This window comes from Topomyia yanbarensis, chromosome 1 (assembly GCF_030247195.1).
Source record: "Topomyia yanbarensis strain Yona2022 chromosome 1, ASM3024719v1, whole genome shotgun sequence".
NCBI classification, from domain to species: domain Eukaryota; kingdom Metazoa; phylum Arthropoda; class Insecta; order Diptera; family Culicidae; genus Topomyia; species Topomyia yanbarensis.
In genome coordinates this window covers 56,569,653-56,711,838 of record NC_080670.1, presented here as the reverse complement: position 1 = coordinate 56,711,838, position 142,186 = coordinate 56,569,653, and the positions used below count along the sequence as shown (strand labels likewise).

At 39.4% G+C, this 142,186-nt stretch overlaps 7 protein-coding genes and 1 long non-coding RNA gene across 12 annotated transcripts; 5 read left to right on the top strand and 3 right to left on the bottom strand.

The window, feature by feature from the left end:
- Positions 1-10,059: 10,059 nt before the first annotated feature.
- LOC131677676 (uncharacterized) lies at positions 10,060-24,714 on the top strand. 2 transcript variants are annotated; one of them, XR_009303410.1, is made up of 7 exons: positions 10,060-10,136; positions 10,937-11,187; positions 11,241-11,938; positions 11,991-12,208; positions 23,621-23,800; positions 23,865-24,153; positions 24,207-24,714. It is a non-coding gene; the product is annotated as an uncharacterized LOC131677676 (long non-coding RNA). The 2 variants fall into 2 exon arrangements; XR_009303409.1 differs by having other exon boundaries at positions 23,865-24,714.
- A 1,988-nt stretch (positions 24,715-26,702) lies between these two features.
- LOC131677675 (uncharacterized) lies at positions 26,703-29,758 on the top strand. Its single transcript, XM_058957619.1, has 4 exons — positions 26,703-26,898; positions 26,957-27,713; positions 28,046-28,462; positions 28,520-29,758. Exons 1-4 carry the CDS (start codon positions 26,885-26,887, stop codon positions 29,726-29,728), a joined length of 2,397 nt encoding a protein of 798 aa, XP_058813602.1. The 5' UTR covers positions 26,703-26,884; the 3' UTR covers positions 29,729-29,758.
- A 12,769-nt stretch (positions 29,759-42,527) lies between these two features.
- Positions 42,528-117,086, top strand: LOC131677673 (kelch-like ECH-associated protein 1B). 3 transcript variants are annotated; one of them, XM_058957613.1, is made up of 5 exons: positions 42,528-42,779; positions 113,202-113,528; positions 113,604-113,861; positions 113,927-114,609; positions 114,667-117,086. In XM_058957613.1, exons 2-5 carry the CDS (start codon positions 113,226-113,228, stop codon positions 115,955-115,957), a joined length of 2,535 nt encoding a protein of 844 aa, XP_058813596.1. In that variant the 5' UTR covers positions 42,528-42,779; positions 113,202-113,225; the 3' UTR covers positions 115,958-117,086. The 3 variants fall into 3 exon arrangements, with proteins under 3 accessions (XP_058813596.1, XP_058813597.1, XP_058813598.1); XM_058957614.1 differs by lacking the exon at positions 42,528-42,779 and adding an exon at positions 59,032-59,150; XM_058957615.1 differs by lacking the exon at positions 42,528-42,779 and having other exon boundaries at positions 113,422-113,528; positions 113,575-113,861.
- Positions 44,042-47,183, top strand: LOC131695554 (uncharacterized protein K02A2.6-like). The gene is made up of 4 exons (XM_058984083.1): positions 44,042-44,180; positions 44,583-44,840; positions 44,919-45,260; positions 47,125-47,183. Exons 1-4 carry the CDS (start codon positions 44,042-44,044, stop codon positions 47,181-47,183), a joined length of 798 nt encoding a protein of 265 aa, XP_058840066.1.
- On the bottom strand, positions 50,457-52,728 carry LOC131677674 (transmembrane and ubiquitin-like domain-containing protein 2). 2 transcript variants are annotated; one of them, XM_058957616.1, is made up of 4 exons: positions 52,541-52,728; positions 51,998-52,333; positions 51,292-51,823; positions 50,457-51,235 (listed from the first exon to the last, which is right to left on the bottom strand). In XM_058957616.1, exons 2-4 carry the CDS (start codon positions 52,218-52,220, stop codon positions 50,770-50,772), a joined length of 1,221 nt encoding a protein of 406 aa, XP_058813599.1. In that variant the 5' UTR covers positions 52,221-52,333; positions 52,541-52,728; the 3' UTR covers positions 50,457-50,769. The 2 variants fall into 2 exon arrangements, with proteins under 2 accessions (XP_058813599.1, XP_058813601.1); XM_058957618.1 differs by having other exon boundaries at positions 52,004-52,333.
- Positions 117,087-118,397: 1,311 nt separating the features above from the next.
- On the bottom strand, positions 118,398-119,427 carry LOC131676309 (small ribosomal subunit protein uS11m). Its single transcript, XM_058955424.1, has 4 exons — positions 119,090-119,427; positions 118,798-119,029; positions 118,652-118,717; positions 118,398-118,587 (listed from the first exon to the last, which is right to left on the bottom strand). The coding sequence occupies exons 1-4, from the start codon at positions 119,272-119,274 to the stop codon at positions 118,480-118,482; spliced, it is 591 nt and encodes a 196-aa protein (XP_058811407.1). The 5' UTR covers positions 119,275-119,427; the 3' UTR covers positions 118,398-118,479.
- A 4,178-nt stretch (positions 119,428-123,605) lies between these two features.
- LOC131695546 (uncharacterized) lies at positions 123,606-126,885 on the bottom strand. The gene is made up of 6 exons (XM_058984073.1): positions 126,814-126,885; positions 125,581-126,684; positions 124,931-125,539; positions 123,868-124,872; positions 123,667-123,775; positions 123,606-123,610 (listed from the first exon to the last, which is right to left on the bottom strand). The coding sequence occupies exons 1-6, from the start codon at positions 126,883-126,885 to the stop codon at positions 123,606-123,608; spliced, it is 2,904 nt and encodes a 967-aa protein (XP_058840056.1).
- A 5,651-nt stretch (positions 126,886-132,536) lies between these two features.
- On the top strand, positions 132,537-135,935 carry LOC131677671 (bifunctional 3'-5' exonuclease/ATP-dependent helicase WRN-like). The gene is made up of 3 exons (XM_058957612.1): positions 132,537-132,660; positions 132,732-134,373; positions 134,465-135,935. Exons 2-3 carry the CDS (start codon positions 132,733-132,735, stop codon positions 135,854-135,856), a joined length of 3,033 nt encoding a protein of 1,010 aa, XP_058813595.1. The 5' UTR covers positions 132,537-132,660; position 132,732; the 3' UTR covers positions 135,857-135,935.
- Positions 135,936-142,186: the final 6,251 nt, after the last annotated feature.

Sequence of the window (142,186 nt, the reverse complement as noted above, 5' to 3'; positions counted from 1 at the left end):
AGAAATCAGTAAGACTTCCAAAAAAATTGTCTTCAAAATGAATAAACCTGTCTTCACAACCTTTCAAATGTCATCAAAATGAAATCATGTCTTCACATCTGGAATCGCTACTGTAAGTAAAACTTTTGGTTTGACAGTTTCGAGATACTTTGGAACATGTTCCATAATCAAAATCCGGCTCAAAATCCCGCGATCAAAGTTCCGAGGTGCAATCATGATGTTTCATTAGACTTCAAATTGGGTGCTATTTTTAAAATAGTTTGTATTTTTTAGAAGCAGTAGTTGGTTTGACAGTTTGGAGAGATTTCGTCGGAAAATTTTCTCTGATCAAAATCCGGCACAAAACCCCGGTCCAAATTCCCGCATATGGTACACATTTATGCGGTACACTACCCGCATAAATGTGTATCATATGCGAACCATTTTATAGAACGTTTGAAATCCATTTCCAATATAGTTCGTTCAACGATAGTGCAACCATGGTATAACATCGAACATAAGCATTATAGTTTTTCCGTACTCGACCATACAAAGAACGGTCACCATATGGTCCATCCATATACCACGTGAACAATTTTGTAACCGTTGGTTCCATCGCTTAGGTTTTGTTGTAAATATGATTTATCTGTATGTAGAACCTTCACGTTTCTTGTACTAAAATTCTCAACAGTACATTTGGCATAATTTTGAGAAGTGATCACACTGGTTATTTGCCATTTTTTCAACTACAGGGAAAACACAATTTAAAACTGTTCATGAAGACAGGTAATTCGGCATAAATTTAAGCCGTGCTACTGCTGAATATCTTTCCATACAAATATTTTTATGTTAAGGAAAACAGTAATTTAGTATAACGGTCGTTTTGGCATAGGTATATGTAGTGATAAAGTTATTGATTACCAGGATGTTTTTTGAATATATCCGTTCTTGTATGTATTATGTATTTTGATTGTATCTTGACAATGACGTTCATCGTTCGAGGGAAAGTTAGTTATGCAGTTGTAAGCAGCTGACATGTTGATCACATGTTTGAGCATAACGGCAACTACCTAAATATTCAAATGACTTTAAATGAGTTGGTTTACCAATAGTACTAAAATTGAGCTTGAACCAAAATTAATTAGATTATTCTTCTTTACCAATTAATAAAACAACATTTACGACTAATGTGACTAGGCCACATCGCTTCAAGTCGCGTGCTGTCCGACATAGCTGTCGCTCCGTCGGACTTAAACTAATTTATAGCCCTTATGTTTGAGTAATCCGGGCAACCCAGTGGATCACAGGTTTGCTTGCGAGGGGCCGCTTCCGACTCATGATATAAAGAAAGATAATAAGGATAATTTTAATTATTGTAACATTGCATGGAAAACCAAAACTCATTGGCGCTCATAATAATAATAGCAAAAACAAAACATACGTCGGGTGGATCGCAGTTCTACACTATACTTTACTAAAACGTGTAGCAAAGAATCCATAATTTCAAGAATGAACAAGCACACAAATTTTAAAAATGAATCAAAAGAACTGCTCATATTTAAAAGAAGGCAAAATCAGATATGAAATGTTAAAAAATCACTCGAAATATAATCAATATTAGGTAATAGATAACAACACATTATTATTATTACTGCTTAGTGCAGCTTTAACCTTACGGGTCATTCACCTGATAAACTACACATTCGTATGTTTTGCTAAAGGCCTTGCAGTGAGATCGCTTAGCAAAACTATGCTAAATGTCCGTTATGCCAAATGTCTGTTATGCCAAATGACCTTCAGTGTGATAAATTCTCAAAATAATGCCAAATGGCCATTATGCCAAATGACCATTATGCCAAATGACTGTTATGCCAAATGACCTTCAGTGTGATCAATTCTCCAAATTATGCCAAATGACCATTATGCCAAATAACCGTTATGCCAAATGTCTATTCTGCCAAATGACCTTATGCCAAATGACATTATGCCAAATGACATTATGCCAAATGGCCCGCTCCCCACTAAATGCACATGTAAAGCTTAAATGCTTTAAAGGTCCTTGAAGCATGTACGCGTTACATCAGCTTTATATACGCATATAGAGCAAGCGATAATGCTATATTTCGGCTGTGCATTTATGCATTATTATGCATTTGAAGTTTCACCCTGAAGAATCGATAAGATTATTTAGTAATATTACGTTGCTGCTTTCTTCACCAGGACCTCTTAGCGCCTCTTAGCACCACTTTAAAACATCCAGCACTCGGTTCGGTCCGCGAATCCAGGAGGATTCCGCTCCTAATCCGTAAACGATCGTCGTCCAACATACGGCGCTGCGTGGCGGTATCTACAACCCTCGGGCCGCAGGTCATAACCGCAAAGGAGGGTCCCCTCTCGGTGTTGGAAATTGCGGTTAGCCGCTGTCACGCCGATGCTCGCCAAGGATGGAAGACGCCTGCAACATTCAAACCAGAAACACCCGCAGGTCCGTACACTCAAAAAAAAGTAAACGTTATGCCTATTGATTTTACACATAGATTTTTGCAATTAACGGTGGCATATAGACACTATTTGCTGGCACATAACCCTCATGTGTGTATTTACAAGAAATATTAATCTTACATTCACATTTCATAACTATTAGGCACATAAAACCCCATTCTATAACAATATGCACATATAACTTATGTGTGTGCATACACAGTTTATACAGTTGACACATAGAAGGTATATGTGCGCATGATAACAATAGAATTTCTTCTTCATATGAATTTTAAGCGGTTTGAAGCAAATAGAATTAACGTTTGGATTTTTTTCAGTGTACGTCTACAATGTGGGTCACCATCGTACCAGTGCCTTCATCCGGCCCGTTTCGCCGACGTCCGCTAGGGGATCTCCCGTCGGCATCGTAAGCGTCGCGACGCTCATCGACAGAAGCAGCAACAACCCAGTAAAAAAAGGCAAGTTGCTGGCTAACGGGGGGCTATTTGCCAACTCGGATGCGCTAATTGCCCTCCAATTTACCAGCAATCTGCTGACAATAGGGACCTTTAATTTGGAAAAACTGCCAGTTTTTCATATGTATTGGTAGCGGGTGTCCTTACGAGTACACTCATATCATTCTTAAACCTTAATTATTCTTTTATGATTTTTAAATTTAAAAAAACCAAATTAAACTCAACCAGCAAACTGACAGTTGTCCTACACTCAAAAAAAAGTAAACGTTATGCCTATTGATTTTACACATAGATTTTTGCAATTAACGGTGGCATATAGACACTATTTGCTGGCACATAACCCTCATGTGTGTATTTACAAGAAATATTAATCTTACATTCACATTTCATAACTATTAGGCACATAAAACCCCATTCTATAACAATATGCACATATAACTTATGTGTGTGCATACACAGTTTATACAGTTGACACATAGAAGGTATATGTGCGCATGATAACAATAGAATTTCTTCTTCATATGAATTTTAAGCGGTTTGAAGCAAATAGAATTAACGTTTGGATTTTTTTCAGTGTACTAAATGACGTATCTGCAAATATCTCGTTCGCCTCATTGTTAACTGGGACAGCACCCCACACAGCATGATCTGGTACTTTGTCAATCCGCTAGCAACCTGCCATCTCAAGTTTTATCTGCAAACTATGGTAGATCTGATAAGGCAACCTATAGGGTCGTGCAAGTCGCATGGGTTTGGATGTGTTATTGTCCTAAAAGGAAACAAACTAAAAAATGTTTTTTTCAATAGTTTCGGGCCAAAAAATTGAAAAAGGACCGAGATATTAACTCACGGTACTAATCTGCATCAGAATATGCCTTAACCCGCACACCCTTAAAGATCCCTATTAGGGGGCTATTTCAAATGCAACATTTGGGCGATCTGCGCCGTCATTTTTTGACGCCCAACCCACCCTTAAATCGCCCACGGAACGCGCCATTTGATCGCCTTTAATTGCCTAATATTAAAATTAAAAATAATGCTTATTTTCGGATTCATTATCTACTCACATATACTTACCAGTATACTAGGTAATCACCGCCAAATTATAGGAAGAATCAATGGTGAAATTGGCGTCGCACTTCAAAACTTATCACAATCTGACGTTCATTAAGGTTTAGGTCAGAGATCTTGTTCTACTCTACATACACAGGATTCCACAATTTTCCACATTCGTTGGCTAAATGAAGTGCACTAGACAAACAAAGTACAAGTGAAAACACACCAATTGCTCAAAAAACAATTTTAAGCTGAAACCAAACATGAACCGCCATGTTTGAAAACCGCGAAAAACGACCAAGTCCATTTCAACCGCCAGAAAATTTGTCTAAATATTGAAATGGCCTTTAAATCGCATTCGCAAATTGCATTTGTTCCGAGGGGCAATTAGCACTGGCGAATTGAGTCAAACGTCAAACTTTTTAAATCGCCTGACCATGTTCGTCCGCAGTTTTTTGACAGGGACGTTGGTGAAAACAGTAGTGTACACGCAGCCCCGTGAAAACTGTTTGTTGCCTGAAGCTGCCACCAAGTGCCAGTAGCGCTAGCTACGCTTCAAATGTTCAAGATCTGTTCACATGAACTGTACGACACTGTTTAAAAGTTGAATTCAAAACAAGTAATTAATAACAATATATAAGAGATCACGCTTTCTCTTTCATCGTTGTTCCTCCACAAAATCCGAATGCTTTTATCACCTCAGTACCAGTTAAGCACATCAAAATGAAGTTTGTTTGTATTCGATAAGTTTCATTTCGAGTTATCAACATTGGCTCCTAGTGATGTGAACGTTGCTTAAGCGCGTTCGCTGTCATTTTTGGGAACTATCCGAGCCAGGAAGCCAGCTTATGTTGGCTTCACTCATTTTTCAAAGAAACGACAAACCATTCACCCTTTTGTGTACACGCCAAATTAGAAGAACACAAATGGTATATATCACCCCACACCCACACATCACAATTTCGTGTAAATAAAAAAATGTACAAAATGTGAAAGTTCTAGGTTTTTGTTCTTGATACGAGGATACGCCCTTTGGTTATCCGGTAGCGTAAGTGCCTAGGGACAGATCACTCTAAAGTGGACCCTACACGGGACAATAATATTGTCAATAAACCAATTGTTGATCAATATATATATATATATATATATATATATATATATATATATATATATATATATATATATATATATATATATATATATATATATATATATATATATATATATATATATATATATATATATATATATATATATATATATATATATATATATATATATATATATATATATATATATATATATATATATATATATATATATATATATATATATATATATATATATATATATATATATATATATATATATTGTACTTACACGATCAATATATTGATCGTGTAAGTACATTTTAAAAATATTGATTCTGTAGAATTCAAATAGGATTGACGTATTGAAGCAGTCTTGACAATATTTTTATTGACAATAGTCTTGTCTCGTGTAGGGTCTATACTATACGTCAATCCCATTTGATTTCTATACGATCAATATTTTCAAGTACACGATCAATATATTAATCAATAATCGAAACATAAATTTGCATCACATTAGAAAAAATGCATTTAATTGCCATTGTTGCATCATCTTAGCACTCCCTCGCAGGCAAGTTTGTATAACAAACGTGCTACGCTGATCCACTTTGTTCGATGTTTTGTTGAATCAAATACAAATTTGTATTTGGTTGAATGTAGGGCTACACGCAGAATTTTATTTATGCATCGAGAGCATATTTTTCTATTTACCTCTCGTTTCTTCTGAGATAAATTTTATGCATTGGGCATATTCGGTCTATCCACTCATCCACTTACTAGAAGTATGTGCATGAAAAAAACAAAAAATCAACGCAGAAGAAAAGAGCCGGCAATAGAAAATATGCTAACTCGACGTCAACATTTCATAAGGCATTATATACAATATGCTCATGTTGAGAAATTGGCGTCTGAAAAATTATTCGTACTTTATATTCCTATTTATGAACAGGAGCTTGATTGAAGGACTAAACAACTCAATGCCGTGTTAAATTAACCATTTTTTCCGAATAATATACCAGATTTATTTGAAAAATTGTATTGTGAACGATTTTTGCAGATAAATGTTTTGGTCCCTTTTGAAATATCGCACTGGTTTTGTGTCCTCTCCCATAATCCCTTTTCGGTGCGACCACAGTCTATAGAGAACAGTTGCGCAAAGAGTGAAGTAAAAAAAAAGCCTACCTATCGAGCACAATTGAAATCCATCTCTAATACCTCTACAGCAAAGTTGGATTCTAATTTTGCACGATAGGTAGACTTTTTTCGGCTTCACTTTCTGCACGCTCTTTGCGTACCTTTATACTAGGGCCTTTAGGTGCGACGTTAGCTTATCGTGCCGGCGGGTGAATCCTTTTGTTTACAGCAAATGTGACGACACTGAATCCTTCTTAGGGTTGCCACCTCTGGAGAAGCTTTGACCCGGAGATTTTTACAGACCGGCGAAGTGTGGGGGGGGGGGGGGAGGGGGGTGGAACTAGACAGAAATTTGGATCAAAGCGATTGCTCGACATTTTAGAGCAGTTTAATTGCTTTTTATTACTACGTTAGAGTTAAGCTGTAAATTGTTCACGTTTGAGAACGATTTTTTCGGTTTAATCAGGTGTAGTATTTCACTTCCCCGACTAAGTTTTTAGAATATAAAAGCACCAGCTACTCTCGCTGTGGAGGATAAGTGGAACGAGCATTGCTCTCCTCCACAACTAACAGGAAAAGACAGGGCAGCGGTATCGCATGGGAAGTAGAGGTGTGCGCCACGCCGCCGCGCCGACGATTACATGTAAAAATAGTGAGCGCATCGGCGCGACACCGGCGCGCCGCTGATTTTTACCTGAAATCGGCGGCGCGGCGCACGCCTCTAATGAGAAGCACTTTGTGGTGTCGTTAATTCATCACCGGAGGTCGCAACAAAGGGGTAAAACTCACCTTTCGAGCCAACAGTTAAGGGTCGCTGCAGGAATAGCAACAACACCGGAAGAACTCGTGTGATGCCAGTTGGATTGGAACAAATCTGCCATACCTTGGTGCAGCACCACAAACGGTGAAGTGATTTGGTAAAATTGCAGCAAAATAACTTTTTTACACCATTTTGAGCGACTTAGTGGGATGCAACATTGCAATTGTAGCATATAGCGAAATTTTACTTTCCTTAATTTGGAGTAAATTTGATTTATTTTTCATTTTCATTGCTTTGTAAAAGAAATCAGCAATATTTGGTGAACTCATCCTCGCCACCATGAAACGAAGAGTTAGTCGGACAAAATAAATCTGAATCGGAGTAATAGACTTAGACTTTTTAAATATTTTGTAAAGAATAAAATAATTCCACAAAAATTGAAATAGCGCTTCTTCCCACCAAACTAATCCTTCTGGATAAAGACTCGACACGTCAATTGTTTGTTTACCATTTATCTATCAGTGTCATTCCAATCGAGCACGAGACCTGTCAATGGTTCTCGTTCCAGAAGGATTTGAAGCGTTTTTCTTCGGATTGAGGGCTTTTGACAGGTCTCGTGCTCGATTGGAATGACACTTACTGATAAATAATAAGAATAAGATAGAGTTGGCGAGTCTTTATCCAGAGGGATTCAGCGTCTTTAAGCAAATGATTATGTGACGTTTATTTTGACCCATTTCTTGGTGTTGGGATGTTTTTGTACCTTTTTCAAGTATAGTCTTTTTCATTAAGAAAAGAGCCCATAAACATTTTTTTCCGTTTTGTTGTTTGGTGAATATGAACCGTTAATTTTCGAGGGAAAGTGAAAAAGAACATAAAAAAAGTTATTTTGCTTATGTGCCTTTTCGATATTCTATTATTTCGCCAAAAGCCAGGCTTTAGAATCGTATGGTGGGTATAAATTAACCGGAATTGTTTACGTTTTGTTTGTGGGCCCATTTGATATGTTCTCATCGAACTATGCATATTTTTATTTCTCAGTGTAGTTTGTTGTAGGGTTTTGGGCTTGATTTTGTTGGCTCGAATCAAAACATGTCGAAAGTAAACAAAGTTCATTTCATATCGTCAACCTGGCGCCCAGGTGGTGAAATTGTTAGAATTGGGTCATTAAGCTATATATAGTTTTCCGTTCCATTCGATAAATTTTAGGTCCAATATACATAATATAACATTATTTCAAAAAAAAATCGTTGCGATACGTAAAAACGATTTTTTTGTTTTTTAAAATAAATCTTATGTAAACTTGGCAACCATACATAGGAAAACTGCGGTTGTTTACATCTGGCCTATCGGGACAACACCCAAAATGAAAAAAAAACTATATGCAATGGATGGTGTTTATGTCAAATAAAAATAACCCTGCGGGAAAACCGAGAAAACATGCCTTTAATTTTTTCTGACAGGGCATCATTTGTCGTGAAATTCGATATGTCAAGTCCTTCCTATAGTGTCAAATTCAGACTGTCAACATATTTCTTTATTTTAAATTTTAATATTATTTTCACATTTCCTGAGTTGGAAAGAAACATTGTTGCAATCACGAAAATCAGCTTTATCGATGTAAGTAATGAAAAACGACTTTTTTCTCTCATTTAATGACCCAATTCTACGGGGTGCTGGAGCGTTGCCAAAAAAATTTTATTTCCAGATTAAATTTTACTAAGCTTCCCAGTTTAACTCAGCCGGAATGCTGGCTGGTTCTAATTTGTATTCCGGCTCCTGTGACACAACCGATTCAAGTTAGAATGTTCAAGGGGTACCATTTCGATGCGGCTTAGCCGCATAACCGAGGCCTAGGAAACGAAGCGGCGCAAAGCCGCTGAGGATCAGCCGGGCGAGGTGGCCACCGACCCGCCGTCGGAAGCAAGCGAACCTGTGACTCACTCGTTTGCCCGGCTTACTCAAACATAGGGGCTATCCCTAGTTTAAGTCCGACTGAGCGGTAGCAAAGTCGGACAGCACGCACAAAAGCGATGTGGCGTAGCCACATTGGGTGCTGGACACAAAATAAAATTGGCAACGCTAGTAAAATGTAAAATTATATGAACACTCCGGATGAACCTATCGTCAATTGACATTTCGACGAGTTTTGATTCGAGCCAATAATATGGGCCCATATGATTGGCTCGAATCAAAATTCGTCGAAATGTCAATTGACGAACTTCGGTCAAACGCGCGGGAAAAAGTTAGCGGGCAAGTTCTACTGCCGCGCCATCTGCATGTCAGTTTTGTAAACAAAAGTGTCAAGCTAGCGGGAAAAACCTGAAAGCTTGGAAAAAATAACAAAAATTTCCCGCTAAGTTCGTGAAGTGAGCGGGAAAAATCAACAACAACAAATTCTAACTAGAGTGGGCGGAGCAAGTATCAAATCAAAAAAAGTTAAAAAAAAATTCCTGCTAGGTTCGTGAAGTGAGCATGAAAAAACTACATAATAGGTATTTGTTCAATTATTTACAAAACCAAAATGCCTCACAATCTGGTTTTATATTTCAAGTGGCAGTCAAATGAAGAGAACATCATCGGTATAGGATCATCAACGACGAAGTTAGTACCAAACCCCGGCCGAAATAGTCAAAAATAGCTTTTTGTCTTTTTGCCTATTTTTTCAACCAACTTGTTTTTCGAACCATACTCAAATGAATGACTTCAGAAAAAGAGGTTTTTCAATTGACAATTTTTATATGTAAGTAGTTAAAAGTGGTAAATTCTAGAGATTTTTTAACATTGTATTACATTCTTCCATAATTTTCTATATTACCCAAAAACTAGTACCAAATCGTCATTTTCATAACGCACTATAATCAAAACAGACCTATTTTTGTTATGTCTTTTTCTTTGGGTTTAAAAAATGCCAATTTTTTCAATATTATTTAAACTTTGGAAGTGGAAAAATTCCTTGTTAGGCAGTTCCGTTTTAAGGACACGGTTATTTGGGTTATCTTCTCCCCGTTCCACGAAAAAAACATTCCCAATTGATCCCATTGCCGTTTTTACAGCAGTTTGTAAATAATATGTTTTTGCTGAAATAGACAAAATAAGAAACAAAACCTTTGTTGAGACTATACAAATCATCTCAAGTGACAAGAAGAATTTGATTAGGTGAGTATGTATGTGAGTATGAGAATGTATACAATTATTTATTTATTGTCTCCGTATGTATTTTTCTTTTCTATTGCGATTTTGATACCATTTTAATCAATATAATAAAAAAATTAGACGTTTATCTAATAATCTATTCAGCCATTCCGATTCATTATGACTATTATACAAGTTTCATCTAAACGTAGGTGAATCGTCATTTGTTCAGTTTGTATATGTTGTGAATTTGAATACTGAATATATAAATGCGTTTTTTGGTGTATATAGCCTATTAATTAGAAAGTTTATTCACGTTTTCCTGTAGATCACTCACAAATATCTGAATAACAGTATTAAAAATTTTGTTTACAATTTGTTGTAGAATGTTGTAGTTTTTAAGAAATTTTGTTCATTATTGGTATATTATAAATTTTGAATTCTTTAAAGTGTGATATTTGAAAACGATATCTTCTTGTGAACTTTTTTATGCTTTAATCAAAAACCTTATAATGGATGGTTCAAATCCATAATGGTTTTTGATTAAAGCATAAAAAAGTTCACAAGAAGATATCGTTTTCAAATACTGGAACAATTTCCTATGTTTATAAGGTGTTGGCAAATTTGAAAAAGGAACTACGGAAGTGCACTAAAGAAAAACTTTAGTTTTTCTTTATTTCGGCGCTGCATTACACTGCTAGGAGGATTAATACGTTGATTATTTATTCGTATATAATCCAAAACAATAATAAATCACTTTACCATTCTTTGACATATAAGGCTTAAAAACATGCAAAATAATTTTGGCCATGAATTTGGGCTAGGTACACCACTGTGCAGCTCTGTAAACATTTTCCATCACGATGAGCAATTCGCTAATTCGCATCACAAGCTGACAAATGGAGAAAATTTGTATCAGGAAAATGCGGCAGGAGTTTTCTGTCTCGACTTCAGTGCTCGGGATTATATAGAAAGTGATAATCAGTACGAGAAAGAAATCACCTTTTTTGCTGAGGCCTTCAAAAGCCCTTCCCGGAGCAGTATGGATCGAGACGTCAAGCCCAATAAATCGATAGTAAGTTGGAATTATAATATACAATATACGAGCTGTAGCTGTTTCTTTTTCAGAAATACAGCAGGCCGAGTTTTGCTTCAATAGTTTACTATCAGACATTGCGGTGGGATGCGTTGAGAGTCGCGATGAAGTAGCCTTGAACCAGGTCGAGGTTTTAGCGGTAGACACGAACATGATCAAAGGGTGCAAGGAAAACGACACTACGTGACTTTACCAGCAATTATATTATACAATGCATCAATCCCAGTGCTCCTAGTTTTAGGAAGATCTATGGGACGATACGCAACAAGTGATCCATTTTATTATGCCGGCTTTTTCCACGGGGCGTAATCCCAACACCAAAATGACTGGAAACAAGCTCGAACACTGATTTAAAGCAAAGCGATGCAATCAGACAGTTTAGCTTAAGAGTCGAATCACCGGAACAAGTCACCTAAAAAGCATACCAAAAAACAATTCGTTTTATTCCGTCTCATACGATCCGACGACGTACTTTTTCTCCATCATATATGGCTCTAGTTTTAACCAGTTCCCCAACCTGCGTTTTTGCGACTCTCCGGAGCGGAAAAATCGACTTCATTTTGCCATCAGTGATTTGCAGACGATATTCACCCTAGCCAAAAAGCTGCTCACCAAGGAGACGCTGGAACACCTTGAGCAAGCCGGAGATATTTACGCGTTGCATCAGATAAAAGCTAAGAAATAATCAACCTGGTTATGGTGACCCTTTTGAAGGAAATTTTGCAAAATGGTGAGTCATAAGAACTACTTAGTCCGCCAAGCTTCATTGTATGTTTTTTCAGATTTTCCTACGCTGTATTATATTTTATCAAAGATGTGCAGGAGTTTGTGAAGCGCTTGTTTCTGATAGGTCAAACCGAGATGAAAAAGGAATAGCACGACAGCTTATTGGACAGAGTGAATGATCCGTCCAACATTGTGGTAAACAAGTACAAGATCAATGTTTTAGCCAACACGGCGTGTGTCGATCTACTAGTGTCGGCCACTGGAGATGAAACTGGTGAGTGGTTACTATTGGGGTTTTCGATTGATTGACACCGGTGTAGTGGAGTGCACTGAAACTGTACTGTTTTTGCACTTTCTAGCCGAAGTGCAGACAACTGGGTATGTTCCATTGACACTTCTGCTAGAAAGTGCAAAACCAGTGCAATCCACTACACCGGTGTCAATCAATCGAAAATCCCATATGTCTGTTGAGATGACGATTTCACGACGTATCATTTGTGATTGAAATTTACCCAATTTATTTCTTTTTGCGGGAATAACAATTTCTGTGTCAGTTGAAGAATCTGGATCCGCGTCGTTAAATATTTTCCATGTGAAAATGATCTTCGCAGGTATAAGAAGGTTTTGCCGTTTCATTTTTTTCTGGAAACTGAAGAAAAGGAAAAAGAATCCAATTTCTCGCTTTCCAAGATTTTTTCAACGATCAGCACTAACTGCTAGTAAATATGATTAGTATATTCTTTTTCAGCCACATAATTATCTTGATCTGCCATTTTAAAGCCAAATTTACACCTTTCCGATCAGATTCAATGACGGTTTAGTTCTGTGCACGGACACATATATTCTTTCATACATATCAAATGCGAGCATTCTCACTTGTCCTACACGGCAGCGTTCCGGACAAGTGTGAATGTTCGCATTTGAATTGCATGAAATAATATTGGCACGGACATGGTACTGAACCGTCACTGAAACAGATCGGATAGGTGTAAATAGTGCTTATGCTCAACCCATTTTACCTTGGTACGGTTGTTTAGAGGGTGTGGTGCTGGTCTTTTAAGTCAGTCGTCGAATTTTCCGAGCACCGACCAAGGAAACATTTGGGAAATCTATTGAAAAAGAAGGCGACAATTTCCCAAAGGGTTGTGTGCGGCCAAAGTTTTGTTTTCTTGCCAAACTTATTTTCGTATCGTGCGTTGCACAAATTGATTTTTTCAGACTGAAAAATAACAATGGTGATGGTTCATTTTCGTTATATGGATTTCGTGCCATGTGGTTCTGGTGTTAGAGGAACTGTAAGACATGACGCATCGTTGCAGTATGCTCACAACACTTGCCATATTTGTGTGTGTGATATTGAGTATTTTATTGCATAAATTGTATTTATTTTTGACATTTTTATTTTATTCGTTTGTTTATCGTATGTGGAGGCGATCCATTATTGTTGTTCGCGTCCTTTACCACTTTTTATGGGATGATTGATCGACAGTGCTGCCTTTGACAATGAGACACCTTGGTTGTGCAACAGTTTTTCCGAGCTTGTTTTATTGCGGATAAGTGGTAGTCTTAATATTGCATTCCAAAATAGTCTATAGCATGAAGACAACATTGAACTAATGTTGATCAAGCTAATTAAATATTATATCCTGATTTAAGTGTGTCAGCGTCGATATATTATTTACCAGGTTCGTGGCTGTCGTGCGCTCGTATATACGTCCTAAGTGTAATAAGAATGTGATAGACGTTTTCACAATCATCACTCTCTTAACTATCAAAAGATCATCTCACAAAAATCACTACCGATTTTTTCTTGCCTTCTATCAGTGGTGCTTTTGATCTATGGTTGAATTTGATAACTGAGAGGGTGTCACGACATAATTTTATCTGCTGCGAGCATTTCGGAAAAAAATTACAAGTGAGAAGTATCAGCCATGATTGCGATTTAGGGGTGTCAACGAGCCGAAAAGTTTTTTTTTTCAACTTTTTGGGAAAGTTTCTTACATCTAAGGGCAAGTTATTGGCAGTAGAAAATTAATAGTTTTGAACATTTTCAATGCACAGGGGGTCCGCCGGTGTACCGTGTTTCCAAAGTGGCAAAAACGTGATCGAAATTGTTTTGACCACGAAAAAACGATTTTTTGAGCTATAAGACCTTTGAGCTAGAAGACACCTTCAGCAAAGTTTATTTATAAAATGATTCCCATTTTAGAAAAATATTAGTTTGGTGACTAATCCCCCTAAAGCTGAGAAGAAAATTTTTATTTGGTCATTTATGAACATAAAAAACTTTATTCAGCAAAATTGCAGAGAATATCATAAGCAATAACTTTGCTGAAGAGACTATGTGTCAATCTGTCGATTTTAATAGACATTTGTGGAGTTTTCTATGATACACCCCTGAAAACTACTTTTTTCAAGAAGAACTTTTCCTGGTGATATTTTAAAATTTCAAAACATTCTATGATTTTGTTCGGTATAAGAAAATACACAATTTTTGCAAAGCAAGTTTATTTTTATCTCTTACATCTTTGGAGTTATCAGAAGCTTTGGTGCCAAAAAGCAACTTTTTGATATGGAATAATATTTCAATCTGCAAATTTTGGCAGGCAAAGCCATATTCATACAAATATGTAAAGCAAACGCTATCAAATACAGGGATAACCTTTTGTCGCCTGCTGTCTCTTGCATGCTAACACATATACTCAAAAACGACCATAAAATTCTATTATGAGGCCATTTATAAATTACACTACACATTTATGGGCAAAGGGAGGAAGTATGAAGCATGTTGTTCCATAGTGGAGAGAGCGAATAGAGGAGGGCGGCCCGACCAAAAGATTTTTCGCATCCTTTGACAACGGAGTATTGTTCTTCTGGGGAAACCCTCTGATTGATAAAATTAGGAGTTCAGATTTCTCCATCTGATGATGATCTGACCAGATCTGTATTGGTTTCTACCCTAGAGAACTTTCCAGTATGATCATCTCTGTAATTTTTGTATGTTTTGGTTTTAGGTTCCTGGGCTACTTCTGACAATTGACCAATATGAATAAGGAAAGACGAAATCACTGGCCCCGCGAATAAGGTTTTTGGGGACCGACACTGGATTATATATTATTCCAATCATACAAGCCCAAGGCTTATAGTTGTAACTAGGTTCTATTTAATTCCGTTTTCCTACAGTAAAAAATATGGTATGCTGGGGGGGTGGGCGTAGCATAGTTGGTAAATCGATTGCCTTGTACGCAGCGCACCTGGGTTCGAGTCCCGAGTGCTGTCTCTTGCATGCGAGTTTTAGCATGCAAGAGACAGAACGCGATAAATGATTATCACTGGATTTGATAATGTTAGCTTTACAGATTCGTATAAATATAGCTTTGTCTGCGAAAATTTGTTTGAAAAGTTATTCTATACCAAAATGTTGCTTTTTGGGCACTACAGCGCAAATTCGTTAGTTGGGTGTTCGCTAGTTGGGCTGTTCGTTAGTTGGGTGTTCGCTAGTTGGGGCATGCCCCAACTAAAAGACACTCTTATGTCAAAACTGAGTCAAAAACTGATTGACGTTTGAATGTCATTGATTTCAAGGGGTTCATTGGTTGATTTCTGTGGCGATCCAGAAAAAATCATAGTTTTAAATTCAATGGAATTTTATTTTTTGAATTCATATTTCGGAATGATTTTAGTGAAATAAATGCGTTAAATATTTCGCTTCGTCCATTCAGCATCAATTAGTTTGTGTCGCAGAGACGTTAGTTTAGTAACTTTTGAAGGTCATCTGTGATGTATTCAATCACATTATCCAATCTTTTTTAGCTAGTGGCAACGTAGAATGTTTGTGCTTTATCGGCTTTTTCCCGACGGTGTATCCATTACCTGTTTTATGCGAAGGAATTTATCAAAAAATAATTGATGGCAAAAAGAACACTAATGACATACTTTGTCACAAAAAAACAACTTTAAACTGGAATGAAACAGCCAACTTTTGTGAATTGTAAAATATTTTTGCTTGTTTTTTATGAAAGAAAACAAAAAATCAGCGTTTCCCTTGGGTAATTTTTGTCAGCTGTCAGTTGCCCCAATTAACGGATACGATTCGCTAGTTGGGGCGCAGTCGTGACCCAACTAACGAATTTGCGCTGTAAAACACTTGACATCTGAGTAAAGCCATGTCAAGTGATCCTCGAATTTTTCGCAAAATCGCCGATTTTCATGAGATATATGTTATTGTATAGGGATTATGGTTAATAGCTTTTGGTATAAATATTTCGTTAAAACTCCTTTTTTTCTTTAAGTTATTAACCCTTAAACTTTATTGCATGATAAAATTGTAAATTTCATATCTTAAAAACTACTGTAGATAATTGAAAGAATTTTTGTACACTTATAGAATGATATTTATGTTATCTCATAAAAATATTTCTACTGTATAATTATCTGAATAACGGTACTTTGCATCTATTTAAAAATTTCAATTGTGTTTTTTCTTATGTTCTTCACGCTAAAAAACTTCAAAATTCACATCAAATTACGCGTCAATCTTTCACCTTCAATAATCTATATTGATAATTTATCATTTTTGTTCCTATCGAGAGTTATGGATGATTTTGTGACAATGCGCTCTTTGAACGCACGGCTCACTTTGATGCAACCCACGACAACATACATATTGGCAACGCCGCACGTCTCAACGGCAGAATGCGCATCGCGTTGGAAGTGTGCATCGCATGACTAAATGAAACCACATTTCTAGATTGGTGCAGAAGAACAAACTTTTCTATACGGATTATCAAAGGTGAATGTTTTCCGGATATTTCGAGATACTTTTATATTTTTTCACAACAAATACAATAGTTGTTTAATGATTACTTTTTTATTACAATTTAACGTTATTAGAAATTAAACTGTATTGTAAATAACCGAAACTTAACTTATGTAATATGCTTATGTCATTGCTATCTTCAAAGACACTTTTGTTATGGCATTTTCGTTTTTGACAGTGCACAACACCGGTGTGGTCGGTGCTACACTCATTCAAACTTGAGTGTAATCAGTCTATATCTTTTTGGCACTACACCGGTGTAGCAGCAGGTAAAAACGAAAACCCTTTTTTACATCTATGTTTTATCCAAATGCAATATTAGTCTACAACATTATACAGGAACATGGAACATCTTAGGAGAACATCATTTTACTTTTCGTTTTTATGCTCACTTAGTGATCTTCCTAAAAATACAACGATGTGTCTTGTGAAAAAAGTTTACTTTAAATCTGTTTTCCAATCGCATTGATATAGGCGTGTTTTCTTTATCCCTATTGCTTCTGATAATTCTGTTAATTGGTGGTTGTCCATGTTTTAGTAAGATATTATTTACTTCATTAAATTTCAGTGAATCATCATTGATCTTTATTTCAAAACCATCGCTACTTTTTAACAAAATACAACATTCGTTTGGTCGACCCATATTGATAATATAAAAACAATTTTTTTTTTTCGAGAAAATATACCGTGCTACCACCTAGACAGAACCAACTGACGATAAAAAGTGGTGTAATATGTCAATTTGCAAAAAAAGTCGTGTCCATACAGATTCAAACATGCCCACTGCTCAAGTTGACACAGCGACTGCCAATATCCGGCGCGCCGGTTCGAGACATTGAATTACAAAAAATTAAATAACTCCTGAAACATATAATAACGCTAAAAGCCATGCAAATTACTCGGAAGACATTCACCTTTAATAATCCGTAAAGAAAAGCTTGTCTTTTTACTCTTATATCAGAGATAGCAATTTTGAACAAGAGATACGCTCTTCCAAAGCGATGCGCATTCTGACGTTGAGACGTGCGGCGTTGCCAATATGTAAGTTCTCGCGGGTTGCATCAAAGTGAGCCGTGCGTTCAAAGAGTGCACTGTCACAAAATCATCCATAACTCTCGATAGGAACAAAAATGATAAATTATCAATACAGATTATTGAAGGTGAAAGATTGACGCGTAATTTGATGTAATTTTTGAAATTTTTTAGCGTGAAGAACACAAGAAAAAACGCAATTGAAATTTTTAAATAGACGCAAAGTACCGTTATTCAGATAATTATACAGTAGAAATATTTTTATGAGATAGTATAAATATCATTCTATAAGTGTACAAAAATTCTTTCAATTATCTTCAGTAGTTTTTAAGATATGAAATTTACAATTTTATCATGCAATAAAGTTTAAGGGTTAATAACTTAAAGAAAAAAAGGAGTTTTAACGAAATATTTATACCAAAAGCCATTCACCATAATCCCTATACAATAAAATATATCTCATGAAAATCGGTGATTTTGCGAAAAATTCGAGGATCACTTGACATGGCTTTACTCATCTCCATACATATAAAGCGGACCCTACACGAACAGAAATATTGGCAATAAACCAATTATTGATCAATATATTGATCGTGTAACGATATGAAAATATTGATTCTGTAGAATTCAAATTGGGATTGATGGATTGAAGCAGTCTTGTCAATATTTTTAGTGACAATATTCTTGTTTCGTGTAGGGCCCGCTTAAGAGAACAGTGTAACAGTGCACTGGCTGTTGAGATACGCTATGCAGTGTCGTTCAACAGGCGACTGAGCTTGTCCGATCAAACACAATGCTTTCCCTTGTGCTGCGCTCGTTTCAAGCACACATTTTACATGCAATCTCGAGTGCATAAATTCGTATAAAGCAGACCCTACACGAACGAAAATATTGACAATCAACCAAATATTGATCAATACATTGACGGTGTGAAGGCATATTGGAAATATTGATCCTGTGGAATTCAAATGGGATTGACGTATAGCGGACCCTACACGAGCAAAAATATTGACAATAAACCAATTATTGATCAATATATTGATTGCGTAAGCACATTTTGAAAATATTGATTCTGTAGAATTTTAATGGGATTGACGTATTGAAGCAGTCTTGTCAATATTTTTATTGACAATATTCCTCTCGTGTAGAGTCCGCTTATCGAAGCGGTCTTGTCAATATTTTTATTGACTATATTCTTGTCTCGTGTAGGGTCCGCTTAAAACACGTGTTCAAAATCACTTTCTCGACAAACATACGATTACGGCTTAAAAGCCTGTCACGGGTGCCGATACAGCAGCAATATTAAATATCATTTCATTATTAATGTGCGAAAATAATGAGATCTAATAATATAAATAAATTCATATTATGCTATTTGTCTCCGATCCATCAAAATTTATTATCGGTAAATAGTGTGCCCGGTCGATAGGATTATGTCTTTGCTAATTCATGTGGAAACAAAATGCTGAATGATGGCAGTTTCAAACAACCTTGCCCGTCGTACCTAATCAAAATTTCCATTTTTTAGCGAAAACCATTTCTGCATGAGTAGTGTTGTATAATTTACTACACGTATTAAATAAGCCTTGGGTCATTGAATGAAGAATAAAATTCTCGTTTTATTACATAAACCGATGGAGCATTTGTTTCTAACTATAGCATTATATATATATATATATATATATATATATATATATATATATATATATATATATATATATATATATATATATATATATATATATATATATATATATATATATATATATATATATATATATATATATATATATATATATATATATATATATATATATATATATATATATATATATATATATATATATATATATATATATATATATATATATATATATATATATATATATATATATATAAATATATAGCATAACATCGTATTCGACAGTTTACACGACGTCGCCCTCGTTACTGGTTGGTCCCCGGGCGGCAACGGCATTCTAAGTATGTAAAAATGTATATTCCGTAGTGGAAAGTCGAACCAATATTTTCTAACAAATTTCGTTTGACTTGGTTTATTGATGATTATAAAAAATAAATCTTATACACACTTAATTTTTTCTGCTGAATCTCAGCTTTTTCGCATCTTTTGCCTAAATCTCAACAGCTAAGATCTCAGTAAACAATTTTTTTGCTGAGATCTCAGTTTGACAGCTGAGACTCGGAAAATATTTCCGCCGAAAATCAGCAAACAAATCTCACTTTACTGAGATTTCAGTTTATAAATTTACTGACTACACGGCTGTTGGGAAATTACCGAGCCGAATTGAGTGTGTAGAGATTTTAGATGCAAAACACTTATTATTGAACGCTGTATCATGAGTGCTCACCTAAAAAATAAAATAAGTCGCGCAGTTCGTGAATCTGAAGAGATGACTATAAATACAGCAAATATGACAAATTCTAGCGATTTAAAGGTGGTAAAATTTAGTACGGTTATATGTGTCATCCATTTGCATCACGAAGTAAAATTAGTTATTACAAAAAGGGTGTTGTGTATAGACGTATAGTGTCAAGAAATGTGATCTGTTCAAAACCCGAACCCTACCCGAATCCAAAAATTTTAAATTCGAATAACCCGAACCCGAAAGTTTAAAATTTCAAAAACCCGGATCCGACCCGAACCCGAGGAGTTTAATGTCGTTTTCGCTTGAGGCAGAAACTAGCTCAGTTTCGGACTTAACTGCTGGCAAACCGTCACTGAACTGAAAACCGGGTTGGGTTCCAACCTGAAATATATTTCGGGTTCGCTCACACCACCGCTGTTTTGCGAGAACCCAACTCAGTTCCATTAAAAACGTTTGTTTGAAGCAACTAACCTGGGTTAGTTTCTAGGTTTTCAATCGAAAACGACATAAATTTATAGTACCGAACCCGAGAAGTTGAAATTTATAGCACCGCTGCCAGCATCAGGTTCGTGAATAAGCCGCTGGAACCAGTGTTGCCACAATTAAATCTGTACCGGGAGTTGAAAAATCTTTTCCATCTGCACTCTTCCATAGAAAAATCTGTACCGGATTCTATACCCAAACAATAATGTTGTTTAAAAAAAATCATTTTTCTAATACATATTTTTCATTCGGGGAAATCAACCAGACATTCTGACTCGGTTGTTTTAACGTTGGTGTAACGGTTTGTCCGGAATTTCCATTCAAAATGGATTTTAACAGTTAGCTTTTAGGCCGTAATCATATGTTTGTCGAGAAATAATGAAATAGACGTGATGTTTTCCTAGATGAAGCGTTTTGCGTTAGCTAACAGTGCCGCCTTGATCCGGAGTACGTATACGATGTTGGAAGGAATTTGATCGCTCGCTTTTCTATTGACAGGTGCAGAAAACTCTAATCCATTGTTTTGAGACGGTCAACTTCGTAGAATGACACGAAAGCATTCATATCCTTCCGGAGAATCTGGGTAAATTGGGAAGTTCTCGTTGGTTGTTTGATAATTTGTGCGGCCGTTCGTAGTTTGCCTGACCATTGAGTCAATTACCTTTAAAGCCGGGTAACTAAACATGACCGGTGATCTCTCCCAGGAGAGTGGCGCATAAGTCGCCGTGTTATTTAGACCAATGGGGCCAGACAAAGAAACCGCTACAAGCCAACTGTCAAAATTATCTTTGAAAGGAAATTCCGGATAAACCGTTACACAGTTCATAGCAGTTAATGAAAAGCGGACCTTACACGGGCAGAAATATTGTCAATAAATCGATTGTTGAATAATATATTGATGGTGCTAGTGCATCTTTAAAATATTGATCATGTAGAAATCAAATGGGATTGACGTATTGAAGCAGTTTTGTCAATATTTTTATTGACAATATCCTTGTCTCGTGTAGGATCCGCTAAAGAGAAAACTTTTCTCCTTCGTTTACTACCAACATCAGTAGGGGCCCTTGCACGCGCAATAAGAGTATCATTACTAAGTAATGACATGACTGGATTTGTATGGAAATTCCGTCATTACTCACCTTACACGATCATTAAGTGACATTACTGATCAGTAATGACATTACTAGCGCCTCGTGTAAGGGACCCTAGTGATTAGCAAGTAACGTTTTGTCCGGAATTTCCTTTCAAGGAGAATTTTGACAGGTGGCTTTTCAGCCGTTTGTCGAGACTTGTACTGTCGAGCTCCATGTGCGAACACGATTAACATTGCGTCGTGGTACTAGTTGTCTCTTTCGCTCCACCCATCATGACTAACGTTAACTTCTTTTGCTTGGTGCGTATCTTCCATTCGTGTACTCACACAGCTGTTCAGGGGCCCTTACACGAGGCGCTAGTAATGGTATTACTGAGCAGTAATGCGACTTTTAATGATCGTGTAAGGTGAGTAATGACGGAATTCCCATAAGGGCCCCTTACACAGGGTGCTAGTAATGTCATTACTGAGCAGTAATGTCACTTTTAATGATCGTGTAAGGTGAGTAATGATGGATTTTCCATGCAATTTTAGTAATGTCATTACTTAGTAATGACACTTTTATTGTACGTGTAAGGGGCCCTATAAGGGCCCCGTACACGAGGCGTTAGTAATGTCATTACTGAGCAGTAATGTCACTTTTAATGAACGTGTAAGGGCCCCTTACACGAGGCGCTAGTAATGTCATTACTGAGCAGTAATGTCACTTTTAATGATCGTGTAAGGTGAGTAATGACGGAATTCCCATACAATTCTAGTAATGACACTACTTAGTAATGACACTTTTATTGCGCGTGTAAGGGCCCCTATTGATTCCACGTTACTTATTTCCACTCAGCCTATTCTTCTTTGATTCCATTAATACATACTACAAGGCCTATTTATGAATTACGTTACTTGCTAATCACTGCCACTCAAAATTAGCCATGCTTTTTAGAAGTATTCTTATTAGATATTCCTGATTTGGAGTCAGGAAAATCCATCCAGCGACAATTGGTTTTTCTCCTGTTTAGTGCTAATCCATGATGTCGGAAGTAGTGCGCTGGATAGCACGAAAATAGCGCACTACTTTTGACGTGATTCCATTGTTTAGAACCAGAGAAAATACGATTGTCGCTGGTTGGATTTTCCAGTTTTGAACTGCAACTAGAATATAATCTCTTTTATTCAAAACTATTGATTTTCAACTGCCAACAACTTGCAACAACACCGAGAAGTTGAAAGCGTTAGCATTTCGATTGTTTTGCATCCCTACATGTGTGCTGGATCGCTCTCACACCCAAAATCATTTGACTAAATCATCATCATGAGGAGTTTCTTACAATAATGATGTATGTATAATCCCTAATAAACATCTTATGATCCAAGAGCTTAAGGTTGGACAGAGAATGCGCAAAATTCGCAAACGAAAAAAGCAGTTTTTTTCCACACCGTATGTCAGATCTTCATAAAAATCAATCAGCGTATGTAGAATGTTGTTACAGTACTGCTGATTGATTTTTATGAAGATCTGACATACGGTGTGAAAAAAAAACACTTTTTTCGTTTGCGAATTTTACCCTTTCTCTGTCCAACCTTAACGACCTGTTCAGGGTATCATCCAAACAATATGTGGAATCGTTGGACTATATGGGTTAAAGTTCGTGTATATTTTTTTTATTAGGGATACCATCAACCCCGATTTTGCATATTTTCTATCGTGCCTGATTTTATTAACTTCATTTTTCTTAACTTCATAATCCTGATAAAAATCGTAATTATGCCGTGCATGATCACAGGCAGTGATATTGGGGCAATGATTTTTTGCTAGCATATAATCACTTCAGAGAAAATCAATAGTGAATTAAAACAAGTTTTTACATATTCTTTCAGGTGCTGCATTCCGTCATCACAATCGGCAGACGACAAATGATAGAGAACCAAGGTATTCGCTGCCAAGTACTGGGAAATTCGCATGGTTCGGATAGAGAATATTCCATCTGTGTGATGAGCATCTCAAGTACTGTCAATCCGGAAGATTTAGTCTACCCGTGTATTTTGCATTTCACACAGGTTAGTATGGAACGGAAATTGATTGCGTATAGATTAGTTAATAATCAGGAAAATGCCATTTTAGTATTGCCCGAGCTCCGAAGTATGTCATTTACCCAGACCGAAATAAGCCAACCGAAGAATACAGAGTAAAATATACTAAGAAGCATATCGTGAAAAATGAACATGAGTTAGCCAACCTGTCCTCTAGCTCTGGATGAGTGTGAATCGCGATTTATTGGAGGATACTTTGACTCAATTATATTTATCTTGTGCATCCTTCTCATTGTGGTACTAAGAGAATCTTAGTAATAGTAGAAAAAAGGAGAACCGCTGTTGCTGTTCCTGCCATCGTGTTTGAGCTAAGCTCTGGCGTAACGTCGCAAGAAATGTTTGCTATGTTAATCTTCAGTTAATTGCCTTTCAGCACGCTGTGGGCGACTCGACTGGTGCCAATAAAATGTTTATGATGTACCGAGTAACGGAAGAAGTGGGGAGAACTTCGAACAACTAAGAAAATGTGGACGCGTTGGAAATCAGTTGAGAAACTATGAGAGGTTGCCAATGATGTCAATCGGCGTCTTGAATTGTCCATCTTTGATGAATAGCTGGAATTGTTTATCAAAATCTCTCAGATATATTGAGATCGGTCTCTATCTGGCCATCTCGCTACTGCCAAACAGAAAACATTGTTACTAGAATTGCAGAACGAAACCTCACATAGATGTATTAAAAATTTAGAATCAAATGAATCAATACGATGCTTCATCCAATGATTGCCGGTAAAATGTATTCAATTGTTTAAGGCCCCGATATACTTATATAGTTGCTTGAACCAATAGGAAATAATGAAGCATATGAGTTGTAAAATAAACTGTTTTTAGATTAGGTATTCGATTATAAAAAATTGTATTAATAAATGCTAAAATAAATTTTGAAACAAAATATAATTATAATCTTCGAGTAAATCTGTATTCAATTTTTTGATGACATGCATACTTAAACAGAAAGGAAGTAGTTTCTCTTATTAATCTGTTCATGAACATGCTTGCCCACACATGAACTGTATATGTATCGTGAAACTAACTGCTTAGTCATTCACGAACTGCTTAGTATACTAGCAGGAATAAAACGCCAACATATGGGCCCCTATTCTCACAGTCACGTCACCCAGTGACTAGAAGAAAATTTGGCTCTAGTCACTACGTGACGTGACTGTGAGAATAGGGCCCATGATATATACTGATTAGGGATCGATAGATTTATCAGGTTGCCTTCATTGCTTTCTTTCTTATTATTTCATTCTGCGTAAAAGGAATTGTGATTTTTGAATCTTTCATAAACATTAAACGGCTTATTTTGCATTACATTCCCATTGCAAATGAATATGTTAGGCATTGTTAATATCAATAAAATCAACCGGCGGAATTCACAATCTTTTGAAAAGTCTTCGGTCGCAATGCTTAATAAATGTTGAGAATAGCAGGGTGAGGCGTCAATTAATTGATAAAATTTTGTCTATTGTTACTTAATCAATATTTTAATTCCTGAAAAAAGAAAAATATGTAGTCAACACGAAAAGGCAACGCGAATATTAAGTCTTTCTACTGCAGAAACCCTTGCAAGATTATATTTACAATTTTCCTGCCAAATTAGCAGGAAAAGGTGGGCCCTTATGTTTGATTACCTTCCTAGATTGTGTCAAGTTAGCAGGAAAAAGGCGGGGCATATCTTATTTTTTCCTGATAGAATGTGTGAAGTTAGCGGGAAAAGGCGGAGCATATATTATTTTTTCCTCCTAGAATGTGTGAAGCTAGCGGGAAAAGGCGGAGCATATATTATTTTTTCCTGCTAGAATGTGTGAAGCTAGCGGGAAAAGGCGGAGCATATATTACTTTTTCCTGCTAGAATGTGTGAAGCTAGCGGGAAAAGGCGGAGCATATATTACTTTTTCCTGCTAGAATGTGTGAAGCTAGCGGGAAAAGGCGGAGCATATATTATTTTTTCCTGCTAGAATGTGTGAAGCTAGCGGGAAAAGGCGGAGCATATATTACTTTTTACTGCTAGAATGTGTGAAGTTAGCGGGAAAAAGCGTGGCTTTGTAGTGTAATTTTTGACATGTAGGTGGCGCAGCGCTCGTTTTTCCTGCTGGCCTTTTTTCCCCGCTGTGTTGATTCCAGTATTGACGATAGGTTCATCCAGAGTGTTTATTTGTGTTTACATTTTACTAGCGTTGCCAATTTTATTTTGTGTCCAACACCCAATGTGGCTACGCCACATCGCTTTTGCACCGGCTTACTCAAACATAGGGGCTAGGGATAGCCCCTATGTTTGAGTAAGCCGGGCAAACGAGTGGATCACAGGTTCGCCTGCTTCCGACGGCGGGTCGGTGGCCACCTCGCCCGGCGGATCCTCAGCGGCTTCTCGGCCGCTTCGGCTCCTAGGCCTCGGTTATGCGGCTAAGCCGCATCGAAATGGTACCCCTTAAACATTCTAACTTGAATCGGTTGTGTCACCGGAGCCGGAATACGAATTAGAACCAGCCAGCATTCCGGCTGAGTTAAACTGGGAAGTTTAGCAAAATTTAATCTGGAAATAAAAATTTTTTGGCAACGCTCCAGCACCCCGTTGATTTCACCACCTGGGCGCCAGGTTGACGATATGAAATGAACTTTGTTTACTTTCGACAAGTTTTGATTCGAGCCAACAACATCCAGCCCAATCATATGGGCCCCACGATACCACGAGATTGAGTCAAAGGAACTCAATTTTAGGTAGTTTTTCGTTTCCGTGTTGGCACCGTGTCAGTGCAAAACACCGGTGCGGTGTCAGTGCCATCAATCGAAAACCCCATGACATTTCGACGAGTTTTGATTCGAGCCAATAGTATGGGCCCGCGGCAATAAAGATGGATTCTGCAAAAGAACAACAAACAGTGACAACACAGTACAGTCTACGATTCGAAGAAAAATGTGAACAGGTTCCCCTTATTTTGGAAATTTCATGTTATTTTACTTTTCAATGCTTTATATTAGTGGCTACGTTCTGCTATTAAGTATTTAATGTGAAATTAGTGGCTACGTTCTGCTATTAACTATTTAAATAATGGAAACTGCCATGTAAGTACATCCCGTTTGTTTCACTCAGTATACCTACTTTGGCGTAATATACAACCAGGGAAAACGTACGTAAATATGCTGCCGGTGGCCAAGAGGACAACTTCTGTCGTCTATGTTTCGTGAAAGCCTTCAAGTTGCGCAGTGTGTTTCCTTATGGAGACGATCCGGATAACGACTTATTCCGTAAAATTGCAAATCTAGCGTTGGTTAGGTTGAACCACGTCGAAGAGCCGGACTGCTGCATCTGCTCTCGCTGCGTTGCAAACCTCGAAGAGTTTGCCAAATTTAGGCGCCAGTGTGAGATACTTAACAACCAATTACTAGATGCACGAGGCCAGTCGGAAACGAAACTTTTCTGCGACAGCATAAATGTAATTAGCGTACCTCCGGTTCATGTAGATGCACAACCTTTGAATTTTAGCAATGAACAGCCAGAATATCAAGATACAATAAAACATGATGTTGATCCCTTTGAGGAACACGCTCCTAGTGATGTTGATATGGATCACGAAGACAGACCCAAAACCAGAAGTTCTGCCCGTAAGTCTTTGTCAGCGGGCAAGAAGAGAGGTCGAAAACGTTTGAAACGGCCGCTGAAAGTAGAAGATACGGAGTCCAGTGATGATCAGTTCGAGGATGCAGCGTTCGATTCGGAGGATAGTTTCAAGCCAACCCGAAGTCGTGGTCGTCCAAGGCGGTTCAAGGATTTCGTATCGACAGTTAAGAAGAAGAAGAAACAGGGTCGGAAATCAAGAACGGAACAGCTGGAGGAAGAAGCTCTGTCTTCAGATGAGGACGAAACAACAAACTCTAAGGTAAAAAATTCAGAATATAAACCAACTGGAACAAAACTATTATATAATTTTGAAATTGGAGTTTATTATTACTAATGCGTTCTAATTACTAATGTATGCAAGACAACTATATTGGAATGCAATATTTTAACCCTGAATTCATTATTTCTGAGTTGCGCACTACTTTTTTCAATATAATAGATAAAATAGCTCACAGTCAATCGAATGGCTGATGGTTCACCCTTAATACATAGAACCAGAACACGGTATAAATACTTAATTACCGATCTGTATTTAATCAATAAACAGTAGCACTATTGTGCATGATTTAATTGCTTGTCCTTCATTCGCAGAAAGGCAGTTCGTGTGATTTCAAGGTGTACAACGCCGGTCACGGTACGATCAACATCGCATTCCAAGGGTATCGTTATGTCAAATTTCGGTACTGCAAAACTGGCGCGTCAACGCGCCATGGATGGCAATGTATTGAGAAAGACTGCACGGCGCAGATATATACGAGAAGCACTGCCAAGGATCGAATCTTCTGGCGAAAAATGACATACAACCACAATCATCCGCCGGATAAGGTGGATGATATGTTGGATACCAAGTTGGAGTATTTGGAATCGATCGGCACCGAGACCATGAACGGCGAAGAAGAAGTGATAACGAGTGGACGCCAACTGTACAACTACAGCATTGTTCGCCTTACCACCGGGGAGATAGTTATGGTATATGGCGAGCATAAGCATCGCCTGTTGACAACTAGAGTGAGAAGCAATAATATTCGCCGATAGTATTAAACTAAATTCGATTTATTTTTACAGACGGATGGTACCAAAATCTACGGTTGTACCATAAGTTCTTGTCGCGCGGTAATCTACGTTTCGGCGGATAACGAAATGAAAGTCTACAGTGGAAGCTGTACCGCTGCAGAAGAAGCTTCGGGAAGATCATTTCGTCGATCACATAAGGTTCTCAGTTTCGAAGGACACTACTACACGTTCGCCGGGAGACGGCTGGAGAATAAACATATGGTGTGGCAATGTTATTTGAGGAAGTCGCACAATTGTTCTACCTTAATCTATTCCAACGATGAAAATATGATAGTAGCCTCGAAGCATCTGGTAAGAGTTCCTCATAATCATGAACCGGATGCGTATAAGCTCGAGGAAGGCCATTTAATTGTGGAAGGTCAGAAAGGTTCACTTCCCTTTGAATCGACTGAGTATCACGTGGGTAAAAACCAAGCAGGGACTGATATTATCATTTTCGAAGGATTGCGGTACACGATTTTGAACACTAAAGTCGATGGAACTAAAGCGTGTCGGTGTCTAGAGGACGATACTTGCGCGGCATATATTTATCTCTCTCCAAACGGTACGGTGATGAAGTTTGTCGGCGTTAATGAACACAGTCATCCACTACCGGAGCAGATGAAAAACATCGATGATTTCGATTTCATCATAGAAACGAAACATGTGGAAAAGTTTGCTCCCGTTTTCAAATACTACAACGGCTACGAGTACCGCCGACAGGTGCGTAGGGAAAATGCTATTTACTACTATCGTTGTTCCGAGCGGAAAAGGGGCTGCATGGCAGCATTTTCGTGTAATGGAGATTTTAGCATGGTGAGAGAAAATAACGAACCGCACAATCACGAAATGATTCAACCGGAATCTGAGCGCCGGAGAACAAGGCTGGAACAGGAGGGTACACTGGACTACACAATGAGCGTCGCCGGTGATGACTACGAAGTTTTGAACTACCAAGGTAATCAGTACTGTCATTTCTACTACCACAAAGATGGTTGGCGCGTGTGGCGATGCTTTACGGGTACCCACTGTCGAACGACACTGTTCCAAAGTTTACCCGATAAGCGAGTGGTCGATCTGGAAAAATTTCGCCATACACATTACGGCTATAAAAAGGGTCGTTCACGTGAAAAGAAATTAGAAAATGAGGAAACGAAGAAGGAAGAAGAGAAACGTTGCTACAGTGATTCTGACAGCCGGGAAAGCGCGGATTGGTTCTGAATTATGGCAAATAAATGTTCCAATTTTTCAGATGATTGTTTATTGGTTCATTTGGGTATGGCAATATCGAAAATTCTGTTCTAATCCACCTAGTGGTGTAATTGCGCCTTTCTCATTTTTGAAAACTAAGGATCCACCTTTTGTTATGTTTGTGGCAATCGGACTCGAAAAAGGAAAAGTTTATTTCACTTGGCGATAAAACTTGGTTCGAGTCGTTGTGTAGGGGCGGTCTCCTTTTCTCTGATGTCTCGTTTGGAATGGCAGTGATGATGCCAGAATAGCCCACAGGGCCCTCCCAGTTACACCAAGAATCTGACACGATGTCCAGATGTTGTAACTTTAGTGTGATGATCGACTCATAGATCGGTCTCGTTTTGAAGTGTTAAGTTGAACTTCCTTTTGGCGGACGTTTTATAACGGAAAAATTGTTGCGGTTGGATCTTTTAATAGGGAAAGTGGTGTTGTTTTAAAGGAGTGTCGAATTAGTGCATAACGCGAAGAAAGGGAAGAAAAGCAGTAGGAATCTGTGGAAAATCAGGAATACGTTGGAAGCGGCCCTGAGGGCGTCGCGACGCCATTTTGTTTTCGAACAGTAGTGCGGAAAAAAGAAGAAAAAGAAAAAAACAAAGAAGAGCAGCAGCGATGGCGGGGAATGCGGATCCCCCAGATCCGGGGGAGATAGTCGGAACTGAAAATCGAATGGATATTATAACTGATGGAGCATCCGTTACGGGAATACCAGGAGCAAATAAGGAAAACATAACGTACACCAGCATGGACACTGGGCCATATCGCATTTATTTCGAGTTGCGAAACAGAACTGAAGGACAGAAAATAAATAAGTTCTCGCTCGGAGCAACGTTACGTAGGATGGAACCGTACAAGCAATTCATTGTGGTTATGAAATATGTCGGTTTGCACAAAATCATCGTGTTTGTAAGTAGCTACACCAAGGCAAATGCACTGATTAACGAAATCAACACTGGAAGTAGCCTTTATCGCGCTTACGTTCCCAAGCATCTCGTGAGCATCACAGGGGTGATCACAGGAATACCAACAGACATCAGCGTAGAAGAGATTAAGACGGATATTATAAGTGAATTTCCAATTCTGGAAATCACCAGAATGACACGATGGGATGGACAGAACAGAATCCCGATCAATCGACTAAGTATTACATTCAGAGCTCAAGAATTGCCAACCATAGTAAAAATATTTTGCTGTATCAGCCGTGTGAGGGCATTCACACCGAAAGTCGTTATTTGCAAGAACTGCCTGAGGTATGGACATCGGACTGACAATTGTAGGGGAGCTCGGCGGTGTGACCGATGCGGCGAAAGACACGAAGCGGACCAGGATTATGCAAGTTGTCAAAATCAACGCGAATGTGTACATTGTCATAGTTCCGAACACGATTCAACGGACGCAAACTGTCCAGAACAAAAGAGACAACTGAAAATCAAAACCCTCATTGCAAAAAAAAAATCTCACATATACGGAAGCTAGGGAGCACGTTCCCATAAACACCCAAAACCTCTACGAACCTCTAATGAATATCGATGAATTCCCGACACTAGATCAAAGCTACGCAAATATGGCAAAAGGGCAATACAAGTGGAGGGATCCGCTACGAGAACAGTGGATACAAACGAATCAGGAAAGGAGAAAAATGCAAGCAGCCGTGAAAATCCAACAGGAGCAGAATGTAAAACAGTACGGGAAGAAGCCAAGACTGATCACAATGAATCAGGCACGCAAATCTACGGAGAGCAGGAACGAAATCGTAAAAAGCTCAATGAGTAAGGAAAGGGTGTTGCATTGCAAAACCCCTTCAACGTAACAGAGCAAGAACGTTGGGAGGCCATCACGCAAGAAGCCTATACGAAATCCTACCGAATGCACCAAGAAACAATGATGAGTTTTTATTCTGATTTCATCGGAATGCTGGGACAGCGTGATGACGTGAAAAATTTATTCAAAAAGTGTACAAAAAAACATTTTAATCTCGCCAAAACGGTTGCAGGCAATCCAGAAACGGACATAGCTCTTCAATCGCCCAAGTGAAATGGCTTTCAACGAAACACGTATTTTACAAACAAACATACAAAGTCTTTTCAAAAATAAAACGGAACTTCACAGGGTCGTCACAGGATCGGATTACACAATAGCTATTCTTTCTGAAACATGGACACAACTAGATTTGAAAAACACGAAAAAATACAACGTAGCTGGTTTTCATTTCATACCGCACTCGAGAGATGATGGATATGGTGGAGCTGGAGTGATAATATCCAACAAATGGAATTTTGCTAAAATATCAGTGGGAAATACGTCGCGTTACACGCAAGCAGTGAGTGTACACATTCTGCATCTAGATGTAATAGTAACATCTGTTTACGTAAGCCCGATGATCACACCAAAAGATTTTGAAGATGACATCGAATCGATCTTTACAAGTTTGAGGAATTTCAGGAGAGTTATCGTTGGCGGTGACTTCAATGCACCACATGTAGGCTGGGGAGATGGAATTAGCGATCGAAAGGGTGAGATTCTAATGGACATCATAAACCAAAGCAGCATGTTGTTACTCATGGACGGGTCACCAACTTACATACCATTGAAACAAAATTGCCGCTCTTCCGCAATAGATATCACCTTGTGTTCACTAAACTTGTTGAATGCCATGCAATGGACTGCACTGGATGAAAACATAGGCAGCCACCATAAATGTTTAGAAATAGTATGGACCCAGGAACAAAAACTGCGATCTGGGTTTTTTTATGACAAGAAAGCAATAAAGGAAGACATTTCTAAGTTAAGCACAGATGATGTTCATTCGATACAAGATCTGCAACAAAACGTAAAGAAGATTTATAAAGACAACAAGAAAAAAGACACGAAGACACCTAAATTTTGGTGGTGCGACGACGTAGACGCGGCCTGGAAGGAGAAAAATGAAGCAAGAAAACTATTCAACCGAGTGGCCAGTATGGAGAATCTACTGAATCTGAAACGAAAGGCCGCAGTCTTCCAACGGAAGAAAAGAGAAGAAATCAAGAAAAAGTTTGAAGAACTACCCGACGAAGTGGGCCCCTTCACGTCGTCGAAAGAGTTATGGTTTAAGGTTGGGCGCTTGACTGGCAAAAAGAGCGCAAGGAAAGAAAACATTATATATGACGACCAAGCATCAGCGGAACTCTTCTTGGATACACACTTCGGATACAACGATCCACAGCTAGACTACACGACAGGATTGTTCAGCGCAACTACTCTTTTGGATACGGGGAACTGGAATAAGATACTTTACAGTAAAAAAAGAAGATCGGCTCCCGGCGAGGACAATCTTACGTATGAGATGCTCCGGTGTCTGCAACCAGATGTAGCAGCATGCATCATTAAAGACATCAACAACATGTGGCAACGAGGTTGCTTGGAGGACAGCTTGAAAAATATCAAAGTCGTCGCAATCCCTAAACCAGGACGCGATCAAAATACACTGTCTGGAAAAAGACCGATTTCGTTAGTTCCAACACTAACTACTTTCTAGCATAGGTGTAACACAAGATATCCTCATGTGGATTTCTAGTTTTTTAAGAAAGCGAACAATTTCCCTGCACACTCGTGAAAAAATAATAAGAAGAACCATAAGCAACGGACTTCCACAAGGCGATGTGCTATCCCCTACACTCTTCAACATCTACACCCAAAAGCTGCACGTAATCAAAAAGGATGGAGTCGTACTCGTACAGTACGCAGACGACTTCAGAATTCTGGTAAAAGCGAAGACACTGGACCGGTTGAATGATACAGCACAGGAGTATTAGGACGAGTTCTCCGAACAAGCAAAACTTTTGAATTTGGAAATTAACGTTGAAAAAACTAAGTCTCTACTTTTTCAAAATAATGATAAGGTACTAAGTGTCACCCTTAATGCAACGACAATCGAAACAGTGCGAAATTATCGATACCTTGGAATCATTTTTGACCGCTACGTAAGTTTTGGGGTTCACATTCGAGAAGTCCGTTATAAGGTACAGCAGAGACTTAATATGGTGAAGGTATTGAGTGGAAACAAAAGTGGAGCACATCCGGGTACACTAACTCGAATATACATGGCATTATGTAGAAGCGTATTGGAGTATGGATGTTCAGTCCACAACAATGCAAAACCCGCCAATCGGCGAATACTGTCAGTCACGAATAATCAATGTTTGCGGAAAATCACCGGAGTTACCAAATCTACACCACTCAATGCTTTAGCAGCGTTGAGCAGACAGGAGCCGTTAGAGTTCCGACACGAGTATGTCACCATGAGGGAAATCGCTCGACACGTCTCAAGAAATAACGTGATAGCTAAACAATTAAATAATATAACTCTACCTGACGAACAAGACAGATGGCAGAAATAGTCGTTGAGTGCAGTGGCTCGCGTGGACGTGTTTTGCTGATCCATTCTAATGGTGAAATTGTAACGGTGATTGAAGGGTTGAATCCCAGAAAAGTGATTGAGATGCCGGGTTAGTGTTCAGGGATTGCAGAAGTTGTGAAGTTCTGTGAATACTATCGGGTAATTTGGGCTGAGAATGATTTTTAAGTTGAATGATTTCATAAGAAGTCCAGAACAGACATATTTTACTCGGTAAATGTGTGTGTAAATTTGAAAAATTGTATACTGTGAGAGCCCTTAGTAGTGTAAGTTTATCGAGCCGGAAGGAGAAAATGGACGGGCCAGTAGGCGAGTGCCGCGAGAGAAATAAAGGCTGCCGTGAGAGAAAAAAAATAAGAATCTCTGGCGGCCAGCTGAAATCTTTGGTCAAACAAATGACAGAACTACAACGAAGAGTATAAAGATGAAATAAAATGCCATGATATGGTGAGTATGTTCCAAGGCATTCTATTAATGGGCCGGAAATTTAATGTTAAAAAATGTATGGATCGTCAATTTAATTGTATTTTGGTGTACAAGAGCACTGATTCAGCCCTAATAAGCGTGCCTCAATGGGACCTTGAGAGATGGATGAGAGTGTGCTGGTTGCTAGTGATGGTGAAAAGGGGAAGCATCGAGGAAGTTAGTGTGTGTGTTATCAAACTTGCTAGCTGCGGCAGACAGATTGGGAAAATCGACCAAGTGGATTGCATCTATAAGGTGTGTTCGATGAATGTGACAGTTGCAGGTTGTGGAAGAGTAGATGTTTTGTATTTGTTAGTTTGAAATGGACAACTTTGGACCTGAGAATGACCTTGTACTGGCCTGACCTTGTAAACACACGGGACCTTCAAGTGTCTCAAAGATTGAAGCGCACACTGCGGACCAGTGTTGCCGTGTCTAGCCCTATATTGAAGCAAATTACAATAATGAGAGGGAAAAAAACTGGAAACATAAACTAAGTTTCTTTTGTGTTTTGGGCACGTTTGTTTTCTCAGCATTCGGGAATGTTGAGCTGAGGATCGATGCACTGATGCACGTTGACGGAGGTCCTGGCTTTGCTGTGGTTTTTCGATAGATTCTGAGGGCAATGGTACCGGTCTGTGCTTTCCCTCGGTGATCGGCGGTGTGAGCCGGATGGAGTCTTTCGAGATTGTTGTGAAAGTGGGTGCCTCTCTGAGAGTCTGTGCATGTAGAGGTGCTAGTCAGGACTAATTGCTGCATTCTTTGACATCTTCGGTTGCTTGTTGCAGGAGTGTGCGTGAGGAGCGTTTGAGCGAGGGCTTCCGTGTTGGAGAGCCGAGTGGCTCTATGCAGAGTGGAGGTTGAGGGTCGTAAATCCTAAAGCACGATTCGGGCGATGCATCGGCTTCCATCGACGTCAACGTAGCGTCACCGTTATGTCAGGATGGGTTGAATGCGTTTCTTGTGTGCCCGTTCACACGTGCTGTGCGTCGGGACGTGCCGTGCTGTTGATATTGTGCATGAGTGCCTCCATTTAGCTGCATGTGACTAGTCTTGACGTTCCGTACCGGTCACGGAAGCATGATGTGTCGTGTGAGTAGTGCTTGATAATGAGATACAGAGAGTTCTTGTGGAAGGTGTATGTGTTGGTTCTTGGAAGCAATTGCTTACCCACGGAGTGGGGCACTGGTAGAGAGTGATTTGCGTGGTGTTGCATCGTTTGCTGTTTGGTGACTCGTGGGTGGGCGTCCGTAAGGGAGCGCTCGGTGTGTGGGGCCCTGACGAGAGGTGGATTGGTGTGTATGTGTATTGAATCGGTGCGTCTTGTGTTCGCCAAATGAATCGATTGCAAGAGGTGGATTCTGTGCAAGGGTTGCGAGGGTGACGGAATGAGTGTGTGTATCTGTTCTTGTTCGCTGTAGGGTGGGGTTATTCATTGAGTGCTGTCTGTGAGCTGTGGTCCCTTGTTGCTTCCCATTCACAATTGTTCAATTCTCGACAAACATATGATTGCGGCTTGGGGGCCGGTTGTCGGAGTTCTCTTTGGGGGGGATTTCGGACAGACCGTTGCTCATCAGTCACAGATGTTTGTAGTAAATAAAAGAGAAATGTTTTCTCTTTCATTAACTGCTGTATACTGTGTTTGGCCATTAGCGGTTTGTTCGGAATTTCCTTTCGGGAGGGTTTTGGCAGTTGGCTTTTGAGCCGTAGTCGTGTGTTTGTCGAGAATTGTTACGTGGCGAGAGAGTCGAGAGGTACGGTATTGGTTAGATAACTCGGTGCAATGAGTAGTGGCTTATTTGACGACTTGAACAGCATCGCGGTTGCATGTGTATAAGAAGTGGGACCCGCACATAGCGATATTCCACCTGATTCAACTCATTGTCGGGGATTCCACCTAATATAACATCTTGTACAAAATGAATGCACATGGATTCATCCATAGGATGCTTTTTCGTATCAATTGAGTTCTTGTCGGTCGGTTTCACGAACATTAATGCGGTTTCTTGGTTGAAAACGGACCCATTTGCTTTTGCCATCTTGTTATTTTCCACCAGCTGGTGATGTGGTCGTTGTGTCATGCGATGTGTACATATATGAGCCGTAAAGGAGTCTATGGCCATTGAATGTCATACGGATACTATAATGAACTTCGAGCGAGTTGAGTCTGCAACGCAAACATTCAAACGCCAATCGTGGTACATGCTAACTTGTCAACAGACGATGGAGAGATAAAGTAAAGGAGCATATCCATAACGTGCATGCATAGTTCTTATAAATAAACATAACATCCATATTCTGAAGATATATTTATCAAAAATTTCTTTAATAATTTATTATACAGTAATGTTTCGATTGTGTCACGCTTATGTATCCATATGTGTATGCATGTATCTGTGTATATTCATATGTATATGTACGTATCTTTGTATGCATATATAAGTCAGTATGTATATATTTAAACGAATATATATGCATGTACTTAAATATTGTTTTATGCATGTACTCATCCATCCCTATGTATATAACTGGGCGTGATATAGTCGAAACATTACTGTATATGCCGTACATGGAATCTGTAACAATTATGAGAAGTTGATTTTTATTTAATAATGTGAAACTCGTGGAAATGTCAAATCGGTTGTACATAAACGACAACATGCACTTTGGCCTCGCGGGCAATCTCTCGTAAGATGCAATTCCAGCACATCATTGATATATCCAAGTCCTTGCCTCTGCCAAATACCCAAAGACCAAATCCAAAGACCAAATACCTGAAAGACCAAATATCCAAAGATCAAATACCCGGATCATCATGTGCAACTCGCCCAGGTTAAAATGAAGCTTCAGTGCACCTTTCAGCTCGTTCACAGTCCTGATATCATTCTGGTCTCTACACATAATCACTGTCTACGGGCTTAAGGCTTTAACTTCTGCCCTTTCACCCAGTGATGTGGTAATAATCTCTTGTATAGTTGAGCTGTTAATCGTGGGGTCCTCCTTCAACTCGAGTATATGTGTGTTATTGTGTATATGTGTGTACAATGCGTATATGTATGTAGGTATTTGTATATGTATGTGTGTATGAAAGTATGAGCATATTTTTTATGTATACACGTGTGTATCTATGTATGTATATATGTGTATGTATACATGTGTGTATATGAACATATAAATGTTCAAAAAATGTTATACACGGGATTGTTTTGTAGTGCACACATATAATCTATTAATGTGAAAAACTGATACTTCTGGATAAAAGTCAGATCCTCCTCCAATTACAGCCCCTTGGAGATGTCCAATGAAACAACTTACACAAGTCCAACAGGCAGTGATACCAGACTAAGAGAAATGAAAGCGCTGAGGAAAACACGGAGTCTATCGGTTCTTTTTTAATTATTTCCCCTTTTCTTTCTTAAATAAGCAGGAATTCAAGATATGTGGATGAGAGCCAAAGGAGACATAAATGGGAGATAGTAATGCAGGTAGAAAACTGCAGAAATGGTAAGTTTTCTAGTACACATGTATTATGTTATATATACAAATTGATCCAATATACTGAATACGCGTCGATTTCCTGCTTAAATGGAATCGAAAGTTTTACTGTAATGTTACAATCCAATTGATACAAACATTACAGTAAGGCGGGGCTAGTTGATGGAACGATGACCTCGGAACATGTCTGGCACTGTACACGAAATGGGTCATCGGAAAGTCAATTGAGCTATCACCTTCCTAAATCCGTGAACCAAGTTATTTGCATGAATGTTCAAATACATGCAAACATCTTTTTTCTGTAAATCACTACCAGCTAGTGGGAGATAGGATGGTTAACACACACACACACACACACACCAGACGAACAAGACAGATGGGATGCATTCTCTTACGTTGAAAAAATATACTGGACCAACAAAGAACTTTTCGAAGCTATCAGTCCGCTGGCGACAGTGATTAACATAGACAATGTATCAATCCATCCATACTTGGAGGAATTGCAGATTCAAAAAAAGGACAACGACCCCAGGAAACTGAAACAACTGGCACTTTTTGTGATGAACGGTCGCAATAAGGACAGGGGCCGAATTTACACAGATGCTTCGAAAGAGGGTTCGATCTGTGGAATAGGAGTTTTCGTCGAGAACACCGCAAAAAGATTCAGCTACAAACTCGCTATTGAGACAAGTGTTACATCTGCAGAATTAATTGCCATACACATAGCAACTCGCATAATTGAGCAGGATCAGCTTCAAAACTACGTGATATACACGGACTCGAGATCAGCTTGTCTTATGCTAGCATATACCCAGGAAGCAAGGAAGGATGAAGGACTATTGATTGATATTCTTAATACCTGCCAAAAATGGAATACAGGTATACAGTGGATTCCTAGCCATGTATCCATCACAGGAAACGAGACCGCTGATGTGCTAGCCAAAACCGGCGTTAATTCGAAGGAAGTGCTTCATCACAAAATTCTGCTGAAGGATGCTTTTTTAAACGCAAAAATTATTTTGGAAGGAAAAACAAATCGATGGTATGAAACGTACTCGAAGGACAAAGGAGCAAAATTCTTTGAGGTACAAAGTGACTTCTACAAAGCAGCTTGGTTCAACAAAGTGGATATGAAAGGAAGCGACGTAAAACTGCTGAATCGTATAATGGTAAGCCATGACTACTCGAAATATTGGTTGCATCGTATGAAAATCTTGGACAGCGATGAATGTGAATTGTGCGAAGAATCTGAAACATCAGAGCATTTGATACTACACTGTCCCCGCCTCGGCAGAGTAAGAATGCAGTTCTCGTTTGACAATAAATTCACCACACTTACCGAACTGTTTAAAACCCGCAATCACGAACTATACAAGGAAGTAGCAGATTTCGTCAGAAGATGCAAATTGAGTTTATGATATTCCAACACCAAAACAGAAAACCGGCTATTCCGGCTACATACACGGTAAACGACATGGAGGGCATATAGTCTGAGTCACTGGCCCTTAAAACGAGCTGTCAAAACGATGGCTCACACGAGAAAGAAGAAGAAGAAGATCGAAGAAGCGGCCTTAACACGGTCTATAGAAATACGCTGTTGTTTTCCAGAAATAATCATGTTCATAAACTTCATGTCTCGTCTAACTACCTGAAAAGGGCCTTCACTAGGCTGTTGTAATACTCGTTTCACAGAGTCTACCCGTACAAATACATGTGTATATGTTTTTAAATCGCCCATCAATAAAAATTGGTCGCTTCCCATGCAATTTCGTACCTTGTGATTTGATATTATCAAAGGTCTGCAACAGAGCACTGTAGATCAGCTCTGTATGCCGTTCTGAGACCAAGCAAAAGCATAAGGAGTTCGTTGTACAAATTGTTAGAGTTTACACACATACTCGACGTGCGGTGAAAGCGTCCCACGATACCATTTGCTTGCGGGTGATAAGCGGTAGTGCGAATATGGTGGGCTCTCAATATTTGTGTTATTTGCGAAACATATCGCTCTCAAATTGCCGTCCCTCATCAGTGGTTAGATTTTGCGGAACACCGAATCAGGAAATCTATGTTGTGCAGAATGCTTGGGCTACTGAAGCTGCTGTCATGTCTACGAGTTGAACAGCTTCAGTCAAGCTCGTAAACCAGTCAATCATTGTCAAAAGATAGCGATGACCCTGTGATGGTGGCAAGGGTCCCACCAGATCTATGTTTACGTGCTGAAAACGTGTTTTTGGGAGGTCGAATTGTCCTAACGGAGATACGGTATGACGGAAAACCTTTGATTTTTGGCAGCTTATGCAGTGCTTGACAAAGTGAGCGATATCACGATTCATGGATGGCCCACACAAAACGTTCAGAAATCAATTTCCTAGTACATCGTACTCCTGGATGGGAAGCTCCATGAAGTAGTTCCATGACGACTTGACGAAATGCTTCAGGAACAAAATGCTTGCCAGTGGAGATATCGCAGGAGATCTGCTGAGAATAGCCGTCCATTCGTTTCGATTCGAATTTCGGTGATGTGTTCGAATTCATAAGCCGCTGCTGTTCGATATCCGTTGCTGGGGCGAGTCCAATTCCATCATAGTCTATTGAAGCAATTGATTGCAAACTTTCCACACGAGAAAAAGCATCTGCCACAAAATTGACCTTGCGACGTGATTTCAGAAATAAATCTAAGATACCGCTCTTCGTGTGGTAGTCGTGATTTGGATTTCGATCGCCTACGCCCTTCGAGGAAATACCGAAAGTATTTAAGTGACATTTTCATTGTAGTTATCTCTCGACCAAAAGTGGAGTATTTCAGCTGTGACTTGGAACAGTAAAACAACCCGTTTTAATCCACCTAGTGGTGCAATTGTGCCTTTCTCATTTATCCAAACTACGATTCCATGGCTGGTTATGTTTAATATAATGGTGGAACTGTCTATTAGATATTCAGTGCGATTTATACATTCGGACAATGAATCGACAGCTACGAACTTGAGTTGATATGTGTCGACGCTGAAACACTTAAAACTAGCGGATCCAGGAGGAGGGCTCGGGGGTTTGGACCGCGCCAAAAAATTTCAACTTGTTAAGAAATTTTCAATTAGTCTCTCAACTCAAAATCATTTCAAACCAAATTTTTCACAGGTTTTTCAGACCCACTAGGAAAGTTTATTCTAGAAGAATTAGAAAATTTGATTCGCCTGGAGGGGTACTTGATGAGAGAAGGGCGGTTTAGGGAAGGGTGGTGAGTGATGTGGGGGGGGGTGCCCCTCACCGAATCCCCCTAACTACGACCCTGTTAAAATACAGAAAACCTATGTAAGTCAAAAAAAAATTGGCCGGGATTAGGTTGACGATGTTCACAGTGATTGCATAACCTTTCTATAGGAGAAAGGCAAAAATGTGAATTTGCTGTGTCCGCACTCTTAAACCCGTAACTCCGGAACCGGAACTCTGAATTTAATGAAATTCAATAGCAGCCTATGGGAACGTTGTACCTTTCATTTGAGACTAAGTTTGATGAAATCGGTTCAGCCATCTCCGAGTAACCGACACACACACACAGACATTTGCCGAATTCGATGAACTGAGTCGAATTAGGTTGACGATGTTCAGAGTGATTGCATAACCTTTCTATAGGAGAAAGGCAAAACCAAGTGGTTCTCAAACCTTTCCGTTACACAGCGGTAAGACAGCCCCGGCAGCAGTGTTTGATGCATCGATCATCAATGCGAGTGGTTTAGATGAGTCTGGGTAGTGTAACAGGACCGTTTCAGCCAATGATTCCTAGAATAGTTGAAAGCTTAATGACGCAGCATCAGTCTTTTTGTTTCCAGGTATGAGCTTCTGTAACTCGGCTTGGATATCGGATATGCATGATGAGCGAATCGTTTGTAGCCGTTCAATAAAGCCAGTCGAAGTTCTTTCACTGTCGTTGGCTTCTCGTAGTTCAAAATAGCCGGCGGAGGACGTACACCATCGTTGTTGAAGAGATATCGTTAGAATTCCACTTCCCATTTGGCAAACACGCATTTATCTAAATTTATGACAAGTCCATGTTGTCGCAGGCGATCGAATACTATCCGCCAATGTTCCAGATGTTCTGCAAAAGATTTAGAAGCGATGCCGATATCACCTATGAATACAACAAAATGTAGATCACCTAGAATTTTGTGCATATAACGTTGGAATGTTTGGCTTGCGTTACATAACCCAAATTGCATGCGCTTGAACTCAAACAATCCAGACGATGACCACTGTTTTTGGTATGTCTACTTCTTTTACCACAACTGTTATGTATTGTCGAATGACCCAGTAATAAGCGAGTACCACAGTGTACGCAAGTATGCGTGAGGATACGATGAAGTAAATAAATATAATACAGACGGTTGCTGGGCGATCGTCCTCAGTTTAGTGTACACCATCAAAACATACGCGTGTTATTGATTAAAGAGATCTGTCTCTCAGTTTACATAGTTTACTGTGGCGACGAGGTGAAAATATATTAAAAAAAAAAATTTAAGTGAAAGTGATTGCAAAAAAAAAAGAATTTAAAAGTGTTTTTCGCTGCTGACAGCGGGCGGCTGAAAGGAGTGAACAGCAAGGGAGCAAGTGATTTGCTGTGGAATAAGTGCCGGTAAAAATAGGTGTGATATTGCACACGGCAAAGGAAAGGTAAATCGAAATCTGGGCCAGCGTATACGGCTATTGACCGTTGTTGCGCCAATAACACGTTCTTTCGCAAAATTTATGTGCTTGTGAACGATTTTAATCACCATTTTGTGACGGTAGCGTCAGTGTTTTTTTGGTGGCGGTGATTGTGTATTTCGTTCTTTTCTTTCCTTTTAGGCTTTGGTGTTCATTCTGTTGTGCTTGGTGTTGGTAGAGTTCTCATTCAGTGAGATCCCAACATAATTTCGGACAGTTCAGCGCAGTGCTGCCAGTTTTACTGCAGTTCTGCTGACTTGAGTCGTGCGAAAAGTTTTTCGAATATTGTGTCGGGCTGAAATTTTCGGCAGAATTCCATACTTTTTGTTCATTGAGACGGGTGTCGAGTACGGTAAGGTACCATATACGGGACGGTGAGCGAAATAAATAAAAGCATATTTTGTTTTATTTTTTATTTTTGCGCTTGAATTGTTTTATTTAGCACATTCGATATGGCTGAAGGTAGCAATGGTAAGGCCAATGTGTTGATTGGCACGATTGAACCGTATGTGGTTGGTACTTCGTTCACCAATTATTCTGAACGGTTGGAATATTTGTTCCAAGTGAACGGGATTGACGATCCGGTGAAACAAAAAGCGCTCTTTGTCACGTTGAGTGGACCGGCAATTTACGAGGAGCTTAAACTGTTGTATCCTTCAAAGGATGACCTTAAAAATGTTGGTTACGGTGATATTTCGCAAAAGTTGCGTGAGCGTTTTGACAAGGTCGATTCAGGCTTGATTCAGCGCTATAAATTTTATAACCGTGTGCAAGGACCAAACGAGAAGGCAGAGGATTTCGTGCTAGCTGTAAAATTACAGGCCGAATTCTGCGCGTTTGGCGAATTTCGCTAAACTGCCATCCGAGATAAACTTGTGATGGGAGTTTTCGATAAATCTTTGCAGGAAAAGCTACTGAATGAGGAAAACCCTAGTTTGGCAACGGTTGAAAGATTTATTGTGAACTGGGAGTTGGCTGGGTCACGGGCTCGAATGATCGGCGATTGACAAGGCGGCCAAGTAGCTTCGGTAAAGCAACGTTTGGGTCGAAAAGAAACGTTCGACAGAAAGGTCAGCCGTGACAAGAGCAGGAGTCGTAGTCGCAGTGCTGTTTATAAACGGCAAAGGCGGAGCAGGAGTGGTGAGTTTCGACGAGCTGGACGGTATGCGGATAAAAAGTGCGATTTTTGCGGAATTAAGGGTCACATCAAGCGCACTTGTTTCAAGCGCATGCGACAGGAGCGGAATTCGATAAAGTTTGTTGGTGATGACAAGAAAAAAGATTTGAGTTATGGCGATGAGAAAATCGGCGAACTTTTCAACCGTTTGCGAGCTGATTTGGACAATCCTGAGAGCGATAGCGATTCAGGTGATTTTTTATGTATGAAAGTGTCGTCCATGAATAAAATAAGCGAACCATGCTTTTTGAAGTTACTTGTTCAAGACAAACTGGTTAAAATGGAGGATGACTGCGGTTCGGCTGTTTCTGTTATTGGTTCTATTTTATATGAGAAATTGTTTGACTTGCCATTACAGAAAACTAACAGGGAATTGGTGGTGGTGAATGGTTCGACGCTGAATATATTAGGAAAACTTGACGTTATGGTTCGTTTTAGGACCATTGAACTTGAATTGCCATTGTTTGTATTGGAGTGTAATTATGACTTTGTGCCATTAATGGGACGTAGATGGCTTGACGTATTCTACCCGGATTGGAAAGAATATTTTACAGGGGTTTCTCAGATTAACAATTTACATTTACCAAATCTAGCTGAGAATTTTTTGCTGGAAATAAAGCAAAAGTATTCTCAAGTATTTTCAAAGGATCTTACCTCGCCAATCATTGGTTTTGAGGCGGATCTTGTATCGAAGGACAATACTCCTATTTTTAAACGAGCGTATGAAGTTCCATTCAGACTTAGGGAGAAAGTTATTGAGTATTTAGGAAAATTGGAAAAGGAAAATGTTATCACTCCTATTAAAACAAGTGAGTGGGCTTCTCCCGTCGTCGTTGTTCCCAAAAAGGATGGTGAGATTAGGTTGGTAATAGATTGTAAGGCGTCCATCAATAAATTAATTATTCCCAAAAGCTATCCTGTACCTTTAGCGCAGGATATTTTCGCAGATTTAGCGGGTTGTAAAGTTTTCTGTGCCCTTGATTTGGAAGGAGCGTATACTCAACTTATGCTGTCAGAAAAATCCAGGAAGTTTGTGGTTATCAACACGATCAAGGGACTTTACACTTACAACAGGTTGCCTCAAGGAGCTTCATCGAGTGCGGCGATTTTTCAACAGGTGATGGACCAGGTGCTGGCTGGATTGAAACATATACGCTGCTATTTGGATGATGTACTCATAGCTGGAAAAGATTTAGACGACTGTCGTAAGAAAGTTTCTGCCGTTTTAGATAGGTTAGCTCAGGCAAACATTAAGGTGAATTGGAGTAAATGTAAGTTTTTCGTGTCATCTTTACCTTATCTAGGCCATATTATTTCGGAGAATGGGTTGCTTCCTTGTCCTGATAAACTAGCTACAATTAGAGAGGCTACAGTACCAAGGAATGTGACGGAGTTGAAGTCGTTTTTAGGGCTCGTAAATTATTATGGAAAGTTTGTTCCCCACTTGTCTTCGAAGATTAGTTGTTTGTATAGGCTTTTGAAGAAGGACGTGAAGTTCGTGTGGGATGAGAATAATGACAAGGCTTTTGTTAGGTGTAAAAATGAGCTACTTAATGCTAATATTCTAGAGTTTTACGACCCTATCCAACCAATAGTAGTTGTTTCGGACGCTTCAGGTTATGGTCTAGGAGGAGTGATTGCACATGAGGTAAAGGGTGTGGAAAAACCTATCTTCTTTACTTCTTTCTCTTTGAATAAAGCTCAAATGAAGTATCCAATACTTCATTTAGAGGCTTTAGCATTGGTCTGCACTGTGAAGAAGTTTCACAAGTTTTTATATGGTCAGAGGTTTGTTGTTTATACTGATCACAAGCCTTTGGTTGGAATTTTCGGGAAAGCAGGGAAAAATGCTATCTTTGTAACCAGATTACAAAGATATATTTTGGAAATGGCTATTTATGATTTCGACATTATATATAGGCCGTCTGAAAAGATGGGAAACGCTGATTTCTGTACGCGGTTTGAATCAGGCAGTTGAATCAGGCAGTTGAATCAGGCAGTTCCAGCACAGTTTGACAGAGAAACTGTCAAAAGTATTAATTTTAGCCAGGAATTTCCTGTAGATTTTTCTCAAGTTGCCAACGAGACTAGAGCCGACGAATTTTTACAAGTTGTTAAGTTTATGCAGAATGGTTGGTCAGAGAGAATAGACAAACGTTATGCACACATTTTCTCAAATCGTGTTGATTTGGAAATTGTCGGGGATTGTTTGTTATTTCAGGACAGGGTGTTGATTCCAAATTCCATGCATAGCGGGATTTTGAAATTATTACACGCCAATCATTCTGGAGTTGTGAAAATGAAACAATTAGCTCGTCGGGCAGTATTTTGGTTTGGAATTAACTCAGACATTGAAAAATATGTCGGTGATTGCGAATCTTGCAGGAGAATGGCTGTTGTTCCCAAACCAAAAGTAATTTCTGCGTGGATCCCTACCAAAAGACCATTTAGCAGAATTCATGCCGATTTCTTCCATTTTGAGCACAGAACATTTCTGTTGGTTATTGATAGCCATTCAAAGTGGATCGAGATTGAATGGATGAAACATGGAACTGATGCTGGGTTTTAAAGAAATTTGTTGGGGTATTTGCTAGATTTGGATTGCCAGATGTAGTGGTTACTGACGGCGGTCCTCCGTTTAATTCTTGCGATTTTATAACCTTTTTAGAAAGGCAAGGAATCAAGGTGTTAAAAAGCCCTCCTTATAATCCTCCCAGTAATGGACAGGCAGAGCGATCTGTCAGGATTGTTAAGGATGTTCTCAAACGTTTTATGCTAGAGCCTACAATCAAAAGATTAGACATTGATGATCAAATTAATTTGTTTCTGATCAACTACAGAAATACTTGTTTGTCGTCAGATGGCAAATTCCCATCAGAGAGCATATTTTCTTACAAACCCAAAATGTTAATCGATTTGTTGAACCCCAAGTCTCATTACAAACAGCAATTAGCTGAACCACCACCACCAAGTGATAAACCGATACCAAAGATTTTTGAGCAGATTCAACCTAGTGAACCTGTAGATAAGTTGACGATGGACGATGTGATTTATTACAAAAATCACAAATCCCAGGATTTCGCAAGATGGCTGAAGGCTCAATTCATAAAAAAATTATCGAAAAATTTATTCCAGATTGTGATTGGAAACATTCGGCTCACAGCTCATCGAAACCAGCTAAAGGTGCCAAGTAAGACGATGGCTAAGGCGCGTGGAATTTTATTTCCTTCCGCTAGCACGGTCGTTACTGAAAACAATAGCGATAGTAAAAGCGCCAGTCGAAAGCGAGATTTTCGCGGTACGACGAGCGATGATGAGGAGGATGTTTTCCGAGGATTTCCGGAGAGGATCATCAAACGTAGAAGACTTTTCGAGTCATCGAGTGATAAACGAAGAAAAATTCAAACTCCTACTCTAAGGAGGTCGAACAGATTGAGAAGAGCGAATACGGAAAAGAATTTTATTTGTATTAAATTCTATTGCTATTGAATTTTATTATATTTTGTAAATAATTGAAAAAAAATGAAATAACCATTGAAAATTAAAATGAATTTATAAACATAAAAGGGGTAAGGATTGATATGTATTGTCGAATGACCCAGTAATAAGCGAGTACCACAGTGTACGCAAGTATGCGTGAGGATACGATGAAGTAAATAAATATAATACAGACGGTTGCTGGGCGATCGTCCTCAGTTTAGTGTACACCATCAAAACATACGCGTGTTATTGATTAAAGAGATCTGTCCCTCAGTTTACATAGTTTACAACAACCTGGTGGTACGCGGTGGTTTTGAGGACGCAGTGTAATAGACTTGCCCAGCTGCTGCTCGAAGGTCTGTGAGTGACGTCACTTCGTGCTGAAGCATATTTCGAAAGGCATAGTGATTTCACGGTACTGTTGGAGCAAGCGGTCATCATACCTTCAGAAGACTTTAGGCCGGATTGACCGTCTATTAGCTGATGGCTTTTTAAATCACCGAGAATTCCAAAAAAAATTTCGAAAAAATCGGCTCCAACAACGTTACTTCGACGATGAGAAAGTTCCAGGTAAAATTCCGTCGCAATCCAAGATCAACGGACAATTTTGTTCCGAATGTCCGAATTTGACTTCCGTTGGCTGCGCGCAGGTGCGGCTTACTGTCGCATGTCGCTGAGGTCATGGTATCCTAGCAGCTGATTGAACCGGTCTTGATATAGAGCGAAACGTGCGATTAAACGGTCATTCACGGTTTTGTATTTTTCATCGACAGGAGGATTAGCCGGTAGCGGCCGTCCGGCGAAAATAATGACGAATAAGAAGAAGGAAGCGTTGAAAAGCTGTTCGACAATATAAGGATGGAACGAGTTTGCATGACGCCTGCCGTAAATATCACTGCCCCCATACCTTGATTCACCGAACCCTCAAGATGGAGTACGTCATCTGTCGGAAGAAGACTTGGTCCTCCGAGTACACGTGAAAACGCAGTGCCGGTGGATGACGAAGAACTATCGCAGGACAGCGTTCGTGCTGGACGGCGAAAGTTACTACGCTCTCGAAGACTTACATTCCAGGAAATGACAGCTACTATTCCAGCGACAAGTCGGCCACACCCCCGAAGTAATATATAAGTTTAAGCATAAATTTGAAAAAGTTTTGCTGTACATCACCAAATCGGACAGAGGGATTTCAAAGCCGTGGTTCAAGTCGAGCAGTCTGGCCATCAATCAACAAGTTTACCAGGAGGAGTATCTTGAGAAAATTCTTCTGCCGTTCTTAAAGGAGCATTATGCGGATGGGAAGTACGTCTTCTGGCCGACCAAGGCGTCTTCCAATTACGCCAAGAAGACGCTTGAGTATATTTAGCAGAAAAAGATACCGTACGTGCCGAAAGAAAGGAACCCGACCAACTTGCCCCAGTGCCCAGTGTTTCGGCTCCCTCAGTGCCCTAGTGTACAGAAATAATTGGCGGGTCAATGATACGAAGCAGTTGACCACCAGGATCTGGAATTGTATCCGGAAGATGGACGTCAGTGCTGTCCAGTGAGAGCATCGCGACTAAGTTGCGTCGTACGGCTGACGGGGGCCCCTTTTCCAATACTCATTGACGTTTTTTGAAGAATAAACGTTTTTGATAAAAAATACTGAAATCGCTGAATATTTTTTTTTAATTTTTTAACTATGTTCGCGCGCACTGTGGTTCTTCGGATACTTGGACTTAACAAAAAACTGAAAACTTCACTGCGCGAACAGAAACGCGTAAAGAAAACGTGTATTTTCGTGGACTGTATATTTGATACTAAGCTATATTTCTCTGACCTACATTTGATCAGCTGACCAGCGACCGGCGAACGATCGTGCCAAAAAGGCCTATTGCTTCGTGTCTACCTGCATCAGATGGATGAGATAGACCGAAGAACGCTACGCGCTAGAACGGGAATAAACCATTCTCCGCTTTGTCGGAGTTGTAGGGTGGTTGTCAAAATTAAGTTTCCCTAATTTTTCTTCTTGCTTCAACAAACTACATGACTGAAAAAATTCTCATTTTTTATTGAACACCCGTGCTACATTATTCAACGTCCACGCTTTGTGACCGTATATATTCGGTCATAAAGCGTTGAGGTATGTACTAATCGGCCGAATGAAGAATGGCGGAGATGCGTGAATCACGAGCTGTACCAAGCAGAGCTTAAAAAATTGATATCCTTGCATGAATTTGAAAGAAAACGAAATTCAATGCGATGAATGAAATGTTTGGTTCGTTTCCTTCGTCATTCGTTCTCCCGACACATCGCGTTCAGCTTCGGACATGTTCGGTTTCCGAGGCAAGCTGAATTTTGTTTCTATTCTACCTACGAGAGGGATTTTTCAACAAAAGTGCACCAGATATAGATTACGCAGTTCGCTTATGTTCGAAAATGCAAAAGATGCCAACTTTTGCCTTCAAACTGTCTCCATAATATCAAATGAATGTATTGGTTGGTGAAGGAATTTTCATTCCCTCTGTTCTCAAGCATTCAATTCTGCATGAAATTTCAGTCAGTTGGAAAGTGTATGAATGAGGGAGGCGTTGAAACCTAATTGTCGGTTTCGGTAAATGCATGCAGAAATAGGTAACAGATTTTGAAATTTCCTAGCACTGATACCAAGTGTATGTTCAAAAAGCTGATGAAGTACGTAATAGCAGTAGACTGGCCTCGGAACGCGAATGCCGAAAAGGGACTACATAAACTCTAAAACTGGAAGTGGTTATCGACATCGGGGCAGACCCCGTATTCACTGGTTGTGTGCAATTACGCACAAGCAGACTGGTGATTAGCGCCCAAAAGTTCAACATGCTAACAGATACAACGGTTAATGCCCATTGGTTGCAGAAATTGGTGTTTCAGACTCCCCGGTTGCGCACTGATAAATAACGATAACAACAATAACCGTGTTCCACTCTATGTTCCTTAGGTTTCGGATTCAACATCAAACATTTAATGACTAACCATTGTAGCGTAGATAATTTATGTTCCTTTTTCAGTAATTCCATAATAAAAACGATAATGTGTTGGATCTAGAAAGGTACTTGCAAATTTGGGGGTTACATCTTACAGAAGGGAAAGCACGACACGCTTAACTGTGAGGTCAACTTCAAACAAAGGGTTGGTCTTTGCTCAGTTGAAATCGATACTCACCAGTTTCATACTACCAGTCTATGCATAATTGCTCCACGTACCTATATAGGGATTCCATTAGAACATGAAACAGTTATGCTTAGAATGGTAGCATACACTTTTACTTAATTCAGCAGAAGTCTAGTTAGTCGTATGACTATCGGTAAGAATGATCGTCGGCATCATTATTAGAAAAATGGTAGTCGTGACGATCAAGCCAATCGTAGAGTTTAGGTTGAACAGGTGGCCGTAGTGAAACCGGCAGTACCAACAATAAGAGATGGTTGCCGACAGAATGAACGTTCCGATATAGATGAAGTATGTTCCATAGCGTGTTCGGTTGTCGCGATCATTATTTCCAAATCCTAGACCTCTCGAAATGCTACCACCAACATCGCTGATTCCTATGTCTGCCGGAGGACTAGAACCCGATCCGTTTGCATCGTTACCACTAAGCTGTGGTTTTGGATTGTGAATCAAACAGTGCACGACGCAGTTGTCGAATAAGCCACATGCGGCTAAAGTTTTCGAGTCCGGTTGTAACACGTGCCCGTTGAAAACCAGTCGTACAAGCTTCTTCGCTGTCAGTTCAAGTGTAAAATTGCGTCTAAGAACAGAGCAAGCATTAGAAAACAATTCACATGTCTAATCTATTTTACAAACTTTTTGAATTCTCCAACTCCTTCGTTAAGATCACCTTCTACCAACTTGGAATCGTCGTTCAAGTATTTCAACTTTATTCTGATTTGCTTCGCCTGCAGCTTCTCCTTTGTTGGTCGAGTCTCGTTACGCTCCCCAACCCTTCCATCGTCAGGGTAACTGACTTCTTGCTGGCCACTGTGGGCGTTTGTCCGCTGTCGGAGACCCACCTCATCCGTAGATGTCGATGAACTTGGTCTTACCGTCGACGGCACAGACGACGGCGAATTATAATCATCTAGATCACGATCCATTTGTCGAATTATTTCCTCCGGACCGGTGTCAATTTCATCCAAACTGCTACGACCACCCGGAGCCGAAGTACTAGGATAGGTTTCCGAGTCGCTTATGTCCAATCCTGTGGCCGATTCCGACGCTTCCGTTAGGATTGATTGTGTTATGTTGTCGATCGACGATGCGATACTATCGTTCTCCAGGTCAAGTTCCTCTGTTTCGGTCACGTTGGAGATGTTGGACTGTTGTGATGAACTTCGAACTGTGGCGTCGATAGAATATTTTGGAAATTAAAATATAAAATACGATTCAAACATCTAGAATTGTAGGGTTATACATCAAGGCGCAAAAAAAACCAAGACCAGTATTACAATTTATCAAAATCTCATAAAACCTAAAAATTCTACAAAGAATCTGAACGTCAGAAAGTGCCTACACTCACGTATGTTGATGGTGACCGGCTGTTGGGTGATGCGGTTTAATCGCCGCAAATTGTTTTCGATTATTAGAACGGCGGCTTGTGAATTGGGACTGGTTCGATCCTCTCGCACGTATGTCGAGCGCCAAGCAAAGTAAACGACAATCAGAGCCAAAAATCCCAGCGTCCACTGGTTGATAAATTCGTCCGAATCTTCAAAAAACGGCAACATGTTCCACATATATCCGTAGGTAGGTCGATTGGTGCTCTGCCGAGCTCCAAGGCAGCAGCAGGTAGCTTTACTCTATTTATTCGTCACGGTTCACTTGAAAGGTGTCACCTTGTAGGAGCATTCTGTCGATGCGAGCGGGTGCGTGTAACGACATGGAAAAAGGAAAGGACACATTCTGTTGGACATTTTGAATTATTCAAACAACGATTTGCTCCCATTAGCTTGTAGTGGGACGAATTGCAGTATTGGCAAAACAATATAAGCATTTTGAAAACATCCCATGGAAACTAGTCAGCTGAATTTACACCTCGGAATAAAAACCTACTTACATAAGCTTGTAGTTTAAGTAAATGGCACCTGCAACTGGCACGAATTTGGTTAGACTAATCAAAACATAAGTTCGAATTAGTAAACACACGATTAATCGTTTTGATATTTTTTCTGGAGGATCACGAAATTTTATGTACAATATTTTTTCCTTTTTTGTAATGACGTGCTACCAGTGACGTTTCGCCTATATTACGAATGTCAGTGTAAAATAAAATGAGCGAGAATTGTCAGTAACTGTTCTGTAAAACGTTTGGTAGCAAGACTGAGAGAAATTAGAATCCGTCTTGGTTGGTAGCACGTCGAATTGAAAAATATAGTGGTCTTAATTAGAGTTCCTATATATAGAGTTAGGCGGACACAAAAGCCGGAAAACTGGCAGCTCTTATTGCAGGAAGAAAACACTAGCAACCCATGCAAATGTTCAAGCTCTAGCTTAATGATTTCATTGTCGTCGTGAGTACGAACTTTACATGTACGAATAGAAAACCAATTCGAAGATCTGATGATATGATTTCATACTTGTGCGAATATCTCTTTGTGTTACAAAAAAATCTTGATCTTCTCGTTTCTCTACACTCGATAACACAAGAAAAGATTAAAATAATTATGACCATAATTACAATACCTTTTCCATATACATCCAAAGAGAACATGTTATGTGACGTCATGCTCGATTGGCTCCGCCATTTGACGTGTTCAATTGGCTCCGCTCAGTGTCTCCGCCTAATTATGAATATAGTAACTATAGTCTTAATAAGAATTTTGGTGAATAACGGGTAAAAAAGCGCCTCGGCACCAACAAAAAGACAATATTTTCAAGAATCAAATCAAATTTGTAAACGATAACAAGAAAAGTAACATTATTGCCGGTCTAAAGTCGGTAATAGATGTGTCAATACTTTTCCTTAGCCGAAAATTTCGCTAAACCTTTTCAAATGACCTGCTACTTTTTGTAAAAATTGATCGACGTTTTGCCAGTAGACTCATTGTATTAGGCCGTGCACGCTGATAAAGTCGACATAAATTTGACTTTTACTGTGAGCCGTGTTTACCAACATTGCTTCACAGCTAAATGGCAGCGTTGGTAAACACGGCTCACAGTAAAAGTCAAAGTTATGTCGACTTTGTTAGCGTGCACAGCCTACACTGAGAAAAAACCATAGTATCTGTGACCCGACTTTCGTGGTTGTTTTAACTATTTGCCGAAATAGCAGTAATGACCATGATGTCGATAATACTAAACTACTGTATCGTAAAAAATACTAGGAAAATCTTTTACTGCTTAACTATGCTGTTGTTATTTATGACAATTGGAACATGCTCACTCCAACAATATTGATCATCTAAAAACTGACAATGGAATAGTCTAAATAACTATTAAAAATAAGGTAAAAATGAAAATATGAACATGGTAAACATCTTGAATATAACCAATGCCATTGTTATAACTACTTTTCGTTTGATTGTTCTCTGCACAATATATTAATAACTCATGAACACTAAATATATAGTTGTTACAAGAATGTAGAGGTTGAAATAACTATTTACACCGTTTATTTGGCTTTATTTTACATGACCCTTGTAGTAAGCACCTTTTGCGTATAGTATACTTTGTATTACTACCGACCATTGTCAATGTTTGCGTTCCCATTATGTATTCTATTAAAGTGCATTATGCGGCCATTAAAGTGAGAAATTGTATACATAACATACGAGTGTGCTCTTCGGCGTGCGTTTTGTTTTCATTTGTTAACTACAGAGTTTTTAATAGTAGAGTTACGTAAAGACCAATCATTGGTCTTTTTTAAATTTTGGCAACCTTTTATTTTTAGTTAAATTTCAAATGACTTCACCCGAACGCTTCAGTTAGAAGTTAACTTTGCGCATTTAAAAATTTAAAATTAAGTGTTTAGTTTTATTTTGTAAAAATCAGTACGATAAATAACATCGTATAAAGAATTTAAGCTTTTTCCGGTTCTCAACTGATCCGCAACTAAGAACGAAATGCATTGATTTTTGCCGCCTGCCGTCTGATTGGGATGTGACAAAAAACAATCGAATACATCATTGAATTTTTTCTCATAATTATAATCACATAATAACGATACTCCCCACGCATTCGAGCATTGTTATTCTTCGTGTCCGATAGGAAGACGTTTTGAGTGTTCAATAGGTAGATTTACTTCAGTCTTTGCGCAACTGTTCTTTATAAACTGTGGTTAACTATTGCAAGAATATTATTACCGTTATATTACGGTAAGGCCTCATAAGCCATCGTATGATCGAGTCCCAGCCAGGAAGAATATTTAGTGGCTAAACATAAGCACTTGCCTTACTAATATAGTCTGTACCAAGTCATTGCACACTAAAAATCAGTTTCAAAATCTTACGAAACAGAAGATCATGTTCCGCAACGGAATATAATACCGCAAGTTTGCATTGCTTATTAATATTGCACTAGGTGAGTAAATAATTCAATTTTATTTAATAAATGGACCACGACGTCCTAAAATCATAAATTTTTCGATTTTTTAGTTGTGCGTGAAGGCAGAAAAAAGGAGATTAAGATGTGTTTTCAGAGATTATCATCAACTATAATTGTTTAAAAAAAAATTATATGTTATCAATAAACTTGGAGACGCTTGAAAAATTTCCAATTTACTGAAACTCGCATTAATCCACCCTTACACAACAACGATATCTCTTTTAAAATGACTAGGAAACAAATGTTATAAACAGGTATTGGTCAGGATGATTATGCTTACTGTTATACCAAGCATCCTACATCGAGCATCCCTTTTATAAAGGTCATGCTTACAATAGAATATTCAATATTACTATTATGGTCCAAAGCTGTAGTATAGTAATTTTGAACATGGATATAGTTAAAGTGACCTAATGGTATAGTCGGTAGAAAACCACTATACTTGCAAAGTCAAATTAACCTCCTCATATGGTAAAGATTACTATATAATTTTTCTTAGTGTAATTTTGAGAAATTTACACTTGGGATGTAACCACTAAAGGCTAGTTCGGTCAGGTCGGAAAACGTGTTACTGGTTTGGATCTCTGTGTATTTTAAATGGAGCTCGGGATTCCAAATCCCGGGATTTTAAAACGCTCCACACAGAAATCCGGCCGGGAACAGTTTAACACAAGTTGGTTCCGACGGGGAAAATTGTATTTTATTAGGTTTAAAATTCAGTGCTATTTTGATACTGTTGGTGTTTTTTAGAAGCAGCAGAACTTTTGTTTTGACAGTTTGGAGAGATCTCGGCAGCAAATTTTCCCTGATCAAATCCCGTGACCCATTTCCCGAACTATAAACTAGTCTTAAGGGCCAATTTCTTCACCCTTACTTAATTTTTAACCAGGTTTACCAGTACGTTGAAACCTGCGTTAAGGCTAGTTTACAGTTCGGAAAACGTGTCACGGGATTTGGGTCTCTGTGCATTTTGAACGGAGCTCGGGATTTCCCATGACGGGAAATAAGTCTACACAAAAATGACAGTTCTCATGAAGTGTACACCCAACCGCGGGAAACATCACGGGATTTTAAAACTCTCCACACAGAAATCCGGTCGGGAACAATTCAACATAAATTGTTTCCGACGAGGATGATAGTATTTTTTTAAGGCTTGAAATTCGGTACAAGATTGATGCTGTTGGTATTTTTTAGAAGCTGCAGAGTTTTTGGTTTAACAGTTTGCAGAGATCTCGGCGGAAAAATTTCCCTGATCAAATCCCAGACGAAATCCCGTGACCCATTTCCCGGACTCTAAACTAGCCTTTAAGGCTAGTTTACAGTTCGGGAAATGGATCGCGGGATTTTGTACGGGATTTGCGTCGGGATTTGATCAGGGAAAATTTCCCGCCGAGATCTCTCCAAACTATCAAACCAAAAACTCTGCTGGTCTTAAAAATACAAACAGTATCAAACTTGCAGCGAATTGTAAACTTTATAAAAATACTATTTTCCCCGTCGGAAACAATTTGTGTTGAATTGTTCCCGGACGGATTTCTGTGTGAAGAGTTTTAAAATCCCGTGATGTTTCCCGCGGTTGGATTTACACTTCAGGCAAACTGTCATTTTTGTGTAGACTTGTTTCCCGTCACGGGATTTGAAATCCCGAGCTCCATTTAAAATACACAGAGACCCAAATCCCGTGACACGTTTTCCGAACTGTAAACTAGCCTTCAAGCGTTAAGCGAGGTTGAAGAAATCGGTCTTAAGTCGTAAAACCCGAATGGAAATGTACAGCAACAAAACCATAATTTGTACTGTGGCAGTACAGTAATTTTAGAACAATTAACAATAAAGTCCAATCACAGATAACAGACGTTTAAGCTCGATTTGAATCGTGTGTAAATACCCGCTACTGAAATTCCGAATAAATTAGACGTCTGAAACACGTTTGCAAACGTTTGCAGATGGCGCAGTGATCGATACAATGCAGTTAGAGTGCAGCTGTCAAACACGTGTAGCAAACAGTTGCGCAGATGGCAATAGTGAAACACGGATTTCCAACGTTTATGAATGTGAAAGTTTACACAGGTTTTTGAAGAAATTTTGCTCTAGCCTAAACATCTGTTATCTGTGGTCCAATGTTTCGCTACAATAATTAATTAAACTTCAACGTTTCTACCGTCAATTTTACAGTCAAAAACGGGGGTGGTTTTTATCTTAACATTAAAAAATTTTCGTTACATTTTTTTCTTAGAAACATTAAATGTGAATTCACTGTATAATTTTTTCGCTGGGCAGCAAAATTAGTGGTTACAGGAAGTTTTATTGTAAATCTGCGAGAACTCTGCTCCGAACAATGTTGCAATAATAACAACCATAATATCTATTGTTTTATGATTATAGCGTAAACGTTATTGTAGATTTCCATCCGGGAAGTAGCATCGATGCGGTTCTATAGCCACTTAACCCTTAAATGCATGAATACGATTTCCACCTCTTATTGTATCACAAAATTCGGTATGTTGCCAAATGGCAACAGTATGCATTTAAGGGTTAAAGAATAAGTACTCAGAATTTATAGGAACCATATGTCGTTGACCATATTATACACGACTGCTGCTCAAAAGATGCTTTTGGTGAAATATTCGGTTAATATTCAGCCTATTCCAACTTTTCCAACGTGCTTATGGATTTATTAAAAATATATACGAACTTTAACCCATATAGTGCAATGATCCAACATATTGTTTGGATAATATCCTGAATAGGTCGTTAGGCTCTTCAATCATACGATGTTTGTTAGGGCCAGGGGATGCCAAAACAATTTGTGTAGTGGGTTGCTCGAAAGAAAATAAAGCGAAAGCAAGGAGGAAAAGGTGTTGTTCGATTTTTTCTAATACGGCGCACGAGCCAGACTCGAACATCTGCCTATACCAGATTTGGAGGTAAGGTGTTCTAGTGCGCTGATGATTTGATCCTTTTGATCGTGAATCATATTTGTCATTCTTGAATAGAACGATTTTAGTTTTGATGTGCAATTAACTACACTGCCCAGGTCACCAACAAGCATTAGTGTATGTAGTAAAGTAGCATAAAATTTGCATTTCAGATGCCTCTTGCAGTGTATTAGTATTCAATATGCATAACTGTTGTTAATAAGCATTCAAAACTGTTTATAAGCAGCAGTAAAAAAACACTTCCGTGGCACAGCAGTAATGTAGTCGTATATTTTGACAAAAGCGATTTTTAAAATGGCATTTAAAACGACTTAAGTGCTTATCAAGTATCCGTTAAGGCGCATTCTGCATGCTTATTAATTACCTGGGTGATCCTATCGATAAAAAATATCTAAGAAAAAAACATCCTAAAGGTTTCTAAGTGAAATTATAAGCCTTATTTTGGGTTGTTTTATCACTGAGAGAATCTAAAGCCAAAAAACGCTCGATAATTTTTATTGAAACTAGAGAATTGGAAATAGCTGGGCCTTTGACACACCTTGCCTTTTTGAGGGTTAACGGAAGCTCCCCTCTCAAGTTACTTCTCTAATGGCGATTTCGCTTGAACCTGAAACTGAGTCAGGTTCTAACCCCAACTGCTGTCAGTTCATACATTTTGACAGCAGTTGGGGTTAGGAACTGACTCAGTTTCGCTTCAAACGAAAACCACATAATAAATTTCACGTATACATTCAGGCTAACGTCGTCGAAATAGACAGCGTAGTAATTGAAGAGTCCTTAGCTGTTATAAGGAATGGTGAGTGCTGTTTCAAAATTCATATCCTTGCTTAATACTTAATACTATGAACAAAATTTGAAAATCATCGAAAAAAAGTAAAAAACCTAATTTCGAAATACCCTCGCGACCGAGTTTGCCTCTGTAAAAGTACATGGTAACCCATTGAATAAACAACGCTACCCAAGTCAGTGTTCGTGTTTCGCTCGGATCCGTTATTCTTATTACTTTTTTTACGCCATCTTCCGCTGTGCTTCGTTCGGGGATTGAGAAAGATGAGTGGCCGTCTCACTCAGTTTGATATTTTCAGTGTTGCGAAAAAGTTGTAAACAGAAGTGTCTCTCGACGTATATTTAGCCTGTTTTTTGGATTATATCCAATCACTCTTCCTTCTCACCTGATCCGATTCAGTAAGTATCAATACTCAAGATTGGTTTGCATCCTGCTTGCGGGTTATTTTCTGGCCCCTTATCATGATGGGCGCTGAATCGACTCAAAATTTGCCACCAGACGATCGACTACAAATTACATTATTACGTGCCAGGAATAGAAACATCACTTTTCTTTAACGGAGCCAAAATTTGCATTGATCCAACGATGTGATGACATAGGATCGTCACTGGGGTTGACAGAAGGCGAGAGGTGGTCGAGTATTTCAGATTACGTAGAAGCAGCGAAGACTCACATGGCAAATCAGAAGCATCATAATTTTCGAGCTTTAGCACTAACGCATGACTCGGCAGTATCTAAACCAGGAACAGTCGATTCCAGTTCTGAATTCGCGTTGCTTGCGCACGTAGTATGCTGAATACCTACTAGAAAGAATCAGCAGCGAGGAACTAGTGTATTGAACGCTAGTGTTCTGCGATTACGTTTGAATCCATTGTTTACAGTTTCTTTTATTGGGACAAAAATTCGACTGATATCCGTAAAAAGCTCATAATTTGTAAAGAGGAACATTTTTTTTCCATCGAAGCGGCGCAGGGGAAAATAGCATCCTCATGCTTATTGGGTGATTTTAAAAAAGTTTGTGTTGTCTACACTCCGTAGCAAAAAATCCGTATGATACGGGCCGGTAGAAATTTACGAGAGGCATTCAAATAATGCAAGTTGATGTTATTCACAATGCAAGCTATGGCGAGCAACTTTGTATGGGATGGGAGAAGGTACAATAAACCGACGTTAAGTGTTCCCTAATGGTAGGACGTACGAGATACGTACCACGCAGATGTGAATGAAATATGAATCAGTTCAGATAATATTTATATTTTGCCCTACCGATGATGCGGACATCAACAGTTACGGATTCATTAGGTACGAATACCGTTTTTGCTTGACTGCGAAACAGATTTTCTATGGTTTTAACCCTCACTAGGTACACTAGTCAGATCATACATTTGGACAGCAAATGTTAGAATATGCACCTTTTTCGCCCTTAATGAAAACAACATCCCGAAATTTATCAGGTTATATATTTAATAGAAACGGTTTAAGGTTTGTTCTACCACGCTGCCAAGTTATTCATTCGCGTAAACAGCGGAGCAATTTGTAGTGTGTAGTCAGTAGGCTATTTGTTTTAGCGCCAAAAGGTGAAGTGATTTTCCGTTTTTCCTAGTAAGTATTGCGAATCTTTTCTCAAAACAACATTACGATTTTCCAGCCATGTCCCACCGAGTCGTGTGCCTAATTACGCATGACGTTTGATTTTGATTCGCTTGACCTCTAGTGTTTTCCATATCCCAACAACTCGACGAAATGGTAGATTTTCTCGAGATTGGCAACAAGAAATCAAAGATGAATAAAGGTCTATTCATTAACTGTACAAAAATAAATTCAATTCATAACCCCCCTTAACGCATATTGCCTCCGACCATATTGTTATGAACGCGCTCGCGACTCGTACGACCATCAACCGGCACGTCCAGTTCAGTTTTTCGCGGTTCTGCTTGGTTTTCCGCTCCGCACCCCAAGCAGGAACTCCATGTCGCAGATGTCGAAGCACTCGTGCTGTTTCTCGGGTGCCAGCGTTTGGTATGGTCCTGGCTATTGCGTTTGTTGCCTTCGCCGATTTTTCGCAGGCGTAGTCGACGTGGCTGTTGAAGCGGAACCGGTCGTCATTTATCACTCCCATTCGCGCCAGTGCACGCTTCAATGCAATCATGTGCCCTCCGATGTCGATCTTCATCCGCTTTGCAGGTGCTGCCTAACAACACCTCCATCTTGTGGTGAGCTAACTGCAGCTTGACCCCGTTCATACAGTTCTCGATCGCGTCTATTGTCTCCGTCACCGACACCTCCACTTCTTCAAGAGTCTCACTTATCACCATTAGTGACACGTCGTCAGAAAAACTTACGATTTTCACTTTCCTGGGCCTCTACAATGCCAAGACCCCATTGGATCCTCAACTGGCGCTGGTAAATGCATGCTTCACATCTATCGTGACCACAGCGCAGTATCGATCTCCTCTTCGTTTCTGTTTGAAGAGCGAACACGAAATTATTGCGACGCCGAAAAAGTCATGCCAATTTTCTTATAATGTTTAAAATCAAACCAAAATTTTGGGATAGTTTTATACATATATTTACTTCAAAAATCAAAAGAAAAGTTAATCGATGGAGCTTTGAGAGTAAAATTGAACGCATTTTCGCATGATGCCCTCCATCAAAGTCTTTACAGCGTCATCCGGTACCAGTTTCTCAGTTTTTTTTCCATTTTCTTAACATGTCCTTCTCGTCTTTGACTGTCTTCTTGCTCTTCCGAAGTTCCCGCTTCATCATTGCCCAGTACTGCTCCACCGGGCGCAGCTCCGGGCAGCTTGGCGGATTCATGTCCTTTGGAACAAAATGGACATAACTGGCCTCATACCACTCCAGGACACTTTTAGAATAGTGGCATGATGCCAAATCTGGATAAAATAGCGGAGCTTCGTCGTGCTGCTGCAAGAACGGCAAAAGGCGCTTCTCGAGGCACTCAGATTTGTAGATCTCGCCATTTACTGTGCCCTTTGTCACGAAAGGCTCACTCCTCAGTCCGCAAGAGCAGATGGCCTTCCAAATGAGATATTTGGAGGCGAACTTCGACATTTTCTTCTTCTTAAATCTGTCGTTCACATAGAACTTGCTCTTGCCGGTGAAAAACTCCAACCCCGGAATTTGCTTAAAATCGGCTTTTATGTACGTTTCGTCGTTTATCACACAGCAGCCATAATTTGTCAGCATCTTCTCGTAGAGCTTCCGTGCCCGAGTTTTAGCCATCGATTGATGCCGCTCATCGCGGTTTGGGAAGTTCTGTACCTTGTATGTATGTAGTCCAGCTCTCTTCTTTGCATTCTGGACGTAGCTCTGCGACATGCCGATCTTTTTAGCCAAATCACGGCTTGAGACGTTAGGATTTGCTTTAATCATCCGCTTCACCTTTCCCTCCGTCTTTTTGTTCTCCGGTCCCGGTTTTCTTCCAGCTCCTTTGCCGTGGTCCAACGTCAACCGCTCCTGGGACTGCTTCAACACTCTGGAGACGGTTTAATGGTGAATGTTCAACATTTTTCCCAACTGCCGGTGCGACAGGTCAGCAAATTCCAGGTGTTTGGAAAGAATTTGTTCGCGACTCGCGTCGGTTCACCTCCATTTTCGTTGAATCGAAAAACACGACTTCGAGTTTGACAGCATGTAAACAATTCACATCAATGAGAAAGTGTGCAAAATTTGGTTGATTTGTACCCAATCGTAAAAAAGTTATGCCCTGTTGAATGTGTCGCAATAATTTCGTGTTCGCCTTTTAGATGGCTTCTCAGCACTATCGAGCACTGTCTGAATAGCATAGCTAGGATTGCAGCTTTCTGCACCACGTTTGGTATTTCATCCAGACCGGGGGCTTCTGCGAGTTCATAGTAACTTGCCGATCGTCCATGATTACTCTTTCTTTCGTCAGTAGCTGAACGCCGTCTATGACGCGGTATAACCAATGCCAATGACTACCGGCTAACCGATCAACTGTTCGGTTAACATCTCCAACAACAGTGTGTAACAGTTATACATGATGACACCGTTGATTTTGGCGATCATGAATTGTTTTGTCCTCGAGTTTTCTGCACTTAACTCGGAGCCTCGCTTGATACATGAAATGGCTCCACATTTCATCATTAAGTTTATGAGATTCCTCTTACTCTTCGTCATTCCCTCCATATATTACGCTATATAAATCCGCTTACGTACCATTTGGCCCGAACTCCACTCGACTATTTCCCAGCGGTGAGATACCGCAAGCCATTTAGGTCTCGTTTTAGTGAGCTATAAAGCTCTTGTCTCAGTGAGCCATTTTGGTCCGATTTCCATGAGCCATTTAGTACCCAAGTTTGTTGCGATCTACTCGGGTATTTCTCGGTGGTTAAACTACCCTATGTCCGTTCCGTGAATCAATTAGCTCCCAGCTTTGTCACGATACATGTGTGCCATTTACTTCCTCGCTTTGTAGCGATCTACCCAGTGTAGGCCTACTCTCCAAAACAAGCCAACCGGAAGGTGTGGAGGTCTATCGCCAATTTGCACTTCAAAGAAATATTCTCAGAAGATAACGTTTACAAAATTTACAATTTAGAATATTAGGTACAATTTTGTCGTTTTTGCAAGGCACCTATGAACAATTGCAAATGTTTTGAAATTTTTTACGCATATGTCCATTTTAATTTAATAGGTTTCAAGTGTTAAATTTCAAAATATAATCATGAAAATTAACAAATATCTGCTACGGCACTGAAGGGACCACAGGAGAACACCACAGTAAACTATCCGAAAGGGTTTCTTTTAAGTCAGGAGAGAAGTTAAAGAACGAACTTTACTGTTGGACTCGTGAGCAGGCAAAGAGGCTGATTTCTCAGCTGCTAAAAGTTTTTATTTACTTTCTTTTTGCTTACACACTAAATGTGCGTAACTCTTATTCGGGTTAATTTAGTTGTACTAAAAGGGAGATATGCATAATCCCTCTCACTTTAGAAGAAACATAATTGTATACTGACAATTCAAACATTTTCTTCATATGTAAGACTATCGATGTACTGTACAATAATAAAATTTCATTATGTAATATAGCTCGACTGAACTCAATACTTAAACAATTAACAATAATTAGTATTATTTTTTTCTTATACGGGTTTTAATAAAATATCCGAACACTTTTGCTTTCCTAATTCTCTTCGACCGTCGAAGAAGTTCGATCGCCGTCATATCGGCTTTTTGTTTGCCCAGCAAACTTTTTCTTGTGGTTTCTTCTGGGAAACCCCGAAAATCTTCCTCGAAATCGCTGGAACTCCTGTGGTCTACTGGCCAGTTTAGACGCGGAATCGTATTTTCTGTTCGAACTCGGGTAACCCCGATTTCTTCTCGCTTTCCTTCCCCTGCTTGAGTCGTATTATCGTAATGTTGCTTATGTTGATTCTGTTGACTGACATAGATCAGTACGTTCGGCCGAACCATTTGGTCCAGATGTTTAGGGACTCTGAGCTGTGTACGGTGCGCGAGAACGGGAACGCTTCCTATTTGAATAGCAGAAAAAATCCTACAATTACCGTCTACACCGAAACGCGTCCGGTTTCCGGGTCCATCAACTCAATGAAAAGTTGTACGAATTAAATCGACACGTTGAACGGCCTGCGAGTTTGCCGGAAAAAATCTCGAAAAAACTGGTTGCACTGCCCTACATAAACTTCTCACCAAGAAAAAAAAACCGAATATAAGAATGACGCAAAAACAAAATGGCTTGCCGACGGAAATCAAGCGTCCTTTCAAACACAAACTAGGAAAAATCACGGTTTTGTTTTGTTCTATTTAGTTTTATACTTGCGATTTTAATTGTCCTTTCCTTACTTGAAATCCGTCCGAAATTCCAAAGCGGAAACAGTCCGTTTCGCCGTGAAGGTTTGTAGTTGATACCGTCCGGATCTATCTGCGCAGCGGGAACTGTCCGTTTTACCGCGTGTTAATCTAGCTAGCTAGAGTCGCCCGTCTATTACCTTCCGCCGTATCTTGATCCTGGTGACCGATCTACACCACCAGTTCGCCTCGTCGCCACTAACAAATATCTGCTACGGCACTGAAGCGATCACAGGGGAACACCACAGTGAACTATCTGAAAAGGTTTCTTTTATGTCATGAGAGAAGTTAAAGAACGAACTTTACTGTTGGACTCGTGAGCAGACAAAGAGGCTGATTTCTCAGCTGCCAAAAGCTTTCATTTACTTTCTTTTTGTTTACACACTAATGTGACTTTCGTTTGAAGCGAAACTGAGTCAGTTTCTAACCCCAACTACTGTCAAAATGTATGAGCTGACAGCGGTTGGGGTTAGAACCTGACTCAGTTTCGGGTTCAAGCGAAATCGCCTTAAATGTGCGTAACTCTTATTCGGGTTAATTTAGTTGTACTAAAAGGGTGGTATGCAACAAATTTTGCAGGGCATATCACAGTCATAGGCGGCTCCAGCTGGCTGTCAAAAGAGGGGCACGCCTTTCTGACAAAATATTGCTTATAGACATTTCAAAAAATAAATACATTTAGAAGCCTAGACTCATTTCTCATTTCCTAACACTTAATATTTAGGGATTGGCGACTGGTGAATCAAACACCATCCTTGAATGAAATCACTATTTTTTATAATTCGTTTATTCGATACGGCTCATTGCGGTGTCTCAACGGAGCCTAGGATCTTTTATATATTTACTAAATATAATAAAAAACAAAACCAAATGTTATTGAGTGTTCGTCGGATTTCGTACGTGCTATTTTCTATAGCTTATTTCGCGACGGTGAAACACTTGTCTGGTCGCATGCTGCATCTTGAGGTTCATTTACTTTTCTCTTATCATTCACGTAAAGATGGGAAATCTGTTCACGAATGGTTCAGGATAACTGGTTCTTCAAATAGAAAGAGTGAAAGGGAGTTCCTTTTCAAAGCACAGTAGTACTCACTTAATTCGCTTAGATACGAATTGGTCAGTTTAGCTAAAGAAGGGTCGCCAAATTCTAGTACTCACTTAATTCGCTTAGATACGAATTGGTCAGTTCAGCTAAAGAAGGGTCGCCAAATTCAAAGAACCAATTTTTAGGCAAACGGATGGCAGTGAACTGACCCACCGTCCTACAAACTATCCTGGATGCTCGCTTAATTTGGAACTGGACGAAGAATCCCTCTCACTCTATTTCTGTAATTTCACCATAAACAACTGGTCACTCTTCAACGAACGTGTATAAGAGTTCAGCTGGCAAACGCTCAACGAGAGTTTTCGCTCCGAAATTATACTGCATGTATCTTCCAGCCTTTCCAGATCAGACTGTTTCGGCAATCATTCGCTATATACAAATAAAAATTCAACTGAATTGAAAAATGGTTCATGTGATCTAATTCGTTTTACATAGCTAGTCTGCTCATCTCTAATCAGTGATGCCATGTTTGGGCTCACGATCAGATGTTTTTCGTTACCTTTTGCACTTATAGGACACTAAACCCGGACTGAAGGTGCTGGCTGTTGATGTTGGGGTGTTTGATGCTGTGTTTTCAGTTGAACAGTTGCCACAAATTTGGCAAGCCTATGTGGTCCAGATGATGGTAGTTGGATTGATTTGCCGTAGATGTATTGGCAATTGGTTGTGGTGTATTCTCCTGATCATCTTCCGCGCAAGGTTTTCCAGTATGTCCCGTCTAATTACAATACTTGCACACAGGAATCTTCTCATCATGGATGCATAGCGTGACCTGTTCAATTATATTTCCATTGTGTTTGAATTGTATAGATCTTTCGACCTGCATTCTCACTACAAGAACATCATTAACCATTTTCGGCAAATAGTTTCTTCAAGTAACGTAAGCCTAGTGATTTCCTATTCTGCGTTTTTCAGAAAGATAATCTTGTTGTTTTTGGCAAAACAAATAAATTGAGTACTTATTCTGTTTTCATCGAAATATTTCAACAGTTTTCAATTTGTTCTCACTGCTAGCAGATCTATTTAACTGTTATACAATTTCTTGCTCTCGATTTTGATCTTTTAACCGTTAAAACGTCCAAAACGATAGCAACCTGAGTGATCATTGCTGGCTACATCACAACATCAAGTTTAGTTTTCAATTTGCTATAAGACTTTACTAAAGTATGCTCAATATCAAATACAAATTCTGAATTTCCAAATAACAGCGTATACAGTTATGTTACTATATTGCTTCCGTGTATGAATCGTGATATCTTGTTGAACTGAAAAAAGGACCAATCTACCATTTTTTCAAACAAATTCCAGTCACTTTAGTTAGTAGCCTTTGCATTCCATTGATTTTGTGCAGATCCTTTGTTCAACGGAATGCAGATGCACGAAAAATTAGAGTTTGTAAAGTTTGAGCTCATCTCTGCACATTTTTAAAAGCTTTTTATTGTTTGTAAACAATTTTGCTCGGCCTATTTATTTCACAGTTTTATACCAATATGGTGCCGAGTTATTTCTCAGGTAGGAGGAGAAAACAAAAACAACTGTGAACAATTACTCGAAAAACCTTCATCGTAAACTCGGGAACTAGCAATAATGTTATATTATTCTTAATGCACTGTGACTCCAGTGACTAAAAAGTACAAGGAAAATCTCACTACTGCCATCCATTCTCTTCAAATGTGGGTGAAAGCCTTTCGGAAAATCAAACCTGATCTCAATACCTTGAATTATGGTTTGTCGAAAAAACCTCTACGACGAGGTACTGACTCGATGGATGTGTCTTTAGTGACGATGAAGTCTATGAGAATTTCAAGAAAATCGGGGCTCAAACTCTACAAGGCTTCTGCTTACGGAAACGTTACTAGAAGATGCAAATTTGTTTTCGTGGGTAAGTTCACGAAAAAATGATTTGGCGAGGGATCTGTTCCTTCAGCAAGAAATCCGGTTTTTTGTGACTGACTATGAATGTTGAAGTATTTCAAAGGAAGTGCTTCAATAAACGGATTTCAAGCTTCGTTAATTTTCATAACGATCCAGTTATGTGTTGGCCTAATCTAGTCAGCTGCTATAACAACAAGGATGCGTTACCACCAGGCCCGTGCGCAGAAAAGGGAAGGCAGGGTTTTGATTTGTTACGTTTCTTATAAAAGAAAGGTACAGACATTTTTAAACTTTAAAGTCTTGCATACCAATCGATTCAGCTTAACATATTGAGTCAATGTCAGGTATCTAGAAGGATCCTAATCCTTATCCCCCGAGCCCATCGTTAGGTATTACTTCAGGATGGATGTTTTATGTTGTGTTAATCGTTTATGTTTTCTCCATTACTACTTTTTCTGATCCTTCTTGGTGCAACTCGTTCCTATTTATATGCTAGCTGGTGCTGAGAATTCCGCTGGCTGTATTTCTCTTGATATCGGTGCTCATTTTTGTGAGCCATATAGCTCTTAACCAGTTCGACGGAGATATCATCGGCAGTGAAATTTCTCCTGAAAACGTTATCCCGATTTTCTTTGACTTCATGTGGTTCGTTCGTGTTTTTCATTTCCTTTTTATCCCGTTGCTAGTTCGTCGATCGACATTTGCTTTGTACTCATAATCAGAAGAATATATTGGCTTAAATGGCACGTTCCTCGTATGTAGTCGGGGATTTGTGCCTCAATTTCATGTGGTTCGTTCGTGTTTTTCCTTTCCTTTTTATCCCGTTGCTAGTTCGCTGATCGACATTTGCTGTGTACTCACAACTATTGCTAATATCGCAACTTGTCGAAACAGGAACCGATCCGGAGATGCCGACCAGTTTGGCTTACATCCCTTTCCAGCAATATTTCTTTCTTGATTTCTTCAACGGCTTGTTTCTAGAGTGTCTGAACTCAAATGTCATTTTATGTTTCAAACGGCTCGCAGTAGTGTTTCCTGTTAAGACATTTTAAAGGTAATTATTCTTATTCAATGTGAGTATATTAAAAAAAATGAATTGTTTAAGTTATTCCCATGAAATAAGTGTCTCAATGATCTAGCCTTGTACTTTTCAAGTGATCTGGTAAAGGTAGATCTATTATTGAGTGTGCCAATTGACTACCGTTAGGAGTCGTACACTAATTAAGTAAGGCTTTTTAAGAGCTTTTCAACCTCCCCCTCTCCCTCAGATAAGAGTTCGTAAGATTTTGGTGAACTCCCCTCCCCCTACATAAAGATCTTATCATGATTATCGTAATTAAAAAATTGAATTGTTAATTAATCAAATAATAAGATAGCGAAAACGATATGTATAGAATTATTACAAGAAAACTCATGACAAAATTTCACTGTAATCATCTGCAGAATTTTAATTGCATGCCAATCTTGCCCAGTAGAAAGAATAACTGTTGTCAGATATTCAGTAACTCCAATTTGGTCCATGCCAGTCGCGCACGGAGCATTTTGGGTTTTGCCCTTACTGTGTTATGCGAATCTCTGATACAGTGGACCATTATTTTCTTCGCAAATCGTGGGAATTAAATGATCATGTCCCATTTAAACCTGATATGGCTCGCTATATGCGTTAACATCCCAACTCGCTTGGTGTCCACTAGTTGTTGTGCAATTTGTGTTGGAGATGAAATGTACAGTTCTCTAATCAACAATGGTTAGAATAATACAAATCAATCTCCAACATAAACGTACAGCAACTATGGTAAAGCTTCCATAGCATTGGTTAATGAACCGTATTTCCATAAAGGAAACTTCTATTTTGGAAAGTTACTTAACACTGCCTTCATTGCTTACAACAAGACAAGCATGACTAACCCACGTGAAATGCCTCGTGCTTGCATTCTTGCAAAAAAGGCTGTTGACGCGTGTCGCATATCGGAGCTCACAACTCGCGATATCTGTGTTGTCACAGTTACACTGACTGTCGGAAACGTAGACAAAAAATATATATATATATTGCTCATCATACCTACCGCATAACGAATCATCTCCTTCTGATGATTTCAAAAGCGTTGTATCATATTGTAGCAGAAATGGGCTTCCGCTCATTATCGACAGTGATGCGAATACTCATCACATCATTTAGGGCAGCTCGGACATCAATCTGAGAGGCTCTGAACTGATGGAGTACATAAGTAGTACAAATCTCCATATTCTGAATGTGGGAAACCGACCAACTTTTGCGAGGTCTGGGAGGGAGAAGGTGTTAGACATAACACTTTGCTCTGATAGAATTTTGCATGAACTGGGAAATTGGCAGGTTCCAAATGAAACTGAACCGTCTCTATCCGATCATAAATATACATTTTTCGATCATTTTGATGTCACCTTCAATGTGGTGACATATCGTAATCCTAAATCTACAAACTGGGACCTCTTTTTGGAAAACTTGGCGACTAAATTTCATGGATATTTTCCAACAATTAGTCAACTAGACGGCTTAGATGACGTCGTGAATACGACAAACTCATTCATATTAGCATCCTACGAAGCTTGTCCACTTCGTACTGTTAAATCGACTAGGGGAACCCCTTGGGGGAGGGCTGAGCTTGAAAGATTGAAGAAAGTTATGAGAAGAGCTTGGAACCGGCGTCAGCGTGATGACTCCAGGGCTTTCAGGTCAGCTCGTAGTGCATATAAGAAATGTCTTAGATCTGCAGAACGGGCTGGCTGGCAAAGCCTATGCACTAATGTCTCTAGTCTGAACACACACTTTCCAGGTTGTATCGATCCGGAGTTGAACAATGTTCACAGATCTCATTCTGGTGATTCGGACTCGTGGGCGTTAGCACGCACATTGGTCTCCACTGAATCGGTCAAGTGGGTAGTTGACAGCTTTGCTCCATACAAATCACCCGGAAAAGATGGAATACTTCCCGTGCTACTGCAGAAGGGATTTGATATTCTTAAACATGTCTTGAAAAAGATTTTGCTTTCCAGTCTTGCTACCGAGTATATGCCGAAAGCATGGCGAGAAATAACTGTTAGATTTATTCCCAAAGGGGGGCGCTCAAGCTATGAAGAAGCCAAGAGTTTTAGGCCTATCAGCTTAAGTTCTTTTCTTCTGAAAGCTTTGGAACGGATAATCGATCATCACATCATGAACGTTAGTTTATTTGAATATCCACTGCACAAAATGCAACATGCATATCAGTGTGGAAATCCACGATCACTCTGCTTCACGATGTTGTTTACAACATTGAGAAAGCCTTCTCGCTCAAGCAATCTAGCTTGGGTGTATTCCTAGATATTGAGGGTGTTTTTGACAATGTGTCCTTCCAGTCTATTCTGGAAGCGACGCGCGGTCATGGGATACCTGTATGTATCTCAGGTTGGATAAACGCAATACTTAGTAACCGCATACTTTGCTCGTCACTGCGACAGGCTGAGATACGGAAGTTGAGTATTTGCGGTTGTCCTCAGGGCGGCGTTTTGTCACCTTAACCCAAGCAAAACTTCAATGGTTCTTTTCACGAAGAAGCGAATAACAACCGGGGTTCGTCCCTTGCAGTTCTTTGATTCTGAGCTACTGTGTGCAGATCAAGTCAAATACGTTGGAGTCATATTGGATTCCAAACTGAATTGGTCTGCTCACATTGAGTTCAGAGTCAAGAAAGCGTGCATGGCTTTCGGGCAGTGCAGACGAACTTTTGGAAAGACCTGGAATCTCAAACCTAAATACATCTATTGGATTTACACGACAATTGTACGTCCAATACTGTCATACGGATGCCTTGTGTGGTGATAGAGGGGAGAGGTGGTGACAGTCCAGTCAAAGCTAAACCATCTGCAAAGAATGGCGCTCATGGCGTTGACTGGTGCTTTCACCACGACTCCGACTGCTGCTCTTGAGGCACTTCTAAATATCAAACTATTACCCATACACTTAAAACAAGAAGCACTATCATGTGCATACAGACTGCAGGTTACTGGGCTTTGGAACAGTAATCATGTTGATCTTGCTACCAGTCATACACGATTGTGGTCACAAATGGTTACATGGGGTGAAGATATTCTTGCTCCCAGCGATATTACACTCACTTGTAGTTTTCCTTACAGGACATTCCATGTGCAGATTCCCTCTCGAGAGGAGTGGTTGTCTGGCTTTATGGAAAGACAACAACAAACGCAAGTGGTTTGTTACACTGACGGTTCTCTGATGGAGGGACGTGCTGGTGTCTACTGTCGTGAAATGAGATTGGAACAATCTCACTCACTAGGTAGATACTGTACTGTATTCCAAGCAAAAATCTTTGTGATTATGTGCGGGGTGCAATCGGCCCTTCAACTGAGTTTGTCCGGCAGAGTTATAAACTTCTGCTCCGATAGTCAGGCTGCAATCAAGGCCCTTAGCTCAGACAAATCCCGGTCCAAGCTAGTGATCGCGTGCCGAACCCAAATCGAAGAACTAAGCATTGTCAACACTATCTACCTTGTCTGGGTGCCCGGACATTGCGGTATTACTGGAAATGAATGGGCTGACGAATTGGCTAGGGCAGGTTCAGCGATTGACTTCGTTGGTCCTGAGCCCGCGCTGCCAATTTCGACAAGTTGGATTCGGGAAAAAATACGGTCCTGGGCTTCGTCCGAGCACCGCAATTATTGGAAAAATCTACAAACGTGTCGCCAAATAAAGGCGTTTCTAGAACAACCATGCCCAGTGGTTTCGAAAAATCTCTTACATTTTTCGAAGCTCCACTGCGGCATGCTGACCAGGGCTTTAACCGGCCACTGCAAACTCAATTATCACATGGCAACTATTCAGCGCGCTGAGTCTTTTTCATGTGATCTTTGTGAATCCGACTACGGAACCTCATATCATCTGATATGCAACTGTCCAGCGGTAGCGCAATTGCGATTTCGAGTCTTCAGCCGTCCTTATATAGACGAAACCATGTTTGGTCGACTGAAACTCAGAGACATACTAAAGTTTCTTATCCAATGTGGTAAAGAGCTTTAGGCTTATTCGCAGGCAAGTTGAACTACTTGTGAGTTTAACTTAGGGTAAGGTGGGGCAAATCCGACCGTTGGGTAAACCCGACCCCCCACTGTTACCGAAAATCAGAAGCACTACGCGAACTAATATCAATGTTGTCGTGTAGAGCATCGAAAATAATCATAATGGTGGTATGACAGCATTTTATTAGTCTACATTAAGATGCTCATACGACAAAAAGTGTCTTTTTACAATTTTTGATTTGACTTTTGTGCATCATTGACTACAGGATATTTCTGATTCTTAAAGTGATTACATAATAAATGTAAGTAGATTTAAATTCTATGATTTAAGTCCTACAAAGTGCATAGATGAATTTAGTTCAACCTTTTTCATATATTTTTAAATTGCATCGTAATGAAAAATGACGCGGTGGGGCAAATCCGACCTCTGAATATTGGGGTAAATCCGACCGCTATTTTGCTATGAAAATTTTTATTTATCGAATTGAAAAATATTTTTATTGTTATTATTTATTATTTTTATGCAAAATGGTTCATAATTACAAGCGAAAGACACAAAAACGTGATGATTATAGTATTCGTCGAGCAATTGCTCCGATTCAAATGGGAATATCATTACGTGCTACTGCTCGTGATTTTAGCATTCCAAGAGTGATATTGAACTCCATTTTCTTTATGTTACAATTCAATAACACAACATTCATTGATTTATCAATGAAAACCCATACAATTAGAGTAATATCTGCACTAAATCAACCAAAAACATAGGGGGTCGGGTTTACCCCACCATTTTTGAAAACAGTAAAAATGAACATTTCTGTAAAACGTTTGTATCTCAAGATATTCCGAAGATTCAAATAAAATGCTGTATACATAAAGTTGCCCAAGAGTCTAACCTTTAATTTGGTATATAAAACGACTTGATCCGATGTAAAATGAGCATTTTACAGCCAAACCAATTTACTAGGTCGGATTTGCCCCACCTTACCCTACCTGTTGTTTATTTTTGTTTTGTGCTGTTAATTTTCCCACCCTTCCAATTCTACTTCCCCACACCTCCTTGTCCTTTTCTTCCGCTCAGGAAATGATGAAAACACACGGCAAGGCACAAATCCCCGACTATGTACGGGGAACGTGCCATTTGAGCCAATATATTCTGATTCCTGAACTCCAATTTGGTCCACATGATCTGCTTTGCTACACAACAAAAAATAATGAAATTTAAACGACATGTAAATCAATACGAATGTAAACATACAACGATTGAATCAAAAATTTGATTGAAAATTACGTTAAAATCAATTAGAGCATCAAACACCATACAATTTTACACTTTCATTCGTGTAATATTACATGTCATTCATTTTACAGCAGTATTCGAGTAAAAATACATTGAACTGCATTGGTTTTCCGTTTAAAGAAACTGTAATTTTCAATACACGTGTCAAATTATAATAAAATTCGTTGAAGAAAGCACGGAAAGTCGTGTGTGTTTGTGGTGGAACTTAATTTTACATTTATATTTATGCTCCAAATATGTGCATGAAAATAAACTTTAAATTTACAAAATATTTTTTCTGTGTATATTCCACTTCCTTTGAATCTTTTTTCTTCTGATGTAGAATTTAAGAGTTTATAACCTCTTCTGGCATGAATTTATTCTGAGTTCCAGCTGTGACGCTTATCGTAAGCATAGCTCCGAGTTAACCATCTTCGAATTGTATTGAATTAAAATACAGTTCACATTCCGGAAATATTCGACATTCAAGGTCTTTGACAATCGCATGTTAGAACATTTTCCTAATACCTTGCGGGTTTGAATCGAACGTTTGAAAAGAACAAAGTCGGTCTAACAACACGAAGGGTATCAACACTTAACTTGTAAGGCATATTGTGACTCCAGTTCCCGAACAGAACAATGTACAACCAAGAGCCATTACTCATATTGTGAAAATAGTTCCCTTTTCTTATTAAAAAGAATATTTTCCATATGGATTTAATTTTTTAAACTTGTTTTGTGTTATTACGTAAGAAAGGACAAACCCTCCCTCCCCCTCAGATAAGAATTTGTAAGATATGTTGAAACTCCCCCTACCCCCATATGCGCTTACGTAATTAGTGTATGGCCCCTAAAGCATTACAAAAAATAAACTGCCCACCTTGTTGATTGATCACTCCCAGAATATTGATATAATGAAGTAGGTAAATGCAAATATTTTTTTACCAAAACTTCTGGTCGAATAGGGGGGCACATGCCCCTGTGTGCCCCTCCCTGGAGCCGCCAGTGATCATAGTGTAAAATGAGTTCTGGTTTTCGGTATTCGTTTGCTATGTAATGATCACATGCTGTACTGCAAATAACTCAGTTCGTTTACATTTGTCATTTGAATAACCACTTGAAATGTTCCATCAGTCTAAATACAGTATCAGTCCACCTGCCGGTTACTGCTACTAACACTCGTCTTCTTGGTACACCGGCCTTCGTGCTAAGTCTCTCGATCAAATACTCCGCCTGTCAGTGAACTTCTAGAGTGGCGGAAAAAAATATTCGCGGTTTAAGGATTTATTCAAAAAGCCTACGTGAGTTCAATTTTTTTTCATGAAAACGCATAATTTTAGTCCTCAGTTCAAAGTTATCCATTTATTATTATTCAAACAAAAACAGGGTGATTATTTCCATTAGTGTCTATATAAAAAATATAATAAATTCATGGAAATGACTGGGCAAAAAATCGCGAAGAGCATTAAACTCGTTACTTTGTTTCGCAAACTAGTTGCTAATACTTCATATGAAGTCCTTTAGTCTTCAGAATATCCTTTAAGCGGTTAGGCATTGAATGCACCAATTTTTTGTGTTTTCGGTTGATGTTTTATTCCATTCGTCCATTAGAACTGCCTTCAACTGTTGTTTGTTCCGGATTTCATTTTTCCGGATTCGTTTCTCCAGATCCTCCCACAAATGTTCAATGGAATTTAGATCGGGAGACTGTGGTGGAGTGTTAAGCCTGTGTGGTACGTCGTAAAGGATCCATTCCCTCACAATATGGGCGGTATGATTTGGGTCCTTGTCCTGTTGGAAACAAACTATTCCCAAGGTTGAGTTTTGCGGCACAATTTTTCACGTTTTCTTTCAAAATCATCATGTAATGCTTTTTATCCATATATAAACCTATCCAACTCCAGATGACGCCATACAACCCCACACCATTACACTACCCCCACCGTGTTTAACAGTAAACAAAGTATTGTTTACCGACGAAAGTAAATTACAAAAATATTGTATTTACTTTCGTCGGTAAACAATACTTTGTCCCAGCATGATGTATCTTTATTGATAAACTCCTTTGCAAAGTCCTTTCGCTTTAGTTGATTGCGTTTTTAAATTAGCGGTTTTCTTCGAGCTACTCGTGCATTATATCCAGCCCTTTCGAGTACATTACATATGGTTCTGTTGCAAACAGTTTTGTCCATTTCTTGAATAATTCCTGCTGCTATTTCAGAAGATGTTGCATGGGAATTCCCGACGACGTAGCTCACGATTTTGCGACACTCTCGTTCGTTGAACGCTCTCGGACGACCAGTTCTTCCTTTACTAACTAAATCTCCTCCATCGTGGAATCACTGACTGACGCTTCGTGTTGTGGATTCATTCCTGCCAAACAATCGAGATATTTCCGCAAACGTTTTATCTTTATTTCGCATAGAAATTCTCAATTTCCGTTCTTCCGGCGTTGTTTCTTTGCCTTTACGAGCCATTTTTGTGATCTTGGAATAAAACAAGGAACTTCCCCACAAAAGAGAACGAACACTCAAATGTGAATAAAACCACGGCTTACATATACTAGGCTAGCTCGTTAGAGTGTAAACATTTGACGAGAGCGCGTCATAGAAATCGTCGGCGAAAACAATTACATGAAATTCTTATATTTTCTGTTGCTAAACGAATAATCGGCACCTGGTAAATCACAAGGAAGCTATGCGGATGTCCAAAACCTTTGCTATGATCAGAAAATTACGGTGGGATATGTTTTCTATGGCATGAATCCAAATTCCCGATTTACGCTAATAATCACATAGATGCATTGATTATCTACTGTGTCTAGTGTAATTATGGCGTAATTTACGTCAAAAATCCATTGCACACTATTTTTTCCACCGTAAGAGCTCAAATATTGTCAATTAAAAACTTTCGAGAAATCCGTTTGTTTATCTCAACGATTTCTCTGACGTCACGGAAAACTGTCAATTCGCGGAATAGCAAGCCTCCTTTCTGTGAGCCGTGAATAAAACATCGTTTGACTGTTGTTACAGAATCCACCAACATGTAAAGATGCAGTGTTGCCATTTACCAGTAAATTTCAACTTGATTTCAATACAGCGAATACTTTTTCTATGTGTTTATTCAAACATTAACCAGATTAACGTTATAATAACAGTATATCATGACAATTGATAGATATAAAATTGCATGCCTAATATCTCTACTGGCTGACATATACTAATTATCTCAAGACAATTCCAAATAGAAATGGATTAGAAAAATATGATAAATTAGAAAACCGCGCATAATTTTTTCTACTATTGTATTTAACTTTCACAAAATTTTAGTGTTCGGTTGTAGCGCTATTGGTAGCTTTGCCTGAAGTAGTCTGAAAAATTGAGTTTTTCCATATCGCTTTCAAAAGAATTTCTGATCTTTTTATCATTCCTAAATACTTTATAATTTAGCATAAAATTGGCGAACATTTTTTCGATTGATTGGTGCAAAAATTGTGTGATTCCGTTCAGTACAATGACAGTTATTAACGTTCCAAAACTATTATTCATTCTTGCTTTTCCATTATTTTGAAAAGGGACCCCTATACTGAAAGGTTGGTATAGTCACAACTAAATATATTATAAATTATAAATTGATTGTTGATTGTCTGAGGTTTAATGCCTGCTAGAAAAATACAAAAAAAGAAAGCAAAGCAGTCGATTCTCCTTATTATAATTATGTATCTGAAAACATCGCTAGTATAGGCGAAGCATTTATTGATGCCCTCTTTAATTACGACAACCATAAGGAAACAGTGATGTACTTGACAGACAAAAAATTAAACAACCTGCTTCTATTGTGTAGGATACACGCAGAAAAAATTAGCATATTTTTTCGGAGAGTTGTCCTGAGGTGTAGAGCTAGGGTCTCGGCAGGGCTCTCCAGAAAAATTTAGCAAATTCAAACCGAAAATAAGTGTTATTGGATTCAATCATTTATTGTTTATTACCTCAACCTCTATACTTATTGGTTTGAAATTTGTTTTTATTAGAACAACAATAAACTTTTAATTTCAGTAAAAAATATTATAAAAATGAACGATAAATCCTTTTATTCAAACAATACCTAAGTTTTATGGAACCTAATAAATAAATTTGTCTCCCGACCAATGCCTTTCTTTATTGAATTTAATTCATATTTCTATTGCATAGCAAATATTTTTTTCTGTGTGTAAAAACATAATATATAGCGAGCAATTATTGTATGGGATGAAAATCGAACTATCATACCAACCAGTGCTAAATGGGGAAAGGAGTTTCATACGTCAGATCATGTTTTGCCGATTGGTGTACCTGTGCGGTATGGTCGTATGGGTATGTAATGTATTTATTGTGCCTGCCTACGGGCGGAGGCAAGCTGCAACTGCTAACGTATTGAAATTTTCGCAAGTCATGCTGATACGTACACCCACGAATTAAATTTACCAATTTTGCGCGCTCGAAAGAGCTTTGCATTTTGTTTCCTGTTCTGTACCGTGCCGGCGATGATTGCTAACTTAAGTATTATTTACACGACCGGTCAGTCCTTCGTCGCCGACACGGCGCGTACAGCGAATTACAAAATTAGTTTCGTATAGCTGGAGAAACGACGGACGGCTCTCGACGTAAATCTTGTTTATTAGTATCTCAATTTAAAAACAGTTAGCATTATCCATTTCCACTCCGTATCCGTTCTAGACAGCCATTCTTTATCAACAAACATGCTTTAACAATGGTATGATACATCAAAGGGAAAATTCTTTATTCAGAGACCACCGCAAGAATGCCAAGCCCTGCTACTCATGTACATATTGATGACGTGACCTTGACGTTCCGTTCCGTTGACGTAGGCTAGCGTAACGTGTAAAGCATTCCTCAATCAGACAGTTTTGATGCAAGCTTACACCGAGCTTGTATTTCCTGCTTGTATACGTAGGTAATTATTGGCAACCAAGTCTCCTTGTACTAGTTAATCTGCGTTCATTGAACTTTACTTAATTTCATTTAATACTGACCCTAACCGTGTCGTGTCTAGACACTGCGTGCCACACGCAGGTATCGATTCAAATTCAGCACTTTTCCGTCACAAATCAGGCAATAACAAAGTAGATCGTTGACAGATTTGTGCGCTTACGCAAATCGACCCTCGTGTGATAGCGCGACGAAATGCGCGTTAATCCAGATACGACCACCTACCGCATAGGGGAAGACGGGGCAAAATAAGCATCTAAAATTATGTTTCAGCTAAATGAGAGTGAAAGCACATTTGAACTTAGAAAACCTGAATAATGAGAAAAACATATTTTATGATCTGGTTTAATTAACATGATCCACGATGAAATTTGTTCCATTCGTTATAAGATATTTGAGCCACAATGTTTTAAAGCGGTGCTTTGCTCGCTTTTCACTTGAACGAAATTCATCTGTAGTATTGAGCTTAGTTGTGAATCGCTGATTTCTATTACAGTTATTAACTATATAGATATCAGAATCCTAAATAATAAATAGTTGCTCTGTGCTTCGTTTTGCAGAACTAGACCGTACACTGGACCTGATGTACCTCAAACCAGTTTTGGCATTTAAATCGCAATCGAAGCAATCTCATTAGACAAATATTCCAGCAGCGTCCAATCATTCACATACCCTAAAAATTTTCTCAAATGTTTTCGGCTCTCGGCTTTGTCAGCCTATGCGGCACAATTGTTTTCCATAAATTATTGAAAAGTGTCACTTTGGTCACTTTCAACGTAGATAGATAGACATATGGTGTTGCAGACCAAGCATTTCTCAGTAATTCTTCCGAACATGTCCATATTCTATCTCTCTTTCTTGTATAGTTAGTGTTGGTGCCATCTATTCGTTGACATATGCAACTAAAATTTTCTAGTTAGACGGTAACTCATTATGTACTAAAACTTTCAACTATTGAGCTAAACCCGGCCATAGTGTCGAGAGAATAAAGTTAGTCAAAATCGATTACTTAATCACCATTACGCGCTGTTAGGCCTTATGCAAAACTGTCTAAGGGGAGGATAGGGTTAAGGGTTTCAGCAACAAAAAATCCCTTTTTTCGCGAATTTTTTTACAACTATGGGTGAAGCGAATCGACCAAAACTTTTGTGTAGTATAATGCATTATTTCAATGACATTCTGTATTTTTTCATGCAAAAATATCGACAAGTGACTCGGTGAAGCTTTTTGTAGAACAACTCTGGAAAAATACGATTTGCGGTGTTAACTGCCGTTCAAAAACTACTTAACAGATTTATTTCAAATTTTGCATACACTTTCTATTTAAACGTGAGTGTCAATAAGCTCATACCCCACAAACTGCTAAAACATGTATCAACCCAACGCACTCAGAAGAAAAGAATTCATTTACCTAAAGGCAACACTCACACGTCGCACCGTGCAGTGTTGAATTCAATCCAAAAAATCTATTTTAATCCACCTGGCGGTGCAATTGTGCCTTTCTAAATCATGAATCACGAGAATGTGTGCGTTGTTTATATTCATTAAAAGCTTTTAAATGCATATATAACATTTTATTATTATACATCACATGACAACTATATACAGGAAAATAAATCATTATTCGAGTTCTAAAATTTTGAAAAAGAAAAAACAGCTACGGTAATATTGAACTGAAAAAAGGTGCGAAATCAGCAAAGTCCCAAAAAGTCGATTTTCATAAAAAAAAATAAATTTCGAGATAACATAAAATCTCGACGTTTCATGCATTTTAAAGATGTTTGGCATCAAAAATACGAATTCGATTTCTGAAATTTCATGGAGTCCCCCCTTTGAAAAAAAAAATTGAGTTCCGGCTTATATGGGAATTTCATATGTGACCGGACGGTTTAGTCTATATTTCCGGACCCATATAAGCGATCCGTACGAAATTTTATAGACATCTGTGGGGATATTATAGCTATCATTTGGGACTAAGTTTGCGAAAATCGGCCCAACCATTTCCGGGAAACTGATGTGAGGTCGTAAATTTTGAAAGATGGCCGCTTTTCCCGGGCACTTCCGGAACCATCTATGGTGGTCAATGTAGTCAACGAAAGATTGGTTGGTCGTCGGAGACCTAGAACAGCAAATTTAAGTTGTTTGAGAGACATTTTAGCGAAATTTTTACCTTTTTTGCTTTCATCGGAGTATCGGTTTGAATCACAATTTGCTATGTGATCGCACGTCACAACCTGTAACTCTGGAACCGGAAGTCGGATCGGGATGAAATTAAATAGCCATTTACGGGGACGCAATACCTTTCATTTGAGACCAGCCATCTAGCCATCTCCGAGAAACCGATGTGACTGTTATTCTGAATTTAGATACTTCCGCCGGGGCTTCCTTACAGTGTGCAGTCTATCGTGTGCCGTCCGGGCGATATAGCCATGATGTTACTCGTTAAATATTTTAGCGACGAATGATTAAATCGGGCATGCGTTACCTATATTTGTAAACTACTGTATTTGATTCAGTCACTTAGGTGCGAGTGTGTGCATATTCCAATATTGCCGAAAATCCATAGCGTCTGCCACGTATTGTATTGTCTGTACAATACAGTCAACATGTTGTTCGTTTGAGAAGTGAGTATCGACTGACACAAAACGAGCACGCGTGACATGTATGTGATAAAACGTTTAGATGCTTCTATTTGATGGCTCTGTCTAAAATAGGCTTGAAAATTTTGGCCTTTTCCCCATCGTTTTCGAAGGATTTTCTAAACATCCATGTTTGCTTTGTTTATCCCTAGAACGTTGCACTTGCGTTTTCCATCCTAGAACGTTGCACTGGGGTACAAATATATCCCACGCGTTTGATCGCAATTTTCGCAAGTAAAAATGCAAATAAAAGAAAAGTATAATACTCCATTTTCTTCGTTTTTTAATTGCGAAAACAGCTGTTTAAGTGAAAGTACGGAATTTATTGAATCATAAATGATACATAAATTGGTTTGAACAAAATAAAAAGTGAAAAATCGCTGTTTTGATTGATTTGATAATATTGCGAATTTTCAACCGATTTTAAAAAAATCAAATGATTCTAAAAGTTGAAAGAATGATCTTGATACGATATAAAATGAAATTTGTATATTTTTGAAAAACCGCAATTATTTTGAAGAGTGAAAGTTTAAAAATCAGGTTTTGGAAAATACCACGAAATGGGGTGGAAATTGAAATGAAAAAAATATTTCTGACCAGTAATACATTGGTACCACGCAATGTTACTTTTACAGCTGTTATTGTGCGCAAATTATACTTTCGAGCCATTGCTTTGAAACACTTTAAAAAATTAACAATAAAACAATAAAAATTAGCAAAAATGAGAACGATTTTTTGTTCCGCTTCAAAATTAAATTAAATTAATTAAATAAACGATTAAAAACAATAATATAATACTAATTGTTACTACCGTAGAAAAACAACCAGTATTTAAATTGGTATTGTCACGAATCACATTTCCACTGACAGCACGAAACCTGACGAAAAACTAACGGCAACCGTACACTGGGGTACAAATGTAACTCACGCCAACTTTGACACTTCGTCGCTGTTGTGCTATCTTATGACAAACGCCATTTTGGGGGTAAACTGAGTTAGATATGCCACATCACTTGTCTTAAAAATCTCTATAAAGTGGTGCTTTCGGAATTTCAACATTCTGCTTGGTTACTGAGATATAGCGAGAAACGTGTTGAGAATTTTTTTAGTTTTTTGCTTCAAATGACTATTTCTGGGTATTGGCTCAAGTCATCTTGATGCATAAGATGTTTTTATGTGTAAAACTATCTGAAAAACACAATGGCATAATCATTTTCAAAGCAAAATTACACGAATTGCGAAAAAATGCAGTATAAGTTTTCAACTATTATTTAAGCATATTTGGCAACACTGTAACCAGAAATAACTATTTTTTATAGATTCCCTGACTCAATTACTTCAAAATTCATCTCACTAATTGTTTATACACCAAATGAAACCAAAGATATGAATAAAAGTTAATGATCGATGATTTTTTTTCTATGGAAAATTTTCCATGCACGATTATGACATGCAGTACAAATTTTGTCATCGATACACACCTATGACATGTGTGAGCGCGACTTCTGTTTACATTTATAGTAAAAGTTCGCAACATAGTCAACCGATCTTCCCAATACTTGAGAGATTAATACAGAATAGATAAAAGCATCAATTGTCTTCTTCGAATTGTTTATAAAATTTATAAGTTTCAAGATATTCAATCTCAAACTTTAAAAATCGTGTTTCTCGAAATGTGCTAAATTGCACTTATCATGAGATAGCATAACATCGCGACCTGCTTCTACGAAGGCTATAAGCAAACTGGCTGTACCATCTTTTCCTACTCTTACTAGGAACTCTAAATTGAATTATGGTTTGGGTCCCAGGTCGGTAAATGCCGAATAGACCTTTCTTGTCAAAAAATTTTATGTGATAAAACCCTTCCTTGTCCATCTCTGAATCGATTTTTCATATTGTCGCGATGATTTGGTGCCTCTAACTATTGAAAAAATTGAAAAAACTGCAGACTGCCCGTTTCACCCCATATGCTCTTGTCCTAACTTGCCTTGCTTCCCCATACTTTTTCACCATTTCAATGAATTTCCTCAAAATTCATTCTAACTCAGGGTGGCCAGACGTACCGATTTATCGGTATCCTGCCGATACTAGCCTTCCCTACCATTTCACAGACGATCGTGATAATATTATCGATTTTCTCTTAATCTTACCGAAAACTATAGATATTATTTTATTAAAACTACAGATGTCGGTTCAGTACATTAGTATTTTACAATTTAATGTCGACAAAAATATGATCTACCGATAACTACCAAAAATATTTTTAGTGAGTCTAGCGATATTAAGAAATTATATCTGGCCACCCTGCTCAAACTGTCAAATATTATTGTTTTGATTTGGATGAACTTCGAAAAAATCAAAAAGAATGACAGAGGATTTCATCTGTTGTAGAAAGTGGTTGTTACCGGATTGTGGCCACAGTTGTGACCACTTTGCACCCCTGCCATACTCTCCGTGTCGGTGCCGAAAATTGTTTGTTTGCAACGGAAGTGAACGTGCTTTAAAATGGTATACATTTAACATGAATATTTCATATTGTGATAATATTATTATGTTTAATTGTATTGCAGTGCTTCGTTGTTGTTTGCACCAACCAAGGAGATCAAGTGTTTAAAACCAAGTTGTCAGTGCAGTGAAGAATGCGGAAATAAATATGCTTGTAGATTACATCGCTACGAAAAACTTTGTTCCAGCGGCAGCTGTGGTGAGTGTTCGCAAGGCTTGCCAAGTACATGCTAAGAGGAAATTGGATCTTGCGTGTCAAAAGTTTCTGGAATGCTGAATTTACGTAGTCTTCCGGGAGAATATGATCAGTATCAGTATGAGGTGGTTAAAATGTCGATGCGGTTACATAAACATAGAATAAGCAGTTGAGTTATGAAACAAGCTGTGTGGTAAAACATTACCTGTAGTAAAAGTAAATGCAACTCACTTTGTTACCATGGACCATGCAACCCGTGCAATCAGAAGGTACATGTTAAGTGTAGATGCGGCGGTTTCACACTGGTGTTCTGTATGGGCGTGAGAGAAAAGTCAGTTCCGCAAATGCAGCGATGCACCTGGAATTCTAGAAACTTATGTGCGTGTCACATAATATATGTCACCGCAAGTTCCAATTTCTTCCGAGCAGGATACAGTGGAGCTAGTTGTTTCACAAATACATGTCCTTGGCAAGCCTTGCGGTCACTCGCCACAACTGCCGCTGTGACAATGTTTGTCGCAACTATGTAATTCACAAGCATACTTATTGCAACAACCTTGACTCTGAAAATTTCCGCTTAAAATCGCAAGTCAGTCCCATGTAGATAGGGAATTCCATAGAACATGGGATCGACTTGCAATTATGGCAGATTTGATATCCATGGACACTTTGCTGACACGGAGGGCATTCATCGGTAAAATTGCGAATACGATTCGTGGATACCAGTTTCGTTTTTGTTTGAACTGCTATACAATTAAACATAACACCATCACTTTCAATAATATGAAATATTCATGTTCAGTGTATACCGTTTAAAGAAACGTCCAGTTCTATTGCAAACAACGAATCATTTTCGGTACCGACTGACTACATTTGCAAAAGACGGCCACCGGCTGAAGACACGGAGTGCGTGGTCCGGGGCGACAAAGTAGCACACGACTGTGACCACAATCTGGTAAAAACTGCTGTCAGCATGTATCCGCAATAATGTGGAATAAGTCACAAATCATTCTAGGGATTATGCTTCTTTACGCAGAATCATTCATAGTACCGTGGAATATCCACCGGTTTATATTTCTTACACTGTGGGTAATCCCAGTGAATAAAGGGGGTTGGGTTCGGAACAGGACCTTTTTGAATCTGTTCGTTTCACTGCTCCGATACAAATTAGACAAACCACCGAACGGGACTCCAATAAGTTTTACAAATATTCTTGTGTCTTGCCAATGTCTCTCTTGGATCCAGTGTAATTTTTTAGCACAACACCCCATATATAATGCGATGTGGTTTCTACCTCGTCCTCATGCTCTCTGGATTTGTATTTGTGTACTTTTTAACCGACTGTAGATGGTTCCGATAAGCCCTGTTAAACTTTTCTTCCGACTGCTTTATTCCTAGTGGATTCATGTTGTTTGCTTGATTGCCGACCGAGTCATTTTAGGTCGTTGCAGCTGATTTATGCTGAGAGCCTCTTCGACCTAATGATGTTTCCATGACTTGGACTGTTGGGTGATATTTCGGTATCAGTTACGCTTGCGATTAGCCATACCTTTAGCGATTGTTGAAGGATTATGACTACGCTTATAATTGTGAATTCGACGTTTTTTTTGTTTTCTCCTCATTTCATTGACGTGTTTCATTCACATGATGTTATATACATAACATGGGTGAATTGATGAAGGAATGTTGGTGCGATCCCAGATTCAGACGATACATCCGCTTTTGACAACGGAAAAGAACATCAACGCCACGTTACCGCTCCGTCAGGATAAGTATAATGCATTTCTCGTGTGTTCATTCACACGTTCCGCACGTCAAAACGTTCCGTGACGTTGATGTGTGCGAATGCCTACATTTCACTGCATGTAACTAATTTTCACGTTTCGCCGACGTGCTATAGCGGTGACGGAAGCCTGACGTATCGTGTAAATCGAACTTAAGCCCTCTTTTGAAAGTGTATATAGACAAAATGTAATCACCCAGTTATCTCGGCATATATTTATATTTTTAAAATGTGATATTTACAACTCTACTTACTAATATTATTTTTAAATCATCTAATTGAACGATTAATGTTTTATTTTCGTATTTTGGATTTTTATATTTTTCAATGGACGACTTTAAAAATTTTAAAATTAACATCTTTTTATCACCAAATAAAAATTTTAACTAGAAAATAGAACTGTTTGGATGTTCTTCAAGAATTTGTTGCGATAGAACGTTCCTAAGATCAGGAACGTGCACAGAATTTGCTCCATAGGAGATGAAAAGGGTTTTTTTTACTATAAATAGGAAAGGGGCCTGGGTCAATTGGCATAAAGTTATTTAGTATAATGGACATTATGGTTCTTTCCCTTGTCCTGATACTAGGTGTAAACCAACAGAATACCGTATGCAATAAAATTACAATTACAATTTTCGGTATAGCCCGTCCTCGGAAGTGGCGGCCCTCGCAAGCAAACATAGGGACTATTCCATCACGCTTATTTTTATTAAAATACAATTAGACACAATAAGACTGTCATAATCAAATCCATCCCGAAATCGGATTTCAAGTATCCGAGCTCAAATTCAGTTGGTTGTTGGTTAGTAATTTGATTTTGCTAGCCAGTACCATTGGATGCGGAGTCTTAACTTGCTGGGTTGGTTGATAATTGCTGGCTGGAAGCACTCTCCATTAATCCTATTTGGCAGAATTGATGCTTTCGGTAAACGGTAAGCGCAAAACTGGAAAAAAACGCAATGACACTTTAGAATATTTTGAGCAGGTTATGTTATGTTCGGTTATGGTTATCATAACATAACCTAAAAATACGCACAAATATCTACCCGGTCAAACCATTCGGAATTTGATTCGGAATCCTGAATGGAGTCATTATGGATTCCAAATCAAATGCAACAACCGATTCTGAGTCAGAATCGGTTGTTGCATTTCATTTGGAATCCATAATGACTCCATTCAGAAATCCGAACCGGTTCCGGAATGAGTTTAACTGGGTAGTAGCTTGAATGAACATGCAATTACATTTCACCAAAATTCATTCGCAGTGTTGGCAATAATTCAATGGCAATTTTGCAAAACAGTGTTGCCGAAACAGAAATTTTGTGTCTCACCATTCTTGATTTGGTGAAAAATATATTCAACATTCTTGCATTTTTCAAAGTTTGAAAAATCATAAAAAAATCAGGAAGCATTTTAAAGTTCTCGTGTTACCGGGGATGCACTTAGAAATGATAAATCTTTCGTTTAAAAATAAATAAAATAGGTGTTAGGTCTGACGAGAAAGGTCTATTCTCGTTTTTACGCTGCCCCAAAGAAAGCGTGGGGTACATTTGTACCCCAGTGCAACGTTCTAGGGTTATAGTAGACGTCTATTTTGCGAAATTGAACACCAAAGACATTTTCGATCAGACAGTGCAAAAAGATTGCGATTTCGTTCAGTAGAACAAAAGTTATTCGCATTTAAAAAGTGGGAAAATTTTTAAAAAATCCTCCACAAACTTCAAATGCGTTGGTCCGGTAGCCAGAGTTATTCGATTCAGACACTCCAGTGGGGTAGGAAGCCGGCCATTTGAGTTTTCTCAAATTTGATTTTTGTTCAGGTCTGTCCAGAAACACATAACAGAAGGATTTCTCGCATTGTTACTTAATTTTCTGTTATTTTAATTACTATTGTACTCTGATGGGGTAGACATCTTGCCCCGTCTTACCCAACACAACGTTCAACCGGTCGACACCGACCGCGGGAAGGAAGTAAGTCTCAACTTAATCCGAAAGTTTCTTTTATGGACTTGGCGATGTGTTGAGCATTCAGAACAATCGAATTCAATATTTTTGTCATTTCTTCGAGGATAATCTAAACCGGTTCGAATGATGACCATGACAGGCACATTCAAAGATTTGCCTATGGCAGTGTGATATAAAGTAGCATTCATTTCTCTGGATAATTAATCTCGATTTTCTAAATACCTTCCCAAAATGCGTCTTTTAAATGTCTAATAAATTGTATACTGCTTAATTTAAATTTTGTTACGTAATGCCACATTTTGTATAAGAATTTCTGAAAAATTGGCTCCTTTTTTGCTGGATGTAGAATGCATCTAACTTTTCAATATGTGGCCTTTAAATGTTGCGGCAAAAACAGCGCGAATGAAGCTTTGTACAATTTGGTAAAAAAAAGTTACAGTTCTTGTTTTTTTCAATTCGTAATTTGACACGAATTGACGAGTGAGCTTAAAGCCGTGGGTCTTTCATAGATTTACAAACAATAAATAAAAACAACATTTTAATCTGTTTTTATTTAATCTTTCGCACGTCATTTAACTGGCGGGCGCAGATCCTTTTCCTGATTCCGGTTACGTTTGGTTACGATTGGTAGATAAAAAGGTATATGGCATCGCTTTGAATTCGAAGTTATTTACCAACTAAATGAAATTTCTCTAGTTCTACGTATTTTTATCTATCATTCGAGAAAATATAAAAATTGTTATCTCTGAAATTGTAGCAATCGATTGGTATTCTGGTTGCAGTTGAAAATCGAAATAGTGAACTTGCGCCTTTCGATTGTTCTCCTATTTTCAGCGTGCGGAACTAAAGCGCAACTGGTGTAGATGATGCACAAGTTGATTCTCTAACATGTACATTGTACACAAGATGCGCTTTAGTTGCCCACTCTGCAAATAGGGAAAAAACGAAAGGCGCAAGTCAATTCTTCAATTTTCAACTGCAACCAGAATACATGAAAAAGTATAGGACATCGTTTTGAATTCGATGATGTTGGCCAACTAAATGAAATTTATGTAGTTCTATGCATCTACGTCTATTTTTTGAGAAAATATAAGTATTTGTTCTTTCAGAAATTGTAGCCGTCATCAATTACAATCGATTGGGTATATAAAAAGTATTGTTCGTGTCCTTTGGTTTAAAGTTATATGACGAGTATTTTAAAAATTCTGAACTTCTTCGTATTTATTGAATTTTTCCTATTATTCACCATTATTTTGTAACTTACATACACTGCCGTTCTACGCATAATTGTCCCATGTATATAGGGAATCCAATAGAACATGGGGCAATTAAGCTTATAGCGGCAGTACAGTATTGCGTTTCTCCACGTTTGTACGAACATTTTGATACAATAATATCCATATGTAATATGTAGAACTATTGAGTTACCTTTCAAACCGTAAAACTAAACAAGGCACTAAAAATTTTAAACATTTAAACAAACGTGCATTGTGAAAATCAAACCGCCTAAAACCTCAAAAAAGCACCGTAATTTTTGAAAATCTACTGTCTATTGCGTACACTACAAAACTAGAAACTCTAAGGATTTCATTGGTGTAAGGACAATTGAAATTGGTTGGCAAACGGCCGGGATACGATTGTTTGAACAGAAAAGCTCATATTATCTGTACTGACTTTCAATTACTTCGGATATACAAATTTGTTTTCCATTATTTATCATCGCTTTTGTAAAAGTTATACCTATCCAATGGCGAAGAAAAATTTGAAATCGGTGAAAAAACAGCTAAGATATGGCAAGTCAAAGCAGCGTTGCCATTTTTTTCGCTGACTGTTTTACTTTTTTTTAGTGATACACATACACGCATATTTACTTTTATATTAAGGTTGTTTCTCATTTGTATGGGGGAAGGAAAGAGATATCTGTCTCTTTGATATGTAGTCTTTGGCCCAAGCATATACATATATTGGTATCAGTTTAAGCACAATCCTTTGATTGTAGACCGAGTATTAAAATAATGCAGTACCCTAACAAATGAATAATGGACCATCTACCCTAAATATGCTTCGGCCGATTTAAACATTTGTGTTTCGATTAAGGGGAGCACAGGGTATATTTGAACTGATTTTTTTAGTGTTATAAACCATCCAAATTCACGTCAGATTCGCTCCAAACATGTAAAAGTTTCTCAAATGACGACAATCGATTTGCGTGCTCAGTTATATGAAAAATGAATATGAATATATGTTATATGAAAAAAATACAATTTCGCTACGAGCAACTTTCTGGGTTCCATTTGGGTCCTAGAGCAACTGTGCAAATTTTTAGCTCGGTTGTTGATACTATATTATTGCGCCCACGTTTTAAAGTTTACATGGGATTTCGTATGGTGAAATCGACTTTTACAAAATAATGCATCCAAGAGTTGGCCAGTGCCTCCTAAAAATAAATAGATGTGTAATTTTTATAGGAAATTTATCAAAGAAACAATGTCTCGAGGACCGCAAAACGATTTGACGATTGTCGAAAAAGTTATTAAGTAAAAACCGACTGATGCACTGAAGATTGATGAAACTTTAAATTTTCATAGCATCATTGCTGCTGACGGTCGAATTAGATACAGAATTTTTAACTCTCTCCAATTGTGTGGTGCTAGAAAAATTTTTTTTATTAATCGTCAGAGCATCAATCGGTTACTACTTAATAATTTTGTCCAAAAGTGTCAGATCATTTCATGGTCTTCGAGAATTTGTTTCTTTATATTATTTTCTATAAAAACAACATAACGATTTATTTTTAGGAGTACATAGGCGACTCCTGAAGGAATTACTATGCCAAAGTCACTTTTCCCATACGAAATCCCATGTAAACTTTAAATAGTGGGCTCAAAAAATATAGTTTCACCCATCGAGCTAAGAATTTACACAGTTGTTCTAGGACCAAAAAGTTGCTCGGAGCAGGAATCTAATTTTTGTCCCACCCTAATGCTCATCCAGACAAAATGTTCCTTGCATGCCTCCGCCATTTTTAGACTTCATCTACTGCATTCACATCACAGACAGTCTGTAGTCAGCATGAGTCGTCAAAACTTCGTTAGCGTATCGTAAATAGAGGAAGAAGATACATACAACAAAAACCATCCACAATTGCCGCGCCGCCGGGTGGTGTGTTGTCGGACCGGGGCCAAACAATATAAATCAGCCAGTCGGGATTTGTAATCGTGACGATTGGCACGGACGTTTGCTGGGTTATGTTGTGATCGCGATGTATTGTTCACAACAGCACAAGTGTCTATACTATTCAACTCATTTGGATTAAGAAAATGTTTGCATCTTCTTACGGGTACATTTAAAAGTAACAATAATGCGCACAGCTTTTGGTACGTCATCAAATTTCCCAAAACTTATCTTTGTTCCTCGGAAGTTCTGACTCACTTATTTATAATTAAGCAAACGAAAAACAGTTCGTACTATTTTGGTTATAAAGCTTGACAACTGCACCAGAGATTTTTTTTTCTTATCGTTCACACTATGTATATAGAAAAGGATGACTTGCATAGCAGATTACATTATCATAATCGTTAATGCGTTCGACTGAAACAACGGTTCGTAGAAATTACGTTGTAGAGCAAATAGAAACACCGCACGAATCCTGACCTTGCCCATTTCGCGAACAGTAAACTTCATGGTTTTACTGGTTTGTTTTATTGTTTTGTTGTAGTTCATGAACTTGTTTGTGGTATGATACATATGTATATATGTACATGGGATATCAAATGCCTCCGATTGGTCAACGATACCGGCTTAGCGTTTTATCATATGACGGCTTTGGCTGTGTTCGGTCTGCATCTTTTCAGAATCGATTTTTTTGTGAATGTGAGACATGTCTATTTAAACAATTGTTTGTTTTCAAATAAGTTACTTTATAATTTTGTATGAGCTATACGAATAATAAAAATGTGAATTTTCGAAAATTGTCCTAGTTTTTTTTATTAAAAAAATATTGTCTACGCCGTTCAAAAACCACTCCAAACGAAAACAAGAGTGTGTGCTCATATAGTTGAGGGGTACCGATAGTTGCGGTGATAGTAGGTAATAGGTTTGTTCCAGTACCAGGAGAAACTGGAAGTACTCCGGAGTAAACAGGGAGAAAATCGTTCCTGTACTGTCTTCTTCTCTTTTTTCTTCTTCTGGTGGCAAACCGGAGTGAAAAGGAGCAAGAATTTTTTGCTCCGGAGCAACAGGGAGTAACTTCCATGTACTGGAACAAACCTAATATGCCTGATAAATGTACCAACCAGGGGGGTGTCACTCCTATCATCCGCTATGGAGATATACGGACTTTGACAGTAGTCAACATATGATGGGCCTAGCTGCATCTAGGCCCATGTCGCCCGTGCAATAGCATTAGGTTGTTTTGATTTTAACAAAGGCAGATGTTGGCTAGGATAAAATGGCTGCCTAGCAGGGAGCTGGTACCAACCGTTACCAAACATTTTTGGTTGGTAAAGGGTGAGTCGTTTATTTATTGCGACACTTTAGATGGATTGATAAATTGGCTATAGTTATCGAAATGATATAAGAGTATTTGTATTTGCTTCAGCTTACCTACGTAGGCTAATTTTTAGAATGAATTTTGAGTAAAATGCTCGACATTTGCGATTGACGCCCTCCATTATTTCCAGCATGTTTTTTTAATTTTTTTCCATGTGCTTGGTATGGTGGAAGAGAAGGAATCTGGTGACGTTCCAGTCTAATGACATTGACTGGCGCATTCACGATAACTCCAACTGCGGCTCTTGAGATGCTTCTTAGTATTAAACCGCTAAGTAATTATCTGAAACGAGTAAAAAATAACCCCAATGATGAAAACCTCAAAGCTCTTCTGCAACACATAACTAAAAAAGTTAATGTAATGAAAAAGCGGTGCAAAAAGGCTTACTTTGAAAACCTTCTATCCAACACAACTCATTCAAAACTTTGGAAAAATATTAATACCATTTTTGGTCGTTCAAAGTCGGATGTTCCCATCAGCCTAATTTCCAATGATATCAGAGTCACTGAGACTAAAGAAGTATGTAATGTTTTCAACGAATATTTCTCTAGTGTTGGCAAAAATTTGGCTGACAATATTCCCACAAGTCCCAACTCAAATCCTATTACAAATATACAACACGTCCAAGAAACAATCTTCTTGCGTCCTGCAACCATAAACGAAGTGATCCTTTTGATTAAAGGCCTCGAAAAAAATAACAGTTGTGGTCCTGATAAGATCCCCGCTAGTGTTCTTAAGAGTAGGGGAGAGAGGGTAACAATAAAACACATTTTTTCTACAATTTAATTTTGATGATAATACTTGTTATTTGTGTAACCAAAAGTGATACATAGTGCCACTCTGTTGTTAACTAATACATATATTTTTTCCAGCTGGTAAAATTCACGGGAAATAAATTTTTTTGGATAATAAACAGTCGGTGGTAAAATGTATCAGTGTGCCCCATGGGTAGGAACTATGAAACACGATGTCGTCTATAGTGAAATATTCTACTTATAAATTTTATTCTTTCGTTTAAACGAAGAATGATCCTAACGCTTTGAATTAAAGTCATATTGAGGCGAAAATCGTTTGTTTACGAAAGAATCCACTATATCATCGCGTAACATCGAACCACCATATATGCATATTAGCTGCAATCCTGAAATAAGAGACAATTTCTACAAAACTTGCCCAAATTTACTAATTTTGCACAATATGAGTAGTATTTACTGTGGAAAATCGGAACCCATTCACATTTTGAGACAGACCACAAAAACAAAAAAAAATCACTGTTCCCCATACGCCATCGTTCCACAGTTACCCAATGGGTCTATTCATGAAAATTGTGAAATTACACAGAACCATGAGAAGTTACCAAAAAACTTTGTTCGCTGCAAATGTTGAGCATAAAATTTGCTATAAATAGCAATAGACTAAACATTTATTCAATGAATGGTAACTCATAAAGGTGGAATAATGTTTTTCATTGCAAATTTACTCTGGCTATCACAAAACAAACAAATATCCATTAAAAGAGATACAGTTATCAGATCTCTTCCAAAATATAGCAACACGTGTAAAGAATTAAAAATCGTGAAATATGAAGGAATGAGACGATTCTGATCATGCATTATGATTTTATTGCGAATGTTTCATAGTTCCTGCTGATCCACTGTTACCCTCTCTCCCCTAACTGTACCACTTTTGCAAACATCCTAACCAAAGCTTTTAATTTAATAATTCAAACCGGCAGGTACCCAGACTGTTTAAAAATAGCCCGAGTAATTCCAATTTTCAAAGCTGGTGATCCAAACCAACCTTGCAACTATAGACCAATTTCAACATTGTGCGTTTTCAATAAAATTCTTGAGAAATTGCTCATCACTCGACTACTCGAGTTTTTGAACAAACACAACATAATTTACAACTACCAGTATGGGTTCAGACAGGGCTGCAGCACTTTAATTGCAATGACCGAACTAATTGACTCCATCATTAGTCAAATTGATAGCAAAAGAATTGTTGGTGCCCTTTTTCTGGACCTAAAAAAAGCATTCGATACTCTGGATCACTCAATCCTGCTTAAGAAGTTAGAATGCTATGGTATCAGGGGATTAGCAAGTCATATTATTCGTAGCTATCTGTCGTATAGAAACCAATTCGTATCTATTGGAGACTCGTGTAGCTCTTATAGACCAATAGAAATAGGAGTGCCCCAAAGCAGTAATATTGGGCCACTGTTATTTTTATTGTATATCAATGACCTAGGTAGACTCGGGTTAAAAGGGACTCCTCGTCTTTTCGCGGATGACACAGCGTTGTTCTACCCGAACAACAACTGCCTGGATATTGTACGCGACATTGAATCGGATTTAAAAACACTAACGACGTATTTCAACGAAAACCTTCTTTCCTTGAACCTATCAAAAACTAAATATATGCTGTTTCGTTCATCTAGAAGAGCTATAGGCGTGCATCCAGACCCAAGAATGGGACAGTCTGTAATTCAGGAAACTAACTGCTTCAAATATTTAGGACTTCACTTAGACCCCACACTCTCCTGGATTGAGCATATAACATCTATAGAGAGAAAAGTTGCATCGTTATGTGGGGCTATGCGTAAACTATGCTCTTTTGTTCCCCAGCATGTACTTCTAAAATTTTATTATGCGCACATCCACTCATTGCTGAACTACCTTGTATCTGTGTGGGGCCGTGCCAGTATCTCGAATCTGAAAAAGCTACAAACGCTTCAAAACAGATGTCTTAAAATTATTTATAAAAAACCATTTATGTACCCTACTATTTTGTTATACAATAATAATGCCCATAACATTTTACCTTTGCTTGGGTTGACTAACTACCAAACAATAATATACATCCACAATGCTTTGCATAATACTATTGCTCATAATAATCTAGAATTTACAACAGGCATTCGAGCTCACAGCACTAGACAAGCCAATCATTTATTATACTCCAGAGTATCCACAAACCTTGGTCAAAGACGCATTTCTTTCATTGGACCTAAGTTATTCAACCAGCTTCCTACTGATTTAAAGCAAATAATATGTCGCACTCGTTTCCAAGCAAAATTGAAACTAATTTTAAAAAATAAAATAGGAGAATTTTTAATATAAACTTCGTTCACCACCAATCGAGCTTATTCCTTTAGCTATAATTGGTTAACATTTTTTTTTTAATAAAAACAATTGATAAATGCATTTTTTCTAGCAATAAGTAAATAAATTTAAATTATTATGAGCTTCCTGCAAAGCTACGATGGGACCCTTAAAAGGATTCTTTTCCGCTGGGTACTCGCCGTAGCTTCTTGTCAAATTTTGTGTTTTGTCGGTCTCGTATTGTTTTTTTTTTTTGTTCTCAGCGTTTCCGCGATTCGTAACTTTGTTTTGTTGTGCTGACCTTTTTTTTGTACGCTGAGAACTGATGTGTCCACTACCAGGGGGCTCCGTTTGTGAGCTTTTTGGTGTGGGGGTGAGAGGCGGGCTATTACAAAAAAAAAATTAAAGGGTTGTGTACAGGACACGACCACGGTGACATTAAAAATATAGCTTTTTTATCTATCACACATATCGACACACGTTCTTGTTCACTCGCCTGTTTTCATATGTTACAATTTGCTATATACCCTCCCCATTAAAACATAATTTATTGAAGGTCTTTTAACGGTAATCTATTAATTAATCAAGTATCTCACTAGGTGATTGGCATTATTTGGCTGATCCATCTAGTAAAAATAGGCTGGTCTGTCCAGAAAATATATTCAAAAGAAAAGTTCCATATTGAGAGCTGTGATGAGGAAACCCACGCCCGCCAACGGAAATATACAGATTCTCCATAAAATATGAAATTTCATTTTCCATTTAAATTTTCAATAATGTACTAATGAACTTAAGTAAACAATCTTAAGTGTAAGTATTTCTTGATCGATTAGTGGTGGAAAAATGAAATTATTTGATAAACTACATTGTTATGCAACGTTCGCACTACCAGTTAAAACGGGTTTTTATGCTATCTTGGTGACATTTTTCTTGTTGCTAATTATTAAAACGTGTTATAACTCTGTAGTGTAAACATTGTATTATTAAACCAATTCTGCAGCGTTTTATGTTATATAGGTGTTTTATGTGGTAATAGGACTGACATAATTATATCTTCAGTACAGCGGTTTGTTTCATAATTTAAAACAGATTTATTTTAAAATTTAAATTAGTATACCCAACCGTATTTGTTGTATACCTTAAAACGCAATTAGAACTGTGTTTTAAATACATAGGGTAGGACAGATATTCTGACTGGTTAAACTGGGAAAACAATTTTAAGTCCAGTAACGCTTAAGACATGGCTTGAATTTGAATCGAAAAAGAACACCCGCTTCAACTGCTGCTGGGACGGTAAGTTCTGTTTTAAAATTTTCCGTTGTGTGCAGTACGAAACAAAAGTGTTTGAAATTAGAAAACAAAAAGTTCTGCTGGGAATGTGATTGTTTGCGATGCAATTACACTCAGATTTTTCACGTAGGGGATACAGGCCGTGTAAATGAAAACCGCGTAAATTTAAAAAAAACGCGTTAATGAAAACCGCGTAAATTTCAAAATCCGCGTAAAAAACCTGAGTGTACTCTCCTATATAAAATACTACGCTGCTGAACAGTGCAATAACTACAGAAGCACGTTGTCAGATGCCTTACTGAGAAAAAACATATAACCGAAATATGAAACATGAAAACCAATTGGCTCTTTACCCTACGCAGCTACAAAGCGCCGTAAACATGGATTAACAAGTTACAACGCACACACATGCATAAAAATAAATATATTTTTTTCAAACGCAACACTCTTAAGGGGCCGTTCATAAACCACGTAGACTCATAAGGGGGACGGGGGGGTCTGGCAAAAGTCTACGTTTGTCTACGAGGGGGGAGGAGGGGTCTTTGAAAAAGTCTACGTAGACTTTTATTTTTTGTTATTCTCGTATTACTAATTATAAATGGGATTTAAAGAGAGTTGTATTCAAAATATCGGTCTATTCAGTATTTATGCAGACACTTCAAAGCTAGTACACTATTGAGGTAACTACTCGTTAAGCGACCACTCAACCCAGAACCCAGAACCGATTTTTTTTGGACAACCTCACACAGTGTTATTTCTTGTGTATATTTCGATATAGTTTTGATCTAGGAATAATACAAAATGACAGTTCCAAAGACGTTCGCCCAAAATTCCTCTCGACGGAAGATTTTGACTGTGAAATCATCTGAGACATCACTAGTTAGCAGACATGCATGGACCATTAAATGTATGAGCCATAAAAACGTAAAAAATGGTCAAAGTTAAGCATTGTAACAGCAAAACACCCGATTTTTAACAATAAGTGGATTAATTTTATTTTTTATTTATTGATTTCGGTGGTTAAAGCAGTAGTGTAGTTAAACTTCAACAACAAAGTGTTTACTCGAGTTAATCAGTTTCTCTTGCAATCATTTACACTGATTTCAAAATCTTTAAACACCCGTTAAATTTTACGTCTATGTATTGCAATTTGTTCACGAAAAGTGAAATTTGTGTGCATGTTTGGTTTATTATTTTAGTCTAGATGATAGTACACATCGACAGTATTATTTCGTAAATGTTTCTTATAATTTAACAATTTTGAATGCACCAGTAAGGCTCAAAAAGTGTTTAGCAATTCTGCATTGTTCGCACACTTCGGCCAAAATTTAAGCTAGTTATAGCAATATATCTTTTTACATATATTTGAGTGACTAACCTTGAAAAGAAGTATTCCGAACGTTGAACGAAAGAAGTACACAAACGTTGGAAGGCACCTTGAATTGGTACTAATTGATTTGATCAATCATAGACAAAAAACCAATGTGAAACACCTTTCTTTAATATTTAAAAAGCTTGAAATAAATCTGAACGCTAATTTTTAATTGAACATTATAATGTGCTTCTTGCTAATTACAATTTTCCCGCGAATAAAAAAAAATAAAAGTCTACGTAGACTTTTGATGGAGGGGGGGGGGGGGGGGTTTGGTAAAAGTCTACTAAGGTCTACTAGGGGGGAGGGGGGTTAAAAATTCTCAAATTTCGGTCTACGTGGTTTATGAACGGTCCCTAAGCAGCACACACCGTATTAGGCAATCCATTAGACGTTTGTTTGACAATTCAGCGGTGGGTTCTGTCAACAAGTATACTGCTGCGAACAGAAAAACTCGTCTGACAAATAACTTTGTTAGTCCGATTCGTTTGATGTTGGATCGAATCAACGATATTGTCGGACGTCGCACCCCTCGGAGTAACGTCAGAATTAGTAAAGAAGAAATAATCAGCTGATCAGAAACGTCTCATGGATTGCCTAATTGAATTAAATCCAAACCACCCCGCCCACCCACTTTGCAAATCATTCTGTGACACCATGCTGGTACCCGACAAATCCGCACACGGCCACCGCTGCCGAAAATGCATAGCGTCTACCGCTTATTGTAGTGCCCAGACGCTGCAGCCATGATCTTACCCGTTCGACATAAGAACAAAAACTGATTCAAACGGGTACGCGTCACCTCTATTTATAAACTAACCGTATATGGTTTAGTCACTTAGGTGCGAGTGTGTGCAAATGCCAACGTTACCGAAAATCGATAGCGCTTATTGCATCGCCCGGAGACGACGTTGCTCGTGTGGGATAAGAGCAACAACTGATTTAAACGGACATGCGTTGCTTCTATTTATGACTTTTCGTGTTTCATTGAGCAACTAAGCTGCCCTCTTTTGACGGCTGTGTCTGAGAAATCTGCCTCACGAATGGTATTTTTCCCGTTTTTTGTGAACTTTTTAATTTTACCAATTTCCAAAAGTCTACTTTTATTGGGGAGATATTAAATTATTACCAATATTTAAGTTAGGTGTTTCTGAATCGGTTGGTGTATGAATGATTAAAATCCATCTAGTAATATCGGAGTTATAAGCGTGCAAACCTTACATAGTTTCGTTACATGGGAGATAGTTTAGATTTTAGAATGACACCTAGCCCCAGATAGTGGAGTAAGACTGTAATGTCAAAAAAATATACACCTTAAACAAAAAGTATTATCACGTGCATACAGACTGCAGGTTACTAATCTTTGGAACTGCTATCGTGTTGATCTTGCTACAAGTCATATACGACTGTTGTCACAAATGGTTACATGAGGTGAGGAAATTCTTGCTCCCAGCGATATTACATTAACAGGACATTTCATGTGAAGATTCTTTCGAGAGAAGGTTGTCTGGTTACACAGAGAGAAACCAACAAGCGTTAGTGGCTCGTTACACTGACAGCTCTCTGTTGGAGGGACGTGCTGGTGTGATGTCTACTGTCGTGAAATGAGATAGGAACAGTCTCACTCGCTAGGTAGATACTATACTGTATTCCAAGCGGTAATCTTTGTGATTATGTGCAGGGTACAATCGGCCCTTCAACAGAGCTTGTTTATAAACTTCTTCTCTGATAGTAGGGCCGCAATCAAGGCCCTTAACTCAAACAAATCACGGTTCAAGCTAAGTGAATGCCGAATCCAAATAGAAGAACTTGGCATCGACAATATTATCAACCTCGTTTGGATGTCCGGACATTCCGGTATTACTTGTCATAAATGGACGTTTGCGTTTAATGATGTTGGTCAAAAGTTGATACAAAGCATACCTGTAAAAATTGCGCTATGTCTAGAGAAAACACAAGAGATGCAAAAAGTTTCTACAGGCCATTGTTCGAAGCGGCGTCCTGGCCGTTACGAAATGCCCGCGGCACGAGACGCCACAGGTAGAAACCTTTTCATGGCATCATGCACGTTCTCAGAATGCTTCGCGCTGCACTTTACGTGTGTAGACTACTCATGATTGCATATTTGTCTCTTTTTCTATGGGATTTCCTACCTTTATGGGACTAATTTGCGATCATGGGCAGTACAGGTCTTGAGAACGTATTTCACGGCTTGATCTGTAGAGGGCAGCACTGTTGTCGCGGCTGAACTGCGTCTGCTTGTAGTGTATCTGAATAGTTGGTATTGCGGTGCTTTCCAATGAATGTTCCAACGGGTGCGTGTGAAGACTGATTCCGAAACATTTGCATTCTGCTTCTCAAACCATGGAAAGTGTCACTTGCTTAGCAGCCAAGGAAGTTCGTCATTGCTGAAGACTATCAACACGCTGGGAGTTACTGTTGGGTCTGAAGTAGCCAATTTCGTCGGGCCTCTGATAATCAACGTCTGCAAGCTGCCGAACGCAGGGTGTCCGGCTGCATGAGGACGGCTTATCTGGAGAAGAAACCTCGAGCCATTTTTCTCCTGGAGCTATTCGTGGTGGATGAAGGACTGGTATACGGACCTGGTATCGCAGACTAATCGTGAGTAATCACACATCCACAAAAAAGAGCGAAAAATAAAAAAAATGTTGGTTAAGATTGTTGATTACATTTTGGTCCGCCATATTGGACTCGCCATTGTGATTTTTTTGATTTTGATACATATTAACTCAAATTCGAGTTTATACATTACTTAACCTTCTTTCTCGATTTTGGCTAAAATATTACTTAATTTTAGTGGGGTCCGCCATATTAGATTGGCCATTTTGATTTTCGTAAAACTTCAGATTTGTAACCAGCGATGTCCAAAACCCATAATTTCATGTAATTGTTACAAAATATTGACATTCTACCACGAATAAATCATCGAAAGTGTTCTCAAAACTAAGGGTGTTTATCTCAAAACATGATTTTTCAAAACTGCCTTCAAAATCTCATTTGAAAACGGTTCAATTTAAAGACTTAAAGTTGACCATTTCCAAAAAAAGCCATTGGAGGAATAATCTATAAATCTACAAATTCTTTGCATTCACCATTTTTAAATTCACTATTTTTAAATATTTAAAGTGGAAAAGGGACTAAAAATCGATCTCAAAGTTTGAGATCGCACAATTACGTCAAATTTGAAGTTTTTTACCCGTTCTTAGGCCATTCCTTCAATAAATTTAGTTTATTTTAGAGCCTTATTATTAGTTTTGTGTTTGAGATCGATCCTGAGTCAGTAGGATATACGCAGCTTTGGTATTCCGCGCCCACCTAACCTTAGACAGAACGTCAGTACGGGCGCCATTTTGTTTATTCGTCATGAAAGAAATTGTGAGTTAAGACGAAAATAGGGTAATTTCGGGAGAGATGCCGCACATTTCCAAAAATCAATCCTGCATCAAAGTAACTCATTCAATTTCGGACTTTCGATTCTCTCACGGATAAAACAACAAAAAAGAGGCTTTTGGTTTCATTGAGTCTCTGGAGCGATACTTCTTGAAGTCATAATTTTAGTTTGCCTTTTTGAGGATTAAGGATGCGACAGGTATCTAAAATACACTGAAGTGGTCATGACTAAAAAAATTCATAAAATTTCCACGAACATTTTAAAACAGGTCAATTCGGGAGAGATGCCGCGTGTGCGGGTGATCTTGGTCCCACACTGAAAAATGATGAACAAAAGTATTTTTTAGCTCTCGTTCATGTTTTTGTAGTTAAGTGTCTTCAGTTTAGTTTCATGAAGCTGCGTAATGCCTATAAATCGGCTAGTACTTTTATTAAGGGGGTACTTCCGTTTTTAGAAACATTTTTTCAACATTATAAAACTATTTTTCTTTAGCAACATTGTGTAATGGTTAAGGGTTTATTAAGGGTACTATTTATTCATCTGTGTACGAGCGATACATTTCTATGTGTTAGTAGGAGTTCCTTAAAGGCAGTTTTTGACGGTTCCTCCGTACAATAACTTTATATCACTTAGGATTATTTTACAAGCTTTATTTTGGAAAAGTGCACTAATTCGTCGAATCTTTCGTTTTTATCTTAAAATTGACATAAATACAAATTAATGCGTTCACGAAAGTTAGTGCCTGAAACTATAAAGAAGACACCGAAGAAAACAATACTTAGATCCATATATCCCATTTAAATTTTTAGATAAATAGGCTAATGATCCTATATGTCACGTGTGAGGTTCGTTTGTTTGTGGATTAAGAACCTATGCCTGATGCAAATGTTCATTTAATGACTGTTTCATTCTTTGTTTTTTTTTCATTGGCCCACAAAAATCCAAATTTTGCTTACTTTTTGGTCATTTGAATAAGAACCTCCCCTTAAGTGTCATGGCGTCACCGATGGCACCAAAGTACCACACATTCTACATATGGTTTCATCACAGACTAACAGACAGAACACTATGAGGGAATCCCCCCAAAAAACCTCGATCCGCCAATTTTCCCAGAACACCTCCACCTTTTATTCACGGTCCCATTTACTGGTAGGGTACCCCTTAGCTTTGGGAACAATTTTTCACTAGTGGTCTATCCCGCATATGCTTGTTCATATGTCAGTGCGCCATAATTTCAAATGTGGCCACATTCCCAACTACAAATATATTTAAAATGACCGTTAAAGTGGGCGAAGCATTGTTTTCGAGTGTTACGTCTGTTAGTCTGTGGTTTCATTCTAAGGAAGGGAGTGGGCGTAGCGTATTGGTAAATCAATTGCCTTGTACGCAGCGCACCTGGGTTCGAGTCCCGACCCCGCACATAGGGTTAGAAATTTTTCCTAAGAGATTTTTCTAACCCGAAGAGGCGAATGACCTTAAGGTTAAAACCTCTATAATTGAAATAAAAAAAAAAATTCTAAGGAAGCTGTCAACTTTCCTCTGAACTATCTGTTACCGAATGAGTTCAAAAGAGTTGAATAAGAAAGGATCAATTACACCCATTAATCCCCATACATAGAAATCATTTGATTTTTGTCGCTCCGTCACACACTTGTAAGGGATGAGCGAGACCCATAACCCTATTTAGTTTCCAGTCCTCTGTGTGTTGACAAGTGCGAGCGATATGGGTTATTTTTTGATTTTGCTTCTAACGATGACCAGCACCGTTGTCACTGAAAGCAAACATCGATCTAAAGCAGCTAGTCAATATATGAAAGCGCGCAATTACTCAAAATCACAGGCCCACGGCGGGCTTAAATTTGGACTTTGTAATATGGAACGTTACACTGAAACGCATACCGCTAAGTACTATTGCTAGCTGACGAATGAAGACACGTGTTACGACGGCAAGTGTTGCTTACTGCTGGCTAAGCTGATATTTTCGACACAAACAGACGAACCCAGCACCTTTTCGTAACCCAAGCGAACGGGAGCGTATAATACTCGCAAGTGTGTCGGGACGAAAAATGCTTATCATCAAACTTAGCATAGACTAACATACATAACACTCGAAACCAATTCTTCGCCCACTTTAATGGTTATTTTAAATAAATATTTAATTGGGACGGTAGTCGAATATGGCGCTACTGGTATATGTGCAGGTTTACGGTGGATAGATCACTAGGGAAAAAAATTTTCCCGAGCCTGAGGACCCACTTACAAATAAATGGTGAGGACCTTGTATTAAAGGGGGACCTTGAGTTCTGGTTAAATGAGCAGATTGATATTATTGAAGCAATTTTCTCACAGTGTTATGTCTGTTAGTCTGTGTTGTTAGTTTGAACCATTAGATAGAGCGAAAATACGAGCGTTCACCCTATGCGGTTACACATTGTGCTTTCTTTATCCACTCCAGCAGCTGATTCAACTTCACTCCTTAGTTCATTCGTAGTTATTTAGTTCGTAGTAGAAGATCGCTGACCGGTTGAAGAATTCGGTTTTCGTTAGCCCAAAGGAAGCGAGATAAGTTATGTACAGTAGTCTTCATGCAAGTTTGAATAGAAAAGCTTATCTTTAATATCGCGTTCAGTGCAGTGGATTCCCAGAATAATGGAATGTTTGAATGGTGCCGATGAAGTGATGTTCAAATACTTTGTTACCGGATATGACAAAAGGACGGTAGGTTTGTTACAAACTTTCGTCGGTTCCCGATCAGAATGAAATAACAAGATTATAACAGAATGCAATTTTCGTAACATATCGTGTTATAAATTTGGTCTCGTTAGTAGTTAAAATAACAGAAAATTATAACAAGTAACAACGGGAGATATAGTTTTGAAATATTCTTGTTATGTGTTTCTGATCGGGTTGAGGGGTCGTCGGAAGGAGAATATATTTAATCAATTTTCGATTTTTTTTAACAACCTGTAGATGCTACCTATCTAATATTTTAGAACAGAAGCTTTTACAATAACTAGAAGTGTTTGGTATCCCGAGTAGAAATGTACAGTAACGAAACCATAATTTTCACCGTGCCAGTACAGTAATTTTACAATAATTTACAGTAAAGTCCAATGTTATGCTACAATACAGAAACAATAAACTTTAACGTTTTCACAGTGAATTTCAATGTAAAATCGACTTTTACAGTAAAAAAGGGAAGTGGTTATGCATCTTAACATTAAAAAATCGATGTCTTTCCATACATTTTTTATCTCAGAAACATAATACACATAACAGGAGTTTGCTGTAGTAGATATTATGGTTACTACTGTAGAAACAGTAGTAACCATAATATCGATTGTTTGATGATTGTTTGCAGGGTAAATGCTATTGAAAATTTCTATCTGGTATGCTCCTCGAGAACTATTCATTCAATTGTTAAACAACCACCGTGTGAGTCGGACGCAATACATGATTATACGTCGAAGAAAAATGTTTTTATAATCCAAACCATACTACAATATGTTACAACTGAGACACAAAGACAGATCCAGGTTCGAACAAACAAGTTTAAAATACTTGTTTTGTCATTTGAACAAATATCCGCTAGATCATTACGACCACTATACGGGCATAGCTCAATATAACTATAACGGTCACTTAGACATCAATTCAGTAAAAGTCACGCACTAAAAGGAATGGCAACCAGAGTTACAAATAATCGAAACCTTTTTTTGACGGCTGAAAATGAACCTGATGCGACTCGCACTGAATAGAAAAAATATTCATTCAAATATCCATGTCATTCATTCAGTTGAATATCGTACAATATATTCATTTCACTAATTATCAAGGAAAATGTTTTCAAATGCCGGTAAAGCATACGAAACAACAATCATCATCGCTTACATTGTGCCAGGGCCTACTTTGATGCGTTTGATTCGTGTAATAATCGGAAACGAATGAAAATCTGCATGGATGAATGGGCGGTTTGTTCGTTTGATGTTTTCAGCTGCGTTACTGAGTATTGAAAATGAATGTGGCTGAATATGATCAATTTTCATTCAATGAATTTGAATATTTTTAACTCTGATGGCAACAGAACACCCTCTGGTGATAACATATCAATTACCATTGGATGTGCCTTTTACTCAACTTTTACGCTTGAAATGGACGTCTGTTCTCTGTGTCTAAATTGATGTTGCTTCTCAGTTTTGCACGGCCCAGGGGGAACTTGGCCTTAATCCCACTGCAGTGTCATCGAAGTTACGTGACATTCATGGTTCTTTCCCAGCTGTCAATACGCGGCATCATTTATGAACGGCCACTTGGTGATATCTTTAAAGCAGACAATCGAATGAAAAATAGGATTGTCAGGATCTAAGCGCGCTTTTAGCACCTTGTGTCACATCTTTATGTTTGTTATACATACTACTGCCCTTTATAGCTTGAAGCGAAACTGAGTCAGTTTTAACTCCAACTGCTGTCAAAATGTATGAACGGACAGCGGTTGGGGTTACAACCTGACTCAATTTCGGGGTCAAGCAAAAACTACAAAAGAATACCAATCAATACCAGGGGCCGTTCATATACCACGTGGACAAAAAATCTTCGTATTTGACCTCCTCCCCACTTCCGTGGACTTTCTCGTGATTCCTACCCTCCCCTAAATTGTCCACGTGGTATATGAATTGAAGTTTACATTCAAGGGAGTTTAATATTTGACAATGATGTATGACACTATTGTTTAATGCTTCTTGTTTATTCAATTATTAAACAAATAAAAAACGACAGCTATCTTTAGCGACCCTTACACGTTCAATATTTCTGTCAATATACAGTATTTACGATATTGTTAGAATATTTCAATCACATTTGAAATCCCCATCCCCTAGGTTGACGGGTTTGACGGTATTGCAAACATCATCAAGTATAATTGTTCATCAGTTTTAAAGAACCTCTGACAGACAACTGCTTTAAGATGGTTATTGCATTACGCCTCCATAGTGGTGCATCGAGGAGACGGCTTATGGTCTTTGTTATGTTTTGTGTTTTTTCATACTCCGCACGAGCCCAAACTAACAGTCAGCCAACAGCATATGCACATTGGTGGATCGTCGTGGATTGGCCTTTTCTGTGGGTTGTGTTTGCAAACATGGTTCAACAGCTTAATGGTAGTGTGGGGGTCATTGTGTGTCAATTTATTGGTCAAGGTCGTTATAGTGCACAGATCAATAAATTAAATAAAGAAATCTAGCCAAACATGTTAAATGGTCCTAAGTGCAAATGACAGTTTCTCTTTGTTTACTTTCTCTTTCGCTAATAACTCAGCCGTTTATACGTTCATTACTCAACTCTTAGCACAATATGCTAGTCGAAATCAGAGTCTTTCGATGTAGCCTGAAACAATATTGGAAAGGTGTATGATGACACCGTAATAATCGAAAGAGAAAGTAAACAAAGAGAGGCTCTCATTTGCACTTAGGACCATTTGACGTATTTGTCCAGAAATTTAGAAGTAGAAACCTATTAGATAGTTTTTAGTACTAGTGTACAATGGTTTATGTGCTAGTCGTATCTGTGTATGTGTTCGTTTGACAATTTGTGACAGCTGGATCAGGGAATGGATGCAGAACTGGTGCATATGATAGAATAGTTGGTAAATCCGGTGTTCAATTTGTGCATTCGGTTTTATTCATTCGGGAAGATTGGATTGGATAAATTAAGATACAATTAGTTTACCGATGCACGTGAATCATCCATTCCCGGTCAGCATAGCTGACGAAATCCTATTTTTGTTGTACTTCTATTAGTTTGGTTTTCCACTACTGATGTATACCAAAAATAATATCGGTCAATTTATACATTTCTAATTAATTTCTTTGCATCTTTTTTCTTTATTTGGTATGTTATGAAATCCTTTTGTTACTATATCCTAAATTAGATTCATACTAACACTCACTAACACAATTAATTGCATATTCTCTCACATACACTCAAAATCTGTCCCATTCCAAGCAGCCAAACGCTCTTGGCCTTCGCGATAACACAATCCTGGTCACAAACGCGAACATGCAATTGCATTCATCTACACATACTCAAGCATTAACCTACCGCTCGCGCGATCATGAATCGGTCACGTCCGGAAGTCTCTACTCTCGGTTATAGTAGCCTAGACTCATGCCTTCAGTTGGACCAATCAAACAATTACGCTCATATTCACTAGACAAAACGTTCAACGGCGACATGACCGGGAATTCTACTGACATGGGGAAACTGACTCTGCTAGCATCTGTATCATACACTAAAAATTAAGCATCAGATTCACATTCCACGCGCAATCATTCAAGAATACATGCGAATATGAGAATGGCTACACGATTATACCATCGAATTTATGCACGCGAAGTTACACACGCTAGCGCAAGCGACAAACACGTTAACATACAAACGCTCGAATCCTTCGCGAGCACACTATTACGCAATTAGTGAGCATCCACGCCAACAGACAGATATGCACTCCTGGATGCACCTTCTACGCACACACCAATACAAGACTCACAATTAGACTTTATATACAATGTCACGCAATAATTACAGGTTTTCGGTTGGCAAACCTGTTTTATCGTGCAACATGAGGCCAATCTGTGTTGCCATTCACCTCTGATACAGAACTCCTATCCCTTACCTCCCCGCGGTGGCAACCCGGGTGCATGCCACCTTTTTCCGTTTTTGCTTAAACACGGGACTGGGTCGGGTTCTATTCCCAACCGCTGTCAGTTCGTTCACTTCGACAGGTTGACGAATTGGGGCCTGCCTCAGATTCGTTTCGAGCGGGAGTGACATTAGTGAAGATCGGCCATGCTATCGGGTATGCTGACGGGGACGACGCGTGCGTGAAACTGCTAGTATATCCGTCCTGCGGAGTGAATCTTTTGGTTCAGTTAATTGTTATTTTGGGCAGCACAAAATTATTTCTTGGTTTTCTTTTGTAGGTTCGGTTTGTATACAACCGTCGATTAATATTTTTCTCAATAAATAGTTGTTCGAAAATCAGCCCCAATAAGACTTTAATGTGACTAGTATCGATGATCACGCAATAATGTTCGATATTATCGTTCGTAGCAATCCGATATGGAAAGTAGAAAAGACTTTCCTTGATTTATAACATCTCGAGCTATCATAACTCTTTGTTTGTACCACGTTATCACTTGGTAGTTGTCAACCCAATAAATATATCGTAGGCAAGGAATAGCGAAATTTGAATACTGTCGCAATAAATAGTGATCCGGTCCATTATGCAGATAAGATTAGCTTTTCTAGGCAATACTCCCACGGTCGGCTGTGTTGAGTTCAAATTGCTTTTGTTTAGAAAAACATAGGATACTCTCGGTAGCCGGCTACCCAGCGTTTAAAAAGAACCAAAAACTAAAGATATTTTCTTTTTCGAGTGATTGTATACTCGAAAACCAAATAAACTACTACCTAATAAACCATGCTTTGCAGGTTGCATCGCTTGCTTGGAGCGAATCCTAGACCTTATACCCTTCCAAACCACCAACTCCGCAACACCTATGAAAGAGTATGATAAGTCGTCTACCTTCCGTTAAGTAGGTGTAGCATCAACACTTTCCGTTTTTCTTATCCTTCCCCATAAACGATGGAGATGAGGGTGGCCGGCAATGATGGCTATCATGCTGTTGTGGTTTTAATATGGGTCGAATTGGTATGAATTCCTACTTACCATTTCCTAAGCAACTCTTATTATAAAACACTCATGAACACACGATCGGGGAGCAGAACGAAAAAAATAGCGAAAGTTTGAGGTCCCAGGAAACCCCTGATGAAGAAATTTAAAAATTGGAACGGGGCTTCACAGATTAAAACCAAAGTTTGTATGGAGAACTGGGGGTGTTCAAGAGGGAAGATATCAATGAAAATGGTCATCTTAAATTTTCGCATAAAGTCTTATGCTTATTACATCAAAAAAGTAATCTATGCAATTTTTTAGCTCAATCGGACATCATTAAGAGGGTGTAGCGTTTGAATATTGATTTTATTATATTCGAAAAAAATCCAAAGAGGGAGTACATGAAATGTTGATGAAAATCGATTTTTTTAGTCGAAATATGTCCAAAAATAGCGTCAAACATCAGCATCTAGTGTCAAACCAAACGAAAACTGCTAAACACAAATTTAATTTTTTTAGTTCCAAGGACTAAAAAAATACGAATATCAAAAATTATATTGTAATGCCTTATGATTTCTAAAAATTTTCCCAACGAACTGGGCTTGGGAGCAGAACAAATAAAAAGATAGCAGCACAGACCTACCAGACATGACACTCGATGTCACTAACGTGTTGCAAAAATTTAACGGCTTTTTCAAACGTTAATTTATCATGCTCATTACTTTCCGTGCTCACCGCAAGAGGCGCGTAACCATATGACATGATTGACAAGAATGGCCAAATGCACACTGTTGAGCGGCTGTTATTGTCGTTATTGTTATTGTGCCAAATAAACAGTTTTAGATTGAAACAAGAATAAAATTTGGGTTCTACAATTGCTATTCATAATCGTTTGTCTTGAAATCAAGACTTTAAGTGAGTATTACGAAAATGGGGGCGTACATTTTTGAGAAGATTGTTTAGGGAGCAATGTCAGGAGAAAACAGTGGGTATCTAAGTGTACCGCAACGACGATGGCAAATTGCGCACTGATTCAATCATGTTTTTCTGCTGAAATCAAATGAGAGTAGATTGGAAAATAATATTCATAATAATTAATTGTAATTATACTTGCAAATCAAATAAGGCGAATCTGGGCATTGTACGGAAACATTTTATTTTTCATTTTCAATTCAATAGCAAAAACACTGGTTTGTGCACTTTCCACTAACTTCACAAACTGGCTTGTGGGGAATAGTTCACATTACAGCGCAAGAAACAAATTGCCTACATCACATTCTGTGTTAATGATAGATAATCCTTCTTGCTCACATAGTGTAGATTACTGCAAAGAAATCTATACATTTCTCAGAATTCGGCGTCTCTTCCGTTTGATTAATGTTTGTTGTTAATTTCTGTGGTCTATAATAATCACTTATGCATAACAATGCACCGCCATGTCCAATACATGAAAGTATCAAACAGATGGTAGAGTTCAAAAGATCGCCACCAGGCGGTGATAGAGTGCAAAGCGAAATTAATTTCGAAGTGATGATCACATTTTTTTTAATGAATTGTTTTTAGTGTCATGTCTGGTAGGTCTGTGATAGCAGGGAGTTAGGGTTCTAACTACATCAAGGAATTCCCTCCCTTCAAAAATATTTTTTTCACCTAAAAAAAATATTTTTTAAAAATTCGCAAAACTTTGGTTTAAATTGTTAATTTTTTTTCCAATTTTGTTCAAACATTTATTCAAGATTATTTTAGTTGGAACCCTAAATCCCTACCATTCTAACTAGAATCAGTTGTGTCACTGAAGCCGGAAAACCAATCAGAACCAGCCAGTATTCCGGCTCATTCGCCTCTTTTCGGGTTAGAAAGATCTCTAGAAAAATCTGTAACCCTATGTGCGGGGTTGGGAATCGAACCCAGGGGAGCTGCGTACAAGGCAATCGATTTACCAACTACGCTATGCCCTCCCCTTGGAATGTTAACCAATGCCGTCAACTCAGCAGTTTGATAGCGAATGGGTCGATTGGTGGTGTATGAGTGATTGGAAGAAACAATGAAGAGTGTTCGTTACATTTTCAGTTAATCGTTTTCCCAAGCTCTGATCTGGGGGGTCCTTAATTCAATAGTGCAAAGGTGGTCTTAAGACACTCCGGGCTCATTGCAAAACTCTGTCTGATCGGAACTGGTAATTTTCAGTTCCGATCAGACACCTTTCGCATTCGGCTTCTACTGGGCAGGTGCATCACGGCGTGTTGCACGACAGGACGGACACTACTATCAAAGTTTAGTATCCAACAGTATGTGTTGGATGTCTTTCAAGTTGGATTTTTCAACGATAATATGGTGACTGTTAAGAAGCAAGACTTGTCTAGGAAGTTGATTACAACATGGAGAAACAGTATACAGACCCTTTCGGTCAAATGATTCAACGCATGACGGAATTTCGGGTACCTAAGCTGACAATGGTAACCTTATAATTACAGGAACCCGAAATCCGTTAGGTGGGGGCTATCGAAAATATTCAACTAACAATGGAGGAATCAACGAAACAAAAGAAGAAACAGCATGAATTCAGTGTGCATTTTCCAGCAAATTTTCGGATCCCATCAAGCTGGTTTTACGCTTATGCGGAATTGATTTGGTATCCAGTCTAAACTGACCGAACTGACTATGTATCCACTAGTGTTAAATTGAAAATCCCCGTTGTGAATTGCTACCAAACACAGACCTGCAATTGGAAAGCGTCACAGTGACTATGCAGAAGCACTGGGACTACCCACACGATAAGATTAGACCACAGACTAACAGACGTACGGCACGAACTGAATTCTTCGGCTGCTTAAAGGTCAATTCAAATATATTTTTAGTTGGGTATGTCGTCGCATATGCGGTGAAGGTGGCATACTGTCATAGGCTCAGGTATACGGGGGACACCACTACTGAAAAATCGTTTACGAGCTTGAGGGATAACCCACTTGCAAATGAGTGTGTGGAACCGTGTATACAATATGGAGCTAGTGTTCTGATAAAATGAGCGAAACAATATTTTTGCGAATATTTTCTCACAGTGTTTAGTCTGTTTGCGTGTGATTTGACCGCCAACCATCAACCAGCGGACGTGTCACATTTTCCTTTTATATAGATATGCTGTAGAGCTTTACCTCAAATTTGCTCTCGAATTCTCGAATTTTGGACTCCGGTTCCTAAAAGGTTAATGTTAAACACTCCCTTTCATGTCTGTACCGATAGATCCACTTGAAAAAGAGGAAAAGTACATAACCCTCGAACGATGCTGCTAATTAGCAGCAAACAGTCTGATAAGTGGTTTTAATATCTTTTTATTGGTTCGCTCGCGCAGTGTAGGTGCCTCCCACGCAAAACACTGACAACATGCGCTAACATCGCGATTGTACGCATGAGCGTAACGAGAGAAACAAATATACCTAGGTACATTGAATTCGTGTAAAGATAAGAACATATTACTTCTTTCGTTGATTGGGTGCAACTTTATAAACATGACTGCGATATCGTAAGAAGACGTTTTCAATGCAAAATGATTTTAAATATAAAAAATGTAGCGATGTAACCTGACGTAACCTGAGGTCTCACTAAGTGTCAACGAACAATTTTGCAATATCAGCTTTTTCGTCGTGCACAGCTCACATTTTAGAAATTAAGGCACAGCTACGGGCACAATTTTTTCATGGATCATGAACTTTACACTTTTGATATTGGACAATCCTGGTCAACTTTCTGAGTCTGTTAATTCCGCACAGTGATGTCTAATCGTTTCCATTCTGATTTTTTTTTCTCTAGATTTCGGTGCCGGAGCCGTCGGCCATGGAGTCCGCAACGGATTTTATCGCTCAGTTTGGTGATATGGATGGCACTAGCGAGGGCGGTGCTCAACCGAAGGAGGAACTCGGCGACATGACGTTCTATATGTCGAACTACGCGAAAGAAGTGCTCAAGATGATGTTCATGATGCGCTCCCATCACATGCTGACCGACGTGACACTTGAGGTAGAGAAGGAAACATTCCAGGCGCACAAGGTCGTACTGTCGTCGGCCAGTCCCTACTTCAAGGCCATGTTTACCGGAGGACTGAAGGAGTGCGAAATGTCTCGGGTCAGACTGCAAGGGGTGGGTAGACACAGAATGCTTTCGATCGCAACTATCACAATTCTAGAAGTCTTTTTGTTCTATACCGAACCACAGGTATGTCCAACGGCAATGGCACGAATCTTATTTTTCATGTACACCGGTCATATACGAGTGACGGAAGTGACGGTTTGTCAATTGCTACCTGCCGCAACCATGTTTCAAGTGCCGAACGTGGTGGAAGCATGCTGTGCCTTCCTGGAGCGTCAGCTCGATCCGACCAACGCGATTGGGATTGCCAACTTTGCTGAGCAGCACGGTTGCGAAATACTTAAGCAGAAGGCCAATCAGTTTATCGAACGTAATTTTACTAAAGTACGCTTCTAAACTTGTTTCTTTTTTGTTGTTCCTTTTGAATAATAAATTTTATTTCATTTAAGATCTGCCAAGAAGAGGAATTCCTGCAACTATCTGTGATGCAACTGATTTGCCTAATCAAAAAGGACGAACTGAATGTGCAAGGAGAGCGAGACGTGTACGATGCCGTGCTGAAGTGGGTCAAGTTTGACGAAGATAACCGGTATCCGCAGATGCAACCTATACTGTGCACGGTCCGCTGTCAGTTGCTTACGCCAAGCTTCCTCAAGGAACAGATGAAAAACTGCGATGTCCTTCGAAAGGCACCGGCCTGTCGCGAGTATCTGGCGAAAATTTTCGAAGATCTAACTTTGCACAAGCGACCGGTGGTTAAGGAACGAAAACCGAATACCACACGAATGATTTTTGTTGCCGGTGGCTATTTCAAACATTCCCTGGATATGCTCGAAAGCTACAATGTCGATGACAAGGTGTGGATCACATTACCGAAGCTGACGGTACCACGATCTGGACTGGGAGCTGCATTTCTGAAGGGCACATTCTACGCTGTCGGGGGAAGAAACAATTCCCCTGGCTCCTCGTACGATTCTGATTGGGTTGATAGATACAATCCAATATCGGAATCATGGCGGCCATGTTCACCGATGTCGGTACCCCGCAATCGTGTAGGCGTATCGGTGATGGATGAACTGCTGTATGCTGTTGGTGGTTCAGCGGGAACGGTGTACCACAACACCGTCGAATAGTAAGTGGTACTGGACTACAACAATGACCGGTTAATAAAATATCTTTTTTTTTGTAGCTACGATCCGGAACTTGACCGTTGGACGTTGGTAAAATCGATGCACTCGAAACGGCTGGGTGTCGGAGTGGCTGTTGTTAACCGCATGCTGTACGCAATTGGAGGCTTTGATGGACAAGATCGTCTGTCATCCGTTGAATGTTACCATCCTGAAAATAATGAATGGTCCATGGTACCACCTATGCAATACAGACGTTCCGGTGCCGGTGTAGCAGCCATGCAGCAGTATATTTATGTGGTCGGTGGATATGATGGAAGAGGACAATTAGATTCCGTCGAAAGGTACGATACCGAGTCGCAAACCTGGGAGCTAATGGCGCCGATCAAAATTGCCCGAAGTGCCTTATCGTTGACGGTGTTGGATGGGAAGCTATACGCTATGGGTGGGTACGATGGACTAAACTTTTTGGCTTACGTAGAGGTATATGATCCGGTTAAAAATGAGTGGGAAGACGGGACGCCGCTCACTTCTGGCAGAAGTGGACATGCGTCGGCTGTCATCTACACACCATCGTGCATTTCAAGTGCTTTGGAAAATTTAAACATTTCTGAAGAAGCAAGAGGAAGTGGAGGAGAAGGAGGAGGTAGTGGGGATGACGGTTACATTCAGTCCTATAGTAGTCAGCGAATGAATTATGAAGCATCCACCTCCGGGAGTGGCAGTCACGGGAATTCGGGAAGTGGTTACAGAAGTCATTGCCCTACTGCGAGTAGTTCTAGAGAGCTTCCCCAGCTGGAGGGTGCGAAGTCAAACAATAATGCGCGCAAAGGTAGTGAGAATGGTATAAGTAGCGAGAATGAATACGATATGGAAACTGATACTAGTCAATGCGAGGAAAGTGGAGACGAAACCAAGTCTGGGATACCCTCGCAAGAAGCTCAACCACCACCTCCTTCTGAGCCGATACCCTGTCGCCTGACACTGAAACTGTTTTCACATAAAAACAGTGTTCTTGACACGAGTTCGTCCTGCTCAAGTGAAATCGATAGATCTAGCGGTTCCAAATCTAGTTGTAAAATCAAACGAAAAGCATCCAATGGTTGGACCGAAGAAAACTGCCCTCTCATTCGACTGAAGAAGCAAATCACCTGCTTCGTTTCGTCAATTGTCTACCCATCCACGTCGAGCCAGGCTCCAATGAGTACTACCGAACCCGAATCGCTTCCCAGCACTGCGAACTCTAGTAATCCACAAGTGCCACATGAAGCAGTTGGGCATTTAAGCTTGGACGAACAACAATCTACCAACGACGATCAAGAGCATGGGCCTGGAAAACCACCCTTTTTATAGTCTACCTAGATTAATGAAATCTGAATGAGCTTCCGTTTGTAATTTTGCGACGCAAACCCATGACCGTTGAAGCCATTCTGCAGCGGCAGAAACAAACACTGACGAAGGCCATGGTAGGACACAAGAGAACACTACGATATCATTTTTACTCACCCGACGTGCTGTTCATACTGCCATATTGATCGCTCTGGCCCAAATACCACCAACATCATCAACTACTTCGTAATCAGTTCATTCTTCGTTATATAGTGCGCCAACGACATTTTCTGTAACTGTTTCAACAGTTTTTTTGATTGCAAGTCAGCCACACTCAGATTGCGAATTAATACGTTTACTTACAACAAATACTGCAGATAGTGACATACTGGCCGACGATGTAGAGTTTAGCAGAAGAACAACTGGACGAGAAATGAAAATCTGAAGCATAGTGATGCGTTAAATAATCTTTTAAAATTTTACGCCCATCTCAGCTTTAGGAACCGGATACCCTTATCTCTATATTTCGGTAACTGTTTAGGTTCTCTTAGACTGAAAGTTTTTCGTATGCCATATGTTTTCATTTTGCGTATGACTGTTTATTAATCGCATTACAAACTCCTTGTTAAACTTTGTAACGTATTTCTAAATGATGTTACGTACGTCTATCACCTGAAAATGTGGTAGGTAATTGAACAGAAAAAATGGTGAGATTCATGCTAACAATTACTCAGAGTTAAGCTTGACTGCCAAAGCAAAACAAACTACCGTAACATCAATTGCATTCCTACCAGATTGATCGAGTAAATACATAGATATACTAAATTATTTTGACGCTTCTGAATTGCAATGGAACCTAGAAGAAAAAAAGCGAAAAAATGGAACATTTTTTCATTGTCGACCTAGTTGTTAGTACTTAGTAAAGTAAGCTTTTTATACAATGTTGCGCCGTATTTATACTATGTATAAATATAGCCAGTGCAGTAAAGAATACACAGAGTATACCAACCATACCGAAGAAGGGCACTTGAGAGAAAATCCTGAATCCAGCTAGATTTATTGTATTTATGTAACCTGTGTTTTAAAAAGCATGTAAATAGTACTACGTTATGTATATGTCCAGGAAACTGATTGACTTTGTAAATAAAATTGTGCGATATACTAAAGATTGTTTTTCGTTTGAAGTTGACAGCGACCGTGATAGGTACCGCATTTTTTCGTCAATCATCTGAAATACATTCAGTCTTGTTTTTGTCCTTTCACTCAGTTCAGAAGATAAAAATCGCTCCGCTGCTATAGCAGGGCACGCAATCCGGTCTCTGCCTATCGTGTCCTGCTTTGTCTATTATCCAACGCTAAATTTCGTTCCTTCTACTTAGTGTGTGAAACGTGAACAAAGAATGAGTGACAATACAAAGTTAGTTTATTCCCCGATGCGAACAAACTGTGTTGCTGTTGACCTTTCGAAATGTTCAATAAAACCATCGATTCGTGAAGTGGAGCAATTGTTGAAGGTGAATACGAAGCTCAACGTAGCAGAAGTTAATTCCATCATCTACGTCATACGGTACTGATTATATTCAAACCCATTATCCGAGCAGAATCATTTGCTTCGCTTAACAATTTGAAACACGCCGTTGAATGTGATGATAATTTGTACAGCATCCTAGTATATATAGACGATTGCACTATTGAACTAAAGCTATATGATCTTGCACCGCGTACTAACGCTAGCGTTATCAAACAGCACATGGCAAAATACGGAAGTGTATACCGTTAAGGAAGATACTTGGAGGAACTTCTTCCCAGCTCTTCGTAACGGCATACGTGTGGTGGGAATGCGTCCGACAAAGTCTATCCCCTCCTACGTGACCATCCAAGGCAAATCAATCCAAGGAACAAGAAACAACCTAGAACTTTTGACAATGGCCAGCATGGAAGCAGTACTGATGACGACATGGGCTCGAACGACAACGCAAGAGAAGGCAGGAGGACTGACCCCGAAGTTGCAGAGGATAATGCAGCTAATGCATCACCGCCAAGAAAAAGTACCTCAACACGCAGCAGCAAGCTGCGTCAACAAGACCCGTCATGCAATAATTTTGTCGTTTTTTCATCACGAAAGATCCATGGCTCAGTTCTGCTAACGCATTGAGCCGTGCCAAACATCTGAAATACATTGGCGATGTAATCCGTTGTGCTGGGCTACAGATGTTAAATTATTGATTTACGTAATTTTTGGTAGTTTTGGAGGCTTTGGGATATTGGTAGTTTGGGCAGTTATGCTTCGTATTTAACAACAAACTCGACTACATATCATATCGAATTTTCCACTGGATGTGTCAAATACCACTGTATTTTTTCATGAACATATTGGAACATTCCACTGCCCACTATACCATTACCTACATTGAGAGAGGCCCATCTGCTTTCGAACTATGTCAGAAATAATTGGTGCACTAGCTTATCGTCCAATCTAAACTTTTATCTTCAAAGTTTTAATAAAACAAACAATGATAATAGACGCCACCGATAATTGCGCCGTCTTACAGTTTCCGCTGTTTCCTTGGCCGTGGCGGGTTCCAGGACACATGGGTGGTATCCGTAATTGAAATGATATTCATTCCTGCCATTTCCAAACCTTTGATGGCCGACTAAATAGTGAAATAGTAGATTTTGTAACTCAGTATCAATAGAAATAATTCAAATACTATTTACCATTCTACCGGGCCCAAGTCCACGAATTGTCACACGCACAGTTTTGTACCCTCGTTCTATCGCTTTCTGCCAAATCAAAAATAAGTTTCTGTGTGTTATTTTCTATTCTACTTATATGTGCCATTTCTAATCATTTTTCCTCTTACCGAGCATATACTGATGGCGGTAGCCTGTGCCGCTATATTTGTACCCTTTCTGGTATTTTTGAAACCTTCAATGCCGCAGGAACGGATAAATTGAGGAGTTCCCTTGGCATCGCATATGGTTATCACGGTATTGTTCGGTGTAACACGAATATTGCAGATGGGAATCTCATTGAACGGCACACCGTTGAAAAGTGTTGTTGGTGTGTTGGCATCCGGAAAGAGCTGAACTTTTCTGCAATAATTATCGAATTAAAAATAAAGATCATACTTTTAACAAATTTAAACCGCTTACTTCTTCATCAGCGAATCGATATCGATCGATCGCTCACCAACGGTTCCTTCATCTTTGCCGGGCAACGATGCCAGCATGGATTTGCGATCCTCTGATTTTAGAAAAACTGTGTTCTGGTGAAAATTCCGCTGGGGGAACGTCCGAAGAATGTTCAAAAGTGTGGAACAACGGGTCAGCAGCAACATCGTATCGATTATACGCTATAACTACTTGAAATGGATTCGAATTAAAAAAGGTAACCCGTATGCTTACGCAAATCAGCAACTACAAAATTTATGCAACGAAAGAAAAATCAAAACAATCGGGGATCCTTTTAGCTTGAGATGTCAAATTTCTAAAGTAAACGAACGATTTTCTCACACCCAAAATTGGACAACCTGTGAGGGGGTGAATCATGTTTGCTCGACTAACAACTCGTCGAATATAAACTCCTTTGCCCGGATTACTCAAACATATATTGTTGACGCGCCGGTCAACGAAATGGAGTGAAGGAAGACACGGGTTTCCGATTTAACAAGGTGTATTGCAAGACGTTAAAAAAATCCTAAAGGTTCACCATTTTTTAGTTTTCTTCCTTATTTTATAATAAATTTACTTACGTTTAGTCTATTCCTGTATTTCTTCTTCCTCCTTTCCTGTACTACTTCTCTCTGTCTATTTATTCACACTAGATTTATTTATAATTGTCGTATGCAGCCGTAGGCAAATCTGCCCAGAAGCCAACTGACACAGCAAATTATCTAGCTATCGAAGAATTTAGGTTAGGTTTATTTTTTTACATTTCAATTTTAGTGACAATTACCTCGAAATAATTGTTCTTTTAACTAACGAATTTTAAGCAACAATATAATAAAAAAATTATACCTCAAGTCGAACTACAATGTTTCAGTAATTAATATTGCATTAAATTTAGCATTAGCCAACTTTTACCACAGTAAGAGCACTTATGGTTTTTTCTCCGAATCTTGCCAGTCATCGTCTGCTGGTACGTCACCGTAGTGACAGTTCGTTAATCCGTCATATAACTCTCCACATGAGATGTTGCAACGTCCATCGTATTGCTCCAGAAAGTGAGTCGCGCTGACCGCGGGGTCGTCACACTCCCCCCGAGTACGCCACAGTTGTGACTTACCTGCTCATCGCGTCGAACATCAAGCACTGCCAGCTTGACCACTGGACGTTCATACACTCCTCCGATCGCTGTTTGGACGGCCGCTGATCTCACCTTGCCATCTTTGCCTCTATTCACGGAGATGATCCGCCCCTTGGGCCAGCAGTTCCGTGGATGGATCTACAATGACCACAATGTCTCCCACCTCGATTGGTTTTACCTCGCTGAACCATTTTGTGCGCCTTGTGAGGTCCGGCATGTAATCGCGAGCCCACCGACGCCAAAAGATGTTCGCCTCCACCTGCGAATTACGCCAAGAACGTTTCAACGCCAGAGCACTATCGTCGAGTAAAGCGGCCGGTTTAAGGCCACTAGATGAACCCAGAATGAAGTGGTTTGGCGTAAGAACAGGAGCCTCTGGATCATCTGCCGGTACATGTGTTAGTGGACGTGAGTTAATTGTGCCTTCTATCTTGATCAACTGATTCCGAAGGGCTTCATCGCTGAGATAGCATCGTGGGCGAATTTGTTCTAGGTTACGCTTCACAGATTGGATTAGTCTTTCCCACGACCCACCCATGTGGGGAGACGCTGGAGGAATAAAACACCATTCAGTGTTGGGACTGACAATTTCCTGTACAATTTTATCCTGATCTAGTTCTGCCAGAGCCGCCCCGAGCTCCTTGTTTGCTGCCGTGAAATTCGTGCCACGGTCGCTGAATATTTGATTCGGAACGCCTCGTCTGACCATAAAATTCCTGATCGCCATAACACATGAGTCCGCATTTAGTGTGTGTGCGACCTCTATGTACACTGCTCGTGTCGTCAAGCATGTCACAAGTACGCCCCATCGTTTTTCTGATCTTCGCCCTAGCGCTACCACGATAGGGCCAAAGTAATCCACGCCTACGAAAGTGAACGGTCTGCAGAAGGCCGCCAGCCTAACCTTTGGAAGATCCCATCGGAGGGGGCTGGGGAATTGCTCGCTGATTCTTGCATTTCTGACAGTTTGCCCTCACGTTTCGATATACAACTCGCAGTTTCGGTATCCTGAATTTCTGTCGTAGTTCGTTAATCACGGTTTCATGATTACAATGATGGAAACGTTCATGGTAGTCTCGAACAAGTAGCTTCGTGATGTGATGATCTTTCGGGAGAACGACAGGATTCTGCGCGTCCATTGTGGCATACTCGCACCTGCTAATTCTACCAAACATTCGCATCAACTGATTCTCGTCTAAGAACGGTTTCATCGTGTATATTGCGCTCTGCTTAGGGAGCGCCTTTGTTGTAGCATTTTTATTTAAAAGAATGGCCACTTCTTCTGGAAATGATTCTCTCTGCGCTTCTCTGAAGAGGTAGTTCGATGCTTGCTGTAATTCTATGCTGGATAGGGGGCCGAGTTTACGTTGGATCCCCGTTACTTTGCTCCGACAATGATGGAAACGTTCATGGTAGTCTCGAACAAGTAGCTTCGTGATGTGATGATCTTTCGGGAGAACGACAGGATTCTGCGCGTCCATTGTGGCATACTCGCACCTGCTAATTCTACCAAACATTCGCATCAACTGATTCTCGTCTAAGAACGGTTTCATCGTGTATATTGCGCTCTGCTTAGGGAGCGCCTTTGTTGTAGCATTTTTATTTAAAAGAATGGCCACTTCTTCTGGAAATGATTCTCTCTGCGCTTCTCTGAAGAGGTAGTTCGATGCTTGCTGTAATTCTATGCTGGATAGGGGGCCGAGTTTACGTTGGATCCCCGTTACTTTGCTCCGACAGTTGCCCAGAAATCGAAACACGAAGCCTACTGTACCGACCAATCGTTTCCAGTTGCTGAAGTACTCTGCGTTGATACATGGTTTCATGACAACTCTATGATGAAATAAGTGGGAACGTATCTCTTCCTTAGTAGTTCCAGTTGTAAATGGCTCGACTGGCCAATTGTCGCGTTCTTGCCATAGAAATTCCGGACTTCTAAACCATCGACTGTCATTTCCAAGATCCGACAGACGTTGCCACTTGGTTGCTTCATCCGCCACATTCTGCTTTGTGCCAATCCAGCTCCAGTTCGCAATTTCGCTGGTTTCCAAGATGTCGCTGACACGAAAGGCCACAAACTGCGAATATCGTCGGTGATCGGACCGGATCCAGCACAGCACGTCACGAGAGTCAGTCCAAATGTACCGTTCGTTCACCTTGAATGATAAACTATTGGTTACCATATTCGCTAGTCGCGCTCCTGTAACCGCCGCTTGAAGTTCAAGCCTCGGTATCGAAACAAACTTTAGAGGGGCCACCCGTGATTTTGCCGCAACTATTGAACACTCTATGCGGCTGCCTTGCTGGAATCGTAGATACACTACAGCTGCGTAACCATCCTCACTGGCATCGACGAATGTGTGCAACTGCACATTTGTTTCCGGACCGTTTGACACGAGCAGTCGGTAGCATCTCGGTACACGTACCACAGACAAACAGACATAACACTCTAAAACTCACCATCGCTCATGTTGAAAACAGTTATTTTACAAACATGTTAGTGTGCAGGAACGCCGCACTCAATATGATGGCGCCACTACTTATCTTTAGAAGCTTTTACATAGTAGTCTGGTAAATAACTAAATTGGTTGAAGGCACGAGTCTGTGTTATGTCAAAACAAAGAAAGTTCGACAATATGAAAATCATTCGGTTTCCACGCGGAAAATCGTTTGGATTCCAGATCATTGTATCTTGTCAATAAGATGAAAAATGCAACAGTGATTTCGAGCAGCGTATTGTATTGCATAAGGTTTCAAGTACCTCACTGTGTGCAAACAAATATTCGAGAGGTTTCATTGTCTAAGCCGACAGAATGTGAAAACAAGGTTAAAACAATTAATTTCGGCCAGTCTGAGTCTTACATCTGGCAGCATTGAAACGTTTTATTGCTTGATGTCATTTTTTACACTCTAATACGATAATTATTAGGCGAAGGGAATTTTATCGAAAAGGAAAAGAATAAACAACGCTTTTTGTATTTACTTGCTTGAATAAGGTTTGCTGAAAATTAGTTCTACATTTTATGATTCGATTACTGTTGCTTTGTAAACAGCAAAGTGGGTTGTACTGAGGATAAGTGTTGGAGAACTCCATAATCATTCCAATAACTACCATATTATGGGCGAAATTACGGTTTCCGGCAACACAAGTTCTAATTTATCCATTGTGAATAAAACTTCAATATCTTGCGCTAGTTTGAGCATTAAACAAATAAGATTGAATAACACGTGCAATATTGGCTTCAGACAGGAATGCAACGCGACAATGAAGAACTCCAGCGATGAGAATAATAATCACTTATTCGTTGAATTAAATCGATCCGATATCATATTGTTACTGCACTATGATCAGATCGTCTATCTAGTTTATTCTGGGAAGTAGATGTGGTATACGTAACGTTGTCCTTATGATGGCTAACACACGTACCTGTAACTTTTTCCATTACGAATCTTCTATCTGTCAATGGTAACCAGCGCAGCGTCGCTTTCTTTGATGAGGTGAATAGAACGTTGAGCAGGAATGACGATAGGTAGCGCTAGTGGCAAGCAAGAATGATCGTATAAATGTGATCGACAGAAATTTTGAATAATTGTTCAAAGAGTTATGTCTGTTTGTCTGTGCACGTACATCCCATACCGATGGAAGAACCTTTAACCATTTTTCCCATTTCTCATTAAGAGCATCAGGAATTTCGTCGTCCCAGCCAACTCCTGAGCGCCATATCTCCTGCAGTAGAATTTTAAGGAAGATTAACAAGTGCGACAGTAATCCCAGAGGGTCGAAGATGGTCATCAAGCTCCGCAACACTTCTCTCTTGGTAGGTCGACGTTTTCCCGATAATAGATCCTCATCGTGCTTTGGTGAAAGTTTGAACGTGAACGTATCCGTTGCGGTACACCAACACAAGCCAAGAACCTTCTCCGTAGCTAGATTCAGGCTCTTCTCATCGATCCGTTCCTTTTGCAAAGCGTTGAGAACCACTGGTGAGTTCGAAATCCAGTTACGTATCTCGAATCCGGCCTGAGCGTGGACGTGTCGTACTTCACGAGCTAACTGGATCGCCTCTTCCTCTGTCTCCGTACTCGTTAGCATATCGTCCACATAGTGGTTCTTGACGATTGCATTAGCTGCCTTCGGGTACTGCCCTCCATGCTTCTCAGCGTTCAAGTTTTTGATGTATTGGGCGCAACTTGGAGAACAACAAGCCCCGAACGTCATCACCTGCATTACGTAGGTACTGGGTTCTGCATCCGACGGGTGTTCTCTCCAAAGAAATCGTAAGCAGTTTTGATCCTCTTCCGAAATCTTAACCTGGTGGAACATCTCTCTTAAATCACCGCAAATCGCTACCCGATTTTCTCGAAACTGGATGAGTACCGATAAGAGGGATGTTAGTTGATCAGATCCAGTTAACATCATCGAATTTAATGACACACCATTGGTTTTAGCTGCTGCATCCCAAACGATGCGCACTTTCCCCGGCTTGTTCGGATTGAAGACTGGAAAGATCGGGAGATACCATATCCGATGCCGCGTTTCTGCTAATTCGGCCTCCATCAGCTTGCGGGCATAACCCTTTTCCAGGTACTCTTCGATTTTCGTTCGGAGTATTGCTGCTAACTCAGGATCTTTCTGCAGCCCGTTGGTCCTCAGTTGATGCAAGAGACTGCTTTGGTTTGAAAATTCCTACGTTTTCAAGTGAGAAATACTCGTTCACCGTCTGCTGCAGTACAGTATCATTTATTCCGCTACAGAGACACCTTTGGGGACTATGATAGCCTACAAGTTCTTCCTGTGATTCAGTTCCACCGTGTATGATCCATCCCAACCGGGTTTTTGTGACGATGGGTTGACACCACCCTCCTTCCTTTCCTTTCAATGGAAGTGTCAAGTTTGCGTTGTCCATACCGATAAGAATACGTGGTTGGGCATCCTGATAGGATTCAACTGGAATGCCTCTCAGGTAAGGATGCTGCTTTGCTAACTCCTTCATATTGATGGACTGATGAAACAGGTCGAGATTGGAGACTGTGTGTACCTCTTGGAGGCGGTACTTCTTGTGGTTCTCCCCTGTACCCGATATTTCAATGCTCAATCGTACCGAATCGTTCTCGGAGCGACTTTGAGTGCTTGTCCAGCGAAGGCATAAAGGCTCTGCTATTCCATTTAGGTTTAACTCGGCTGCAAGTGCGGCATCTATCAGCGTAAGCGACGATCCGTCGTCCAGAAATGCAAAGGTTTTCACGGCTTTGTGGATTCCGTACAGAATGACCGGAACGACACGAAACAGCATCTTGTTCTTTTGTTTCAGATGTGTGTTACACTCTCGTTCTATCGTACTCTGTAGAGTAACTGCCGCTGTTGGGGCCTGACGTGGTGGCGCGCTGGTCGACGTAGCGCTATCTCGTTGGTTATTGTGGAGTAATTGGTGGTGTTTGAATTGGCATCCGTTTTTTCCACAAACTTGTTGAGATTTGCATGATGCCTTGTGTTTTTTAGGCATTTTCTACACAACCCAAACTCTTTTACAGTTGCCCATCGCGAGTTGTAACTGAATTCAGCAAACCGAGTGCACTTATCAATGCTAGTACAGCTGCCTTTGCACAGCACACAGGCCTTCGATGTCGAGTTTCGTGGTGCGAACTTGACGGCTTGATCTGACCTGTTCTGATAATCATGCATGTCTTCCATATGTGCGTTGAGGTAAGCGGAATCCCTTTTGCCCCGACTTACTTTCGACTCAATACTTGACAGCGAAACAATAGGACAAACAGTCTCCGCAAGCTCGTACAACCATGCCGAAAACATGGTGAGGTTGACGTGTGAAAGCGTTCGCCGATACTTTGCCCAATCGACTTTTACCGAAGATGGTAGCTTTTCAACGAGTTCACGAAGAAGTACAACGTTGTGAGAGTATTCGTCCAACTGGCAGGCTTCTATTGTGGCGCATAGATTCTGGACAGCTAGAGAAAACTCGATAAGTGTGTCTAATCTATCGGGTCTCGGTGGGGGAGTGGACTTTATTTTCGCAATTAAATTGTGTACAATTACATCGGGGTTACCGTACAGCATCTTCAAAGTAGAGATGATTCCGGGGACGTTTGAAGGATGCATTAATCTGCATTTGATTGCCTCATACGCTTTCCCCTTCAGGCATTTCTGTAGGCGAACGAGATTCTCTTCCGATGTGTACCCACACATATTGGTCGTGGTGATGAATGTCGAGTAGAATAATGGCCACTCCTCAGGAATGTCAGTGAACGTTGGAAGTTCGCGTGATACTGCTTGGCGTGCAGCTATTTGACTACGTGAGAGGTTATTTTCATCGTCGTCCACCAGTGCTGCTTGTCGAGGTGTCGAACGCCGTGCTGGGTTAAACATACCGATATTAGCTCCACTGTTCTCAATCCTCGATGGAATTTGGGTGCCTTCGCCTACTCTTAGCTGTCGAAATTCGGGAACAAACTGACTAAATAGCTGGTTGCGATACAAGGGGGGTTGCGTTGATTGCACTCTGTCATTCTGGATAGGATTGTTTCCGGCTTGCGGCACTTATTGTATCCACTGGGTCACCTTATTATTTAGTGCTTGTTTATCTTCATCGTATCCTTTACTTTCGTCATCCGTCGTCGAATCGTTAGCCATCTCTCTCAACAGTGTATGTTTCTTTTGAAGGTATTCACGTTTCTTCGCCTGTTCTTCTTCCTGCAACTTCCTTTCTTCGTCAAGAATTTGCAGCTCCAATTGAAGCCTTTCATCCTTCTTATGTCGTTTTCGATTGAGAACCTAGACACTAACGCAGGTTAGTTGCTTCAAACAAACGTTTTTAATGGAACTGAGTTGGGTTCTCGCAAAACAGCGGTAGTGCGAGCGAACCCGAAATATATTTCAGGTTGGAACCCAACTCGGTTTTCAGTTCAGTGGAGCATAACCTAGGTTCGAAACTGGCTTCAAACAAACGGTTTGACAGCATATAGTTCCGAAACTGAGTTAGTTTCTGCCTCAAGCGAAAACGACATTAGACTTTCTGGAACTAGCTGCAACGGAACGCTGACTGAGAATCTCCTCCCGACCTTGTTTCTTGGTGTCAGATGGTTTATTTCCTATAAACGTGATTGCAGTGTTCTGGGTTGTCTTGTTGGGCAAAGTAGTGATTGGCGCATTTCGAGACGATAGAGGAGTGCTATAATGCAGGGATGGAATCAGCTGATTGCCACAGGAAGGTACTGCGAAATTCTGAGCTGCAAGTACTCCCGGATAGTAGCTCGACTCGCACGTATTTGGCGGTAGAATTGCACACGAGGGCTTTGGCAGAGCGGGTGGTGGAACTGGGTAAGGCAACGATAAACTAGACGTTGGGATCTGGTTAAACTGTCCATACGCTAGAGGCGGAAACGAGTTGGCTGAGGGTATGGTGGTACTCCACGATACAACTGGAGCTTGAGGGACCGTGGGGGCATACTTGTAGGGTGGAATATTAGTTGCTAATCCTAATTCTGTTGTTGGGATAACAGGAGCAGTCGTCAAAATACTTGTAGTAACCGCGGTAGTTGTATCGATGTACGCGGAACGGTCTAGCAACGCTGCTTCGGATGCTGATTGAGCCGTTTGTACTGGTACTTGAATGCTCGCCGGAACATTCACATTCGTACTTAGTGACGGGACTTTCGATGAAGCTTTTGATGACTTGCGCTTTTTATTAGCCTTTTCCTTGGCGGCTCCGCATGGAGGGCAGATAAAATCGTGATGCTGAACGTCCTCGGTAACACCCACACATACGAAGTGGTACCAATCAACACACTTGTCGCACTGGACCATGCGACTATCGTCCGCATTTGTGCACAACTTGCAGTGTTGGTTGGTGGCTGTATCGTTTGGGGCGGTCAGTTCTAGCTGTTATTCAGTTCCACCGTGTATGATCTATCCCAACCGGGTTTTTGTGACGATGGGTTGACACCACCCTCCTTCCTTTCCACAGAGAACAGACGTCCATCTTCAGCATTCAACTTGTGTAAAATCTCTAACGGTTTCGAAGGTAGTTGGGATATCCAAACCAGGTGCGCTACTGTCGTCATGTTTCGACAGAATTGACAACGGTTATTCCTCTACCCAGTCACACTAGTCCGGAACCGGTTCGGACTTCCAGCATGAATTCCAGCTCAAATGCATCAACCGATTGAGTCGGAATCGGTTGTTTTCTTTGAGCAAGATTCCATACTGAATCCATTCAGGATTTCGAAGCGGTTCCGGTATGGATTTGACGGATAGTTGGGATAGATTGGTGTGGCGGCGCTAGTGTTTATCGTAAATTAATTCAAATGTTTTCACACGTTTTTTAAATATTTTTGTTCCATCATGGATGTCGGTTCTCTGTGGTTTAAGTATACTGAGAGAAAAGCTATACAGTCGTAATTCGCTTGTTGGTCATCTTTTGACTAGGCCACTTTTTAGTTGGACATTCGCTCAGGGTGGCCAAATAGATAGCCTGGTTTAAACGTACGGATAAACCTGGTTTAAACGTTAAGCGGGAGTGAAGAAATCGGCCCTAAGAGCCGATTTCTTCACCCTCGCTTAACTTTTAAACCAGGTTCACCAGTACGTTTAAACCTGGCTTAAGCTTTAAGTGAGGATGAAGAAATCGGCCCTAAGAGCGATTAACAGCGATGCTGAAGTTATAGCTGTTCTTCCTTGAATTATACCAGGAAATCTTGTGCGATCTACAATCGAAGAAAGGCAAAATAGAAGTTTTTTTACATTCGGGAGTATAACAATCATATACTACTTCCGGGACTAATTAAAATTCCAATTAACTCCTTTCAGACGCATATGTTAAGCTCGCAGGAATAACCTATCGTTTCGGCAGCGATGGATGCCGTATCCAGTAGGATTCGCATAATTTTTACCACTCATACACTAATTGGTCCAAGGATGAAAAACTTTCGATCACAAACGGTAATTTTCACCTGGTACATTTGGCCGGATCAAACGGATGTAACAATTTTCAAGCCACATGAGAATAATATTATGTTGTTAAGATTCTCCAGAGAACTGCTTAGCATATCCAATTCAGAGAATCTAGATAACGGTCCTGCCATATGACACTGGGTGAAAATAGGCGGGTACGGATATTTTTGCTTGATACCCGTAGAAATCGGAGCGGGTTCGGGTTTTGGTATCACCGGGTACGGGTCAGGTCGGGTACATTAAAAAATATTTATCTTGGGTGCGGGTCGGGTTTTGCAAAACATTTCGAACTTACACGCATAAATGTTTTTCATCGCTTGGATGCCCGTTTTCTGCAAATATCAAAATGGGATAACTTATCCTCGTAGAAAAATATTAAAACAAGCATAATTTTATATACAAGACTACGTCCTATATGTGAGCGTGTTAACGGGACAATTAATAGGGTGCGCATAGCGTAGTTGGTAAATCGATTGCCTTGTACGCAGCGCACCTGGGTTCGGGTCCCGACCTCGCACATAGGGTTAGAAATTTTTCATAAAAGATTTTCCTAACCCGAAGAGGCGAATGACCTTACGGTTAAAACCTCTATAATCGAAATAAAAAACAAAGTTTTTGAACTGGGAGTTCTTCATTTAGAAAATTTCATTGTAAAATTTTTTGTTGCATTATAAATAGTTTCAAAATCCAGGTATGAAGTCATTCATGTGTAGTCCTTTGTACTGCTTCTAGGAAAAATGTACCTAGAATACTTTGCCGCACGGTGAACTTGTACGATCATTACGATACCGTTTTCAGTAATCTTTACCACACACGGTGTACTTGGAACACCTCTCACCCGCATTAAACTTCATGTGTACGAGGACATGATTCACTTGTTGGGTCGTGCATTAATATGAGTGCAAGTCTCTTCCTTCAAGCGTCTCCCAGCGGTGTTTGTAATGATTAATGAGAATGTTGCTATTGAAAAATGCAGTGCCAAAAATATCGCAACCAAAGGACCATATGCCATGATGTATCCAGACCTGTTTGTCAAATTACACCTTCCGGACAATTCATTTTCCAATAAACTCACATTTGGGTGGCTATTGGAATCGATAATATGCTCTCTGCAGACTGTTTGGCAGATTCCCGTTGATGTGTACATCAATCTGTCCCTGTAACGAAGTAATGTCCTGTTAAAATATTGAATTAGGAAAACTTGAGTCGTTTGTTTTCTTCTTAAATTTTGTTAGTCCGGTGGGAAGAGATGAAGCGAATCACAACGTGCAAACTATGTTAATACCCCTAGTTAATTAACTCGCTCAAAAATATCTTTCCCAATGGTCCGAAAAATGCGAGAATTCTGGAATGAAGTAAAAGCACTAGAACAAACCTACTGTTTACTCTTTACTCGACACGCAGGTAACCAAGGGCGGTGATGGTAACTATGGAAAAAAAATCGTTTGTTATAAAAAATAACACAATATTAATCAGTGTTGCAAGTTTTGTGTTTTTTATCATCAAATATCAAATTTGACAGTACCAGTTACCCGAATCACTGAGGGGGGGTTAGTCATATTTGAGATACACTTTTGAAACAGCAGTGTCACGTCGTGTCGTTGGTTTTATTTTGTATAGGAGTTTCAAAGTAAAATTGAAACTGAAACATTCACATCCCCAGCAGAGCGTTTTGTTTTATAATTTCGAAAAATTTAAAAAAAATAAAACTGTTATACGACGCAGTTCTATTTGTTGCTGATTTTGAAACACATTTGGAACTGTGTTTAAATTACATGGAAAGTATTCAGCACAGACACTTAGACCCGATAGACCGGGAAAAATAAATTTGAATGCAGTAACGCTGAAGGCATGGCGAGACATGAATTTTAAACTGAATAGAACACCCAATATAACGGCTTCTGGGGACAGCAAGCTCCAGTTTTAAAAAATTTCAGTTTTATATTATAGAACTGTCAAAATTATGAATCTAAAATTGAAACACTCCTGAACATTCCCTTAGTGTGAGTAATGATGCCATGCATCGATTTTCAACAACCTGTCGCACATTCACCAACGCATATTTTTTGCTTTATCGTATTCTTTCGTTCCATAGTTTACACTTCTGCACCGTTCTAGCTCATCGGGCAAGCTTACCGTGCCAGCTCATTGAGTTAACTCGTGCTAGCTCACCGAGTTTGCTCGTGCCAGCTTACCGAGCTAGCTCATGGTGTTAGCTTATCGTGCTAACTCGCTGTGCTAGCTCTTCGAATCCTACAGCTTGAGCAAGAAGGTTACCTAGCACCAGCGATGCCAGATGTGAAGACATGTCTTCATTTTAAAGACAAATTTGTTTCGGTTGTCTGACCGAGAGCGGTGTCAGTGCTTATTGCTTTTGGTTCGTTCAAAGCGGCCGCTCAGCTCGTGTTAGACTCTCGTGCTGTACTTCATGCATCCCTGTGGCAGAACACACGGTTTGCTAGTGTTGGTAACCAAAAATATGTAAACAATCCAGAAGCACTTCGGGTCGACGTCATTGCGTTCACACGATTCGATGGGAGCGTAACGAACGGTATGACGAAAGCAAGTCGATTTATTCTGTGATCACTCACGCTACTCATGTAAGATTCATCTTACAAATACCAAAGTGCCATCTTCGCCATACCTGTATATACTACATTGCATATCTATATGTAAATCAATTGATTTCGCCGATTCTTCTGCCCATTAAATCTATAGGAAAAACTAATTGAAATTCACGCTAGAATTCACGTGTAATTCATTTGGGAACCTTAGTCAATGTTATTTTTATCAACGCTTTTTCATGAAAAGGGCGATACTAGCAGTGACACCATTCAAAGAAAATCAACAGTAAATATTTCCAGATTTGGTTTTATTTCCTATTTAAGAAATATTGTGGTTTTTACATCCTAGATTGCGTGACTCAGTGATCGAAACCCAAAACTTCATAAAGTATTTGAAATTATTAAATTAAAAACGCGAAACTTAAATAAACAAACAAAAATACAGTTTCGCCCGTTGTATTTTTTGCTGTAGTTTAAGAAAGCAATATCGTAGAATCCAAATTTTTAGGTTAATTTGTTGCGTTTCAAAGCCCTCATTCGCATGTATGAAAAAAGCCTTATGTTTACGTTTTTAAGTATCGCCCTTTTCACAAAAAATCGTTGTTATGATGTTTATGTGATTTTCACAATTGTTTGCAAGAATTCCACTCAGATTTACCGTGCGAAAATATCGGGTGTAAAAAATCGATGTTTCGAGACAAAAAGATCGATTTTTAAATAAGCGCATCGAAATCGCCCATTCCTATTGTGATGTCAAAATGACAGGCCAGTTCGTAAGTGGTGGTTGATCCATCTTGCCGCAGCGCAATTTTTGTGTATATCGATAAGAGACGTTTGTGTTTTCGCAGAAGCTTACTAAATACTATTAGATTAATTGCTTTTACTCAAAGAAGTGAGATATGCACCATTATACTTAGAGAACAGTAAACATATAACAGTAATACTTCAATAATTGTTCCGCAGAATGGCCGGAGACACCATCAAACCGCAACCGGCTCATTTAACCGTACTGGAATCTCGCTTCGGGCACTCAAGCTTCCGGCCAATGCAGTGGACTATCATTCACTCGATTATAGAAGAACGACGGGATAATTGCGTTATAATGGCAACCGGTTACGGGAAATCGCTTACCTACCAGTACCCTTCGGTTTTCCTCCAGAAGCTAACGATCGTCATTTCGCCGTTGATCAGTTTGATGGAAGATCAGGTTCTATCGTTAAATTTGAGCAACATTCCAGCCTGCCTGCTAGGATCTGCACAACGAGCTAATCCTATTCCAGACATCAAAGCCGGTATGTTCCGGGTAGTGTATTTAACGCCAGAGTATGTGACCGGGGATGCGGGCAAATATCTGCTACAGCAAGTATCCGATCAGTTGGTACTGATTGCTATCGACGAAGCTCACTGTCTGAGCAAGTGGGGACACGATTTCCGACCGGCGTACAGACATCTTGGTGTAATTCGTACGGTTTGTCCTCGGATTCCCATTTTGGCAGTGACGGCAACTGCAACGCCCAATGTTCGTGAAGATATTGTGACTAGCCTTGGTTTACGTAATCCGCAAGTTCTGTGCACTGGGTTCGATCGACCGAATCTGGAGCTTCATGTTAAAATGAAAGGTTCTCTTGGTGTGTGGGAGGATCTTCGAGGATTGCTTAGCAAAAACACTGAAGGCAGCATCATAATCTACTGTCTGACTCGGAAGCAAACGGAAGAGATTGTGGAGCTGTTGAAAAGCAAACGGATTGATTGTGAACCGTATCACGCGGGCCTTTCGCTGAAGCAGAGGCGAGAGGTGCACGAAAGTTTTGTCCGAGACCGCATTCAGATTATTGTAGCTACGATAGCTTTCGGAATGGGAATCGATAAACCGGATGTTAGACTGGTCATTCACTACGGTGCATCGAAGGATTTAGAAAGTTATTATCAGGAAGCCGGTAGAGCTGGCCGGGATGGACAACCATCCAAGTGTATTATGTTTTGGAGTCGCGCTGATTTCAAAACACATGAGTTACTACGAGAATATAATCAGGGAGGAGTTCAGAAAAATTTGGAAGCTTTATCAAAGAAGATGCACGAATATTTGGACACAAGAGACTGCAGACGGCGGTTTATCCTAAGATATTTTGAAGGAGACAATGTGAAAGTTGAACCTCGTAAGCAATGCTGTGACAACTGTGATCGGACGGTTAGTGGAGTAAGGGACAGTGAGCGATACGAAGGAATCGACGAAAACGGAAATTATGATTTTAGTAAAGACACGGAACATTTGTTAAAAGCTATCGAAGCTTTCGGTGGTGGTACAGGGATTGCGCTGCCAATCGCACTGCTGCGCGGCTCCAAAAGCAAGAAACTTAACGATCATTATCTAAAAAATCCCCTGCACGGTGTCGGGAAGTCACGAGATGAGGACTGGTGGAAAGCGTTGGCCGTTTTGCTAGAAAGAGAAGGGTTTTTGAACAAAATTAAATTGCCAAATAATTATAACAAATTTGCTCTGATTTACAAGATACAACCTACTCCGAAGGCGAAAAAATGGCTCGAAACTCCAAACCGAAAATTGTCAATGAAACCAACAACCGAGATGTTCAAATCGCTACGATTTGTAAGTACCTTTTCGATAACACGAAAAACTATTATTCATCTACCATTTTTCATGAATGGAATGCAAGTGAATAGAATATTTTCATTCGTAGGTTCGAGCGCAACCACTATATGAAACAACATCGGACTTTCAGAGCCAGCCAAAGACGCTCCCAAAACTACTACCACCACCTGTCAGTGGAAGTTCTCGTATACTGGAGCAAACAGTCGCGCAAAAACAGGACTTTATTCAGGATATGGTGAAGATTCTCTTGAAAAAGCGCTCCGAGCTGGCCACCTCTTACGAATGTATGCCTTACATGATTGCTTCGAATCTAGCCCTTCACCAGATGGCTACCATTCGACCGCTGAATTTGGAGGAAATGAAGCATGCCAAGTTAGATGGGTTCTCAGATATTAAGATTCAAAAATTTGGCAAAGAATTTTTGTCTTGCATTCAGCAAAAACTGAACTTCTTACCCGGTAACAGTGACAGTAGTGATGGATTGTCCGTCATGCAGCGGGCTCTGCAGCGGAACCCACTGACGAAAGGTAAGTTCTCACCAACGCAGCAAACAACTTGGAACCTCTGGTTAGAGGGTCGTTCGGTAGCGGATATTGCCAAGTTTCGAGGGCTGACTGAGACATCAATTGCTAGCCATTTATGTGAGGCAATCAAACATGGCTTTCCATTTGGCTGGAAAGAATTCGCCCGAGTGGACGTCGATCGTGGTTTGTTTGAACACATCAAATCGAATCTTCCATCCACTCTGGATGGCATAAAGCTAACTGATATTAAAAATCAATGCCTCCCACATGTTACATTCGATCAAATAAAATTGGTTCTGGCATATGTTCACGTAAGGCAACACCTACAATCGCTACATGTTCAGTTGGAAGATGATGTTGCTCCAACGCCTACAGCAAAACCGGTTCCACCCGCAGACAATCTTTGGGGTGATGAAGACGACGAGGAATTATCTGTCGGAGATAGCAGCTTCGTGGAAATTGATCGCATGTGCGAGGAAGCAAGCAACAGCCAGAAGGAGAATCAAAAGCCCCAAACTACCGAATGTATCAGCATTGATGACGAGGAAGAAGATTTCGATTTGGATGAAATTGCTGCACTGGAACAGGCAGTTATAAACGGGGGTGATGCGTCCTTTAGTGGAGGTTCTAATGTTCAAGCCGAGAGTACTACGAAAAATAGTTCTAAATCAAGGAGAATCATTTACGATGATAGTGATGATAGCGCTGACGAATCAATGGGTCCGAGTCCAGAAAAACAGGCTAAAATTGAGCAGATAGTAGAGGCAGTAGAGCCATCTCCAGAAAAACCAACCGAAGCTGTTAAACCAACTTTCAGATTCAAAACGGCTAGCAGTGCGGCAGTGTCTGGAAGCAGGCTATCCAACAAACGAATAATTTACTATGATAGCGATGACGATGATGATGATGATGTAGGTAAAAGAGATGCGCTGCTGTTGCCGAGGAGAAAGATTTGAGCAACAATTGCTTCGACACAAGGCATTAAATGCACTTTTGAGGTTATGTTTCAAATAAATGTTTTTTAGTAAAAAATATGATTAAAGACAAACTGGGATTCTTGTAAATAAACATATCAAAGCCCCTTTACGGAATGTTATTTGTTGCGTTTGTTTAAATCATTCGCTCTTCTCGGTTGGGGTTAATTTGCATAATATGTTAAAAGTTTAGTATCATGGCGCCTGCAAATTTTGTTTAATGGTTTGGGTATTTGTGGGTGAATGGAGAACAGTGAGTCTAGTTATGTAAGGTATGCAAACTAAGCTCGACGGAACTATCCAAGTCAGTCTTGGATATCACATACATTTGGAGCAACATCAGATGTTACTTCAAGCTGTTCTCAATTCCTATTCGGTAGTTTTCACGTCGCCACCCGCGTTACGGTTTGGTAAGGCCAAACTGGCGTCAAAGGGGGTCAATTGAGGTTGTCTGACGTATTCTTGATGGTCACATCATTAGCGTTTCTGCGCTAGAATCGGCAGACAGCCTTAGTTGATTATAGGATTAGGGACTATAATTAAGGAGGAACAAACAATGGGACGAAAATCGAAAAAAGCTTATGTAGAATATTGTTACAATACTGCTGATTGATTTTCGTGAAGATCTAACAAATGGTGCGGAAAAAACTGCTTTTTTCGATTTCGATTTTTGTCCGTTTCTCTGTTCAACCTTAATGTGGTAAATAATGTCTTTTTCGCTTCAGATAGTTGACATTCGAGCCAGTAGAACTCCTTGAGCGTCTGACATACGAGTTTCGACGGAAATTGAGGATTCGATAAAAGAGATCTCTTCTATGAGATGGTCCACCGACGGCGTTGAAATGCCGGAAGAGATGAACAGCGGCAAGCGAGTTTAACAAGAGGGAATGAGACACTTAATTGAAATGAAATCTGTAAGTAGCACTAACAAAATTCTTAATTTCAGGAACTGTGCGAAATGGCGCTGGGCCTGTAGCCTTCGACTGGCATGGTCCATTCTTATTGGTTCGGAAGTCTTCTTGGCTGGTTGTTAGATATGTGCTCCTACTTGCAAGTTGATCAATTCGCTTGGGTGTGGGACATGTCGATCCTACTAGTTGTCGACTCTTTTGACTGTGGGTATGAGGCTAGTTCAGGAAAGGAGGATTGGCACATAAGAGATAGTTAATTATTCAGGACTTGTTCTTATGATTATTTAACTCGACCAAGCACACCGGCTCTCAGAAATGATAAGCAACCCTTTCGGTCGGTGTGGTCTATTCGAGTCGAACCAGGCGGACATTCGGTTCAAGCAAACTTTATGGGGAATAGTGGATAAATATTTCTTATGTCCTTTATGGGCAGATTCTTTTTTTGAAACCCTAAAATGCCTTCATTCGTCTAGGGACCATTCATAAATTACGTAACACGAAAATTGCCCAAAATTTACTCCCCCTCCCCCCATGTAACAAATTGTCATAAACTTTTCTATCCCCCCTCCCCTATTACGTAACAAATTCTTTGAAATTTTTTTTTGTTCAGTAAAACATGTTACGTAAAGATCTAATATACTCCCCCTCCCCCATATATCACAACGTGTCACAACTTGTCGTACCCCCTCCTCCCCCTAAACGTGTTACGTAATTTATTAATGATCCCCTAGCTACTCAGGACAATAATTAAAAACATTAAATTGCCTGGTCCATAATATAATGAATACGTATATTGACTATACACACAGAAAAAAAATGTTGGTAAAAGTAAGAGTGTTCCGCTCTTAGCTAAAAACAACCAACGCCTACTATTAGATTGAAAGTAAAACTTTTAAATTAATCAAGAATAATAATCAAAGTAAAAGTTTTCCTTTTAAGTTAATGAAGAATAGTAATCAAAATAAAAGTTTTATTTTGAAACTAAGAGTATGCGTTCGTTGTTTTTTGCTAAGAATGAAAAACTCTTAATTTTACCAACATTTTTTTTCTGTGTGTAGAACAGGGATAATCGAATTCTGTTATAAGACAGAGTAGTTGTAGGAAAAGTATTCACGAGTAAGAACTAATTGTGCTAGTATGTTTTCCGTTTCTATTAATAGTCGATTGATCCACTTCGGGCCTAGGAGACAAAAAGGAGATTAGGAAAAGTCAAAAGCGGATTCAATGCGAAATTGGCCAATATAACATTGACCCCAAGGCGATGGTAAGATGATTTTCCATGGGATGACAAACTAGATTACACGACGTTATACGCTCTAAACTTGTGCCAAATAGTATGTGTGTATGTATGAATGTAAGCCCGTATGTATGCCTGTATGCATGGATGTGTATAGGAGCAATGTATCCTTGAGCACCATGAAAGGACAGCCTATGAGCCGCCAAAACGCTCATGTGAAGCCGGGTGCGCGGCCGTAGGTGTGACCATAAAGCACTGCACAAACTGTCCAGTGCAACGGTGAGACGGTAAGTGTACAGTTAATGCACATAGGTTGCAGAAATAGGTTGTTAAGACAGCTCGATTGCACACTGATAAATAACAATAACAATAACAATGGTTTAGGTGTTACTGTTCTCCCCTGTGAGTCAAGGGAGAACAGTGCATCTAGTTAAGTACGATATTCAAATTAGGCTTGATAGCGGATCCGAGACATGTTGGCTTGAATTGAGTACATTTGGAACAACAACAGATGTTGCTTCAAGCTGTTATCAACCCCTATTCGACATTTTTCACGACGCCACCCGCGTTACGGCTTAGTAAGACGAAACTGTTGTCGAAGGGAGTCAATTGTGGTTGACGTATTCGTGATGGTCGCATCATTAGCATTTCGGATAAAATTGATTATTAGAATTAGAATATGCATGTGCAATGAAAATATCTCATTTCAGATAGTAGGAGATTGAAAATTTACACGGGAAAATTGTTCTCTGCCACGGAAAAATATTCAGAAGAAAATCTAGAATAGGACGTAAGTAACAATGAGAGATGGCTCACGGAAACGAGCTTCGGTATCGGGAGCAATCTACCGCCGGGGGATTCATGGTAGGGTAGATTCGCCGCCATAGACTAAACGACAGAATCGTGACGGAAAGAAGAGCTAATAGGCTCACTAAACAAACACCGGTACCGAGAGAAATTCCGTTACCGGGGAATTCTCAATCGGAATAGGATAATGTCCGAGTTGATCTCGACAAATCTGGGATCCTGATGGCTCAAGGAAGCGGGTATCGGTGTCTGGAGAAATTCCTCCGTCGGGGAAGGGGGAGTTCACCATCGAGGACTATTCAGGTAGATCGTGATAAGGCCGGGAGCTGAATGACCTACGGAAATATGAGCTAAATGGCTCAAGAAACGGCGACGTAATAGATGTAGACAAGAAGTAAGAGAAGAGTCAAGAGCTAAATCAAAGCTAAATCAAAGATCGAGACATTTCATGAACTATAAGTGAGGCTTCGAGATAGAGCAGAAGAAAGAGGTGCGTTGAAAGCACATCGAACCCCTCCCCCCTACGAAGCAGTACCTTGACGTAGTTCCGTGGGGAACAAGGGCGTGAAAAGGAGGAAGTGTTTTAGTGGTTAGGCACGAACGTGAGTTCCACACAGTGCCAATACACTACCGGCCAGGCTTTTGCAACTTTTTAAACTTTACTATAAAAAACACAGAGAGATAACCAAGCTTAATATCGGCTTAGTCTAAATCATTGCGACATTGTTCAGAAACTGTTTTGGCAGTCGACAACAGAAACGACGTTGCAATTATTGCAGAGCCGTATCGTGTGCCGGTAACTGGGTGGTGCATGGATGGCGGCAATCCAAGTAATGGGCAGAGGTGGTGGATAGCACACAAAGACGGCTTCGTGACCGACAGAATCAACGGCGTATTCATATGTAGCTGTTATGCTACACCGGATGATATCCCCAACCTGGCACTGAAAACTGCGATTTTGGCGCTTCCGGACATGTTCAGGATAGTCATACAGAAATGCCTGAACGATGGCTACTTCCCGGATAGATGGAAGATCCAGAAGCTGGTGTTGCTGCTATAACCAGGGAAACCAGCCTATATGCCTGCTGGATACTCTTGGTAAGCTTTTGGAAAAGGTCATCCTCAACAGGTTGACGACCTACGCGCTGAAAGTGAGAACGGACTATCGCAGAGGCAGTTCGGATTCCGAAAAGGGATATCGACGATGGACGTCATCCGCACAGTCGCGGAGAAAGCATTGAAGCAAAAGAGAAGGGGTAACCGATACTGCGCCGTGGTAACGATATACGATAGAAATTACAACTGCCATGTCGACTATGTATATGGAAGGCTGCGAGGACAACTAACGCATTGGCAAGGATCATGCCGAATAACGGAGGAGCAAGAGGCAGCACGAAACGTCTCCTGGCGGGTGTCTCATCCTCAATACTGAGTGTGTGAACGTGCAGTGTGTGAACGGAGTGTGTGAACGTGCAAGAAACACCGGAACACGTGGTCTTCGAATGCCCTAGGTCCGAAGAAGTTCGAAGGGGTATGCCTGGTGTGACAGTGGACGATATCGTCGAAGAGATGTGCCACGACGAGCATATCAATCTCCAGCATAAACGTCTATCTCGACTAATGCAGGAAGGTTAACCTTCTATAGCATTGGTTCAAGAACCGTATTTCCATAATAGAAACTTCTATATTAGGAAGTTACTTAACACCTTCATTTCTTACAACAAGACAGGCATGACTAACCCACGTTAAATTCCTCGTGCTTGTATTCTTGCAAATAAGGCTATTGACGCGCATCTCATACCGAAGCTCACAACTCGCAATATCTGTGCAGTCACAATTCCACTGACTGTCGGTAATAGTAGTAAACAAATATGACCAGTATTTGTATTGTTCAGCATATATATCGAATAACGAGACATCTCCTTCTGATGATTTCAAAAGCGTTGTATCATATTGTAGCAGAAATAGGCTTCCGCTCATTATCGGCAGTGATGCAAATGCCCATCATATCATTTGAGGCAGCCCAGACATCAATCTGAGAGGTTCTGAACTGATGGAGTATATAAGTAGTACAAATCTCCATATTCTGAATATAGGAACCGTCCAACTTTTGCGATCACAAATATATATTTTTCGATCATCTTGATGTGACCCTTAATGCTGTAACATATCGTTATCCTAAATCCACAAATTGGGATATCTTTTTGGAAAACTTGGGGATTTGATTTCATGGATCTTTTACAAAAATTAGTCAACTAGACGACTTGGATGACGTCGTGGATACTACAAACTCATTCATAGTAGCATCCTACGAAGCAGCTGTTAAATCGACTAGGGACCCCTTGGTGGAGGGCTGAGCTTAAAGGAATGAAGAAGGATATGAGAAGAGCTTAGAAATGGCATCAGCGTAATGACTCCAGGGCTTTCAGGTCAGCTAGTAGTGCATATAAGAAATGTCTTAAATCTGCATACATAGCGGGCTGGCTGGCAAAACCTATGCACTAATGTCTCTAGTCTGAACGAGGCTAGCAGTTTAAATTATTTTTCTCAACATCGAAAGATTATCAGATGAACTCCTTAAAAACAAGAGATGGTAAATTAGTTATGGAATTAGCGTTTCCACTTCGTCTCATCAGAATCCGACACTAACTTAGTTAACGGATTAAGCTAGCGCCGGATCGGCGTTAGCTCCAAAAAACCTGTTTTAATCCACCTAGCGGTGTAATTGTGCCTTTCTCATTTATCCAAATTGATTTAAATTTAAGAACTGGCTACGTTTAATATAACATTGTCTATTACATTCTTATTACACTTAGTAAGCATACATAAGAGCAGGACTGTCACGATTTATATGAGAAATTCCTATGTGACCGCAATAACCAACCTGTAACTGCGGAATCAAACGTCAGAACTGAATGAAATTCAGTAACAGTCAATGGGAGTATTATATCTTTCATTTGAAAACAAATTTTGTAAAAATCGGTTATGAGTTTGCTGGGAAATAGGTGTGACAACTTGGTGAGTCCTCCAGGGGCATCAAGAACCATCATAGGTGTCCAATGTGATCAGAGCTACTTTGATTGGTCATTAGTGACCTAGACCCACAAATCCAAGTAATGTTGAACCAATTCGAACATGTATTACATTTATCGGACATCGTAGGGTTCACACTCTTCAACTCGTAACTCCGGAACCGGAAGTCAGATCAACTAAAAATTAAACAGCGTCTTATGAGAGCATTATACCATTCATACCTAAGTTTGTGCAAATCGGTTCTGCATTGTTCATTGGGATTACTGTGTTTTTCATTTGAAATGAAGTTTGTAAAAATCGGTCAAGAATTCGCTGGGGAATAGG

Excerpts from the sequence above, each read along its gene's own strand:
- LOC131677675 (XM_058957619.1), top strand. Across the intron at positions 27,714-28,045 it reads ACGAAACAACAAACTCTAAG|AAAGGCAGTTCGTGTGATTT; the intron begins GTAAAAAATTCA and ends CTTCATTCGCAG. Across the intron at positions 28,463-28,519 it reads ATCGCCTGTTGACAACTAGA|ACGGATGGTACCAAAATCTA; the intron begins GTGAGAAGCAAT and ends TTATTTTTACAG.
- LOC131695554 (XM_058984083.1), top strand. The coding sequence starts at position 44,042 with ATGCGACAGGAGCGGAATTCGATAAAGTTTGTTGGTGATGACAAGAAA. Across the intron at positions 44,841-44,918 it reads CGTTGTTCCCAAAAAGGATG|CGCAGGATATTTTCGCAGAT; the intron begins GTGAGATTAGGT and ends CTGTACCTTTAG. Across the intron at positions 45,261-47,124 it reads TAAGGTGAATTGGAGTAAAT|ATTGTGATTGGAAACATTCG; the intron begins GTAAGTTTTTCG and ends AATTTATTCCAG.
- LOC131677674 (XM_058957616.1), bottom strand. The coding sequence starts at position 52,220 with ATGTGGAACATGTTGCCGTTTTTTGAAGATTCGGACGAATTTATCAAC. Across the intron at positions 51,824-51,997 it reads CACCATCAACATACGTGAGT|TTCGAAGTTCATCACAACAG; the intron begins GTAGGCACTTTC and ends TCGACGCCACAG. Across the intron at positions 51,236-51,291 it reads GGAGTTGGAGAATTCAAAAA|ACGCAATTTTACACTTGAAC; the intron begins GTTTGTAAAATA and ends CTCTGTTCTTAG.
- LOC131677673 (XM_058957613.1), top strand. The coding sequence starts at position 113,226 with ATGGAGTCCGCAACGGATTTTATCGCTCAGTTTGGTGATATGGATGGC. Across the intron at positions 113,529-113,603 it reads CTCGGGTCAGACTGCAAGGG|GTATGTCCAACGGCAATGGC; the intron begins GTGGGTAGACAC and ends ACCGAACCACAG. Across the intron at positions 114,610-114,666 it reads TACCACAACACCGTCGAATA|CTACGATCCGGAACTTGACC; the intron begins GTAAGTGGTACT and ends TTTTTTTTGTAG.
- LOC131676309 (XM_058955424.1), bottom strand. The coding sequence starts at position 119,274 with ATGTTGCTGCTGACCCGTTGTTCCACACTTTTGAACATTCTTCGGACG. Across the intron at positions 118,718-118,797 it reads CCGCCATCAGTATATGCTCG|AAAGCGATAGAACGAGGGTA; the intron begins GTAAGAGGAAAA and ends TTGATTTGGCAG. Across the intron at positions 118,588-118,651 it reads GACTTGGGCCCGGTAGAATG|TCGGCCATCAAAGGTTTGGA; the intron begins GTAAATAGTATT and ends TTCACTATTTAG.
- LOC131695546 (XM_058984073.1), bottom strand. The coding sequence starts at position 126,885 with ATGGCTAACGATTCGACGACGGATGACGAAAGTAAAGGATACGATGAA. Across the intron at positions 126,685-126,813 it reads AACAAGCACTAAATAATAAG|CTAAGAGTAGGCGAAGGCAC; the intron begins GTGACCCAGTGG and ends GAATTTCGACAG. Across the intron at positions 124,873-124,930 it reads AGTATTTCTCACTTGAAAAC|AAAGATCCTGAGTTAGCAGC; the intron begins GTAGGAATTTTC and ends AACGGGCTGCAG.
- LOC131677671 (XM_058957612.1), top strand. The coding sequence starts at position 132,733 with ATGGCCGGAGACACCATCAAACCGCAACCGGCTCATTTAACCGTACTG. Across the intron at positions 134,374-134,464 it reads TGTTCAAATCGCTACGATTT|GTTCGAGCGCAACCACTATA; the intron begins GTAAGTACCTTT and ends TTTCATTCGTAG.